Below are 144,179 nucleotides of genomic sequence, written 5' to 3'. Positions count from 1 at the left end.
AATTGTCTTTGAAAAATGAATTATTTGTTTTGTTTGTTTGTTGTTTAACGCCGCACTCAGCAATATTCCAGCATTATGATGGCGGTGTGTAAATAATCGAGTCTGGACCAGGCAATCCAGTGATTGACATCATGAGCATTGATCTACGCAATTGAGATACGATGACATGCATCAACCAAGTCAGCGAGCCTGGCCGCCCAATCCTGTTAGTCACCTCTTTTGAGAAGCATAGGCGCCTTTTACAGCAAGCATGGGTTGCTGAAGACCTATTCTACCCCGGATCTTCCTTGAAAAGTGAAAAAAGTCACATAATGTGAATACATGAAATGGCACTGATTGACAGTGACAAAGGTAACATTCTTAAAGTTTTATGTCTTTATCAAAAAATATATGTGTGTCTCCTGGGTTCCTCAAATGTACCCAAGTCTTAGAAAGGCAGGGGTAATTGGGCCCCGCTTTTCCAGTCTCTGAAATGAACACTGCTGGACTATTGCTGAGTGAGGTGTTAAACAACAAACAGACAAACAAAACTATCATGATCCCCTTCATAGTACTGCCATCTTCCCGAGGCAAGGGAGTTAACGGACTATAAAAGCCCAGCTTCCACCCTTGCCAAACTATGCCGGAATTATGGAGTTACATTTTGGCTGGACTAATGAGTCTATGCATTATCCAATCAAAATCGCAGAACGGAATCGATATTCGGTTAATAAACAACCTGGAGACTGCCGTGTCGATTGCAGGATTTGCAGAGCATGTGTACTGTCAAATGGGAGTCTACAGATGTTCTCCAAATCTTTTCAGGTTTTTAATCAAATTGCTGAAGTAAAACCGGACTTTTACAGTCAGTTAACTCCCTTGCCTCGGGAAGCTGTAATACTGCAACTTTGATGCAATTTCTTTTCAATGTTTACCAGGTATGGCTCTGTGGCAACTTACCTGGAGATCATCGGCTTTGGAGACACCGAGCAGGAGAAACTGAAAAGAATTCTCACAGGAGAAGTTTGTATACCACAGTGTGAAGCTGATCCCGATACACTTTGACCTATCAAAGGGTTGACTTCAGATCTTGACCAGTCATTATTCTGATTTCAGATTAGTATGGGCCAGTCATAATTGAGGCGTGATATGGATAATCAGTATGAAGTTTTGGAAATATATGAATATTATTGATTTTATGCATTTAATTATCAGTGATTATGGAATATTGTTTGTTAGTGATTGTTAATGTCATCTGTTGAACATGTTGAAGCCATTTGACCGATTTATCATTCCTTTTCTAATGAAAGAAAATCAAACGTGTGCACTGAAAGATGATTATATTGTTGCATTCTCAACATTTAATTCTTGCGTGTTCATGTTACTAGAGGTGAAACGATACATCGGTGCATCGTGAGTTTTCATGCGCCGATACGATACATGATACGTTTTTTCTGTATCAATACAAGATGTGTTGTAATTAAGTTCACGACTAAAAATAGCTGCAACTAACATGTATCTATAGCGAGCTTTTCCTTTTGAACCTGCTCTGAAATATTTATGGCCAAGACATTTCCACTCGATTAGACATAAATATGCACATCACGATGTGCATGGTATCGTAACCTTTGTATCGTATCATGACCTTGCTGTATCGTTTCACCTCTTCATTTTACTACATATAATGTCATGTTGTTGATTGTTCATCTCTAGTGCCAGAGAGGCTGAAGTAAGATGAAGTTGCTGTTATTTTAAAAAGATTTGTCATTTTTTAATTATGGCCTAGTTAAGCCATACCACTAATTAAAATCATTCTTACATATCACCGTAAGGACATTTGCGGCTAGATTGCAGCATACCGGATACCATCGGCCACTTTGGTAAGGGGGTACGCGTGAGCTTCTTCCTTAGTAACGGTTTCTAAGTTTTTCAGCTGTCTCGCTAAATTAATGGGGTTTTGGCCCCCCCCGACACACACACACAAGTAATTGTAATGAAGGCTTTCATAAGTAAATGTCTTATACAGACACCAGAGTTAAAAAGAAAAATGCTACATGTTTATTAGATATGTTGAAATGTAGGCCCAAAACATGTATCCGATGATGTCATTTTTGGTCTTGAAGTTTCGAGTAATTTTTCAATGCTGATGTCTGATTTCTGATGTTTATGAATAACTTTGATATTCAATTTCATCATGTTCATGGTTCAGTCATATTGAACCATACAAATGTATGAGGGGTCAGTTTTTGTGCTTATTTTGAGCTTTGTTGCTCTATTTTTTCGAATAGTCTAGCTGTCATGTTCCACTTTTTTGAAATATCAAACAAATATGGCCGCCAGGTATCCGGTATAATGCAAGCACCACAATTGCCTAAAATGAATTAGTGCTACCTCTGATTGGGACGCATACTATAGTGCCAAACTAATTACATTAAGTAATACGTTACCACTGTTATACCGAGGCTGTTGTCTCCCACAACTGCTGTTATAGCGAAATCTACCACAGAGATCTCAATTACCTCATGCAGCACGTGCGTAGCCACCTAGCTGCCATGTGACACCCTTCACTCTTGTCTCCTTCGTCTGCTTAGCAAGACGTGTTTTCTCCTGCTGAAGCGTTCCTTGAAGATTTGGTGATATTTATTATAGTTTATTCTCTAATAAACTGTGCTTTTATGGGTCGTTGCGGTAGCTACGCTTGGTTATAATTTTCCCGCCAAACGAAAAAATTTTCCCGCCCTTTTTTCTATATACTTGCGGGGTTCGCGTATGCACGTTGTGTTTTACGTTTCCCCTGTTCTTGTGTGTTTTGGGGGTTAACATAACTTATTTCTTTAATAAAAGTTATATGTGTATGTTATATGTTCACATTGCTCGTTTATTTTCTTGTGAAAATGTTCGTTTGTGAATCATTGTGGTGCGTGCGTTGTAACCATGTTTTGTTCTTTGTTTATAGCAAACAATCAATGTCTGACATGGATATGTCCCCAGTATCCACCCCCTCTACCCTTGCTCCTCGGAGTTGTGGGGTGTGCAGAAAGTTTTTGTCGTCCCGGGATCCCCACGATCGTTGCCCGCGGTGCAGGGTTCCTTGCGGGGACACCCGGTGCATCCTGTGCGAAGGTCTGGGGCCTGCGGAGTTTGAGCGGTACCGGCTGTACGTACAGTCCGTCTCCACCCCTGTGGTGGCCGGTTCGTCCGGTCGGGGTCCCCGTTCGGGTACCACCTCCTCGGCTGCGGTGGATCCCCTTGCGGCCCTCGGGCTGTCTGGGGATTCCGTCGCCGCATTGTTGTCGAAACTTGTGGACTCCAAGCTGGCGGCCTTATCCCAAGATAGGCTGCTGGCTGTTCCGTCCCCGGCCTCTTCGGTGGCCGCGGGGTCGGACGCGGGGTCCTTCCCCCGAACCGTTGCTCCCGCTATCGGTTTAGGACCGCGTGGCCATGGTTTATGACCTCTTTGAGGACATGCCCCGGCCGGTACCGCGGGGAATCCACGACTGTGGGTTCCTCCGAGGTATACGATGAGTCTTCCGACACGGCTTTCCCCGCATCGACCTTGCTGCGCGGTTTCAAGCCTTCCTTGGAGAACGCCTTCGCGGCGGCCTTCGGTCGGGGTCTCCCGTTGCCTCCGACGTCGTGGAGAAAGGGTTTATTCCCGGTACATGACCTTGCCTTTCCCGAGGCTGGTCCTACCGCGGAGGCCCATGTTGAGCGGTTGGGTGTCCGTGCCCCACCGGCTGCTACGGTAACGCAAGCTACCTTGCACCAGCTGGACGCCCTCGCTCGGCACTCCATGTCTCACGGAGACACTTACTTGGCTGCAGCGGCCCGTCTGGTCGAAGGTTCTCCCACGGACCGTGACCAGCGCATTTACAACTGCCTGCTCAGTTTAAATGCTTCCCTGGAGTTCGTTGCCGAGGACTCTCGGCACACACTTGCTCTTGTTGGGTCCCTGCATAGGCGCCTGGGTGCCGCTCCTAACCGGAGCGCGCCCCAGGCTGCTGCGGCCTGTAGGTCTAAGGGGTCGGGTTCTTCTTCCTCTGGGAAGTAGCCCCGCCCTGAGGGCTCCAGTATGGGCAATCAGCTGCCCTTTCGCGGGAAGACGGGGAACTGGGGGAAGCCCAAGTCGTCGACGGACGGCAAGGGCCCCTCCAGGTGACTCTCATTGGAGGGGTTCGTATGCCGACAGCGCCAACTTCGGTTGGCCCTTAGGCGAACCCGAGTCACTTGTCCCTGGACAGTTGCGCCTGCCGCAACCTGTCAGGGCCCCCTCTCCTTCCCCAGTGGGAGCCAGACTCCAGACTTACTGGGAGAATTGGGAACAAGTGTTCGACGACTCGTGGGTGGTCAACACGATTCGGTACGGCTATCGGCTTGATCTCAAATCGAACTGTAAGATCACTCAAAGAAATCTTACATCCTGCTGATACTGAGGACAGAGCGCTGTGTCCGGTTAGGGCCCTTAAGTATTATCTTAAGGCTTCGAATGAACGTAGACAAGGGCGTGACCGTCTGTTCATATCGTGTAACCCTAATCGCACGGTTGACATAACTCGCAACTCGATTGCGTTGTGGCTTCGTTCTGTCATCAATCTGGCGTACCGGTCTCGGGGGTTACCGGTAGCGGGGTCAAACCCGCACGAGATCAGGGCGCTAGCGGCAACATTTGCCCTACACTCGAATATCTCTGTTCGCAGAATATTACGAGGTTGTTACTGGCGTTCTGACTCGGTTTTTGCCAATCATTACCTCAAACAGGTCGCTGATGCCGTCGTGGAGAGTGTGCACCGTCTTGGCCCGCGGATCGCGGCGCAAGCGGGCACCTAAGGGGTGTGCCCAGCGCAATTCCGAACTCCTCAGGCGTCTGACCTTGCACGGTGGTCAATCTGGGTCGACTCCAATGTTCCCACTGCAGTGGGTACAGGAGTTGGGGTCCCGCAAACCAGCGCACTCACACCACAGGTGAGGGCGGCTTTTTGTGTGCTTTGTCCTTATTTGTATTTTGACAATTATGTCTTTAATTGTCTGTCGTGTATCCCAACCTTGTGATGCATGCTTACAAATACTGGAATTAGGTCACGCGCCTAATGCATACTTTAAGTAGGCTTGCTCTGGGATATACGGTCTGAATGAAATTAATTTCCCTCTTTTCGACTGTTTAACCTGATCTAAGATTAAGCTCACGCGGATACAGTGTTCTCATCCGCTGCGGCGATGAAATACCTATCCAGTGGGGCCGTTTGGAGTCACCAATCGTTTTGGCAATGACGATTGAGCCTTACGGTATGCGCTTGACAGTGCTTTGGTATTCCTATAGGGTAACGCCTAGCTAGGTGCATGCGCATCGAGTGCTTCCGCCTTGGTGTTTACTTCCGCTGGTCGGAAGGAACGCTAGCAGTCAGGATTCGGGTTGTAGGTGCTCCCCACCGCCTACTGTGGTAGTCAGCCTCGGTATAACAGTGGTAACGTATTACTTAATGTAATTTGTAGAATTTTCCTATTCGGAATATTCTATAAGTAATACGTTACCACTGGGCTGCTGCCCGCCCGTCCGTCCCCCGAGCACTTGCTCTCGCAGGAGACAAGAGTGAAGGGTGTCACATGGCAGCTAGGTGGCTACGCACGTGCTGCATGAGGTAATTGAGATCTCTGTGGTAGATTTCGCTATAACAGCAGTTGTGGGAGACAACAGCCTCGGTATAACAGTGGTAACGTATTACTTATAGAATATTCCGAATAGGAAAATTCTACAAATTTGTTTCAAAGTTGCAAATCATGATGATATTTGTCAAATTTACATCCCGGTAACATTTTTCCTATAAGTGAAATAGTTTCACTTTGTCATATAAAATGTTTTTATGTTGCAATCAAATACTGCAAAGATACCCAATCTCATTAAAATCAGATTTTAGTTCCTGCTTCTGCCAAACGAAGATCTGAGGGCATCCCATCTCACTCACGTCAGAACGTCCCTGTATCCGACCAATCAGAGCGTCGCTTACCAGATCAGGAAAGTGACAGTCAGAATGTGTTTTCTAATAATGCTAACCTAGAAGGGTTGACACGGGGCATTCCGAACACCAGTTATGGGCTGTTTGCCTTAATCCATCCTATCTCTCGCTTCTGTGGAATAAACATTTGGAACAAAAGAGACTTTACATAGCCAATGGGAAGTACTGCCATACAATCTCTGCCATATATAGACATTTGAGGATGTTCTTATGTTTAATTTTAAAATTTTGAATATATATTTTTTAAAGCTTAGTCTGGAATGGAAGTTGCCAGTTTGAAACTAGTGACATAAAGCTAGAGAAAGCTTCTTTCTGATTGGCCAATGTTGACTTCTAGTTCTTCATTTTATTGGTTGTTCAAAGTTTGCGAAAGGTCGTTCTAACGTGACCTGTTACTGGAATGCCCTCAGATCTTTGTTTAGCGGTAGTGTGAAGTAAGATCTGATTTTAATGAGAGTGAAATATGTCAAGCAGTCCACACAGACATTTGTCAAACAAGGAAACCAAATCCCTAGATGAACTTTAAGAATAGGAATGTCTAGTTTTTGCAGAGGGCTACAGCAGACCAGCTTATCTGCTTGTCAGCTTGGGTTTGAATCCCAAGTCACTCTGATTATGTTCTAGGTTTGTCAGTACCCACCTAAGATTTTCATCATGTCAGGCTTTCCTCCCTCATCCTGCCGACGTGCCTGGATGTGATTTAAATGCATCTTCCTGAGTCAAGGGAGTTAACTGACTGCAAAAGTACAGTTTTCATCCTTGCTAAACTAGGCTGGAATTACAGAGTTATGTTTTGTCGGGAATAACGAGTCCAATCAAAGTCCAATCAAAATCGCGTAATGAAATCAACATCTGGTTCGTAAACAACTTGGATTTCAACATGCAGATTTCGGTACCGCAAGTTTTGCAAAGGATGTGTATCATCTAGGCGTCAACAGATACTTTCCAAATCTTTTCATGTTTTTAATCAAAATGCTCACCTTATTTGATACATTTCAGGAGGTAAAACCTGTTTTATTACAATATAGATCTTAAATAGATCGTCTTGACTGGGTGCCACCATTTTGTTTGGAGCAACTGCAAGTGATATGAGAGGTGGAATCTGATTAGTCAGTAGCAGGGACATAACTCGTAATAGCCACTGATGGCGCTACGATCGAGTCCAGAAATTCCTGCCTTGTTCGGCAAGTGTGGAAACTGGATTTTTAGAGTCAGTTCAGGCCCTTGCTTTGGGAAGATGATTGAAATGCTGTTCAAAGTGGTTAACTAAAGTCAATTGTTGCTGCTGGAATAACATATCCACATGCTTACCATTTGAAAATTAGAAAACAACATGACGCCTGACGTCATTCTAAGGTGCAATCTCATTTAAATCAGATCTTAGTTCTTGCTGCTGCTAAACAAAGATCTGAGGACATCCCATTACGGGTCACGTCAGACCGACCTTTGGCAAACTCTGACCGACCAATGGAATTACTGACAAGAAGTCGACATTAGCCAATCAGAAGGCAGCTTTCTCGTGCTTTACGGCACTAATTTCAAATTGGCGACTAAGCTTCGAAACATATTTTGACAAATTCTCGCTTAAAGATTTGAAACCTGAACAAAAGAACGTTCTCGAATGGCTAGATTGGTCTATATGGTTGAGATTGTATAGATTCAGTCGTTAAGCCCGTAATTATCGTTCGGAATACCCCGTTTTAACGTTTTCGAGGCTGCATGATTAGGAATCACTTTCCGACTGTCACTTTCATGATCTGGTAAGCGACGCTCTGATTGGTCGGATGAAAGGTCGTTCTGACGTTACCCCTAATGGGATGTCCTCACATCTTAGTTTAGCGGTAGCTAGAACTAAGATCTGATTTAAATGAGATTGTGCTCAGGTGTGACGAGAAGATGGAAGGAGAACCTGGCAAGCAGGCTAAGCTTTGTGTTGAAAAGAAATGTCTGACTTGCAAAGAACTGCATACAACTATATGATGTAGGTCATTTGTATATATAAACCAGTACACTTGTTTAATGTTTTTGAATAGATATGAGTTTACAATGATCATAATTAGAAGCTTTTGTGATATGTTCCGTGTTGTCATTAAATATGTGCTTTTAAACTTATATGTATCCAATATGCTTTAGGTACTAATTAACCAGATTTAGTTGTCAGGATTTTATCTTTGTTTTCAAGTATTTTGATTGCTACCAGAAGTTGATTGTCTATGGTGAAACTTATATCCTGATGATACTCATTGATCACATTTAGAATTGCATATTGGCGATGTTCTTGACTGTCCCTTTGAGAAATTCTCAAACTGATCACTGAACTTTATAAGCCACCCCTGTTTAGTATTCTTAATCTCCACAGAGATTCTCGTCTCTCTCCATGTACTGTCCTAAACCCCCAACCTACTTGCAATGTGTTGAAAAATCATGTGACTGAATGGCATGTTATCGTGTGCAATCTTCTTGACTGTGAAAATTCGTTCTTTTGAAATCTAAAATGGCAATTTGAGTATGGAATTATTGACAGAAAACTTATTAATGCCCTAAATCTCTGACAACCCTGTCCCCTGACCCCTGACCCCTGACCCTGACCTCTGACCCTGACCCTGACCCTGATCCCCAGCCTCCATTCCATTCTGATATTATCACCACATGTTAATGTCTTGTGCCTTTTAACTTTGGGACGTGTACTGGACAGAAAGGTTTGAGAGGTATCATTTGAGGACTGAAACTTCAGAGGACATTCTGATAATCAAGCAAAGTCATATCCTCTGAAATGACAACTTGACCAAATTACAAAATATACGTTCCCGAGATGTTTCATAGGGCTGGGATGATACAGCAACTGTGCGATCCGATACGTATCACGATTCCTTGCTCACGATCTGATCCGTATCACAATACCTGAATGTGCTCTTATCTGAGGTGCGTAAGCCATCTTTTTCATAGACAGGCTGGTCAAATACCTGGCACACTTACGATTTACAGTTGGTAGTGGGAAGTATGACACAATGGATGAAAATATTTACATTTTCACTGCTCATTTTCACTTGTAATTAGTGTTTGGGTTAACATTTATTAAAAAATATATTTCAGATAATACCTGGCACACTAACGATTTACAGTTGGTAGTGGGAAGTATGACACAATGGATGAAAATATTTACATTTTCACTGCTCATTTTCACTTGTAATTAGTGTTTGGGTTAACATTTATTAAAAAATATATTTCAGATAAGAAATGATACTTTTTACTTAGTGTGCGATTAAGATCGGTACTTGTTTCGAGAAGTAAAAAATTGCGATCCACCGATGCATCAGTGTATCGTCCCACTACTAATGTTTCATCTGCATTGCTTCTCATTGATGTCTACTGGTGATATTTGATCTTGTAGGACTAGTGCTTAGGCCAGACATTTTTCTTTTGTTTTATGGATTTTTGGCAAAAGAAAAATCAGGTTTTGGGGACAAAATTGTAAAAGTATATACATTCAAATATATTTTTTTATTTCCTCAAAATGCCACGTAGGTTGTCTAAAGAGAAGAAAAAACAGTGGGGTCAGGATTTTTGAAGATAAATTTTCAAATGGTGCAACATATACATGGACATGGGCACTCCTGTAGATGTGCAGTCTTACTACTGGATGATTGTAAATAGTACTTTCAGATTGATCTAGTTGTCAGGGGTAGCTTACTGGAGCAGTGCACTTAATATGGCAAATACAGTATTCCCTGATGATGCTTGTAGATCACAATCCCTGAAGGTATTTGTGTATATAGATCGTAATACACTAAGACGCAAACTTGTTTTAGTTAAATATTGCTATTGGTGAATTCTCTTGCATGAGAATTGCAAACTTGACCCCTGTCAGTCATCCGACCTGATTTTGTTGTACTCAATACTGAGACAGAAGTACCACCTAAGTGTAGGGGAACATACAATAGTATATTTTTTAGTTCTACGACAGACGGAACTCCTATACTCAGCAGGTATTCTTATGATAATCAGATTGCTAACTACCATAAACGTTGTAGCGAGGGCCCTGTGGGAGGCATTGTGTGTTAGGATATGATTGAGTTAGATCCTGTACATCATAAACCAGTGTACACAAACTGGACCTGAGTGACTTGAACATGTTGAGTGAAACTTGCTGGGAATGTTAGTCAGCTGGGGCCCAGCTCCTCTTTAACAATCATCAATTAGGAAATATTGGAAATACAGATTTATTACGTTAAGCAGAAGGGGACAAAATATTGTATTTGTTTTGTGGTAGTAATTAGTCCTTGTGTTTTGTTTTTCAGTTTGTTTTGTTAAGTATATTTATCATCCAAAACTGGCTCCCACAGGAGATATGGCTTGGATTAGATCAAGCGATAACTACACTGTAGATATCGCTGCAATGAAATTACATCACAATGCTTTGCAGACCATTGTGACGTCACTGGTTACCATGACATCACAATCAAATGACATCACTAATGGCTCTGCTACTGAAGCTGTTAGAAGTACTTTTTACACTGAAGACACTGCTACGGTAATTATTGTCTCCAAATTGAAAAAGTTGGAAGAATGATGTTGGATGATAAATATAATCTCACCCTCATGTCTTTTGATATCAAATATATCAACACTCGTTGATAAAAGTGGCAAAAATCCTCGACAAGCCTCGGAATTTTTCCACTTTTATCAGTTGTGTTGATATATTTGATATCAAAAGACACTCTGGTGAGATTCTCTATGTATGTGTGTGACCTGCCAGGAGAAAAGAGACCTTATGGGTGCTAGGAAATAATTGTGCTGTGATGTCATCAAGAATGATGTTTGACGTCAACTTATTTCTGTAAAAATTGCCATGCATAAGGACTGTATATAAATATCTATCTTTCTCTTGTTGGTTAGTAATGTCATAAAAACAAAATTTCAAAACATTTCAGCATCCATGTCTACTTTCGATTAATCAGTCACCATATCTAAATCAATAGGGGGGCAAGGGTGGCCCAGTCGTCTTAAGGCGCCGCGATTTGCTGTGCAGAGTTGCGTCCCTTAGGCACGCCTGAAACCTATGATTGTGGGTTCGAATCCCGGTTCGCCCCGATTATGTTTCTAGGTTTGTCAGCACCATACCCGTGCTCGTGGGTTTCACCGAAGTGGTAAACGTCTGAGACCTGCATCACTTCGGGCTTTCCGCCCACATCAAGCTGACATGCCGTGATATGACTGGAATACTGTTAAAAGCGGCGTTATACCAGACTCACTCGCTCACTCTAAATCATTACAACAGTTATCATTTCAAGACTGAAAATTGGATTGTGCAGAAAACTTGTCCAAATGTTTGATGCCATTTATCCCTGCAATACATTTGAATTGTTTTTTATGTTCCTAAAATATTGTAGTTTTAGAATATGATAAAAAGTCAAAATGTGATTTTTCACCCATGAGGTCCTTCATTTCATGGAGGGTCATATATTGTGTCCAAGACACACGCACAGATGGTGATGGGTGACAACAAGTATATGGATATATTTTAGTTTCACATTTTGGGACTGTGTCACCTAAGGTTAATTTTCTGCTTCTTAGTTCGACAAATTAGAGCATTAATGGGTTCAAGAATTATTTCAAAAAGAAAAAGGATTCTTTAGGATTAAACTGCTGCAAAATCAGTTTTGATTTCTGAGAGACATTTCCAGAAGCTGTGATCCAGAAAATTAATTCTATGTGATCCACTCCAAACATTTGTAGTGCTATGATTGTTGTAACTCCTATACTTTAACATCTTATTATATAATGTGATGTTTTCTGCCACATTCATTCCTGAAGCAGTCACGTGTCATTTGACCAAAAGGCATATTGACTCCATGTTAGGTCTACTATTTTACAATATTAACTTCTGTTACTAAAAATAGAATGGGAAATACTCGGAAGCGGTTTTCCCCAAATCTAAGCCAATCAGATGTCTCCAATTGTTGGAACCTACTATCATCATTGTACCTGGCCTAGTTTGATACGTTGAATCTGCTTCTCTATATTGTATAAGGTTAAAAAATATAGTCATGGTTCTCAGGCACTGCCCGCTCCATCATAATGTCTGTCGCATGTTTCACTTTTATTCCATTTAAAAAAAACCTCCAAAAATCCTAATACTCAAAAACAGTGCGATCTAATACAGTGATTTCCCTTTACATGCGCTTTACTTTACTGCACTTTTCATGGCGGCAATAGGAGTTTGTTTGCTTGTTTATGTAGGGAGGCCCTTTCCCAGGTTGATGGTACACAACTGTTTATTTGGTTACATACCAGTTTGAACAAGCTAAAATAAAAACCACCACCTTCCTGCACTATATTTCCAAAAGTCATCGCCTGAGAACCAATTCTTTTATCTTTTTAAGCCTAATAAAGGAAGTATAGACTTTATATATGAGGTCAGTACTGGTTTTTGTAGAACCAAAAAAAGCAATATCATCCTGAGACTTCGTCCATATTCAATATTACTTTTTTTCTGGTCCATTAGAACAGGTGTTCACCTCATTTAAAATCGGGGGAACGGTCGGCCTAGTCATCTAAGGCATGCAGAGTTGCGTCCCTTGGGCACGCCAGAAACCTATGATTGTGGGTTCAAATCCCGGTTCACCCCGATTATGTTTTTAGGTTTGTCAGGACCATACCCGTGGGTTTCTAAGATCTCTAAGACGTCTAAGACCAGCATCACTTTGGGCTTTCCTCCCACATTAAGCTGACACGCCGCGATATAACTGTAATACTGCTAAAAGCAGTATTAAACCCAACTCACTCCCTAACTCATAGAAAATCTATAATTGTGTGATGTTTGACTGCTTCGGGAATCTGGGTTCTGTTGCTCCGAGTCTGTTTGTAAATATCTACTGTTTAGTTGATGCATAATAATCAGCTTAAATACTCGCTCAGCTTGGAAGTACTCACTTGGCATATGCTTAGAGATAGATGGAACTATTTCCAACAGCAAGCTTTATACAGGGATTAACCTGAAGCTGATGTGATAGAGCTGTTGGTTGTGGTGCCCCTGGGGAACTTACCTACTGTCACTTGCTACAGCTGATCTGTCATCGTTTGAACCACGCCATTACCATGGCAACACACTGCTCAAAATATAGTAGATTCTGTTCTTCAATAACTACTTTTAGGCTTAAAACAGACTTGAGAAACACACTTTAGCTTGATTCCATGACTAATCAGTCCTTTCGCTATGGCGAAATAATATAATTGTCAGTGTTCAACAGATGCTAGACAACTAGAAAATACCAGAAGACTCGCTGACTTTGTTGATGCATATCATCATATGCCAATTTAGATAGATGCTCATGACTTGATTATTTACAGGCGGTCATGGCTGGAATGTTGCTGAATGTGGCTTTAAACAACAAACATAACATTTAGCTATTTCACTGACCACTTGTGATGTGTCCTCTTTGTTCTCATGAAGCCCTTTTCTTTCATTTATTATTTTAGGTTTACAATTCCGACCGACTGAAAAATAGAAACTAGAAAAAAAACTAAAATGACTTTTGATAATTTGATTTTAGCTGACAGTTTGTTATCATCCTTGGAATAGTTCATTGCTGTTTAGGCCACACTTTTAAAATTTTATGTTTTACAGATTTATTCCAGCTTTTACCCACATGGTCGGTCGAAATAAAAATAAATGTGGGTGGCAAGGGTGGCCCAGTCGTCTAAGCGCTGCAATTCGCTGTGCAGAGTTGCATCCCTTGTGCATGCCAGAAACCTATGATTGTGGGTTTGAATCCCGGTTCGCCCCGATTATGTTTCTAGGTTTATCAGCACCATACCCGTGCTCGTGGGTTTCACCGAAGTGGTAAACGTCTGAGACCTGCATCCCTTCAGGCTTTTCTGCCACATTAAGGTGACACGCCGCGATATAACTGTAATACTGTTAAAAGCGGCGTTAAACCCAACTCACTCACTCACTGAACAGATACAAAACTGTATAGACTCCTCTCTTTCTGTATGGCTGTTGTTGATTGAGTTTTACAATGTAACTAGTATTTGTCTCTTCCTCATATTCAAGTATACGGTATATTAGATGACAACAATATTTGACTGGTATTGTGACCATATTATCATATTTAGGGTGACTGTGCAATCTTTCTATACTAATATCATGCCATTCTTCATGAATGAAAGATATTAACACTTTCCCATTGTGAACATTTGTAGAAATACTGAACAATTCTTTGAACTGTTTTATTCATCAACAATATATTTTCTTAGCCAATGAAGTTTATGTTGAAGTGAAGACCAATTGTAATATGATATATACTACTCAAAAGAAGTTAAAGAACGCCCATTTCTTTCATATTACTATTGTTAACCTGTCGTGGCATGACAGATTAACTATAGTAATATGAAAGAATAGGGTGACCCTTGACCTTTTTTAGTAGGGTATATGGGACATAAAAAAATCCCACATTGGGAGATAATAAAAATGAAATTATATTCAAGAAATGAAACCTTTGATACTGAACTGTTTTGTCTCTTTGTTGACATCTTGCTTTACAGTGCATGATGTAAAGAAAATGGCAAAATGGTTATAAAAAATACTCTAAATAAAAACAAAGTACTGCCTCAAGTGTGGTGATCTAACAACATTACATGTCTATAAAGTGGACGAATCACCTAATTTATTATGTCAACATTCCATGTCATGTTACGTTTCTGGTGTAAAACCATACTCACTCACTCACCCATGTCATGTTATTATACTACTGCTCTGATTGTCTGTAAAATGATAACAATGCAAAAAATATTGATTCTGATACCTAGTTGAATATTTAGGAATGGATGTTCTTGTAAAGTGACTAAACTGTGGTTTTAGAATGTTCATGTCTGATATAAGATGCTTTCATGTGAGGATGTTTGGATGAATGAGTGCATTAAGACCATTTTTAGCCAGATTCCATTCTTTGGGCGAAATCTTTACTGTTCTATGTTTCACCTCTTTTGTCCCCGTGGGGCACATGTGGCCGAGTAGTTTAAGCGCTGCAGTTCAGTGTGCTGCGGTATGTTGCTTCATTAGTCAGCGCCATACCCATGCTGTTGGTTTTAGCAAAGGGATGACTTCAATGACTTGTCACTTCAGGATTCAGATGTTAAGGTAACATGCCGTGATTTGAATGAACTACTGTTCAACATATGTTAAACCCAACTCACTTACTTGTTTTTGTACTTGTAGACAGGCTTTTCTAATGTTTTTGAATGAATGAATGACAATAGTTTTGATGAAACAAATATTATTTGGACACAGGGATGGTAGTTGTTTATGTAATCAAAGCTTATAGTTGGCTTGTAACGTAGAACTATCACATAACAATATGGAGCTATCACACTACAAAACGGAGCATCACACTCCAATATGGAGCCATCACACAACAATATTGAGCATCACACTACAATACGAAGCATCACACTACAATATGGAGCATTACACTACAATATGGAGCCATCACACTACAATATGGAGCCATCACACTACAATATGGAGCATTACACTACAATATGGAGCATCACACAACAATATGGAGCCATCACACTACAATATGGAGCATTACACTACAAAACGGAGCATCACACTACAATACGGAGCATCACACTCCAATATGGAGCCATCACACTACAGTATGGAGCATCACACTACAGTATGGAGCATTACACTACAGTATGGAGCATCACACTACAGTATGGAGCATCACACTACAGTATGGAGCATTACACTACAGTATGGAGCCATCACACTACAGTATGGAGCATCACACTACAATATGGAGCCATCACACTACAGTATGGAGCCATCACACTACAATATGGAGCCATGACACTACAGTATGGAGCATCACACTACAGTATGGAGCATCACACTACAGTATGGAGCATCACACTACAGTATGGAGCATTACACAACAGTATGGAGCATTACACTACAGTATGGAGCCATCACACTGCAATATGGAGCATCTCACTCCAAAATGGAGCATCACACTCCAAAATGGAGCATCACACTCCAAAATGAGCATTACACTCCAAAATGGAGGATCACACTCCAAAATGAGCATTACACTCCAAAATGGAGCATCACACTCCAAAATGGAGCAATCACACTACAATATGGAATGATCACACTACGATATGGAGCATCACACTACATTTATTACAACACACAGCAGTAGTTACTGTGTTAAGTCTGACATGCCATCCCTGTTGATAACATAAAATTTGATCATGTTTTGATTTTGTTGTAGTTTACTCAAAAGGCAAAAGTAAATTTGATCCTATGATTTTAATAAAACCTCAAAATCAATAATACTTATGAGAGACAGTAAAAGCACCAAGTAAAGCATTTTCGGTTATGGAAACAAACTCAAAAGGAATTGGTTGGTTCGATTATAAAATGCCACAGAAACACATGCAATTCATTAATGATGAAATAAACCAAACACTTCAACCTAATTTGTGTTAACACAAAAATAATTAGGATTTGAATTTAGAAATTTCAATTTAATTTTTTTAAAGTGTTTGAAGGCCTATCTTGAACCAAAGTAACCATGGTAACTACTAGTACACTTAAGATTTTCAATGATGAGATTATGTGCATCTAGAAAAATCCTAAGGACCACAAATTTCTTAGATATTACTATATGTCATGGCATGAAATATTAACTATAGTAATGTGAAAGAATCGGATGGTCCTTATCTTTTTTAGTAGTGTTAGAATATGATCAGTTACTTTTGCCTTTGATTATATGTTTTTATCCATGACATTTGATTGTTGATTCAATTGGTAATGAAATGTGTTGATGAACTGCACGCCACCAGTCTGTAGATGTTGTCAGGCTGCCACTCCTGGGATGAAACACGTCAGCAGTGTTGATGAACGGAACGCCACCAGTCTGTAGATGTTGTCCGGCTGCTATTCCTGGGACGAAACACGTCAGCAGTGTTGATGAACTGCACGCCACCAGTCTATAGATGTTGTCCGGCTGCTACTCCTGGGACGAAACACGTCAGCAGTGTTGATGAACGGCACGCCACCAGTCTGTAGATGTTGTCCGGCTGCTACTCCTGGGACGAAACACGTCAGCAGTGTTGATGAACGGCACGCCACCAGTCTATAGATGTTGTCCGGCTGCTACTCCTGGGGCGAAACACATCAGCAGTGTTGTTGAACAATTTTACAAATCAAAATATTTTTATTAGTGATTATATATATATATATTTCCACCAATATTAGAAATTTTGTATACTTTATATTGACTATTGTACTTTTACATATTAATTGACTCTAATTCTCAATAAATAATCATGTATCTTAAGTGGTTGTTGTAATTCGCAACAATGAATGAATGTTGTATGTGATTTATTCAAACTACACTACTCAATAGAATGTAAAGAACACCTGATTTTTTTACATGACTGCAGTTAATCTATCAAGGCTGGAGGGTATTGCAACACACAGCCTTCCAATAGCGGGTGTTCTTTAACATGTTTTGTGTGGCATATATGTTGGCAGCCTGTAAATAATCCGTACTGTGTAAGACAAACCAGTGGTTGACAGCATGAGCAGGTATCCATATCGGGTTTCAAGGACACACAGGATCCTGTCAGCTGAGGGGACATAACTCTACACAAACAGTTGTGGCACTTAGTTGACTGGGGCATATTTGCCGAAGCCAGAATGGATGTGCTTTTCCCCAAGTTATCTCCCTTGTCTGGAGAAGGATTTGCATTTCAAGATTTGTTGAAATTGCCTTTGAGCCATGGTTTGTTCCAGACACAACTTATTAAGAAACTCGATTGTATATACTCTGTCAACTTTGCGCCTGAAATGTCTAAAGCTAACGGGTGAGGTGAAATAGTGTGTAACATCACTTTCAAGATTATTGCACTTATATAGCAGTGTGAGTGCTGGTTTTATAGTGCTAGCCCCCTGAGAAACCATGCAGCAGTTTAACTTACTCTGAGCTGGCCAGTCCTTGTTTTAACCCCTGAATGCCGTGCACCAGGCAGGGTAACAAAAAGTACCATGTTTTAACGTCTTTTGGAATGATGCGGTCAGAGATCGAACCACCAACCTGCATGGCAGAGGCACTGTCCACTTGACCACGTACTTCAATACCAACAACAAAAACAGTTTGGGGAGCACAGGTAGGTACGATGCAAGAAAACAAACAATGCAAGAAAACAATATTTAACACATTTATTTCTTCCCTGAATGCATATTCTGTATCTTGAAGTTGACATGAAATGTCAGGTCTAAAAACCTGAAAAGTCATTGTAACTATCTCAGTGTCATATTGAATATAGTGATTCTAATTAAATTGCCACAAAAGCATTCCTCCACATGTTTTGAAAACCAAATTTTAATTACAATGACTTAGATTTCATTCCTTTCTAGTTCAATCATGTTTATATTCCAATGAAGAATTCAAATGTTTGAATTAAACGCTAGTCCAAATTAAGTGGAATACCTTTACAGATCATGGACTCTTAGAAACTGTATGGATCCCACGGGTATTCTGGTAATATGTTTGAATATGGCAGGCTAATATGTGTCACAAAACTCACTTATAAAACACACAATGACAAAAAACAACATTGGTTTGCATAAAGTATCATGGCTGTCATATGGACAACAGAATAGGATTAAGGGAGCAGTCATTTGATTTTCGAGGGACATCTCAAATTTTGGTTTGAGATCAGCATGATCAGCATTTCTGTTTTTCATATTTAGGAACTCAATTATTTTTTTCCAACACAAAATAAGAGCTGCTGTTATTTCAAATTTGACTTCTCGATATTTAAATACATGCCACATTTCCTACAATATGAGCCATAACAGGTATGTAATTTTCCCCCAGTAAAACAGGGGCTTCATTGATGTCTTAGATAAAATCCTCCTGCAAGCACCTCTGTCTCCACCATCAAATCAAACTGGTTGCTCCCTAAGGTTATTTCTCTGCCGTTTTGATGATTACAAGAATAAATGAAAAAATCAGGTATAAAACTTTCTGTTTTCTCTTTACAAATCGGGTTGAGGCCCCTTAAAAAAAGTGTAAACCTACATGCTAACAGTGCTGTTGCAGTCATTGTTGGAACAGGTATGACAGATATGTAATTTGGGACATTTCTGGATACACTCATGTACCAATATTGGAGCACAGAAATATACCCAAGCAGGGCAATATAACAGTCAGGACTAGACTACCATATTCGACGTAATAAGCACCTAGGGTGCGCTCAAAATTAGAAATAGGGGGCTCTTAATAGGATATAATTTTGGTGAGAAAAAAAAAACAGAGTTGAAAGATCATAAATTTCGTGGTTTATGCTGACAGCCGGAAATGATACGAAAGAAAAGTCGTGCGTATTATACACAACAGATATATTTGCCAGAATTTAATTGCCCATAATTAAAGGTGCATATAACACACGAGTGAGTATTATACACAAATAAATAAGATCAATTGAAAGGGTTGCTAATTGAGATTGTTCATTAGCCAATATATTAGCAAAAATCGCCGCGGGCGCTTATTAGAGCAGGGCGCTTATTACGTCAAATATGGTATTTCACAAGGCACAAAACCGGTTCATTCCCAAACTTGCATACTCTAGACTTCTGGTATGCCAAACACTGCTACATTCAATCATGGGAGTACTTCCAAACTTGCATAATGCTGTATAAATACCAGATCTATACTACTAAAACAAATTAAGGACCACTCGATTCTTTCGTATTACTATAGTTAATCTGTCATGGCCTAATGGATTAATTAAAGTAATCTAAAAGAACTGGGTGGTCCATAATTCTTTTTGGAATTTTAATTTTATAATTTAGGTAAGCAATGGACTGATGTCTGATCTTACACAACCACAAAACTAACATCGGTTTCGTGCACTGTGCAAACCCCAGCAGTGCTAGTAAGTTGCTATTCTACTTCAAGAACTGGACAAAAACAACACCCAGAAGTAATTTTTAAATGATGGGCTACAGGAACAGCCTTTTCTCTGACTGGAATAATGCCCAAATCTTTGTAATCACATGAAAAAACAACAACTTTTAAGTTGCTTAATAATAAAAATGTAAAATATTGGAGAAAATATGATCAATCATGCCAATGTGTTTGGCCATGCATGTGTTCAATACTGGTCCTACACCTGATAATAAAAAACACAGAAAAAGGTCCAGTATTACTAAAAGAGTAATTATATGGTTTACCCGCTGACCCAAAACATAGTTTGTTAAATTATTTTAAAAATACATGTTTAAAAAAAAATCCTTTCAAATTGAATTGCTACATAATGTTACTGTTCGACTTGTCATTTAAAAATAAAATACTCTGAGCAATACCATAATTGTATATTTACGAAAATCATATATTTGGTAGGTCACTTACGTTTTGTAAATATCTGCAGATTGTTAATAACCAATTAGTTTTTTATCTCAAACTAACTATTACTGTTAAAATGTAACAGCTCTAAAACAACTCTTGTGATGTGGCTGAAGAAAGGTCAGGTCAGAAACGAGCTTATGTTCACTGGTCTGGGGCAAGTACATCCTAAATGTAATAAGTAACACAAATAGTAATAAATACTATACAAAAAAGTGAAAAAACCAACATGGATTTGTTCTGTAGTGAGACAAAGAACACGTAAACCTGACTGACAAGTTAAACACGTTCATGCCATTGGTGGAGGAGACAAAATGTCGTGTCATGGATTTCAGTGATTTAAGTCAAACATACAAACAATCTTGAGCACTCACTTTCTTATTTACAAATTGATTCATATATCTACACAACCATCACATGTTAAGCCCTACAAGCTGTTTGTATGTAAAACCCAATGCACACACAGTCACACACACAGACACGGTTACACACAAAGGGAGACACAACCAGACACACAAACACAGCCAGACACGCAGACATACAAACACACAGACATACACACAAATATATAGACACACAAAAAACAACAATGATTAACTACCCAAATCACAGTGAAGTGGGAACCTGGATAATGGCTATGGACCAATCCCTCCCACAGTGAAGGATGTGAGTACAGTGAAACCTTCCTAGTCTGGACCCTGTTAATCAGGAATTCCTGCTTTCTGGATGATTATGATAGGGAATGTCTGCATGTATTTAAAACAATACATACAATTTGTTAACCGTGTAAATAAATTATAGTTGTCATTGTTCATTATTCAAAGAAAACTATCTCTATTACAGAAATAGATCCTGTACTGTGGCTGTCATTATACAATAAAATCTTCAGATTTTCAACAGAAGTCCTCTTCACAGTCAACTATCTATAACCAGTTGTGCAAGTAATAGTATCTCTCTACCCGTATCTCATGTGCATGATATACACAAGAATTCTATACATTGTGGAACCAGGATTCACCGTACACAGGATTTCCCATGCAAACAAAAGCATGGCTACACCTGTGAGACATAAAATCAATAGAAATAGAAATCTGGAACAAGTGTGATGTTGTCCAAGATAACAGTGCATGGTAATCTGATGAACCACAATGGACAAAATGGATGCACAGTTATTGCACAGGGCATCGAAATGGCGTGATAGTATAAAAATAACACTCAAACACAACTTCAATCTATATACAGCACATCACTATTGACAGATATAATAGAATCTCAAAATTGAGTTGTATCTGTCACGATGATAACACTATCAAAATACCAGTCTTACACAACTTCAATCTATACATACAGAACATCTCTGAATACACAATGTCATTTAGAAAGTGGTCTAATGTAACTAATGTTATATTTGGGATAACACTTGCTTAGTAAAGTACAGGTTCTGGTACAAAGTACGTGATCTTGACTACCAGTTGTCAGACTTTCATTTAGTGGAAGCCTCGGTGGCTGAGTGGGTTAGATCGCTGCCTTTGGGTGCTGGCGGCTAGGTGCCTCAATCTGGGAGTGTGGGTTCGAATCCCGGATGGGACTCAACCCGAAAAAGACTAGAATCTGTACATAACAAAGAAAGTGTTATCCAAATATGACACTTGTTACAGAACATCTCTATTGACAAATATGATAGAATCTCAAAATATACCATTTATCTGTCAAAATGACAACACTACGAAATCAATGTTGCCAAAAGAATCTGTAAGCCCAGTGTAAGATAATATCACAGTCCAAGCTGGCCTTCACAGCAGCGTCTGTACTTGATGGACTATGCTCCCCATGACCCGTGAAGCCATACGTCCGACTCGCAGTGTGGTCGCTTTATTTAAACTACCATATCAAGCCATAGCCTCAGATTCCCACAAACAGCAATATTTCTTGAGCAACGCATGCTGCAACCTTGCAGCGATCGAGTTCGGAGATCTGCTTCAATATCAGGCCATGGTAGGGTTTGCACAAAGTCATGAGTAAGGCACATTTGACTTTAGTGAGTGAGTGAGTATGATTTAACGCCACTTTAAGCAATATTCCAGCAATATCACGGCGGGGGACACCAGAAATGGGCACATTTGACTTTAGGGCTAGGATGGGTAACTATGGTCAGGTTGGTACTGAGAAGGACCCAGGTACCCACAGGACTACCCGGACCTGTGGTTAGTCACGTGATATATTGTTTAATGACAAAAATGATCTAGAACTATATGGTTACACTACAAATCACTAATGTTGGCATTTCGTTCTGACTATTCACCCATTCCTTCTGACTATTACATGTTTGAATAAAGATAAAACTTCAGTCATGCATGACCAGATCGTTTTATGTGTAACAAAATACATTTTGTCCAGGACTACATTCAAACTCTTCACAATCAGACATTTTGTACCTATCTCTTGAAACCTACAGAGGGTACCTGGGTAGGGTCGGGTAATAGGAGGGTGGGTACCCGGGTAGTAAATTTGGACTCATCCCAGCTCTGTTTGACTTCCATGAGTTTTTAAGAAGGTCTCACTTCATTGCTTGACTCCCACACTGCAAGTGGCCATACACCTTGATGGGTAATGGATTGGGGTGAAACGACACAACAAGGTCACGATACGATACATATCACAATACAAAGGTCACGATACAATATTTATCATGATACATCGGTCATGATACGATATGAATTGCGATACTCATATTTACATCAAATTGCATGGAAACTTCTGGAAAATAAATATTTCAGAGCAGGTTCAAAAGGAAAATCTAGCTGTTAGCCACATGTTTGCCGCAGCTATTTTCAGTAATGAACTTGAAACGCTAATCATAACACATTTTGTGATATCTGATTGACAAAAACGTCAGGGATAATTAAACAAGTAGTAAGTAATTTATTTCAACAAGTGTATCGTGTTGTACCAATACAAAAAAAACGTATCGTGAATCTTATCGTCACATGAAAACTCGCAATGCACCGGCCTACCGATGTATCATTTCACCCCAAGTGATGGAGGAACGTACTGTACAAAAACCTGTGAAGGATTGACAATGTGTTCACAATTAAACTGTTACAGCCGTCCCTGAGACTCCTTCACCAGCGTTGTTCGCTTCACTCGGTGTGTCAGCCTCCACCGTTTGTCCCGGCATGTCGGCCGCCATCAGCTGTCGCAGGACAAGACGCTTGTAGACGCCATCTTTCTCCAGGAGTTCATCATGAGTTCCTCGCTCAGCTATGTGGCCTTTGTCAATCACAACCACCTGGAACAGAGGAACGCTGTCTACAGTAGGGCAAGAGCAACGCTGTCTACAGTAGGTCAAGGGTATACAGGAAAAGGAACGCTGTCTACAGAAGGGCAAGGGTAGACTGGAATAGAGGAACGCTGTCTACGGTAGGGCAGGGTGTACTGGAATAGAGGAACGCTGTCTACAGAAGGGCAGGGTGTACTGGAATAGAGGAACGCTGTCTACAGTAGGGCAAGTGTGTACTGGAATAGAGCAACGCTGTCTACAGTAGGGCAAGGGTGTACTGGGATAGAGGAACGCTGTCTACAGTAGGGCAAGGGTGTACAGGAACAGAGGAATGCTGTCTACAGAAGGACAAGAGTGTACTGGAAAAGAGGAACGCTGTCTATAGTAGGGCAAGGGTGTACTGGAATAGAGGAACGCTGTCTATAGTAGGGCAAGAGTGTACTGGAATAGAGGAACGCTGTCTATAGTAGGGCAAGAGTGTACTGGAATAGAGGAACACTGTCTATAGTAGGGCAAGAGTGTACTGGAATAGAGGAACGCTGTCTATAGTAGGGCAAGAGTGTACTGGAATAGAGGAACGCTGTCTATAGTAGGGCAAGAGTGTACTGGAATAGAGGAACGCTGTCTATAGTAGGGCAAGAGTGTACTGGAATAGAGGAACGCTGTCTATAGTAGGGCAAGAGTGTACTGGAATAGAGGAACGCTGTCTATAGTAGGGCAAGGGTATACAGGGATAGAGGAACGCTGTCTACAGAAGGGCAAGGGTGTACTGGGACAGAGGAACGCTGTCTATGGTAGGGCAAGGGTGTACTGGAATAGAGGAACGCTGTCTACAGTAGGGCAAGGGTGTACTGGAACAGAGGAACGCTGTCTACAGTAGGGCAAGGGTGTACTCGAATAGAGGAACACTGTCTACAGTAGGGCAAGGGTGTACTGGAATAGAGGAACGCTGTCTACAGAAGGGCAAGAGTGTACTGGAATAGAGGAACGCTGTCTATAGTAGGGCAAGAGTGTACTGGAATAGAGGAACGCTGTCTATAGTAGGGCAAGGGTATACAGGGATAGAGGAACGCTGTCTACAGAAGGGCAAGGGTGTACTGGGACAGAGGAACGCTGTCTATGGTAGGGCAAGGGTGTACTGGAATAGAGGAACGCTGTCTACAGTAGGGCAAGGGTGTACTGGAACAGAGGAACGCTGTCTACAGTAGGGCAAGGGTGTACTCGAATAGAGGAACACTGTCTACAGTAGGGCAAGGCTGTACTGGAATAGAGGAACGCTGTCTACAGAAGGGCAAGGGTGTACTGGGATAGAGGAACGCTGTCTACAGAAGGGCAAGGGTGTACAGGGATAGAGGAACGCTGTCTACAGTAGGGCAAGGGTAGACTGGAATAGAGGAACACTGTCTACAGTAGGGCAAGGGTGTACTGGAATAGAGGAACGCTGTCTACAGAAGGGCAAGGGTGTACTGGGATAGAGGAACGCTGTCTACAGTAGGGCAAGGGTGTACTGGAATAGAGGAACGCTGTCTACAGAAGGGCAAGGGTGTACTGGAATAGAGGAACGCTGTCTACAGTAGGGCAAGGGTGTACTGGGATAGAGGAACGCTGTCTACAGTAGGGCAAGGGTGTACTGGGATAGAGGAACGCTGTCTACAGTAGGGCAAGGGTGTACTGGAAGAGAGGAACAATTCTCACTCCCCACTATAATGATCACCTGGAATTCTGCCTTTATTAATCCAAGATGAGCTCAATCATTAGCTGAAGAATTACATACCTGTGTGGCATTTCTGACAGTTGAGAGTCTGTGAGCGATGACGATGACTGTTCTTCCCTTCATGGCGCGGTCTATAGCCTCCTGGACCAGGTGTTCACTCTCTGCATCTAGAGCACTGGTGGCCTGGAAGGCGACAAACATGTACAGATGCCGAAACAACTCGCATCAGGGTGGAGATGAAATTACTTACAGGATCACTACAGGTTTGTTGTAACATAATGACTGCTCCCTGTGAAGGGGATGCTGGGTAAACAATGGCTGACGACTATCATGTCTGACATGAATGTACAAGACGATTGTTGTTACCACGGTAACACATCGCTGTACCTGCTAGTGACCACTGTATCGTGATAAATACCCAGGACACAATACCTCATAGATGGTTTGAGAAGATATTAGCAATCTCATCAAAGATTGTATCAAGTGGTGATATTATCAGAACTTCAGTTGTATTGGTGTGAACCAGATCAAACATTGGTAGCATTAGTTTTCCTTCCTCCGTCTTCAGATTTGTTCGCTCATACGTAAGCCGGAAAATTTGAAAGTAGATTAAAGCTGGAATTGTTTTCAGAAGACTAATTTTGACTGATTGTAACTAATGAGTCCAGACCAGGCACACCAATGACAATCTGTCTGTGTCCTGTTACCACATGTATGAGGTACTGGGGACCTATTCTGACCCTGGGTGCCATTCCACAAAGAGATCTTAGTGGTAAGACAATCAGAGTTCCCATACTATAACGAAGACTTATAACAGTTGTAGTGTTAAGACTCTCATACTTTAATTAGACTTATGACATAGCACAAGCACCGTAACTCCCATGCTTTGACGCAGCCTTACAACAGTTGTACTGCTAATACGATCACAACTCCCATGCTTTATAATAGACTTACGACTGTCGTAGTGCTGAGACAATCGTAACTCCCATACTTTATAATAGACTTACGACTGTCGTAGTGCTAATATGATCATTACTCCCATACTTTATAATAGACTTACGACTGTCGTAGTGCTGAGACAATCGTAACTCCCATACTTTATAATAGACTTACGACTGTCGTTGTGCAGAGACAATCGTAACTCCCATACTTTATAATAGACTTACGACTGTCGTAGTGCTAATATGATCATTACTCCCATACTTTATAATAGACTTACGACTGTCGTAGTGCTGAGACAATCGTAACTCCCATACTTTATAATAGACTTACGACTGTCGTAGTGCTGAGACAATCGTAACTCCCATACTTTATAATAGACTTACGACTGTCGTAGTGCTAATATGATCATTACTCCCATACTTTATAATAGACTTACGACTGTCGTAGTGCTGAGACAATCGTAACTCCCATACTTTATAATAGACTTACGATTGTGGTAGGTCTGAGACAATTGTGACTCCCATACTTTATAATAGACTTACGACTGTCGTAGCACTCAGACAACCATACTTTAAGAAAGAATAAGACAGTCATAGCGGTCCCTAAATCTTCACAGGGCTATACGACAGTGAGGAAGAAGCCAGTTGACAATAATGAGGATGTTACTGGGAAGAGCGTGATGGATGATGTGGAGCAGACCCACCTCGTCCAGCAGCAGGATGACCGGGTCCATGATGAGGGCTCTGGCGATGGCTATCCTCTGTTTCTGCCCCCCGGACAGCCTCACGCCCCTCTCTCCCACCTTGGTGGTGTAGCCGTCTTCAAATGACATGATGAACTCGTGGGCGTTGGCCTGCTTGGCAGCTTCTTCAACCTGGGATCAACACAATGATTCTGTGATGTCAAGCATGAACGTCTAGGTACCATACACAACACACTTGGCCACCACTGCCCAAACACAGGTCCTTGTGTCGTAAAACTCGTTGCTTCAATACTCCTAGATAAATTAATATCAAGAGTGTCAGAAATGCACTATATGATTTGTTGGAAAGCAGCTTTGTTGGCTTAGCAGACAAGTTTACAGAAACCAATCAGAGGGCTGCTTTCCGACACACCCATTCTGTACGGATATTTGGGCCCAGTTGGGTTCAAAGTGGTGAGTCAACGGATTTCGGTCGATATTATTTCATAGCAATAAAGTGAGTGAGTGAGTATGGTTTTATGCCGCTTTTAGCAATAGTCCAGCAATATCACGGCAGGGGACACCAAAAATGGGCTTCACACACTGTACCCATGGTGGGAATCGAACCCGGGTCTTCTGCGTGACAAGCGAACGCTTTAATCACTAGGCTACCCAACCGCCCCTAGCAATAAATAATTGGGATGTGTCATGTTTTGGAGTCGCTAGAATAATCGCCCCAGACAAGGTAGATATGAAGTTGATTTGTGATTTCACTTTACAAACAGTGATACAAGGTCAGTGGTGCTTTACAGGGTGTCTGACATTGTGTACAGGTATTATAGGGATAATAGGATAGCAACGACACAAGGACCTTTGTGTCCATATCCACATTCAGACTCTCTCATTTTAATGTGGTGCTTTTTAGTGCTTGCAATAAAAGGTATCAAATATATAGTGAGACTACTACAAATTTCAAAAACACAGTATATTCATCTCCATTCTATCATAATGGCAAGAACAGGGTTGACTTTTGCATTGTGCAAAGGTCAGCCATCTCAGGGGTCACATGTAGTGATAAACATAACAAGCAATACTCAAGTTCAAGATTAGCTACTCATATTCTTGAATTCTCAAATTCCGTGATTCTGCAGAATATTTGCAGAAATGCCCACTGGGTGCAGAAATCTACCTATCTTGCAGAAAATAACATTTTGTAAGGAACTCGTGCAGAATTTTGCATTATATGCAGCAGAATTCGTCAAATACACTGCATGTGAGTTGAAAGCTGGTTTTAAAAATGTAAACAAACATATATTTCATTTTGAAGTGAAGTTGACTGATGTATTATTGCTTACCAAAAGTACATGCCTGTATATTCATGCTAGACACACTATAATAATCTATTCTAGCCATGGATAAGTTTATCATAAAAATGCCTGCACTAAATGGTCTGGTTCACACTTAATTATTTACAGACCGCCGTTAAATAGCTGGAATATTGCTGATTGCGGCATCAAACAAGAAACAAACAAAACAAAACCTTTCGAAAACTAACCATGCATCACTTCTTCACAGCGGCCATATGTATTCATGGGCGATGGAGGAATTGACCATGTCTTCTTGTCACAGGCAACTTACCTCCTGGTCTGACGCCACTTTACCGTAGGCGATGTTTTCTCGGATAGAGGAGGCAAACAGTGTGGGCTCTTGGCTGACCATCGCCATCTTGCGGCGGAACCAGGAGGGGTCAAGTGTCTTCAGGTCATGGCCTCCTGGAACAGCATTGTCAGATTGATGAAATAAAGCAAACATTCACTTTCACTTTTCTAGATCCCTGAAAACAAGGGGCATATGTGGGAGGGTTGATTGAGAAGTTCTGTTTGTTTGTATGTTGTTAAACGCAGCACTCAGCAATATTCCAGCTATATGATGGCAGTCTGTAAATGATTGAGTCCCGACCAGACAATCCAGTGACTGACTTCATGAGCATCGATCCATGCAATTGGGATCGATGACATGCATCAACCAAGTCAACAAGCCTGACCATCCGATCCCGTTAGTCGCCTCTTACAACAAGCATAGTCGCCTCTTACAGCAAGCATGGGTTGCTGAAGACCTATTCTAACTCGGATCTTCAAGGGTCTGAAAAGTTCTTAGCCTCACATAGAAGGAATTGTGTAATAGTGAAATCTTTTGCTGTGCATATTACATGATGTCATGGAGGTATATCCACAGAAACTTGGGTCAGGTGAGCAAATTGTTTCACCGTGACAAGTCAGTAAAATAAACAGGGGTCTGTGACCTTTTGGAAATGGACAAAAAGGTTTTAATAACACCAAAAGCCATCCATCAAGATATGAGTACAACACTAGGGAAGGATGCCACTTCCTATGCCACCGTAAAGAGGCAGGCAGCTGAGTTTAAGCGTGGCAGGGGGAGTCTTGAAGACGACCTCCATTCTCGAGGACCTGTGACGTCAACAACACCAGAAATGATCCAGAGAATCCACAATATGGTGATGACGGATCGATGAATGACTGAGCATCATATTGCTGGTTCTGTAGGCATTTTCTACTTATGCTTTCCACTAGTGCAGGCCACAAACACCAGAATCTAACCTGAATGTGATTGGCAGGGGGCTTCTAGACTTACCCAGTAATATCCTGCCACTGTCTGGATCATAGAAGCGTTCAATGAGACTGACGATGGTAGATTTACCTCCCCCTGACGGTCCTACTAGCGCCACCATCTGGCCGGTATGAACTTTGAAAGACAACTCCTGTGGAAAAGATCACCAGTTATACCATATCATTAAGATGTGAAAGAATGTTGAGTCTTTGAAAGGCATTTAGAAGTGATACACATAAGGAAGAGAATTTATGGATGTCAACTCCTTTATTATGAGGAAGACGTTTCGGAGTATATACCTCCTTCATCAGGTGAATGGAGGAAGGAGTGAGCATATACTCCCAAACGTCGTGTTTCTCATAATATAGAAGTTGACATCCATAAATTCTCTTCCTTGAAAACATGTTGCTTTATTCTGCAGTAACCACCTCCCAGTTCATCATAAATGAAACTAATATTGAGCTTAGTTCAATGCTGACTTATCAATACATCAATATACTGATTGAGAGGACCAAGACCGGGTACCACACTGTATCCAGGCGAGAGCAGACCCAGATGTACAGCCGCATGGTAGGTTGAGGAGATGATAGGGTGTGTACTCCATTATAATTCTCTGCTCCCTGGGGAGTATACACACACGCTTCCTGTGAGTGAGTGAGTGAGTGAGTGAGTGAGTATGGTTTTATGCCGCTTTTAGCAATATTCCAGCAATATTACGATGGGGGACACCAGAAATGGCCTTCACACATTGTACCCATGTCGGGAATCGAACCCGTGTCTTCGGCGTGACGAGCGAACGCTTTAGCCACTAGGCTACCCGACCGCCCCCGCTACCCGTGAGGCACTATAAGGTTAACAGTTAAACCAACTTATCTTATCCAACTGTGCGCTATGACACTATGCTAATGAACATAACCAAGTCTTGTCCGTACCTTTAGGACCGGAGTGTCAGCTCGAGACGGGTAGGTGAAGTGCACACAATCAAACTCAACCTCTGAAACAAAAAACACATGTCATATACCACATTTTTACTATCAAGAATCAACCAAACAAATATAAATAAAACAATTATTTATGATACGAAACAAGACCCAGAGACAATTAATCTCATATCTACCACTGAGAATACTTGAATTTGATTGGCAGATCAAGAGTTTCAAATCATATCCAATATATCAAATCAAAATTCCAATCAAAGATGGTTAATCGCCTAGGCCTCACCTCCATCGAAGGTCAAGGGCACTGCTCCCCCCTCGTATGGGACTTCAGGGAGACGATCCATCAACTTGAAGATTCTTGCTGAGGCACCAACCGCCTGGACAATAATGTCACAACGTCATAACACCATAACTGAATTTATATAGTATTTGTGTAAGTTATTCGTCATTCAGAGTTGAGTCGTGCACTTTATCAGTGAGTGTGAGTGAGTTGGGTTTAACGCCGCTTTTAACAGCATTCCAGTTATATCACGGCGTGTCAGCTTAATGTGGGAGGAAAGCCCGAAGTGATGCACGTCTCAGATGTTTACCACTTCGGTGAAACCCACGAGCACGGGTATGGTGCTGACAAACCTAGAAACATAATTGGGGTGAACCGGGATTCGAACCCACAATCATAGGTTTCTGGCGTGCCCAAGGCACGCAACTCTGCACAGCGCCTTAGACGACTGGGCCACCCGTGCCCCCTGCACTTTATCAAGCGTTATATTTATATTGTTATACACTTAATTCAACATGCATCATTTATGGTACACAACTCTGTTCACCCAGCAGTGAACGGGTACCGGGTGGATTGAGATGGTAAAGTGGCACTTAACTGCCTAGCGCCTCACAGGCAGCTTGAATTGTATACTCCCCAGAGAATCTGCCTGTGAGACACTAGATGGTTAACAGTCACATTCACATCTCATCCTACCGGGTACCCATTCACTGCTGGGTGAACAAAAGCATATTTCAAACAAAGTCACTTGCCTAGTATAAGGACAGCACAAGGTGCAGGGATAAAGCCCTAGAAACTCTGAGAAATCACGTTGTTGAACGTAGTCACCCATCAAACTACTCTCCGTGACCAATGTTGCCGCCATCGGGTTAACATAAGGAGAAGGTGGCGTTTGAGTAAATATTATTTGTAAATGGAGTTCAACTTAAAAACTCCAATTCAAATTCAAATTATTTTAATGAACATCTCACCTGCATGAAGTCTCCGTACAGGGAGGATAGGAGTGCAAACGCCATGGCAACTTGTAACGTGTACAACAAGAAGGCTGCAAGAGAAACTCAGTAACCTTCATATGGAGCTGGGAGGAATTTGAAGCATAATGGTGAAAAATGGTATCCTGACCTTGCTGGAAAGGTCACGACAAAATGAAACCAAAACCAATGGAACTTATGTTATGCTTTGGACAACAATATCACAGCTATATTATATGACTGTAAATAATCAAGTCTGAGACTGGCAAACTAGTGGTTGACGGCATGAGCAAAACATCCTGCCATTGGGAACATCACATCAGCCAAGTCAACATTGTATTCAACTACAGACTCCATGGTCTAGTGGTAGAGAGTCTGCCCAAAGTGTGGAAGGTCTGGGGTTTGAACCCCTCCGTGTCATACCAAAAGTCGTGAAAAGCCAGTACTTGTTGTTACCCTGCCTGGCGCTGGTAGGTTTGGAGTCAGTATACCATGTCTGAATGGGGTATTCATGTTAAACTATGGCATAGTATCTAGGTGGGCTAGCACTATAAAATTGGCATATTAGGGAATCACTATATAAGTGCAATAATCTTGGATGTGACGTTAAACACCATTTCACCTCACCTTGTATTCAACTTCTGCTCATTGACAATTGACGTCTGCTCACAGGGAACATTCCAAGAGAGGTCTGTAACCAGATACCCAACCCTGACTATTGCTAGGTTGTACTTACAAGTGAGAATGCCTGGAGTGATCCCTTGTGTAGTGTCTTGTGAGTTTTCGTACACCAGCTTGCCCCCGTACCACAGCACTGTGACTACCGCGGCCTGGGCCACAATCCCAATAACACCTTCAAACGTGCCTGGAACACAGTGTGTATATTTAGAAATGATGTCACTCATTAACAGAAAGACCACTAAGCCAAAACTCAAGATTTGAGACAGCTAACAAAAAGAGACTTATAGTTATCTACAGAAACAGGTGAAGTACTCAAACAGATAAAACTAATGTCACAGTGACTTTTGTTTGTTTGTTTGTTTGTTTGATGTTTAACGCAGCACACAGCAATATTCCAGCTATATGACGCCAGCATGTAAATAATCAAGTCTTGACCAGACTATAGGGTGATTGACATCAAGAACATTGATTTACGCAAAGGGATATGAAGACATGCATCAACCAAGTCAGCGAGCCTGACCACCAGATCCCGGTCGTCACCTTTTACAACAAGCATAGTCGCCTTTTACGGCAAGCATGGATTGCTGAAGACCTATTCTACAACAAACAAACAAACATCAGCGAGTCTGACCACCCGACCACCCGATCCCTTTAGACATTTCTTACGGCAAGCATGGGTTGCTGAAGGCCAATTCTAACCCTGATCTTCACTGTTTGTTTGTTTGTTTTTTGTTTAACGCCTCACTCAGCAATATTACAGCTTTATGACGGTGGTCTGTAAATAATCGTGTCTGGACCAGACAATCCAATGATTGACATCATGAGCATCAATCCACGCAATGAGATCGATGACATTCATCAACCAAGTTAGCGAGCCTGACCACCCGATCCCCTTAGTCGCCTCTTAAGACAAGCATTGTCGCCTTCTATGGCAAGCATGGGTTGCTGAAGACATATTCTACCCCGGATCTTCACGGGTCGATCTTCACTGTGACACAGTGATATGTACAAATGTCTCTTCAAACATTATCACTGTGAGTCTACATTCAAACAGGAGCAGACTGACGAAATGGATATCTTAATTTCAACAATTTGGCATCCGACACTGGGTTCTGTCTATCTACCTTGACCAAGTGCAAGCTTCTTGCCAACTCTGTAACTCTTGTTGATCTCGGCCGAATACTCATCCAGAGCCTTCCGCTCTCCAACGAACATTCGGACAGTTCGCAGACTGGACAGCGCCTCCTCAGCTTGCGTTCCTGCATCAGCTAACCGATCCTGGAAGTCTTTGCGTAACTTCTTCATGTACTTTCCTGCATGACAAAACAACGCCAATATAGTCAATTGATCATCCTTGACACAGACAAAGAGAATCTCGCCCGTGTGTCTTTTGTTGTCAAATATATCAACAGTTAAACAAGAGTCGATACATGTTTAAAACTCTGAGGCTTGTCAAGGAATTTTAAACTTTTATCGATGAGTGTTGATTCATCTGATATCAAAAGGCACATCGGGGAGACTCTTTTTGTTATCCAACATCACTCTTTTTACAATTTGTAAATGTCTTGAGTGTGAAATAAGTGCAGCTAAACAGCTTCAGATTAGATAGATAGATTAGTGATGTAATTTGATTGTGATGTCATGGTAATAATGATGTCACAAGGGTCTGCAAGCACTGTGATGTCGTGGTATCTCCTAGGAAATAAGGCTTGATCTCACCCATGCAATGTCTCCGTAGTAGCCACTTTTGGATGATAAATCATTATCTAGGGATACAGGGATTATTTGTCGAATGTTTCCATATTGTAAATATAATATGCGAGCCTTTGACTAACAAACAAACAAACAAACAAACAAACAAACAAACAAACAAAGTGACACCCAACTCCCACTCTGCTGCACTTACCATACTGGACGGCGCCGATGGCCACGACCGGCACCACTGCCAGGAGGACGCCTGTGAGAGATGGGTTCAACACAAACATGAGAGCCAGCGAGCCAATGATCTGCAGCAAATACCTCGACAACATGGACACATTCACCTGAAACAGACGATTAGATAAACCAGCTCAACATACATAATCATCATACAAAATATAATTCAAAGATAATTTTTTCCTATTGTTCAAGGTTCGAATAGAAATTTCAATGTGCAAAGTATGTTACTGCAACAAATGATGTCATGTGACACTTGAGTTATTGGCTTGAACATGTTGAACAATATTCATTTATATCCACATGTGTCAAACCAGTGTGGGAGAAAACGTGTAGATGTTCACTAATTTAGTGAAAGCCACCAGCCGAGTATGGTGCTGACAAATTCAGGATCACAATCATGGCAGGTCTTGGATTTGAACCCACCATAACAGGTTTCTGGCACGCCTGAGGGACACAGGTACGAACAGAAAATTATGGAACCTCATATGACTGGGCCATTTTTGCCCCTGTCACGACATATGGGGGTTTCTGTACAGAGCATTGTGGCGCCTCAGATGACTGGGCCATTTTTGCCCCTGTCACGACATGTGGGGGTTTCTGTACAGAGAATTGAGGCACCTCAGATAACTGAGCCATTCTTGCCCCTGTCACAACATGTGGGGGTTTCTGTACAGAGCATTGTGGCGCCTCAGATGACTGGGCCATTTTGCCCCTGTCACGACATATGGGGGTTTCTGTACAGAGCATTGTGGCACCTCAGATGACTGGGCCATTTTGCCCCTGTCGGCACGTATGGGGGTTTCTGTACAGAGCATTGTGGCGCCTCAGATGACTGGGCATTTCTTGCCCCTGTCAGGACATATGGGGGTTGATTGGTTCCTGTCCGGGCAGGAGGCAAGTGTGGTGCATGTCTGAGTTGCAACACCTGAGACCACTCGGCTCCCAATGACATATGTTTGAATAAGACCTTACATTTTTTTGGCTGAACTTAAAAATAAAAAATTAAGAAGAAAAAGAAATCAGAATGACAATTTTTATCTATACCGCCAAGGGAAAAGTTATTTGACAATATATCGCCATTTTCGTATTATCACCTTACCAAATCAAACATCAAGATTTCACTATCAAAATCCATAAAACCCAAAAAGAAAACACTTGGCCAAATCGACACATTAGGACATACTCACTGTCAGACAGTTCTGGAGCACCTGAGTGTCAGAAGAAAGTCGGTTACACAACTCTCCAGTTCTGAAATCAGTCAAGGATTCAATGATTCAATGATTGATTTTTATGATGATAATAATTGAAAATGTACCAAATACAGGTTTCTCTGACATTGTCTTGCTCCTCCAGCATGTTACCATGGTTACAGTGCCATAGAAGCAGATTATATTTTCTAAATAACTCAATAAGATAATTCTAAGAAATCAAGGGTATAATTTTTTTATTGTCACTTGTATGTTCAAAATACATATAAAAACAACACTATTTTTGCAGGTTGTATGTTTGGTATTATAAGGTAATGACAAGCATGATAACACAGACACTGCTCCTGTCTTGGACTCAATGACCAAATCCAGGCTCAGACTAGAAAATGTCCTGTTTAATGACCTACAAGGGCAAACATATCAGGGTTCATAAAAATCATATCATGTCACGAGACAACAGTGTATTGTTTCCATCATCCTAACGGCATGGTTGACGTCATTCGAATCTTATTGTGACTTGAGGTCGGAATGACGTGTCACTAGTAACGATGTCACAGCTGAAGATTGTTGATGACAAGTTGTAGTTCAACTGCTGTTGCGACTTGCTGTACTTATAGGTAAACACTAAAATTCGTCTCTGTATGTAGACATCTTCTGGTAATAAATAGAACATTATATTCGTGTTCATGTCATACTCTGTTTATAACACTCATGCCTAAATTCCGGTATTTAGACGCTTGTGTCGTAAACATAGTATGACATTAACACGAACATGATATCCTCTATTTATTGCCCTGTTTTAATTATCTCTATGGTGTTCAGTGTTAAGATAAATAACAGTAAAACATAACAGTTGTTTACAGATGACATGATGACATCTTGTTGGAACTGCCATTTGCCTGAACCACTTTTCCAGTTATGTGGGTATTTTGTCTAACATCCAAAACTTTTATGAGATTATGTAACATTAGAACACACAATGACAAACATGTCTACTAGACAATATAAATATCAAAACATCCTTTAAACAACTGTACAAATATTCTACACCAAACAAAACGATTCGCACATTTAACTTTCTTCTCTGAAGAGTGAGTGAGTGAGTATGGTTTTACGCTGCTTTTAGCAATATTCCAGCAATATCCCGGCAGGGGACGCCAGAAATGGGCTTCACACATTGTACCCATGTTGGGAATCGAACCCGGGTCTTCGGCGTGACGAGCGAACGCTTTAACCACTAGGCTACCCGCCCCTTCTCTGAAGAAAAAAACTAAAATATCCCAAATAACAAAATAAAGGCAAGGCAAAATACATTCCAGTTGATAGAAGAACCACTTTGATTTATACAAACATAATAACTGAAGACTCATTCACCTGTTTTGATCAAAGAACGCAACTTCTTGTCTAATAACTGATCCAAACAGCTCTTTCCTAAGTCTGGCCACCAGTTTCTGCCCTGCCAGGACAAAGAACCACGCCCTGATCATGCCGGCTATAGCTCCTCCTATGAAGACCCCCAGCAGAATCAACACAGTCCTGTTGAGGTCATCTGCAAACAACAACACACTCCTACAGAATCTAGCATCCCAATTCTGTTATCATTTGTTTGTTGTTTACCACTGAACTCTGCACTATTCCAGCTATATGACGGAGGACTGTAAATAATTGAGTCTGGACTAGACAATCCAGTGGTTGACATCATGAGCATCGATCCACCCAGTTGGGATACAATGACATGCATCAACCAAGTCTGCGAGCCTGACCACCAGATCCCGGTCATCACCTTTTACAACAAGCATAGTCGCCTTTTACGGCAAGCATGGGTTGCTGAAGACCTATTCTACAACAAACAAACAAACATCACTTTGCTTTGGCTAAAATCCTGGCACAGGAATGTCATGATGCAGCAAGCTTCAGTGAATCATCACAGCCCTACTTACCCATACTCTTCTGGGCAGCATCGACCACCTTCCCAAAGAACAGGGGTCCTACCATGCTGGCCGCACTGGACCCCAGCAGAGCTACAATCCCAACAGTAAGAAGTCCCGCTTCCTGCAACATAGACCAGCAAGTGATGACTGACCACATGACTTATAATTGTCATAAATAATTCTCGTTCTTGTCTAAGGATCAGCATGACTAGTAATATCATAAAGTGATATTATCATTATAATAAGTCCATTTATCTTAATTTTATGTCAGAATGATGAGATGTGATTGGTTAACATGATCGTGATAAATACAATGTATCCTGCCTTGGAGGGAATTAAATTTCTCAGCAGGGGAATAAATCTCTTATATCCCGCCATGAGCAAGGCAGGCTGCAGGTGGATTTCTGAGAGGCAGAATAAATCCCTTATACCCTGCTTCCAAGCAAAAACCCGACCCTTTTCAATGAAAGCCTTGTGATATATCACAAGCTAACCCCCACTCAATGGAACAGCTGTTTTCTATCAATTTTGAATTTGTAATAATTTTTTTAAAATGCCATTTTAAAACATGTCGGTAAGATAAATTTGAGCCGACGGCGAGTGGCATAAAAACTAAAGAGGGATGCATTAGAACAGTGATCCTGCTACGACTTATGTTATAATGCTTCAGATTCCATTCACCAAGTGGATGCTCAATGTACCATGACATATATGACAATTCATCACTGATCCTATATAACAATGCAACGATCTGGTCAATTCATGGCATATGACAGCCACATAGATACCTACCGGTTTCGCTAACGTCATGAGTCGTTTAAGATCCACAGCTTTCTCGATCGGTTTCCCTTCTTCATCCAGTTCCTCCCCCTTTGCGTTGACTCTGTGCATGACACGGATAGACTCCAGCTTCCGCAGCGCCACAAAACTCCACAGACACATGAAGAACTCCAGGAGGCTGAAACAGGCGGCGCTGACCACGAGGGCATAGTACGTGGAGTGCATCCCAGGGTAGGAGGGGTCCTGCAAGATGGAGTACAGCACCAGTCCCCCTTTGGTGGCCGAGAACGCCAGGAACGCAAAGGAGAGGAACACGACCAATATGTGAAACACTCGCGCATTTCTGCGGAATTTCTGCTGGAATGGGTGCTGAATCTGATTATAAAATGATTCTTCTAGGAGTCTGTAGAATGGGACCAGGAACAAGGCTTTACAAGTGGCAATAATGGCGAGGTCAAACACAGATTGCCTCAGATGAAACCTCAGAATGTTGTCAACAAAGTAACTAGATGTTCCTCCTGAAAAATTAAATGAAAATTTCCGTCAAAACCCATAACATGATAAAAAAACTCCAATAAAGCTGTGTTTGAAGAAAAATATTCTTTTTATGTAATCAAATCAATATTGACAAAATATTCAATTATGTTTTACAATCTCATTCAAATCAGATTGTACTCCAGTATGACAGACACCTCAATGCATAAAGATCTGAGCACATTTCCACGGAAGGTCAATTCAGGTGACCTTTCTAATCAGCCAATCAGGGTCAAGGCTTCTACACGTTCTAAATTTTTGGTACAAGTGAGCGAAGCATTCAGATTGAAGGCATATCTGATTTCTGTATCTTGAAAAAGAGCTAAAACGACATCTCCAAATGCTGAAGCCCTGCAATTCTATTGTCGAGGCCACTTTCAACACCCTGTTGTTTCTGAGACCACTGGCATCTACACCAGAAAGGGGAGCCATCAAAGGAATACTTGTCTCCGGGCAGGTTTTTTTGGTGTTAAATTTGAATTGGGATGGTAGAGAAATGAAACTGAATTGTCTTAGAAAGCTGCCATCTGATTGGCTCTTAAGATTGGGCAGTCAAAGGTCAATCCAGTTTCACTTGATGCATCCCATTAAAGTGGTAATGTGTGACCAACTCGTGTTATTCCAGGACAAGTAGAATAGCGAATCGTGCCCCTCTCATGGCCATTTATGTGACTGGGTTCCGTCAAAGAGCAAACGGGCATAGCTAAAAGAATTGCCAACTCGTTACCTACTGATTCACATATATTTCCCCCATATATCCTATACATTTCAGATGTTATTGAAAAATCATCGGTACTTACAGTATCATACAGTATGATTGAACACATTTAACTGTATCTTGGGAATATTCTTAAATGCAAGATATATGTAAAATCAAAGTTATTCCTAAGGGATTCTTTGACTGAAGTACTTGAAGTCATATGCCCATTCTGATTGGTTATCGGTAGTCGTATTTTCGCACATAACCTTCATTGATAGAGGGATGAGTCTGCTTGCAGGTTACAGAAAGGGGCGAGTGGTGACGAAAATATGAGCCGTTTGATCTTTAGTAGTGTGGTAAGAAGGCATAAAATGGCCCCTTAGTGATACAGGTCTTAGATGTTTACCATGTTTACCACTTTGGTGAAACTTCTGTGCAAGAATATTGTGCTGAGAAAGTAATGATCAAATCTAATTCAAACCCACAATCACAGGATCATAGATTGCCCAAGGGAGGCAACTCTGCACATGTGGCGCCTTAGACAACCTGTCCCCTACCCCTGCAAGCTGATGTGCATGTAATCATTTCGTCCCATGTTTACCTGTCAACCACAGAATAATGGACAGCACCGCGTCCACCAAGACAACAGCCTGGACCACGTTGACAAATCGCAGTGTTGGCAGAGAGTACCATGTTTGGTAATGAGCCTTGGCGTCGGGCTCAGATATGACAACGACTTCAACATCGCCGTTTGGAATCAGGGTTTTCTTGGGACTGTAATCTGGGTTGTTTAACGATGAGCCCCGCCTGTCTGTCATGGTGCAAGGTGGATGAATGACGCTGCAATTCTGGATTAGAACTGGGTCTTGATGACTTACTCTTCCTTACAGGTACCTGTAATAAATGTAGTAGTAGTAGTAGTTATACCTGTAATAAATGTAGTAGTAGTAGTAGTAGTAGTAGTAGTAGTAGAAGTAGTAGTAGTAGTAGTAGTGGTTATAATAATAATAATAATAATAATAATGATAATAATGATAAAAATAATGTATTAATAATAATAATGATAATAATAAATAATGATAATAATAAATAATGTAATAATAATAATAATAATAATAATAATAATAATAATAATGAAGTCAGGTTTTAGCAACGCCCCATGTCATAATATCACGACAGTGGAGGACACTAAGAACTGGCTTCAAACAGTAAGCAATTGGAGAATCGAACCCAGATCTTTGGCACGATTATATTGAACACAATAACCACTTGGCTACCCCACCACCCCATCAACTAAAGGCCCAGTACAGAGCATCTTCATGAAGGAAGGGAGTTAACTGACTATAAAAGTCCAGTTTCCACCCTTGCCGAACCAGGCTGCAACTTCCAGGCTCGATCGTGGGGCCACCAGTTGCTACACCGTGGCTATTACAGGTCATGTCCCTTCTGTGTCCCTCCTACTGGCCAGTTTATCAGTGGTTTGTATCAAATTTCGATATTTAGACCAATAAAAATCAGAATAGTTAACTTTTAAAATGTTATTTGTATTCCCCCAAAACCTAATGCCGTCCAAAGCAGGTCAGCATGTTTGTTAGTAGTACAACCAATAGATTATTACACACACGAACCATTATACACGTTATACATACCGGTACACAAAGTCAATCATCATAACCCTCCTGTAGATATAAAGCCAAATTGTCTTATCAAAGAATTGTTTATACAGTACCCGGTACACAAATGCCACAATCAATACCATATGGCTCACTTGCTTGTCATGTCCCTGTAATTACCTACACGATCACAAACAAGATAGCACTCTGTTATCTCATACATGATGATAGTATTTGGTCAAACATACTAACGCCGACCTACAAGCCTATCAATACAAATATTCAGTTTGTGGCAACTAGACCTAATTTATTTGATATGTTTCACTTTTCGGGCCAGCTGACTTCATCCAAGTGAAGGACTCTTCAGACTGCAGGATCATCATCATCATCATCATCATTATTATTTACTACACTTATCCAGATACTAGTATCTGCTCAAATACCATTTATTTGTTCCCTGACCGTATGCATTTCAGTCAGCATTCTCGACTCCGAGGGGAGTATACAACCCAAGCTGCCTACAAGTACTAGGGGTAATTGATGGTTTTCACACCCACCTCACATATCGGATACCCATTCCCTGCTGCACAACCAAGAGGCATATTTGAACAAAGTCACACGTCCAGGGTGACACCACTGTTTTGACACTTGCGGATCGCGTGTATTTACGTATTACATGTTACAGTCTATGTTAACGTCAAATGACCGTAAAACATTTCACTGTCACAACTTTTTGCTGGCATAAAAACTTAGGAAAACATAGAATTCGATTTGAGTTTTTTACAGTTTTTTCTCACCATTTTCATCACGTATATTGTTACTTCATTTAAAATGTATTTGTCAGCTGATACAAAAAATAAACAATATGTAATCCTACTTAGTGAAGAATATCAGTAAATCTGTTAAATAAATTGAGTAAAACAGACCCATGCCAAAATGTCCAAAAGTAAAAACAGCCCCAAAAGATTGGTGAAAATGGCCCCTTAATTTATATGGTGTTAATCTCATATACACAGTGTAGGTGTCCATCCGATTATTAGTAAACAACCTAATCAACCACACCAGAATTCAGGGTCAGCAGTACATGAATTATGCGACTTTCTCTCAACACATTAAACACAATATTGGTAAATGCAACAACAAAATAAACCTAATGTGCAGCATTCATAGCACCGACCAGCGGACCATACAACCCTTCTAAACATTTACAAAACACTAGTGGGACCATACAACCCTTCTAAACATTTACAAAACACTAGTGGGACCATACAACCCTTCTAAACATTTACAAAACACTATTGGGACCATACAACCCTTCTAAACATTTACAAAACATTAGTGGGACCATACAACCCTTCTAAACATTTACAAAACACTAGTGGGACCATACAACCCTTCTAAACATTTACAAAACATTAGTGGGACCATACAACCCTTCTAAACATTTACAAAACACTATTGGGACCATACAACCCTTCTAAACATTTACAAAACATTAGTGGGACCATACAACCCTTCTAAACATTTACAAAACACTAGTGGGACCATACAACCCTTCTAAACATTTACAAAACACTATTGGGACCATACAACCCTTCTAAACATTTACAAAACACTATTGGGACCATACAACCCTTCTAAACATTTACAAAACACTATTGGGACCATACAACCCTTCTAAACATTTACAAAACATTAGTGGGACCATACAACCCTTCTAAACATTTACAAAACACTATTGGGACCATACAACCCTTCTAAACATTTACAAAACACTAGTGGGACCATACAACCCTTCTAAACATTTACAAAACACTAGTGGGACCATACAACCCTTCTAAACATTTACAAAACACTAGTCAGACCCAAACAACCCTTCTAAACATTTACAAAACACTAGTCAGACCAAACAACCCTTGTAAACAATAACAAAACACTAATCGGACCAAAACTGGAAGAAGAAGCACCAGCTTACGACGCCCTAAGAGACAGACTCCAAATATCAAGATTCTACATATATAGCAAGGCAGTAACCATAGCACCAGGTACAATGACAGGCAACCGATGCAGAACAACCACAGTTCCCACATGACTGAAATGATTCAATATAAGATGCTTTAAATGATTCATTTACCTGACTGAATCAAGCAATGTGTACACTAAATGAACTTTCATATATAACTCAGCCTCTGCAATATTTCATCCGTATAGTCTACAGAGACGTCTAAGCATTCTCAAAGGCTTTCGACTCCTGCATAAAATACCTTGTTTTCTTATACTGATTAATATGGGTCGATATTTCACTCAGTTTGAATGAACTAAGAAAGCTAAATGTACAACACTTACCTTCAAGCACAGCAGTTGTTTTCCAAATGAAACCTTTATGCTGACGTAGAACTTAAATAGTCATTTTCTAAGAATAGGTACCGTTTCATCATTATTGACTAGGGTCAGTGGATCTGAAAGAGGCGTGTGTTCTCACTTTTTGAACCCGGGGTCGAATATTCTAGCGACTTGTGTGTCATCAGTTATCATGAGTGTCGGGTATACTCAGTCTAGATCAAGCTCTACGTTGTTCAACAGGATTCCAAAGTCAGTAGGTTTATCGCGACATTATCTCACACATACAAACTCTCATTACTGGCGATACCATTCACAATGCACTGTCAGCATGGCCGTGTCTACCGGTAAAAAAGCCGTGTCATCTTGTGTCTAAACATTATTCAGGTAATCGTGACTGCTGTTTACCATGGTTACGTCTTTAATTGTTAAGATACCATGAAGTACACAACAACTAGGGTTATAACAAAATATATTCACCTGCCCCGTCTTCCAAAGCCCGAAATCCAGAGTTACATAAAATTTGACACTACCTCAGGGTGAAATTAGAGTTATCTGCCCTTTATAATTTCCGGGTCCAAACAAACGGTCTCTTCCGGCAAACGATCGTCGCTATTTTCAAGGCAAACACACGCTATCTCTTAGCGGAAGTGTATCACAATGTAACTGCCCTTACTTTTATGTTCACGTGACTGGAAAAAATACAATATTTGTAAATTATAAAAACTACATAGGTCTATATATAACCCATACAGCGGAGGATATTTTCGAGTGACCCAGAGACCAGATACTGACCTGGCAAAGTTTATTTATATCATGGGATGTACAGCCACGATTGAAGAGTCCACATTCTAGGTCACAAATTCGCTATTATAAATATATGGTGGAAATATATTTCGCTTGACCTGCACATCCGTATCCGTTTTCGCAAGATGAAAACGGTGCCGTTTTGCTGTGACAGTGCAGTTTTAGCCTGCATCCTTTCAACTGTCGCCCAACACTGTTGAATTGGTGCACGCATGCGGTAGATCTAATCAGTCGTATCGGTGACAAGCTAGCTATGTGTGATAACCGCTTGGCATCTACCTATTTAGAGTTTTATTTTGGGTGTAAGACAATAATGAATATGTGGTGATTGGCGCCCCATCTTTGAATATAATATGTATTTTTCTTTCACAATCTATATCTCCTATAATAAAACATCTACAGTTTGCTTTTGCACCAAATATATATTTAACAAGTTAACACATATTTTAACACATATCACCATTATTTTTCTTTTATGAACAAATTAGCCATTCCCCATCCACGAAATATATTAGTTGTGCGCCCGACAACTGGTTTCCTTTAATCAATCAATCAATCAATCAATCAATCAATCAATCAATCAATCACCGTTCTCTAAGAACAACCCACGCTGGATCAAGAGCATATTTTACATAGTTGTGTCACACAAAACGCACGACAAGATGGTATGACGGTAAACATGTAGAACTATTTCGTGTTTACAGTTTCAAATATGAATTGTGTAAATTTACTGTTTAATTAATTTTTGTAATTTTTCCAGTACCCTTAATTTCTGTGATCATAAAAGTTGTTTATATTTACAAAAAAAGATGTAAGCGTTAAAGTCAAGTGTGTTATGGAAAACTTCACTTTATCAACAGAGATGAAGTATATTATAAACCTTATTAAGCCAACCATATGAGTTATACTATTAATTTAACATAGATATTAGTTGGGTTATCTTCACATCTTTTTCAGGTATGTTTTTAAAGAGAGTACTCCAATTTAAAGAACGATAACGATAACGAAACTTGAATATTTCTGCCATGGAATACACAGATTCCGTTGCCAACTTTGCTGGGCGTGTGGGAATAAACTCTGCATGAACACGATCTTCTGAAGATGTTGATATCAGGAAAGTTAAGCGATTTACTTGTCTTGAATAAAACAGTGCTGACAGGTCTGTCACATTTTTCCTTTCCTCATAATCGTGTCTGGACCAGACAATCCAGTGATTGACTTCATGAGCATCGATCCACGCAATTGGGACCGATGACATGCATCAACCAAGTCAGCGAGCCTGACCACCCGATCACGTTAGTCGCCTCTACGGCAAGCATGGGGTGCTGAAGACCTTTTCTATCCCGGACCTTCACGGGTCTCTTTTGCTACGTGCATTTTGTATTTTCTTCATTCCTGAGGTGACTGCGGATGTAAGTTGCCACGAGTCTCAAGACACAGCATGAAAACCGTGAAATCTTTCTTCAGAAAAAAACAGATACACCAAACAAGCTAGTAAAGTGCAGTGCATTTTAGTATTTTGCTCTTCATAAGTTCGTGTTTATTTGCATTTCCATGGAAAAATCCATTAAAAACATTCCGAAGCATTTCCTTAAAATAACTGAAAATATTCAAAACGACTATGTATTGTTGATCTGGTTTGTTTTGGTACTTTGGCCGACACTAGATTATTAGTGATCCATCCATTATCTGTCCATTGCTGTACCCTTAACCAATCTGTAATAATGTTAAATACACCCGAGTTAGTTTATATATAAGTAGGGTCGTTATTGAAATCTGGTGGCTGCGCTGTGGTGACACGCACGGTTGAAAACGCTCTCAGTTTTCCCCTGATTTCTTTACCATTCCTTGTCTTCACTGTGTTAATGTCCAATGTTCTTCATGTTTACCTGTGGTTTTATTAGTAAGTGCCTTATTTTCTTATGGACATAATTTAATGTCATATATTCTCGTTTTTCATATTTTTAGTGCTAATCAACGGTGCAATATGAATTTCCCTTGGGATAATAAAGTCTTATCTATCTTATATTATGTTACCCATAATAAGTTTTCAACAGGGAGAGGCCGCCTCTGTGGCCTTGTGGTAGAGCGTCCGCCCGGAGAACGGCAGGTCCGGGGTTCGAGCCCCGGCCGCGTCTTAAGAAAAGACGTTAAAATATGGTACTTATTGTTACCCTGTCTGACGCTCGGCATTAAGGGGCTAAAACAAGGACTGGTCGGCTCGGAGTTAGTATACTGTGTCTGAGTGGGGTTTTCATGTTAAACTGCGGCATGGTATCTCAGTGGGCTAGAACTATAAATCGCCATCGGTCCGGACTAGTACAAGTGCAATAATCTTGGACACGACGTTAAACCCAATTTCATTTCACCTCAACAGGGAGATGAGGTAAGTCAATTTTTAAAGATAACGGGTGACTTTTCAGTGAAGATCTGAGCACACACCCATAGAAGATCGCGTCAGGTGAGCCCAGTGTAAATGACGTTTGCGTGGGTTCTTGCGCCAATCGGATGTCATCTTTCTGAAACGATTCGGCTTCACTTTTTTACCACTGATTCGGAAACTTTAATCTCAGCAAAAGAAAGTCACCACAGAACACACATATATCCCAGTATGAGACCCTTTTGGGTGTAGATGCAATGGCGCTCAGAAACGACAGGGTGTATTTGTAAGATATCTACAACACTATGAAACATTTTCAGTACAACAACCATGTAACATATCGAGGTAGATACAATTTAGCAAGTGAGTATAATTTTACGCCGCTTTTAGCAATATTCCAGCAATATCACGGCGGGGGACACCAGAAATGGGTTTCACACATTGTACCCTTGTCGGGATTCGAACCCGGGTCTTCGGCGTGACGAGCGAACGCTTTAAGCAGATTTTGCAAAGATAAGTTTTAAACGAGGATCCAAAATGTCGATGTGGTAGCCCATGTGGAAATTTATATTATTTTTTCATTGAATGTCCTTTATTTAAATCAGCTAGAAACGAATTGATGCACTCACTATTGTGTATTGTGAAAGATACTTGTGATGTAAATATTGACCTGATGCTTGTTGGCAATGCAATTTTATCAAATCACGCGAACGAAAGCATTTTTAGGAATGCACATACATTTATAAAGAAACCAAAAAGATTTGAGTGAGCAATGCGAATGTGTATACGTTTCTCTATTTTTTTTCTTTCCTTTCTGTCATTTAATTTATTAACTGTAAATAAGCATACATGCAAATCTATAGGAGAGGACGTTCTAAGTTGTGATGACTTGTGCCCAGTCCTTTTTATGAGAAAAAAATATGTTTAAACTAAACTCGATTCTAACACCTGACGTCATGTCCTTTCCACTTTTGTTCTTAATTCAAAAGCACAAGGGCAGATATATTGCTTGGTCCAGCAAACCACCAAATCACTGTCACAAAGATTACCAACACTTCTCAATAAAATCAAGGATGATTAAAAACGATTGATGTCAGAGAGCATCGCTTAATCAGAAGATAACATACACAGTAAACTACGTTTATAACGAACTCAAAGGGACCACTAATTGTAATTCATTATAGCCGTAGTTCGTTATAAGCAAATGTACGGAATATATACAGCAAATAGACAGAACCAAAACAATAGTTCGTTATATCCGTCAGTTCGTTATAAGCGTGTTCGTTATAACCGTAGTTTACTGCATTTGGGTATTATATGTTCGGGTGCAAAAATAAAATTTGTTTTCTTTGTTGTTTAACGTCGCACTCATCAAATATTCCAGCTATAAAACGGTGGTTTGGACCAGACCAGACTATTCAGTGATTGACATCATGAGCATCGATCTACACATTTCGCATACGATGACATGCATCAACTAAATCAGCGAGTCTGACCAATCGATCCCGTTATTCGCCCCTCATGACACGCATGTGTTTCTGAGGACCAATTCTAACCCGGATCTTCATAGGGATCTAAAATATACAACGAAAAATCCAAAAGGAGAATCTATAATAAGTCAATACAAGTGTCAACCAGGTCTTTGAAAGGCGTTTAGAAGTGATACACATAAGGAAGAGAATTTATTGGTGTCAACTTCTTTATTATGAGGAACACAACGTTTCAGAGTACATGCTTACTCCTTTAACAGGCGAATGGTGGAGTAAGCAAGTACTCTGAAACGTTGTGTTCCTCATATTATAGAAGTTGACATCCATATATTCTCTTCCTTAAGTGCCAACCTGTCATACTTGTTTACAATAAGCATTCGTAACCCAAATGTCAAATTCTTTATAATGTACAACGTTTCTGAAGGTCTCTGCATGATGTCGTGCGTGTTACCGATGCCTTCACAGTGAGCTGATACTGATCTCAAAGGCGCCCAAATCCTGTAACGTCAAGAAACATCCATTGTCCACGCACGTCGACTGCCTACCCCGCCACACACAGTACACCTAATATCGCCTACACCTCATATGGCCTACACCTAATATCGCCTACACCTCATATGGCCTACACCTAATATCGCCTACACCTCATATGGCCTACACCTTATATCGCCTACACCTCATATGGCCTACACCTCATCTGGCCTACACCTTATATCGCCTACACCTCATCTGGCCTACACCTAATATCGCCTACACCTCATATGGCCTACACCTTATATCGCCTACACCTCATATGGCCTTCACTAAATACAAATGGTTACTTCCGCACTCCTGTTGTGTAGAATGGTACTGTCCATTAACCCATTAATGATTTCATTCATTAATATGAATTAAGTACATGGGCCTTTGAACTAATCCGATGTTTCTGATCTGGTATCAGATCCTTGTGTTTGTTTTGACTGTTTATACAGGATTACTGTTATAATCCACTTTGATGCTTCTTCTACCCCTAGCTGAAGTCCAAGATGCCTGGATTGAAGTGATGGAGCAAGGACCAGATGGGCAGCAGATCACCAGGTTCAACGACTACGTCACCAGCACATGGGCGGACTTCAATGCCACGTTCCCTCGAGCCCTGTGGAATCAACACGAGAACACCGGTCCACGCTCCAACAACCATCTTGAAGGTTTCCACAACGGCCTAAAGAAGAGAATGCCGGGAGCCCATCCCAACATCTTCCAGTTTGTCAAAGAACTCAAAAAGATCGAGACAGCAGATAGACGGTCAAGAAGGCAGATTGGACTGGGTGGTGCCATGAGACCTCGTGCTCGTATTGACAGAGACCGAGACAGAGATGCAAGGATCGAGAGACTGAAGATCAGTGATCCAGTTCCTGGATGCAGTTGGACATTTCATCAAATTACAGTAATGTTGCTAGTAATGATGTAGTACTAATGTTATAAAACATGAAGATGATGGATATAAATGTACAGTTCTATAATAATAAATGTGTATTTATGATATTTGATGTTGTGAAACCATTTGAGTTGTGAAGATGATCTCATGTACAAAACGAAATTACGTATACAGTATCAAAAGTCATTTACATTCTTTGTTATCTTTTTGGAAGAGTTAATTTTACTTAAGGGATAAGGGTACAAATGCGATGTGCACTCATCCATAAATTTGTTTTGATAGTAGTGTAGGCGATATGAAGTGTAGACCAGACGAGGACAGGCCCACACAGTACCCTACAGTCCGCTATACAAACACTACACTGTCTGCCTCACATATACTGGTGCCTGGTGCGGGTTGGGCAATGAAGCCATAAATCCCACGCAATGGATTGTGATACAACGCCCAGCGAAAATGTCTGAATGAAGAGGACACGCTACTTCGTTTTATCGGTATGAGAAACGTGTAATTAAGAACATTTGAACACAGGTGAGGCGTTCAAGGTTATTGCACTTAAAATAATGACGTACATGCACGTGTGTGTGTGTGTGTGTGTGTGTGTGTGTGTGTGTGTGCCCGCTTGTACTAGTCCCGACTAATGTCGATTTTATAGTGCTAGCCCACTGAGATATCACGCCGCAGTTCTAGCCCTTAATGCCGAGCGCCAGGCAGGGTAGCAACACGTACCATCTTTTAAGGCCTTTTGGTATGACGCGGCCGGATCGAACCTACGACCTTCCGATCTTCGGGCACACGGTCTATCCAATGGACAGGTATCCAGTGGTCTAACGTGTCTCATGCATACTGCCTTATATCGAAGACGGCCGGGACAACCTGCCTCGACATTGCAATGGAAAAACAATCGATGCCAGGTAAAGATATAACGTCAACACAAGAGGCCGAAACAGGAAAAAGACCGAAATTATATCTGGATCACTGAAAGTCAGTGACGACACCTGTTGTTCACGAAAAACGTAGAAAAACGAAAAAAAGGTAAACACATGTTTTAAATCGCTATCATTGCCAAAGAAGTACCAACACGTGACACGCAGATCATGGCCACTGGTCCAGACACGATTGTGATGTGACCGCTGTGACGTAACTGGACTATTGATGACTATGGTGTAAAACAACACTCATTCATTGAAGCATTGAAGGGCTCAAGCAAGGAGGTTCGCTGAAGCTGCACCATTCGCCTACACCTTGCCATGGAACTGTCATCGGGTTTCCGTCTTCAGATTTATTATTCAGTAAATGCAAGACATACAAAAGCGGTTATATTCAATGATTTTATTCCTGACGTAAAATATAATGTAAAGAGACATGTATCACAGTCTTTTTTGGTGAGCGATATGATGAATATGAACCTGAAAACAATCAATTCACGAATAATACACATCGATAATGTAGCAAAATATAGCTTCTATATTCAGGGAGAAGTATACAGGCAGTTATATCATGTTCCTGATTATTTGTCAGTTTCTACTTTAGACAAGAATACGGAAGTCTCTTAAATTAAGTGAGTGCGTGAGTATGGTTTTACGCCGCTTTTAGCAATATTCCAGCAATATCACGGCGGGGGACACCAGAAATGGGCTTCACAGATTGTACCCATGTCGGGAATCGAACCCGGGTCTTCGGTGTGACGAGCGAACGCTTTAACCACTAGGCTACCCTACCTCCCCTCTGTACAAGTGACAAAGGCATGTTTACATATAGTTATTACTGTCTTGTAATACATAAACAGTTCTAACGACAGCAATAAACTACAAACCTTTTGAAATGAATAAGCACAGGACTGATGGATCACAACTCTGAATTGGAACAAACGGAATGAATTTACAAATTTCTGATGTCAATGGATATTTCTAATATTTCTGTACACTACAGTCGTCAGGAGTCATAATAATGGATTCCCACATTCATGTAGGTTGGACTTTATAACCTATTTGTATAATTCTTAAAGGAATCTTACAAACATCGGAAACGCGATATTGATCATTCTTCTCTCGTGTTTAGAGAACATGATATGAACTCTGACATACACCCCAACTGATATACACTCTATAACAAGTTCCGGTTTGTAACATTGCAGTATTAACATTGTAACTGTTTTTGTATTGTTAGAGCTTGTCAGCAGTTTGAGTCAGATATTCAGGCTGATGTCTTTTTCTCTGGCTTTTCCATTTCGTCCCATGAGTCATCAGCATCCAAGTCCAAATCTGACCAACCTGATTTTAGGTCCAAATCAGACAAACCTGAGATAGACGACATTGCGTCAAGATCCTTCTTGTCTGGGGAGTCATCATTGTCATCCTCGGTGTCACTATCCACCTCGTCGATGTCTTTGTCAAGGTCATCCGGGTCTTCCTCCTTATCCGTGTCCTTTTGCAGTTGTAGTTGTAGTTGAACCGCTGCGTATATTCAATCATAAGGTAAGAGAATAGCTATGGTAGTGACACAATGCAAGCAGTTGGCAAAATGTTGTTTTGAAGTTCAGTCAGTTACATATAAACATACATACAAATATATGATTACGAGGTAAGACCAATAGGTTATCATACAATCCAGCGTCTTGTAAATCTAGGGGAGTGGGTAAGGTTTAGGCGTTCGCGCGTCACACTGAAGGTCAAGACTTGACTTCCAAAAGGGTAACGCTGTGCAGAGTTGCGTCCCTTGGGCACGCCAGAAACCTATGATTATGGGTTCGAATCCCGGTTCGCACCGATTATGTTTCTAGGTTTGTCAGCACCATACCCGTGCTCGTGGGTTTTACTGAAGTGGTAAACGTCTGAGACCTGCATCACTTCGGGCTTTCCTCCCACATTAAGCTGACACGCCGCGATATAACTGGAATACTGTTAAAAGCGGCGTTAAACCAAACTCTCTCTCTCTCTCTCTCACACACACACACACACACACACACACACCCCATAATCACCCCCCCCCCCCCCCCCCCCACACACACACTGTGAATTCGCTTGATACGTACGCTGTGCATGTCGATAAAACAAGGGGTTATGACAACTGCAGTGATTGCATATAACATTGTGTGTCACACTTACTGTCCGCTCCATATATGTCAGGGTAACTGGACAAAGGCTTGTACGTCTTTCTGTGTTGGTCATCTTCAGGCCCTCCCACCAGACTCCACAGCACTGGTTTGTTGAACTCTCTGAAGTAACCAACGGCATGGTAGCCATCTTCCGTGAGAGCTAAATCTCGTATCTGTAAAGTATGACACAAGGCCATATGCATTACATCAAGTTTATACCTTACATATATCATGTTGCCTTGAGGAAACGGAAGACATTGACACAAAATGTCACGAAGAGAGCCTTGAAGGGTGAATAAATCAGACCATTAAAAACATTTTATCTGAAGTAAACAGTTTAAAAGAAAGGAAACGATAGAGGTCAGTTCAACACATACATAATTATATGTAGGTTTAGTATGTTATTTCAATACCCAGACACTGAATTACAAAAGTGAATGAGTGAGTGTGGTTTTACGCCGCTTTTAGCAATATTCCAGCAATATCACCAGAAATGGGCTTAACACATTGTACCCGGGAACACACATTAACACATTGTACACATGTCGGGAATCGAACCCGGGTCTTCGGCGTGACGAGCGAACGCTTTAACCACTAGGCTACCCCACCGACCCTGAATTACAAAAGTATACCATTTGAGATGTCTGAGATATTTTGAACTGGATGCTTGATGTTAATAAACACATTATAGGATGATAAACTAACGTCATAATCCGGGGAAAAAGTGGCTATGGTCTCAAATGTGGTCCTGTCAATCATCTTGAACACATTGTCTTCACTATAGGTGCCATGGGACATGAAGTAAGGTCCAGCTTTGACTACTGAAAGCTCAGCACTGAGGTGTCCCTCAATCCTCTTCTTCATTTCTCCTGGTGAAATCACAAAGAAGCGACACACAATAACATGGATGATATTCCCTCTTTATAGTACAATGTCATTATCCAATCTATATATATATGTGAACTAGATTTCTGTACAGATAAATCAAGCGGGTGGGTTCAATTCGTCGCCAATATTTCATCCATAAAGTAAACAATGATTGTATACAGGAGATAAGATATTACCACAAGAGGAAGCAATGTTAAATAAATATATTATGTGTTTAATTAATCCTCGTATTACAATTATAATTATCCAAATTATCATTAAGATATAAAAAAAATATCTCTTCTATGCGAAGACGATTGACTTATGTTAAGCTATTACCTAAACATCTTTTTGTTGACAAACACATGCTTAGTTTATTTGTTTAAAAGATCATCATGTGTAGGATTTGCAATTGCTGCGAAGGCGGATGTATATTCAAGATTGACCTACCTGTATTCAGATCGAACACTCGAATATATGCATCATTATGGTTACAGATGATTGTCCTGTAATCAAGCAGTTGGAAAACATCTACACCGGTGTCGTCGTTGCCACTATCCTTGGCGTATTTAAGGTAGTATTCATAATCAACTAATTCCTTGTGAAAACAGTCTGAAAATAGTCCACAAACAAATGTATAAAATAGAGCTTTAAGAAGATGCATAGTGAAGGCTGAAGTGAATGTGGTGCCCTACACAGCCTCTTCCTGTCATCACTTCAGAAGGATGCAGCTATAGCTTCAACGTTTGCTTTTATCTGCTGTACCTGACATGAACCGAATACATGACCTGAGACACACAATATTCAGATTTTGCAAGATTTACCGTTAATTTTTTCTGTGATTGATCTGTTAAAGAAGCTTTGCATCCTCTTTAAATGACCGTCCCACTCCATTGAATAGCTTATAATGTCGTGAGTCTCTGTTCCTTGTGGGCATAAGCTGAAGTCAAAACCCAAAATGGCATCACCTTGTTCTGATTTTGTCCAGTACGCTCCTAAATATAGCCACTCTCAGTCCCCTTGCTGCCGACCCTTACCCGGATTGTAACTAAGTGATCAAAACTAAATGATGATTGTTTTCGCCAACAAAATAGATTTTCCAAGTTTTGTCATTACTTGAAGTAATATTCCTTATAGTCAGAATGGTTTGTTATTTAGTATGTACTTCAGTGTGAAAATTTCTGAGGTTGAGAAAAGTGATATTTTTATTGCTGTGAACACAACACTTGATATTTCACTGCAGTGAACATAACACTTGATATTTCACTGCAGTGAACATAAAACTTAAACGGAACTATTGTCTTACAAGAGTTAAATTGTCTCCCCTTTATGTTAAGTGTATGCCCACTATATATATATAGAGAGAGAGAGAGAGAGAGAGAGAGAGAGAGAGAGAGAGAGAGAGAGAGAGAGAAAGAGAGAGAGAGAGAGAGAGAGAGAGAGAGAGAGAGGTTATCACGCGAGTGTGTTTGGGGATGGTAAATATCCTGCATTAGGAATAAACATTGTATTTAGCGAGCCTTGGCGAGCTAAATAAATAGTGTTTATTACTAATACAGGATATTTACCATCCCCAAACACACTCGCGTGATAACCTCTTTATCATATTTATCTTTAATTCTGTGCTTCAAAATCGCTTTCCATCTCTCACAAACATTAGCGAAACATTGCGAGTTTTCCTGGAATGCGCGCATTAATATTTATTACGTCACAGGGTAAGTGATGTGTCAGACGGACAGTGACAGTAGCCATTAAAGTTCCAACTGGAATCTGTTTCTTATACAGTGGCGAAGCAACATATACGCAAAACAACAATTGTTTTTAATTGCCTTTCGCGACAATCCATCAGTCTGTCTGCTAGAGTAACTGCCCTTTGTCAAAGGGAAGCTACTCTAACCCTAGTATCTGAGACGTCACGGCCACGTTCAGACGTTGTTGACAGTCGGCCTGTTTTGTTATAACGTTAGAAGTGCAGTCAAATGTACACACAGTGAAAAAACGAACAAGATAACAATTCGAACATATTTCGGCCAAACCCAACTGTTTCAACTTGTGGAAAAGGTTCCAACCCGCAGAGGTCTACAAGAACAGGTATGCAAAGTGATCCCGCTTGGCTAGTGCCCTCGCTAAATTGTTTCGCAAATTATATCTCCAAAGTTGTCAAAACTTGTAAAATGCCTTAGCTACTTCACAGTTAGACACTCTTTTTCAGTATATTAGACTATTCTATTCATAATGATAACAATTATCGCTGTAGTTTCTCCACATTCCAGATGGTTAATTCTGACTCGATCGCCGAATGACAAGACTACGCAATGTTTGTTTATAAACAGTGAAAGTAGTTCCTACTTGACCCTTGATATTTGCATATCTATCCACATATGACCCCAACGGATATCGTTTTTATCCGTTGGCTTTATCCTGCCGAGAAACCTAACCATTATATGATAAATATATATATATACACACACACATGCATTATACCGAATTTTAATGACCTCAAATATATTGTGTTACTTTTGTTTATATTTTCTACGCGATAGTAATTTTTAAGTCGCAATTATAAGAAGTGGTGAAACGTACCTGCGTTATAGGTAGGGAGAATTTATGTTTAGAGGTTTTACATTTGTAATAACATCTTTTAATTTTCCAGTAGACAACTACACAAAAAGTATATAAGTAGGCACGATTAAAAAATATCTCCTTTCCCCGTCACCATATGAAAGAAACGTGATATTTCGCTCGACACGTGGAATATCCTCTATCAGTTTATATGTATTAGAGCACATGCACCCATCTTCGTTAATAAACAATCGCGATATTTCGTGATTTTAGTTCAATGGCGAGGACTATAGGGCGAACCTTCCCTCCGATATCATCAAAACGTCACACAGCCAGCCTTCTAGAAACTACAACATCAAGCTAGAAACTTCTCCGGCGATCAAGCCTGCTTTGTTCATTTAAACAACAAGGGGTAGATAACTCTCTCCAGAGTACAAAGAGATTCTGGAATGTTCCATTCACTGCGGTTGAGGTTCAAATACGGCCACTAGGGCACTTGACATTTTCAACATTTTGATGCCACAAACAATAACTACAATGAAACAGTTTCTTCTGCCACATAACAATATTATGAGCATCGATCCACGCCATGGGGATAAAATGACATGCAATCAACCTGACCACCCGAGCCACGAATATGAAGTTATTAGGGACCTATAATCTGGTGATGATTTATGTCTAGAATAATAATTAAAATCCCACATCCTTATCTAACATTTACCTATAGTGGTGCTCAAGTTGGTTAGATAACCTGAGCCTACGTTCTCTTTATAGTAGCATACGTTTTAATTAACTGGTCATCTTTCAGCGTAAATAGGAAGTATGCCATAGATGTAAAATATATCAAAGAATTGGTTATTATTTTGTTGTGACATTGTACTTACTGTTCTGTATGTCCCAGCAAAGTGGTATATACTCCGTGTTACTTTCTTCAGGTGCCTTTTGGGGAACTGTGTTTGCTTGGCACACAAAATAGGCACCATCATTGGTGACAACGGCGTCGTTGATGTAAATGTCATCGCAGTTGAGTTGTACAGGATTGATTGCATGCAAACAGGTACGTGTCAGTACGTCGAACACGTAGCAAGGCCCGTCATCTGTAGATGCTATCAGGACTGTGCCCTTCTCGCTAGCCTGAAGGAAGAACCACAGGACAGAAGTCTTAAACACAATAACTATAATACTGTATGAAGATATATTGTCCAACATTTAGAAGATACAAACAGCAAATAAGGCAATTCCTTATTTCGATTAGGACTATATGTTCTCATGTTTTTTGGTGAACAATTGACTTGCCTTTGAAAGTGTTTGTGAAGGGTGCCACCAGTGGGGCAGGTTACGCTCACCTTTTCGCGAACTCTTGGTACCATCACTACTTGATGGTGATTCAAAACCACAAGCATGAGATAATTGGAATCGCACAACCGACTTTTAGTTTAGCAGAGATTTGTTATATTATTGAAATGGTTACAGAAAATAATATTATACTTTCTTGGTCAAAGGATTCTTATCTTTGTCAAATTGGTGCATAATGGTCATAAAGTTCTTAATATGGCTGTCATAAAGAAAACTTTGTGCATCAGTAAATTAGTGTTGTCCTTCTGTGAAGCATAATGAATGTTGAAAGGCAATCATAATGGATTTTCTATGTTCTTGTGAGAAGTTAGAGTCTTATGGCATCATTTATAATGATGCTGATTTCCTGGAAAAGTCCAGCACAAATGCCTTTGTGGGGAACTCGGTGATAAATATATACCGTTTTCATGATAAAGTTGTAATAGTGCTTGATGTATCAAAGCATTCACTTACTCATTTAAATGGTATTGGCCAAAGAAACTCACCTTCAGGTCATCAAATTTCTTTGTGATTTTTGCCTCCATTACGGCCAGTGTCTTTCCAGTTTCAAGGTCATACAGCTTGATTCCCTTGCGTCCTCGTGTGGGACATGCAACTTCTGGTTAGTAGAAAAAGTAATAAAAGTAAAAAGTAAATAAAAGTAATAAAATATGCCAATGTCAACAGATTGGGAGGTACCGCCATTTCGAAAGCGAGGTCTGCAATATGCCATGTTTTTCCTGAATCTTGTCAATCACATTTGTGCAAAAAGGACTGAAAAGTCACTAATATAAATGATTTCATTGGATTTCTCAAAATCGTCACGATCAGGATTGTTGACCTGGATACGTCGGAGGCGCTATACGGGCCTGTTCCAAATAATTTTGTATTTATCATTTTCCATGACGCTCTCTACATATTCTAGGTCGTACCATGGATGGACCTTAGTGTCAAAACCACATGCTTTTATTATTATTATTATTATTATTATTATTTTTATAGAAACCTAAGCACACATGGTTAAGCGTTCTTCACACATGGTGATTATCTCCGTTGGGGAGTGGCAGCATATCGCTTTGTCTCTCGTAGGAAATTGAGTAAGTGAGTGAGTTGGGTTGAACGCCGCTTTTAACAGTATTCCAGTTATATCGCGGCGTCTCAGACGTTTACCACTTCGGTGAAACCCAGGAGCACGGGTATGGTGCTGACAAACCTAGAAACATAATCGGGGCGAACCGGGATTCGAACCTATAATCATAGGTTTCTGGCGTGCCCAAGGTACGCAACTCTGCACAGCGAATCGCGGCGCCTTAGACCCGTGCCCCCCCCCCCCCCCCGTAGGAAATTGAAAAATATTGAAATGGGGACCTAGGCCAGTGATAGAACCTTGGTACAATAAAACAAGAATTACAAACGTTACGATGTGACGTCACAGATCTACGCAATAAATGAGTACAAACATGGGAGAACAGATATTATTAGGCTTGAATTGGATGCTGTCTATTAAAACCTAAACGATGTTTATTGTAAATTTGACAATGTTGATACTGGAGAACATGTAGAGAAGGGGGTCAAAGAAACAATATAATTTTGTATGTTATTTCCAGAGGGACCGAGTGAATCCAGTGCAATCTGCAAAACTAAAACTTTGGAAGTTTTGAACAAAGGGAAGCCAATAACATAGATCTGCTTGTTCCAAGGGACATTGAGCGCTCGCACAGAATAGCATGGATAGACCACGCCCTCTGATCGTTAAACTTGTGAAGAAAAGCTGAAGTCTTCACGGTGGAGAGATCCCTTAGATCAAAGATATATGGCATTTCCAATGATTTCACTTTGAAATAGGCAAGAAGTAAAGAAATCAAGAACAATCTAAACATTATTTCAACCGTACATATGTTTGACTCTTTCCTTTCCTGTTTTTTTATCAATGAACCTGCTGCACAAATTAAAGATAATTGTAGCGATGGTATACAGGTGCATCAAGATATTGCACAGATCTGCAGTGTCTTTTAAAAAGCTACAACTTCAAAAGGTCTGAGTGTTATTTTCACAAGCAGATTATCGTGGAATTGTCACAAATTAGCGATGGGTATCTTACAAACTTAAATAATCTTTCATATAAAACCGTTTTTAAATATTTGATATAAAAATAACTCCTACTTTTTGTATGGAGCAAAGGTCTGGGGTGATAATGAATACAGAGCTATTGAACTGGTCCATCAATATGCTTGTAAAAGATGCCTTGGTGTAAAAAAAACTGTACATCAAGTTAGGGTATATGGTGATTGTGGACGTGTGCCACCTATCATATTTCAATATAATAGAATTCTTACGTATTCTAAGATTCTTAAAATGCCTATAGATAAATTATCAAGAAAATGTTATTGAATGAAAAGCATGGACTTCACAATTGGGTATATGATGTGAAATCGTTATTAAATGAATGCAAAGCTTTTCGACTTCGGTCATTACATACAGTTTAAATATCTATTTGTATATATGCATGCGTATGTGTATGAATGTGTATGGATATGGATATATATGTAAAATAGTGGTAATTCTTTTTTCTCCCTCTCTCTGTAAATAGTTCTGTGTAATAGGCCTACGGCCTAACACTTTTTGTGAATAAAACAATTGACTGAAAAAATGAATGCGGCTATGGGTATGTTTGGAGATATCAATGTGTACCAAACAATCCAGATTCGCTTTTCGTATCTTTACGCAAAAGAGGTATTGATATCTACTTACATCAACGGTCATCGCACGCTTTTTAGATCAGAAAAATGCAATAATTAGAAATTTTTAAAGACAAATATTTCCCTAGAATACTTTCTTTTTATATCTATTTTAAAATATTTAGAGAATAGCTTTAACACAATTTATATGCAGCTGTCATAGACCTATGATTGAAGTAGGCAGACATAGAAACATAGATAGAGAATTGAGAATGTGCAAGCAATGCGAAATAATGTGATTGAAGATGATTTTCACTATCTGTCAGTTTGTCAAACAAATACAACTAAGAAGTAAATATATAGCAAAGTCCGACTCAACATAACATTTTATCGATCATGTCAACAACTGATAATTCTCCTCCTAAAAACATCAATGTTCATTTATCATGCTCGAAAACTAGAATATGAACTGTTAAACGTATCACAACCGAACATTTACTATTTACAATTTACTGTGACCCTGTAGCCTTCAGTGTGAAATACAACTTATCCTAAGTGGACAGATGACGTTTCATTGTGCCAGAAGCCTTTGATTCGGGGACCGAATTCCGATTCACCCTATTTACGTCTCTAGGTTTATCAGCACCGAACCCGTAGGTTTCACGAAAGTGATAAACGGCTAAGAAACTTACTTAACTCCAATATCAAGCTGACACGTCATGATCTAACTGAAATATTGTTCACATTGGCGTTAAAACAAACCCACTCACTTTAAAACTGCGGTTCATATCTACTGGAGAATGACAATAACGATATATATCATCACTAAGGGTAATGAAATGTACAAAGAATGTGTTTAGATGAACATATGTATTATTGTGTCATATTTTCCAACAAACCTTTCTTGTCTGATACTAGAGTGAAATCTGAACTGTTCTCTGACATTTTCCCTTCGAACGTTCTCAGTAGAGTTCCAGATGATAGGTCTACGACCTTCAGTCGTCTTCTAACGCGTACCAGGACTTGCATACTGTCGTCAAGGGGGATAATTTTTGAAGGCGAGAGATCCTGAAAAATAGTCAAATAATTTATTTTTCCGATACAAACTTTCAGAAAGATTATTATTTTAATGTGATATTATACCAAAGGCCATTCTAAAACATGCTTGATGAGAGGTTTTTCTCTTATCCAAAACTCAAAACACGATAAAAATGAAATTAATGTATATTGTTTTAACTTACCACTTTGATGTGTCTGACTACCTTCTTAAGTGGCAGATCGTAAATTTGAAGATATTTCGTCATGGTGCGACTGGCTTTCAGCAGAACATATCGTGGGTTTGGCAGCGTCATCAAACGCCTTTAAAAATATAACAATTGTAAAAATGTTGTGGGCTCATTCAGCGTATTGTGCAAATTGTTTTGGATCCTAGAGATTTTCCGGTTTGAATTCGTTTACAAATTGTGTTTCAGAAGTGTGAAACAATGTGAGATATTTATCACATCTGACGCTCAGTGGAAGTATCATTGCCAGAGAGCAATGACTAGGACAATGTGTTACTATGTGTGTATTCCTGTACGTGCATTCATGATTCCAAGGAACTTAAAGGGTCATACCGAGAACCAAATCTAAATACAGGAAGATAATTCTTTAATAATGGGTCAGGGCACATTTAATCGCTGGATACACACTTCCTGTTTGACATTAGGTTTAATCAGTTTAGTTTACCTAGTGAAACAATGTAAAGTCCGCTATTCAGCAACAATGCTTGTCCATAGAGGACTTTTTCTACGTGTTAGCCTGACAAGGAAGTATTGTGTTTCGTGACCATACTTGATTTCTATGGGCTTTGCTTTCTTTTCCTCCTCCTTTGCATCTGTAAGCTCTTTTCCAGTATCAGCTTCATCATCGCCCACAAGGGACTTTGAGTCTACAATGTCTTCCTCGCTTTCTTGCCCGTCACTGTGAGACTTTGCCTCCCTGGTTAAATCCCAGATTCGAACCACCCTGTCATCGCTGTAGGACACAGCTGTTGTCATGTCCTTCATCACCACATCGGTCATGCCTGGTGACGAAATTATAATTAAACGACTAATTATACTCTGAAGCCTCTTTCATCTTTTCACGCTATTATAGTAGACGTATCTAACACATGCAAAATGAGTGAATACAAACATTCAAATGATATCACTTCCCAAAAATTATAAGAGTGGCACTTGGAATATGAACCACTTTCACAAGTAGAACGTATGAGAAGATATATGTGTTCAGAGAAGGGTCGTTTGATTACGGTGCATTATGAAAACTCTACTCACACACGTTACCATTTTGTTTATTTTATACTGAAGTTATTAAAATCACTGAAAAAAAATTAAAAGCATATTTATTTACGAAAGAAAATGAATTATATAAATGTAAGGCATTTGTTCTTAACATATATTGGTCACCAGTAGGTATCAACATAAATGAAACTTTACTTAGGCCTTGCTGAAGAACTGTAGATCGTTTTCCAGTGTGTAAGTCCCATAAAACGACATGGTCACTGTTGGGAAAGTACAGAGTTTTCCCATCTTTCGTAAGCTTGAACCTCTCAGAGGAGTCTCTATCTTTACCTGTCAGAACACGGAGGCAATACAATCGACATTCGAAAACGGAAGACGGAGCGAACGTGTACAAATATGTAGACGAACAGGAGTATTTTTTCTTTTTACTCTTAAGACATTTTCTTTAATTATTTTCAATTGTATCCTGTATACGTCACAGTTGATTTTTTCACCTCAAAACATTTAAGGGTGAGTGGTAAATATTATTGTTTTATCACCTCGGCCAATTTAAGTGTGTAGATATATTTCTTTTTACAGTCAGCAATATTCCAGCTTCATCAAGGTGAAAACACACAATGCCATTTAGAAAGTGGTCAAATATTATATTTGGGACAACACTTTCTCAGTAAAGTACAGATTCATGTACGTTTCGGGGATGAGTCACATCCGGGATTCGAACCCACACTGCCAGAGTGAGGCACCTAATCGCACACAAAGTCCAACCGACTCAGCCACCGACGCGTCCAACGAAATGAAAGTCCGACAACTGGTAGCCTAGATCACGTAGTTTGTTCACTTTGTTCATCATGGTGGCTACACTTCAGGAACAAGGCTATGTGACCTTCTATACCTACCTGGATAGACACATTCCTGCTCCATTGTATCTGTGATGTATACTTGAAGGTCGTTTTTATACATTTCTGAAAGGTAGAGTCGGTGTCCGCTGAGAGAAAGAACAAGAGCTTCAATTGTGTACTGTTCATCATCACCATCTTCATCTTTGAATTTCTCGAAGATCTTTTTCTTTCGAATGAATTGTGATGTCTCCAAGTCAAGAATAAATACCCAGTACTGGTCATCATCGACAACAGCCATATAGCGTATACTACCTGGGTAAAAACGAGAAAAAAATAATATAAACCAAAGGTCAGTAAATTTTGTGGAAAGCAGAGCCCTTAACATTTAACAGACAAATAGTCATTTTTGAGATGCAAAGTGAATACTTTCTCCCACACAATTTAATTACTTGAAAGTGAAATATTTTTTGCTGTTATGGTCAAATGTTTGGTCAGATAGAATACATAATACCCTTTTCACAGGATGGTTGCCACTGATGTGACAGCTATGTCTTTCAATATAATGAGCATCTTGTGTAATCATATGTGACAAATATTTGTATTTTTGTGTGTGCTTCCATCTTGTTCGATCTGTGCCTTTTCATGCGACAGAAACAGATAATGAAGGCTTGGATTTTGAAACCTTTAGTTCTCAGATACGTACCAGCACAGACAGTATTGCTTGTGAATTCCTGTTTTTTTCCAAGCAGAGTACACACCACAGTTTCTAGGAGTGTCCCCGTGTCGGCAGCATAAAGTGACACTGACTTTTCGTGAAAGGTTCCAATGATACTGTTCCCCTTTCCTCCCACACAGAACAGAAGTCTTCCTTCTTCTGTGTGTATGTCGTACAGCAGGGCACCTGTTTTGAAGTCATAACCAAGTATATGTTCATCTGGGTGAACAATTATTACAGAGTCATCACAGCATAGTAGGACCTTCTCCGGGTCTTCCCCAACATCATCCATTGACCGAACCAGTTTTCCACTGGCAACGTCCCAGACTTTCACCGACCTGTCATAGGCACCTGGGAATAGAAGTGAACATTAGAAGAACGGTTTGTTTGTTTTGGTTTGTTTGTTGTTTAACCTCGCACTCAGCGATATTCCAGCTATATGACGCCGGTCTGTAAAAAATCAAGACAACCCAATGATTGACACCATGAGTATCGATCTACGCAATTGGGAAACGATGACATGCATCAACCAAGTTACCGAGCCTGAGCACCCGATCCCGTTAGTCGTCTCTTACGACAAGCATAGTCACATTTTACGGCAAATGTGGGTTGCTGAAGACCTATCCTGACCCGGATCTTCACGGAAACATTAGCAGAGTGAAGACAATACTACGATTATATGTCAGGATTAGCATAATCAGCGCTTGCACATCAAATTGATGTTATGGCGTTTTGATATGACATTAATTACTATCAGACTTACATGTCACAATAAAGCCAGAGTCATTGGTCATATCAATACCATACACTTCTTTTTTGTGTCCAGCAAGACAGTTCACCAGCTGTCCACCGGGCTCTGTTAAGACTGGTCTGTCAGGCTCAAGGAAGTAGTTTGGTGCATTCCTACAACCGGCCAGGAGATCCTCCAGGCCATCCCATTGTTTGATCCTGCCCAGCAGCTGAGACGGGAGCTCGTTGGGATATGATACAAGAGCATCTTGTGATAACTGAAGACTCTCTCCCACAGTCTTTAGTTCATGGTCCCCTGGGTACACATGTCTGGCGGCAATGAAGTCCTCTAAGATAGGCCTGGATTCATGGAGTATTAATTACAGGATTAAAAATAATACTGATGTTGTTTGTGTCACGCGTAGCATTTTAATATTTCAACCGATTAGTGCTTATTAATTGATTAGTTCATGTTTCCGGGGTCTTTGAGTGTAGCAACTGCCTCCGTAGTGCTGTGGATATAGCTACTATCCCTTGGCCGTGTGATGCCAACATACTTGAAAGATGGGTACTTGTAAGATTTATGTGTCCAAGTGGCATATCCATGTTAAACTGTGGAAATGTGCTCGCAATATGAACTCAGCCGAAGTCCGGACTAGTGAAAACAGCCAAACATACACGTGCATGGACGTGACTTAATACGTGTAATAATATTGCACACGAAGTAAAAACGCGATTTCACCTTACCTCACCCTTGCTTGTCATATATTTTACCTTAAACCCGATGCTTGCAGTTTTGACAGGAGGAAAGCAAAGTTCAACAAACACTCTTGCTTTAGCTGACTCAGCTGCTTTGCTTCTGTCCGCTGGTAAGGCAGGTTGTTCAGTTTTCTCAAATTATAACCAGTCTTGAATTTGTCAGGCTGTGATGCAGCCCTTCGGTCAGCAGTTTCTGTGTTACCCTTCTTGTCAAGATACGCTTTGGCCTTACCTGAATTTTAACATCACCAATATAAATATAAATAATTATAATATATCAGTCTAGATTATCTGCTGAAACAGATTCCACTTGGCGTAAACTGCAAAATAGAAGTGAAAGTAATGTGAATGAATTACATAAAATCAGTGAGGTCACCGGGTGATCCTAAACAGAAAGGTAGATAGAAATGGAAATGAAGTCCAACATCTATTCATCTGAACTGATTGAACATATTCATGACCGAATGATTTAAGACCGTGTGGGTGCGATAGGGTAGCCTAATGGTTAAAGCACTTAAATGTTTTCATATCACGAACAAGACAAACATACGAGATGTGGATCATTTGTGTGTAATTACTCACCATTTGCCCAAGTTCCAGCAAAGAAATCTGCTAAAGCTCCATGCAATACTTGGTTCAATTGAGGATCAGAGCAATATCTGTCTGTGGCAGCCTCTATGAACTGTCTGTGATACCAGAAGAAGACTCTCACGCCATCCGCGCCTCTGTCCACCAAGTACTGACCCAGGTCTGCCTTCAGCCTGACCAGGAGAAGAGGCGGAAGTCGCCTGACAGGGGGCGTCCAGTACATGTACACGTCATTGAGTACGTCATCGTCACATGACAGGATGTCCTCCAACTCACTCTCCGTTAGGCCTGTTTTACCTGAAGAAGACATAATAACAACAAGTCATATATGAATTCAAAATGAATCTTTTTATAAATAATGATATATATGCCATCAGCCTTACGCTCACAAAAGTCAAGGGTTCCTAAATGTGAGTGAGGGAGTTGAGTTTAACACCGCTTTTAACAGTATTCCAGTTATATCACGGCGTGTCAGCTTAATGTGGGAGGAAAACCCGAAGTGATGCAGGTCTCAGATGTTTACCACTTTGGTGAAACCCACGAGCACGGGTATGGTGCTGACAAACCTAGAAACGGGGCGAACCGGGATTCGAACCCACAATCATAGGTTTCTGGCGTGCCCAAGGTACGCAACTCTGCACAGCGAATCGCGGCGCCTTAGATGACTGGGCCACCCGTACCCCCGCGTTCCTAAATGCTGACATGTACACAATCGTCAAGTAGTACATGTTAATACATGTTTTGTTACGAAAAGACCACAGTTTGCCATCTTGATGAGTTGATGAAAGTCGAATGTGAGGCAGGTTGTAGAGGTTTACCACTGGTGTGAAATGAACAATCGCAGGTATGGTAGTCACATACCAAGTTTCATAATCAGATAGAACCTAGTCAGATCGAATGATAACCCGCAATGAGCACAACTGAGTGACACAACCCTGCACAACTAATTGAAACCTGCCAGTGACACTTACATGCATGAACTAACATAAATTACTTACTCAATGTGAGATATGCTAGAGCTCTTGACACAAAGATTTTTCCATGTAGTCCTTCAACTCTGGAAAACAGGGCATTGATACTTCCTCGAATAGATGGTTGGAGAGTTGTCTCTGACTGGGATGCAAAGGACGACCAACGACATGCCTCATCAAATGACAGTTTCAGGAACAAAGGGAGTGGACACTTCTGAAAAGCCCTAAGGACGGTTTGCCTCTGTTGATCAGTCAGATCACGACGACTTACATTTAACCATTTGGTAAGAATGCCCTCGACGTCTTTGTCTGCGAGTTTTGGTACCTTCAGGAAATTGTTCCTTTCAGAATACATTTCCTGAAAAAGTTTACTTAGAATGTAACATTGTAAAACAGGTATCGGAACTTGGACACATTGAAACACAATTTATTTCTAGCTAATGTTTTGTATTTACCTGTAATCGAGGAAAACTCTCATACTGGGGTTCTGGTAATGTGGACAATATTATCTTCACATTGTCAGGGAGTTGTTTAGGAAGCCAGAACAGTTGCCGAGCACCCCCAGATGGGTCAAACTGATCAAGTGAGTCAAGTAGTAGAACCAAAGGCTCATTACTGTTGGCCATATTAAGAGCCTCTTGGAATATTTTGGCAAGCTCTTTGATATCCTTGAACAGAAAAAGGAACAGAAAATAAATCCAAGGTTGAATATACATTTGCGTTACATGTCTCAATGATTGATGCATGATTTCAATTTTAGAAATATTCTAACAATAATGCTTTCGATGGCAAGACTATGCTTTGAAGCAGATGCAGCTTTTTACACACTAGGTTACCCCGTGAAGAAGAGACACATCTTTACCCACTGGATTACACTTTGAAGAAGAGGCACCTATGTACCAACTACACAGCCTGATGAAGAAGAGACACATCTTTACCCACTGGATTACACTTTGGAGAAGAGGCACCTATGTATCAACTACAAAGCCTGATGAAGAAGAGACACATCTTTACCCACTGGATTACACTTTGGAGAGGAGGCACCTATGTACCAACTACACAGCCTGATGAAGAAGACACATCTTTACCCACTGGATTACACTTTGAAGAAGAGGCACCTATGTACCAACTACACAGCCTGATGAAGAAGAGACACATCTTTACCCACTGGATTACACTTTGAAGAAGAGGCACCTATGTACCAACTACACAGCCTGATGAAGAAGAGACACATCTTTACCCACTGGAATACACTTTGAAGAAGAGGCACCTATGTACCAACTACACAGCCTGATGAAGAAGAGACACATCTTTACCCACTGGAATACACTTTGAAGAAGAGGCACCTATGTACCAACTACACAGCCTGATGAAGAAGAGACACATCTTTATCCACTGGATTACACTTTGAAGAAGAGGCACCTATGTACCAACTACACAGCCTGATGAAGAAGAGACACATCTTTATCCACTGGATTACACTTTGAAGAAGAGGCACCTATGTACCAACTACACAGCCTGATGAAGAAGAGACACATCTTTACCCACTGACTAAAATGTTAAGGCAGAGACCAGTCTTCACCAACCAGACCACGCTTTGAAGAAGAGACACACTTTAACCATTAGACTACTCTCTAAGGAAGAGACACATATTTATCAACTAGACTATCATTTGAAGATGAGGCACATCTTAACCACTAGACAACACTTTGAGTAAGAGATCCAACTTGACCCACTTGATTTCACCTTGAGGAAGAGTCTCACCGAACACGGATAGAACGAACAAACGGATACAACGAGCTGTTAAAAAATCCCAGATTTATCTCCTATATATTATCATATAAAATTTTACGTACATAACGAACTCTGGAAGAAACGTGCATTAACGTGTATGTGTATTGTGTTTTGTTTTAGATAGCGGACGTTACCGAGCGAAAACGTATATAACGAACAACGTATATAACGAACAACGTATATAATGAACTGATTTCTCCGGTCACTTGTAGTTCGTTATATCCATGTTCTACTGTATTTACATATTTATTGAATTGTGACACTAATTTCATCAGATTGGTTTGGTGCAAAGACAACACTATGAACATCTCTACCCACATGGCCACACTTGGAAGATTCAAATATGTGACAACTTGGCTGCACTTTGAAACAGTGAGACCAAACTAACAATTTAGCTGCACTATGGAGAGGAGACACGGTTCTTACAGCAGGCAGCTCCTGGTCTTCATCGTCACCATAAATCCTCCATATCTGTGACGTCACACTGGACAACAATGCACCTATGGTTGAACTGTCAGGTGTAGTTCCAATGAATCTGATGAGTTGGAACATGCACATCAGTATTGTAACATTATTGTGTTTACCCTTTGTACAGTTTAAATAACACAATGCCAGGTTCCTTCAAAGAACTTCCGTGTCCACGCACAATTATTAAAGCATATATACAGTTAATAAGGGGAACTTTATGGAGCGAGTAAACTCAACATGGCAGATTTCAATACTTTAGGGCTTATACTTAATCCTAAATGCTTTACCAAAGTTAAATTTGAAACAGGGAAATAGTGTAAACAATGACAGGCGAAATCGTCCCCTGAATGAAAAAATCCGCCACTGGGGTTAAAACGTGTCCCCGGTGTTTGACATCCTGCAAAATTTCCGTGATTGCCCGGTTCTGCCTGGTTCAGCCTCAGATCTTTTAATCACATTACGCGGCTTTTTCTGTCTGCTACTCTGTTTGATTACCGTTCCCACACCTATTGTTAACTTATGCTTTATTAGTAACAAGATTGACGATGCCTTCAGTTGTCTGCTCACGTGAGTAATCCCTGACAGGCATTCATTGTGGAAGAGGACCGGAACAATGTGAGTGAGTGAGTTTGGTTTTACGCCGCTTTTAGCAATATTCCAGCAATATCACAGCTAGACACCAGAAATTGGCTTCACACATTGTACCTATGTCGAGAATCGAGCCCGGGTCCTCGGTGTGACGAGCGAACACTTTAACCTGTAGTTTACCCGACCGCCCCAGGGACAATATATGCAATGTTATGTATTGTAGGATCAACAGAAACAGATCATATTGGCCGCTTCCTGACGTAACCGTATAGCTGCTAAGCACCAAAAGACAGACTATATAGTAGATAAAGGCAACAACCAAGTGTTCCTAACAGCCAATGAATGCATTTGTCACGAGCTGCTACACCGTTGCGCCTGTAGCTCTAGGCCACGCCCCCAAATAGTTTTGTTGAGGTATCCGAATACTTAGCGTAAGATTTAATTACTTTCATTGGACATTTCCATACTTTCTACGAATGTTATGATTGTTTCTCTTGGCAACAAGATTGCAATCCTTTTTTTCACTTTACATGCCCTTTGAAAGGTCAAAATTTAGTTTCAGGTTAATAGAGGGCAAGTTGTGATTATTTTGTCGTTCATAAAAGAAAACAATATGTTTATAAATGACAAAAGTAATATATGCCAATACAAGGTATTTCCTCAATTATCTTTAGTTGACAGAAGTTATTATACCTTATGACAATCCCAGCCTTGCTGTTGAAGCATTGCAGTGCTAATGTAGCTGCCATGGCAACAATGGATGTCTTCCCACAGCCTGAAGGTCCGTGCACAATGAAAGGAGTTCTAGAAGTTCCTTGAAGGTATTTCGTTATGAGCTAAAATTAAAGACAGATGAAGTTCTGCAACAGGGATGCGTAGATGTATGAGTCGAAGGAAAGGTACGTTGTTAAGTGACAACCCCTTTATCATTGACTAATGTTGTTTTTTGCGTGTTCATATTGCAATCATCATCGTAAAAGCATAATACTATCGCCGTCGTTATCATAGCAAAGATGTGTTTATAAAAAGCCACAAAACTTACGTCTAGCGTTTCCTGTCGTCCATGAAAAGCTTTGCATTTCGCCTGACATTTACAAAAAGCAACAAAACTTACGTCTAGCGTGTCCTGTCGTCCATGAAAAGCTTTGCATTTCGCCTGACAAAAGACTGTATGTTCGACAATCTCTCCATACAAAGGGTTGGCCAAGTCTGTTCTCTTCCTATCCTCAATGGCTTGCATCACTTTCTTTGAAATGTCCTCCGTGAAATCATGACACAGCTGTTTGATGTAGGCCTCGTGTCTTTTACTCTTTGTAGGATCTACCCCTTTTGACAAAAAAACAAAGAAACATATATCTTCCCACAATATTCAAATACGTTTCCTTGATTCAATATACGTAATAACTGGCACAATACTCACCACTGTCTGTCCATTCGATGTTGTATGTTTTGTGATTCTCAGATGACAACAAGATCGGAAGTCTTTTGTCCCGTAGATCAGCCAAGAGAACCTGAGATTCTTTGACTCTCTCCTCAGGTCCAAGGCATTCTATAATAAATGACAATTGTCATATATCACATAATGTTCTTATGGTGACCTAATTGTTAACAAATGTTGACCGTGTAACTATCTTGACATTGTAGTTTGACAGCAAAAGTGCTACTACTTTCGTCATAACAATTTCCTGATATCATCATTTTTGCATGATAGTATATAACTGTGTTAGATGTTGAGACTATTGAACAAGAATAGTTGTGGATTTCAATATGCTATGTTAACACTGGGAAATACTAATCATTGATTTTGTTCTTTGTAGCAAACTATTAATTGTAAAGTGACAATATTCTTATCACAGGTAACAAATTTACAAGGTCCTACCCTTATATCTGCTTAGAATGTAGCCTGGTTCCTGTTTATCTATGGCATCAATGTGTCGGTGAAACCACAAACAGCTGGACAACCTATCTTCGGACTCCACTATCCCTCGTGTGATTTCTGCCTCGGTCACTGTAATCAACATAGGGCGAATCTAAGTAAAACCTGAAGGCATAAACACTGTCATCAATAGGAATGCTTGAATGGAACACTCATAATCAAGACACAAAACGTAAAGAGGACAAGTCAGGATTACAAACCAGACATGACGTAGCGATGAGCTGCCTTTGTATCAAGTTTCTGGTTGGCTGCTTTCACAAGGGCTTTCTGCATGATTGCATTCTGATCGTACCAAGCTGTTTTCGCGGACTTCCGCTTTTCCTCATTCTCATCTCGGAAGTCGGGTAGAATGGAGCTGATTGGTTGAAGGAAATACGTCGGGGGCACAGTATTGTCATCCCTCTTGAACCAACTGATGTTAAGTAGAGATGGGAAGTTTTCGTGTATACTCAATTGTTCATATCCATTATAAACAAAATGACGAAATAGGAACAACATGCTTTTCTTAATTACACACATTCGTTATGCAATTTTTGATCATGTTACAAAAATGTAAATACATTACACGACATTATACGATGCATATACGGAAATGAAGGTTCACAACGTGTGTTCTTAAATCTTTAAGTAATCTATGTTGTCGCTAGGCCGCCTCCATGGTCTTGTGCATAGAACACCTGAACAGATGGCGAAGGGTAGGTGGTTCGTTGCCCAGTCGCGTCGTACCAAAGGACGTTAAAACCTGTTACATATTGTTACCCTGCCTGCCGTTCGCCATTTAGGACATAACACAAGGACTCGGAGACTGACACTTTGTCTGAGTGTGGTATACATGTTAAGCTGTGGCATGGCATCTCAGGGGTCAAGCACGATAAAACTGGCATTAATCAAACAGTACAAGCAGCCACACACATGCGCATGCACGTCACAACATTAGTACAATAATTTGGAACGCGATGATAAGCCCATTTCACCTTCTGATGGGCATGTACATACGTCTTAAGGAGCATTAATGCTTCTTCCTCTTCCACAGCAGCAAACAGTTTGTCAAATTCAGTTGCTTCGATTTTGTTTGGGAAGTCACGGTAACCATACTTGTGACTTAAAAATGTCTGAAAAAGGAGATAATTATATTTATTACAGAAGATGTAAAACAATTGTGAAAGACCGATCATTCTACCGTCTCACTAGAACAAAAATGCCAGGCCCTTACTGAAGATAAATTGTTCCTCTCCTTTCTGGTACACTTGTGTAGGTAATACATCAGGATGCCATCTCCATATCATTACACGGGTATGTAGTTAAACATGAATTTATTAAAGAATATGTAATCTTCAGATAATTGAAATTCCTCAGTTAGAAACTTGATCACTTACAACAAAACTAGGCCCGGTAGACAATTTCTTGCAGAGATCAATTTCTCTCAGACAAAGTTCTGTCCCCATGTGGTCGTCCGTGGCGTCATCCCTGACCCCCCATCTCATGTCCACCACCTGGAACTCATACCCCTGCTGCTGACACACCTCTTTCAGGGCGGGGTACGCACTCTCCATCAGGGCATTCCGCTCGTGCCAGGTGTCTACACAGGAAGAAGAAGATACACAGGGGCATTAATGAGAACATTACATATATAGTCAGATACCGCATGCGTAACTGGACATTCAATACAAATAATGATGCTCGCCAACTTCGCTGGCTCGGATATTCTTTATAAATAAAGTGAGAAAACCCTTTCCACAGCCAATACAAATCTCTACATGAAGCAGAGTCGAGTGTACGATTCCGACTATATCATGAGCATGTGGTATTGAACTACTATCAAATAGTAATGATACCAGGTGTTCGCGAAACAATGCCCAGGTATCCTTAACCATGACAGGGACGGTCGGGTAGCCTAGTGGTTAAAGCGTTCGCTCGTCACGCCGAAGACCCGGATTCGATTCCCGACATGTGTACAATGTGTGAAGCCCATTTCTGGTGATATTGCTGGAATATTGCTAAAAGCGGCGTAAAACCATACTCACTCACTCACTTAACCATGACAGAGTTGAAAAGGGTACCTGTAAACGTGCTGCTTGTGAAGATCCGGACAATTTTGGCTGTGGACGGACATTCCACTGTCACATTCCCACGTATTACTTCATCGGTTGCTGATGTCTTCCCATGAGGCCTTGGGTGATCTCTGTGTCGATGACTGGTTCCAGGTCTTCCTGCATGTCTGCCATCTTGTCGTCGTGACTTCAGTTCAGATGTCTTTCTGCTAATGGTGGATCTAGTTTTGACCACATCTTCAGTCCTGGATTCCACAGCAGTCTTCTCAGAGACAATATGCAACCGGGTTCCTTTTTCGTTCGTAGAAGTTTCATTCACATTATCTTTAGGATGCTGAGGAGCCCTGGAAGGACGAAATATCAAAAGACATACGAATCACCTCATGCATGTCTTCGTTCGTTCGTGAGTGAGTGAGCGAGAGAGGGGAGTTTAACACCACTTTAACTGTATTTCATCTATAATGGATGTTGGTTAAACCCACAAGAAACTTTGTTTTGTGCTGACAGGTCTAGAAGCACACAAAACAACCAAGAAACCATATTTGGTGTCCTATGTCGATCTATTTATAGTAATTCAAATTAATAGCAGCCACCATTCCAAGCTGCACGAAAAGAGGGATGATTTTGCTTTCCCCATTGCGAATTTCCCCTTCATGTCGAGCAATATAAGCCAGCTTAATGGGTCTATGTTTCCCAATGTGTGAAACATATAAATATTGTTCAAATGTTACGGCAAAACACATTTTACTTTAAAAATAAGCTTTTCAATCAAGGTTTCATCATCAAAGAACTGGTCATGTTATTAAAAAACTGTTATGGTGGACGTGAAGAGGAACTTCTAAATACGACAGGTTGCTTGCCAACATGAAGCGCGATGATATTCCACATTGTAACTTTTACGGAGAGATTTCACAACTCCTTACTCAAAGGCACTTAATCTAATGGATTGGGTTTTCACGCTTGTTAAAGTTGACAGCGTGCTGTTCCACAACAGCAAGGATCATTACTGATAACTGACTGTCTGGTCAAGGCGCTCTTGTTTACATGCCATCGTTGTACGGCAGGAGTATTGCTTTGTGCCCCGTTAGAAAATAACGATTATCTTTTATGATCATTTTGTGAGTCGGTTGCTACCAATAGAGCTGAACATTTTTACCTTTCTCGTGAACACATGGTGTCATCACTGATTTTCAGCGATCCATGTTTAAAATGTTCATCACTGTTTTTCCTTTTATGTCTGGGAGATCATCAAAAACTGATTATTCTGAACTATTTTGGATTGAAATATAACACGTTTCACAGGTTCAACGTTCTATTTCATTGTCCATTCTGTCCAGAATGTTTGATTCCTATTGGATTTAAAAACATGATTATGACCAATCAATAGATTCAAATCAACATGCCTTTTCACACAAAACCTATAAGAACTGTAATTGTTCGACATCAAAGCAACAGCTTATCAAGCATAATGAAATCTGTTTTAGAACACTCACATATAAGTAAACCATACACTAACTAATGAGGCAGGTAACACTCATCAGCCACAAAAATGAAATTAATTGGTCCAGAAAGTTCAAATATACAACAACTTGCGATGAAACTGAATATATATCTGTGGAGGGTTATTTCAACAATTACTTTTCAAAAACTGTGTAACTCAGGAATCTTGAACCTGAGTAATATTTGTTGCATGTATCACTACTAGTGACACCTTTTCGGAATGTTCTGAGAAATCTGACCAATTTATCCAAGTGTCTTTACGCGTTCCCAAAGACTGCCCACCATATTTATGGTATAATCGTATAATGGTGAAAAAACTACCGTGGTTTGAAAATAAAAGGTTATCTCAATGAAGATTTGAAAACTTTTATTGCAGTTTGGAACCTACAATTTCAAAGTATCCTAAATGACAACCGGCGTTAATCTTTAATCCTTGTATTTCTCTTTGCAAAGTATTACCTGAACAATTTTCCGTAATACAAAGGTGCAAATAATAACTCTTGATTTGACGTTTTTTCAAATGTACATGTAATATATTTAGCAGGTTAGTGTTCAATTTCATTTACCAATGACACCCGGCTTTGATCCTTGTATTTCTCTCCGCAAATTCTTGCCTTAATTATTTACAACCTAATACAACAGATGAATAAATAGCAATAAAGAGCTCAGAAATTCTTACGTTTTTAACGTCAGTTGCAAATCCCTACTATGACATCATCGTGTTTTACAGAAGGAAAGTCGAAGTACATGTATTGTGAAGCAGTTAACATGTCATATGCCTATTCTACTTAATATCACAAAGCTTTCTTTTCTAGTTATGATGCGTTTTCAATTTAGTATATTGCCACATATGAATATTTTAGAATAAAGAATTCAGTGAATTGTTGTTTGAAACTGCCTTCTGGTGGAGCCTGAGAAAGAAGATGAGTGCTTTCAGAGTCATTAACACTAACATTGTCTAGGGTAGATTATATGGCACTTTCCGACCAAACAGAATGTACGATTCAAGATGTTGACTTACATATAAATGAAATATGTGCAGAGTTAAATAAATAGGAAGTGTGCACAATGTTTGACGCAGACAGAAAAAACGTGTACATCCCAGATCTACCGTTCCTTGTTGAATTTGTAGCACTGATTGTACCATCATTCAACCTACCCGTTCACTGGTTGTTTCACATCCTTATCTCCGAGACTCAGTTGCCCGCGAGTTGCCTGTACACTGTTACCACAACCCATAGGTGACACTCGCCGTCACGCTCAATGGCATCATCTGGGTGTAATACGGGCCCCTTACTGATACAAGCATATGCTCCCGTGAACGTAAAGGTAGATTTCACGCACTACATAAAGGCAGCGACACCGCCAATCACCCATAACGAATGGCGCATATGTATTAACTGTAGAAGTGAGACCGACAGCGGGTGTCTGAATGGTATGCCTTCCGTGTATTCCCGACGTCGATAATATTGAATGAACGACATATTATGGTAACGCGCTGGTGTATGGTCTGCTATGACAACCGAGAGAGCCCACTTGTAAACAATCACGTTCTGCTGTGACGGGAAAATAGCTCACCCTTGTTTAGTTATTAAGATCGAGATTTGTTACGTTTAGTTATGTGTTAATAATTCGTTGTCGAGTTCTGAAGGGTATTCTACCAAAACACCCACGATTCGTTTGTAGACACATGTATTTGAATTCCATGCAACTGGTGAATAGTGACAATTTATTTATTTTCAATGGATGTATTATCAACCTCCTTCTGTGGAGGCCGTTCAATAACGTTCTGCAGGGTGCTTCATTGGGAACTCCACTGTCTCCAAATATATATAAATATATATAATCTATATTCATTATATATAGATGCATATAAGAATGATGCCTTACCTTGTATTGATTGTGTGGCTGATGGGAAGGTTAGATGCAAGGGATGACTGTCCAGGCTTCCTTCGATATAACGCGGTATACATAATGTACGCTATACCACTATGTCTTGACGTTGTGTCTCCATCAAACCTGACCATTCAGCTCTGTGCCTAGATTGATCGATATCCCAAGTTAGATCACACACGTGGTTCCACGCTTAAATAGTCGCGTGTCGTGTACATGTAGTCAATCGATTTCCTGAAACCGTTGTCTAAATCACCAAGACAAACATGTACCAGTACAGCTATCAATAACGGTCAGCTACCTATAGCTATATGAAAGTCATATCACACGAGGAAGATGTCCCAGTCTCTCGTCATTGACTCTCGGTACACACATGCGTTGATAGGGCGTGTAAACAAACCCCGATACGCTGTAGGAACCTACACTTGACCTGGCGCTGTGACACACCTCTATGTTATAGGTGGCTCATTGTGTTGGCTATAGCTCACGCTTTAGAGTGAGTATACGAAAGAAATGTTATAACAACATAGGAAGATCACTGCACGTTCAGTTGTCATCAGTTCAAGTCTTTAAAATATATTGACTCAAGGGTTCGGGGGCGGTGATGTGCTTTATGTATAAAACGTTCGCTCGTTATGTCGAAGTTCCGGTTTCGATTCATCACTTGTGAAAACTCACTCACTCACTCACTCACTCACTCACTCACTCTCACTCTCACTCACTCACTCACTCACTCACTCACTCAAACCGGGAAGTGGCGGACAGGGAAACTCATTATTAATTCTAGAAATACTGAATAATACTAATAGCAGTTTCTGAAAGGTTACAACCAGTTTACTTTGATGACAGTTCAACAACTGACATAAACACACAAGCCTCTCCAAATGCTTCCCGGTACTATAAGCGCCCCCAACAAGACCTTCCATTCACAACTGTAGAACAGGCACGTGTATTGCAGATGTAGTGGGTTACACTACAGGTTAAAAAAACCGGAGCTTATATTTCTCGACATGAAATACCTATGTCCAGTGTCTTGTTCTAGAAGTCATTTCATGATAATTTCATTAACGGCTACAAAACACATTCCATATTCATAATAAAACACTGCTAAAAGTGTAGCCGATTTTCGATTCGAACTGTATCATGAGCATGTGTTTATGAATCACTATCAAACAGCGATGATACTATGTGTATCCAAAGGCAAGTCATTTGTTAACCTGAAAAAAACCCGAGAACAATTGTAAGCAAAAATAAATTCCATGAACTATGGTGCATTTGTAACTAACGTTTCAGGGCACATTTTCAAAAATTAAAGAAACTGTCATCTAATTTTTACTGAGAAACCAATATGTGAAATACAGGTCTTCCTCATAGATAGGTAAGGTGAAATGGGGTTCAACGTCGCGTCCAAGATTATTGCACTTATATAGCGACGTGCATGTACGTGTGTGTGGCTGCTTGTACTAGTCCGGACTGATACCGATTGTTAGTGCTAGCCCACTGAGATACCATGCCGCAGTTTAACATGAATACCCCACTCAGATACAGTATGCTGACTCCGAGCCGACCAGTCCTTGTTTTGGCCCCTTAATGCCAAGCGCCAGACCAGTACCACCTGTTAACGTCTTTTGGTATGACGCGGCCGAGAATCGAACCCCGGACCTTCCGCTCTCTGATGGAAGCTCTACCACTTGCCTTAAAGGTGACTATGCTTGTCGTATAACGAATAACGGGATCGGGTGGTCAGGTTCGCTGACTTGGTTGATGCATGTCTTCTTATCCCAAGTTCGTGGATCGATGCTCATGATATCAATCACTGGATTGTCTGGTCCATACTCGATTATTTTACAGACCGCCGCCATAAAGCTGGAATATTGCTGAGTGCGGCGTTAAACAACAAACAATCAAACAAACAAACTAGTCCGGAATTTATGCATATTTCTGCTCGCATTAGCAAAATCCAAACAAGGGAATGTCGTCGAGCTTAAGCTTCATGTATATCGATGATCTGATATCGTTCAATAATGGTCAAATAGCCAATTCCCTTCCACAGATGTATCCCCTGAAATACCACCATAAAGAAAAAAAATGAAATCGCCTCAATTTAAATCATGTTCTGATCTATGCATTAAGATTAAAAAAAACTCTCCACAAGAATGCATAATAAAAGGTGTGTTTGTTGCGGGTGCACCGGTGGAGCGGGATACGCTCACCTTTTCGCAAACATCATCGCTGTTGAATGGTGGCTCGTAGACACATGCTTATGATATCGTCGGTACAAACAAATCGTGAGCACAGGTGTCTCTGAAATGTGTCGCACTCATTTTGTTGTAATCACTTCTTTTTTTTTATGAGACACGAGTTACGAGTATATGCTTTGGCATATTGTGCCGAAACACGATATGGCACTTTCACAGAATTTGTAAGCTTTAATCATTTTCGGCAGGTCGTTTCGTAAATGAAACGAATGCCACAATATATTTAGGTGAGGCATTTATTAATGGAGAAAGATGATGTGTTTTTATGAGATAGGTTATCTGTAAATATAATAGCGCTAAATTGAATTTGAAACCGATCACACAGTGTCAAACTAACTGTTTCAGTCAGAAGCAGTTATTGTTATTTAAAACCTATTTTCCTTATTAATGGTAGAAGTATTATTTGGGGAGTCATGTATACTTTAGAACTTCAAACAAATTAAAATTTATGACAACATTAAGTGTCCCGATGATGACGTTCTTGTAGTTGTAAGTGATATGGCATCTGATATATGTTACGAGGTGACTTCCAAATTGAAACGCAAAAGTTTACTCAGAAACAGGTATATAGAGAAATACATGTGTAAATTGTGAAATCAGTTAATGACCAGATAAAAGTATCAGGCCCTATAATTAATGTTAGTGCTTGAATCCGAATAGTTTTTGAAGCTTGGAGGAATTCGGTGTTTCCAAAGGGGTATTAATAGGTATACTCGGTGTTGTCTGATGATTAAATCTGGCCATGACAACACTTGATATTTTTACAAGTATGTTTACTACTATTTCTAACGCCACTGAAATAACTAACACATAACTGTTTTTTATTGAAAATAAACTGGGGTGATTCAAATGTTGACGGGTCGTGCAAAATTGTGCTTGAAAGGAATATAACATTATAATTCCCTCCAAGATAGTCCTTGAGTCCAGTAATGCATGTTAGTACCATTAATATGACTGAACCTCTGACAAGGAGTGAGTGAGTTGGGTTTAACGCCGCTTTTATCAGTATTCCAGTTGTATCGCGGCGTGTCAGCTTAATGTGGGAGGAAAGCCCGAAGTGCTGCAGGTCTCAGACGTTTACCACTTCGCTGAAACCCACGAGCACGGGCATGGTGCTGACATACCTAGAAACATAATCAAGGAGAACCGGGATTCGAACCCTAAGTCATAGGTTTTTGGCGTGCCCACTCTGACACGGAAATAAGGTATATCGCTGAGTGAAGAGAATAAATATATCACTGATCCATGAAGTGGTGAACAAAGCGCGCCTGCTGTTCACGCCTGGCGCGTTCACACTATAGGGGCAATACTGACTATGTAGACGGCGACAGCACTTTTCATGCAAACAAAATATTGTACAGTCTGACTTGGCCAAAGGGAATTTAGAATGAGAAACAACTTATTTTTAAAAATTGAAAGCCTAGAAGAGATGAATCAATTCCTAATATGTTACGGAGCTTACCGAGTTGTACGGATTATGCCTGACCAATTCTCTTAACGTGACAATATAGCATGTAATGCAAAACAGTTTTGAAAGAGGTGACATAGTTACATCATAGTCAAATTTTTGAAATGGTACGAAGCTTGGCTTTGGGTGTATCGCATAAGCATTATTAAGATTTATTGAGATATATATTGTGCAAAATCAATATAGTTGATTTCAATGGTTCCATTAATTCATCTGCTTCAAGTAACTATCACTGCTAAACTATAACACGTGGCACACTCATCATGGCCACTGGTCCAGACACGATTGGGAAGTGACACTGTGATCTAACTGGACTATTGATGACTGCGGTGTACAACAACTCTCAGTCATTGAAGCACCAACAAGGGCTCAAGCAAGGAGGTTCGCTGAAGCTGCAATATTCACCCATACCTCGCCAGGGATATGTCATCGGTTTTGCGTCTTCAAAATGTATTATTTATGTAAATGTAACACACATCAACAGGTTTTAGTCAAGGGTTTTATTCCTGAATAAAATGTAAAATAATATGTATCACAGGCTTTCTTGTTGAGCATGATGATGAATGTATAACTGAACACAACCAATTCACAACTCCTATAAATATGAAATTAACCGACTGAAGGTTCTAATTTCAGGGAGCAGTATACAGATTACAGTGTACAAAATTATATGCCTGATTATTGGTCAGTTTCTAGTTTATATAAAATACACACTTCCGTCAAATTGTCACATGTATGTTTACTCATAGTTATTACTGTCTTGTTGGAGTAAAACAGAACTAATGATAGCAGCTGAACTATAAACTAAATGAAATAATTAAGCACAGAACTAATGGATCACAAATCTGAAATGAAAACTCAGTGATTTCACTTGTTTCTGATTTCAATGGATATTTCCATTTTCTCTGTGTAGTCCAAATAGTGGATTCTCACATCCACAAACAATAACCTGTTCTTATTCATTTTCAAAGGAATCTTACAATCATTGGAAACGTGATATCGATAATTCTGATCTTATTAACATAATATGAACTCCCACCAACTGACATACACACAAAATGAAACATGGTTTGTAATACATGTATTGCAGTATTTGGATTGGAACTATTTTAGATTATAAAGTGCTTCTCCGAAGTTGGACGGTAACTGACGTTGGTTTGTCTGACTGGATTTTCCGCTTCGTCCCATATATCACCTGCACATCAGACGTCAGAGTCAGTCCATGGAGATGTAGAAGACATAGACCTGGAGTCATCACCGTCATCATCGATGTCACTTTCTACCTCGTCGATGTCTTTGTCAAGGTCATCCGGATCTTCATCCTTATCTGTGTCCATTTCCAGTCGTAGTTTTAATTGAATCGCTGCATATATTTAATCATAAATTTAGGCAATGTGTATGGTTTTAAAACTATATAAATAGTTGACAAATGTTGTTTACTGTTAAATTCTGTCTGACACATAAACAAACGTGTTTATATTCCTCCAAATATACGCATAAGGGGGTGTAAATTTTATATATTTGACTCTTTCCTCTTGAATACTGCTCTTTGACACTTAGAAGACTATTGTCATATAATACAATCCAACTTCTTGTAGATCTGGGTTATTTGGGAATGGCATTGCCACGTCGAAGACCAAGGTTCGATTCCACACCTTGGTCCCCGCTGTTAAATTGCTGGAATATTGCTAAAGTGGCGTCAAACCATATCCACTCTCTTGTATAACTGACTGATATGTTCGCTGTGCATTCCATAAAAACAAAGGGTGTAAGGCAACTGCAGTGTCCGAGTTTATATAACACTGTGGGGCACACTTACTGTCAGGTCCATAGATGTCAGGGAAACTGGATAAAGGTTTGAATGCTTTCCTGGCTGGGTCATCTTCAGGCCCTCCCATCAGATTCCAGACGGCTGGCTTCCTAAATTCTTTGAAGTAACCTACCACATGGAAGCCATCTTCGGTGAGAACTAAATCTCGCATCTATAAGAAATTACATAAGGCAGTAAAATAATTTAAATTTTTCAAGATTGCCTTGAAAGGTGAACAAATCAGAAGAGAAAAGACGTTTCTTCTTCAGAGAACATTTCATTTTCAATAACCATTGTAAACGATAGAGGTGAGATCATGACATACTTCATACTATAGGTGCATTCGTATATTTTGATATCCAGACATTTGGCACCTAGCATATTGCGTTACAGGAGTATACCATATTCTTCTCGTATAATGTTGAACTCGATGATTGGTGTTTATAAACATATTATAGGATGATAACTAACGTCATAATCCGGTGAAAAGGTGGCTATGGTCTCAAATGTGGTCCTGTCAATCATCTTGAACACATTGTCTTCACTATAGGTGCCATGGGACATGACGTAAGGTCCAGCTTTGACTACTGAAAGCTCAGCACTGAGGTGTACCTCAATTCTTTTTTTCACTTCTCCTATTGAAGTAATAAAGAAACAACATAGGTACATACTAGTCATACTCCAGGATTGTATTCAATGTTTCTAGTACAATACCCAATCTTTATTTTTATATATGCTAGTTTTGAGTACATATTACTGTTATATCAACAAGTATGATATCATAGTGCCAGACCTAAAATAAACAAGTATTGTAAACGAGATATACGATATTAACCACTGTTAAAAAGCTGACATTTGGTATGTGAATTATTTAATTAATGCTCGTATTTGAACTTTATTACAAATCCAGTTTCTCCAGTAATCGTATCTAGATATTCAAATTTGGTGTAAGAGCACATGCAAGCAGAAAGCAGACTGTGTGAGGTGAGGTGAGGTGAAATTGGGTTTAACGTCGCGTCCAAGATTATTGCACTTATATAGCGACGTACATGTACGTGTGTGTGTTTGTGTGGCTGCTTGTACTAGTCCGGACTGATGCCGATTTATAGTGCTAGCTCACTGAGATACCATGCCGCAGTTTAACATGAATAACCCACTCAGACACAGTATGCCGACTCCGAACCGACCAGTCCTTGTTTTAGCCCCTTAATGCCGAGCGCCAGACAGGGTAACAACAAGTACCATCTTTTAACGTCTTTGGTATGACGCGGCCGGGAATCGAACGCTCTACCACTAGAAAACGGAGGCGGTCGCAGACTGTGTGAACCTCAGTGTGTTTGTTTAAAGGGCATCATGCAGACGGACGTATATTCAAGACTAACCTACCTGTATGTAGATCGAACACTCGAATGAAGGCATCATTATGGTTACAGATGATTGTCCTGTTATCAAGCAGTTGGAAAACATCTACGCTGGTGTCGCCGTTGCCACCATCCTTCTCGTATTTAAGGTAGTATTCATAATCTACTAATTCATTGTGGATACAGTCTGAAAATAGTCCACAAACACATATATGAAATAGTGAGTGAGTGGGTATGGTTTTACGCCGCATTTAGCAATATTCCAGCAATATCACGGCGGGGGACACCAGAAATGGGCTTCACACATTGTACCCATGTCGGGAATCAAACCCGGGTCTTCGGCGTGACGAGCCAACGCTTTAACCACTAGGCTACCCGACCGCCCCTATGAAATAGAGCTTTAACAAGAGGAGTAGTGAAGGCTGAAGTGAAGGTAGGAGGGCTGGTCAAAAAGTTTCAAGCCTGACTAACTTTCAACTATGGGCCATAACAAAGTGAACTAGTCAATAGAGTACATTGTTTGAGTAGATCATTGGAAGTGCATTTGGTCTGTTGAGACCGCATTTATATTAGTGACAGCCAGGTGAACGTGATAGTGGTATAAATGGACACAGAAATGGAAAAGAACACGAGTACCAAGCAGTCATCATTTTTTTTCTGCAGAGAAAAGTAGTCCCCTAGAAATTCACGACCAATTGTCGCAAACGTATGTGGATAGGTGTCCTAGCTTTTCCACTGTTAAACGTTGGGCAGCTTTGAAACCTTTATTCCTGAACATTTACAGGTGAATGAGATATCTGCTCGTTGGGTGCCAACGTTTCTTAATTGTGATCTTAAGCAAAAGAGAACTGACATTGCCAGAAAAACATAATAGAGCTAATTAAGGAGGATTTCGTCAAATTCAAAAAGGGGAATTAGTAATGGCTAATTAAACATAGGTCTACCACTATGATCCCGAGTCAAAACGTCAGCCCATGGAATGGCACCATTCCACTTCTCTGGCACCAACGAAATTCAAGTCTTCAAAATTATAATGAAGAAAGTTATGACCATTGTATTCGGGGATGCAAAGGGTGTGATCCATGATCCATGCTTCACAAGCGACATGAGAAGTATTTTGAAAAGCGGGGGGATTATGTTGATAAATAAAAATAAAAACACTTTCACAATTGTTGGTTTTGTTTTTTGGGCTTAGAACTTTTTGAAAAGCCCTCGTAACGTCCTACACAGACTGACTTTATGTGTATAAAGGCCAACTGACCCATTGTACAAAATATATTAAATCACATATATTGTATACAAGAGTTACCTGCTTAATACGTTCTGTTGTTGAGAACACGTGCATAAGAAATTTTACAAATGTGGAACGATTCAGTTTTGGATAATGAGTTCACACCTTTCAGGTTGCTGCACAATTAGTTGGTGTTTTCAGATTTGGGTACCAGGATACATGTGATATGACAACCTATTACCTACATCTATGTAATGACTGACTTATCGCTACGACCAGGTACATCCAGAATCAAATGAACAAACTTGTGAATTAAATCTGACAACTGCTCTGCAGAAAGGTGAGCCAACTTCTCGTCAAGATTGTTGAAGATCTCTGATGTTTTACGCACAGGGCGAACCTTCTCACCCAAATCATCAAAGTTAACATTTTTCACCGGTAAATGCAAAACAGGCGAGAACTTAAAATTCACGATCGTCCCCGTGTGGAGAAATGAGTTGTAGAGAGTATCGGGTAAACTCACCCACACCCCCATCCCACAACCAGGAAACCAGCCATAGTGTATGAAACAAAAATACTCTCATTCTTCATTGACTTCATTCTCATCTGAAATTTCCTGGGAGATCTTGTTGGCCATAGAAATAGCCACATAAACATACGTGGAATTCCTTCTTGATGTGTTTCAGTGCTCTCTGCAGTTCTAGCCCTGCGTTATAGTCACCAACAAGCTTGTCAACGCCTGGAAATATGACAGTGTTCTTGAACCTTTTGAAAGCGAGCCATATGATTCTTGCTCAAAAGCTGTTTGATCAAGGTTACAACTTTGAAGGCCTCAGAAAAGCTTTCAAAACGTTTTATGGAAAGTTCCAAATATGAAACATACGTGACAAAAATGATGTTCGATGCAATGCCCTATTTTGACTTGTACCATATGTTCCCGTGTTTTTTTTCAGTGGAACAATTGACATTCCCTTGCATGTGTTTATGATGGGTGCAACTGGTGGGGCAGGATACTCACACCTTTCCGCGAGCACGTGGTATCGCCTCTGTTCGATAGTGATTCCTAAACACATGCTCATGATATAGTTGGAATCGTAAAATCGACTCTGATTTCTGCAGAGATTTCTTATGAATATGGAAAGGGTCACTTTTATTTATTATACCTAGAGCAATGAAAATCCAACATCTTGATCTAGGATTTGACTGTAGTGGTGCCGAAGTTTGAGCTCACGTTCTCTTTATAGTATGATTAGCCTATATTCTAATTACTGGTATCGTGACATCAATCAAGCATAAATAGGAACAGTGCCAGACAGATGAAAATATCTTCCTCGTTGTTTGAAGTGTGGGCCTCTCTCCAGTCACTCTTTGTAACATATGTTAAAAATTGGGAATTATTCTCATTTTCATTGTACTTACTTTTCTGTATGTCCAAGCATAGTGGAATATAGTATGTTCTGCTACCTTCAGGTGCCTTTTGGGGACGTGTCTGTTTTGGGTATACGAAATAGGCATCGTCGTTGGTGACAACAACGTCGTTGATGTAAATGTCATCGGTTTTGAGTTGTTCAGGGTTGATTTCATGCAAACACGTCCGTGTCAGAATGTCAAACACATAGCAAGGCCCGCCATCTGTAGTCGCCACTAGGACTGTGCCCTTCTCGCTAGCCTGCAGGAGAGAACACGTAACAAACACAATAACAACACTCCTCTATAGGGATATATTGTCCTTCATTTAGATAACTGAGACGATGCAAAAGCCCGATGGTGCGGGATGCTATTCCCAATTTTGCCCAGTGCCATGTGGTCTTGTGTCATTTTAGCTGACCTTTGCAGCATGTGTTTGTGATGGGTACCACCCGTGGGGGGGGGGGGGGGGGGGGGGGACACGTTCACCTTTTCGTCGCGAGCACCTGGTATCATTACTGTTTGATAGTGATTCACAAACACATGCACATGATACAGTCGGAATCCTACAATATTTTCAAACACACACACACACACACACACACACACACACACACACACACACACACACACACACACACACACACACATATATATATATATATATATAACATACCAGTGGAATGATACATATCCTTACCTTATTCCAATCAAACACAAATAGCACCGTGTATTAGCACTGAGTAAATCACTTCTGTAATAACAGTAAACAGTGTTTTCCAAAAAACAACACACAATTTATATATTTACTCTGTTAACTGGCATTAAGGAAGTTCAAAGGCAATAAAATAATTGAACCAACAACAGCTCACTAATTTGTATGAGGAGAAGGTGTCACGAGCTTGACACGAGTGGGTAGAACTTTTTACCATAGCAGTGATAACTCACCGGATGCCTATTGTTTAATTCCTATTCTTTGACTGACATTGTTTTATACTTGTTACAGCTGCTGCTCAAAAAACCGTGTTTGTGTTTATATTCAAGTTGGTATTTCCGCCATTCAAAGTGTGCAGTGAGGCCGTCTTATTGTTGATAGTCATTTGGAGACATAAATGCGAAGTTAATTAATGCGAGCAAAGATCACTCGCATTTTGCGCATTTCATTCGCGTTAATTTCAAGATTTACAGTATTTATATATAATTAAAAGCAACAAATACAGGAACTCCTATATACAGGAACTCACGATGAAGATGTGATATTTCTGACTGTAACAAAACATTCATTCACCTTCAGGTCATCAAATTTCTTTGTGTTATTTGCTTCCATTACGGCCAGTGTCTTTCCAGTTGCAAGGTCATACAGCTTGATTCCCTTGCGTCCTCGTGTGGGACATGCAACTTCTGCGAAATGAGGGAGTAATGAAAAAGGGATTAGCATTGCACTTCGCAGAACTAACACAGTGGGAGACAGTTGTGCCCACGTTGAGAAGCAGTCCATTGCTTGACAGGTTTGTGCCATCCATAGGGTTGGTAGAGTTGAAAACAGATCTTGAACTAAACCAAACAAGCATGCATCAGCCTTCATCAGTGGTCCATTCATATATTTTCCCCAGCTATTTTGCCCTTTGCACGAAATTGGTGTATAATAAAGACTTGTTCTTCTCCTGCATTGACGTTTTATATTTATATACTGAACCGCAAAAGAAACGTCACCCCAAGTAACATTGCATGAAAAGTTGTCATTTAAATATCTGGGTAAAGTTTGTCAAAGTTTCTAAAATTTAACATTACCTTGTCCGGAAAAATGAAATTTGATGATAAAAAACCCAAAGTAGATGACAATAAAATGATCGCCCAAACGCATCACGGCAACGGCCATAGTAACCCGATGCACGTGATTTACGTGCACATTGAAATGCCATGCGTTCCCCCATTTCTTGCCCTATAAAAATCCACCCAGGTCGGATAACATTCATTCGTTATTGAATTGCTACCACATGTCAAGATTGACAAGAAATCAGCGACACGAAGCCCTTGGACGATTGCAAGCTGGACAAACCGCCCGGCAAGTAGCCAATGCATTTCAAGTCCACGTAAGGACCATATACAGGCTCCAGCAACGGTACCAGACCACCAACACTACAGATTAGTGCAGACACCGTGGGTCGACGATTGACGAGCAGACACTTCCACTGTAACAGGCCACACCGAGGACCAATTCTGACAACACGTCATCGCCATCGTCATCTTCTCAGATGAGAGCCGTTACTGTATCTTAACAGCAGATGGCAGAGAGAGAGAGAGATAGAGTCTGGTGACGCCGTGGGGAACGTTATTCGGATGCTTGTGTTGTTGAGAGAGACTCACGGGGTGGTCCGAGCATCAGGGTGTGGGGTGGAATTGGTCTTGCACAGAGGGTCGGCCCAGTGGTCTTCCAGAACATCGGTCCAGGGAGAAGTATTGGTGTCACAGAAGCTCGGTACATTGATCAAGTCTTGAGACCACACGCCATACCTCATTTGGCACAGCGACGCAACCACGAGTTTCAGCATGATAACGCCCGTGCCCACACTGCGAGAGCAGCAAGAGACTTTCTCTAGCATGATAGCATCAGAACCATGCAGTGGCCTGCCCTCACTCCCGATTTAAATTCCATTGAGCATCTGTGGGACGAGATTCAAAGACGGCTGAATGATGTCCGACCAAGGCCGACAACTGCATCTAAACTGCATCAGGCGTTCCTCAGAGTGTGGGCTGAAGTGCATATGGCGTTGCAAGGCAGTCATCAATGCACATGACGGACACACGAGATACTGACTTTGTCATTGTCTCAGAGACTAGTGTTGTGTTTCACTTTAAGAAAATTTGACACTTTAATTTCAACCTTGATGATCAGTTTTGCTAAGTGTCATCTTTTTAATATGTCTCAAAGTATGTTTACAGTGCTTGGACAAATGAGGTTTCTCATATACCTACGCATGGTGACGTTTCTTTTACGGTTCAGTATTTATTATGGTGCTGTCTCTTCTACCATTGTACAAAGCGTTATGTAATACTCAATAGTAACTGTGATGAAAATAATTGATAACGTAACAATTATCATGCTGAGCTTGTACAGAATGTTCACTCATCTAATATAAAATACAACTTATCGAGGCAGACGATGATAGCTAGATGACATTTTATTAGCACAGTCACATTTAACATGTGGTGGCCCAGTCGTGTAGGGCTTCGCAATTCGATGTGCAGAAGTTGCGTCAGTTTTGCGAGACAGAAACCTATGATCATGGGACAGAATCCTCATTCACCCTAATTATCTCTCAGCTTTATCAAGCTGACACGCCAAGATATAACTGAAATGCTGTTCACATTGGCTTTGGAACAAACTCCTTCACTTTCATACTCTAGAAAAATGAAAAATGTAATAAACCAGATATTTCATCATTAAAGGTCATAAAGTGCAAGGCGTAATTTAATATTTTAAATCATTTTATCATATTTTGAAACAAACCTTTCTTGTCTGCTACTAAAGTGAAATCTGAAGTTTGTACAGACAGTTTCCCTTCGAATGTTTTCAGGAGAGTTCCCGATGACAAGTCTACAATCTTCAGTCGTCTTTTAACTTGTACCAGGACTTGCACGCTGTCTTCAAGAGGGATAATTGTTGAAGGCGTGTGGTCCTGAAAACAACCAGTCAATTTCAGTGGAATTTCATTTCAGTCATTAACGTTCACAAACAACCTGCTAAATGATAATTTAAAGGTGATAAAATAACAAAAGTCATTCTAATATGTTTTGGAAAAGAAGGTCACTCGTTCCTTTATTCCCTTATCCAAAATTCCCCTCACGATAAAAATGAAATTATGGATATTGGTGTACTCACCACTTTGATGTGTCTGACTACCTTCTTAAGTGGCAGATCGTAAACTTGGAGGTATTTCGTCGGGGATCGACTGGCTTTCAGCAGAACATAGCGTGGGTTTGGAAGGGTCATCAAACGCCTTAAAAATACAACAATTTCACACGGTTTCCGTCAGAAGGTTGCTGCTTACTGTCGTTTTTCTATACATTGTCGACTCGTACGCAACCCTATTAATAGTTTTAGTGTGTAAAATCGACATATAGCTACATATGTCGTACTTTTGAAGATTGAAAGGCAATTACATGCATTCGATGGGTTTCATTTTTCATGCTGGACGTACGATCCAAAGACATGTACATGTACGTCAACAATGTATTTCCTTCAATAATTGGCTAGAACACATATGACAACGGTATACACACTATATTATCAATAAACAAAATTCAAGTTGGTTTCAAGTAAAACAAGTCAGTTCTTCCCCAGAAATGCTTAGAGAGCATGTCTCGACCTGCTAGCCTGACAAGGAAGTAATGTGTTTCATGGCCATACTTGATTTCAATGGGCTTTGCTTCCCTTTCCTCCTCCTTTGCATCTGTGTGCTCTTTCCCAGTATCAGCTTCATCATCGCCCACAAGGAACCTTGAGTCTACAATGTCTTCCACGCTTTCTTGCCCGTCACTGTGAGACTTTGCCTCCCTGGTTAAATCCCAGATTCGAACCACCTTGTCATCGCTGTAGGACGCAGCTGTTGTCATGTCCTTCATCACCACATCGGTCATGCCTGGTGACGATTAAACGACTTATCATACTCTGCAGCCTGTTTCATAGATCGTTTGAAAAAAAATGTTTTTATCGAAGACACAACAAATATTAGTGGATATCTAAACTCAAATGACATTCACCACTTTCAAATGATTATGAGGGAGGCACTTTGAATATGAACCAGGTTCCTGTGTTATAAGAAGATCTAAGTCGAGAGTAGCGAAGTTAAATTAATGTGCATTATGTAAATTCTATGAAGTTTGGACCGCCTCCTTGGTCTAGATGTAGAGCGTCCGCCCGAAGAGCGGAAGGTCCGGGATCGATTCCCGGCTGCGTCATACCAAAAGACGTAAAAAGATGGTACTTGTTGTTACCCTGTCTGGCGCTCGGCATTAAGTGACTAAAAGAAAGACTGGTCGGCTCGGAGTCAGAATACTTTGTCTGAGTGGGGTATTCACGTTAAACTGCGGCATGGTATCTCAGTGTGCTAGTACTATCAATCGGCATCAGTCCGGACTAGTACACACACACACACACACACACACACACACACACACACACACACACACACACAAACACACACACACACACACACACACACACACACACACACACACACACACACACACACACACACACACACACACGTGCATGTACGTCGCTATAAAGGTGCAATAATCTTGGACGCGACGTTAAACTTAATTTCACCTCACTTTACTTTTGTACGAGACACACCCCATCAAGTTGTAAAGGGAACACAGGAAATGGTGTGTTTGTTTTGTCGTGAGGTTCACTGGAAACAGTTCTCAACATATTTCGGTCATCAGTAAAATGTGTAGAAACATAAATGAAACCTTACTTAGTCCTTGTTGAAGAACCGTAGACCTTTGTCCAGTGTGTAAGTCCCATAAAACACCGTGGTCACCGTTGGGAAAGTAGAGCGTTTTTCCATCTTTTGTAATTTTGAACTTCTCAGACACGTCTCTGTCGTTACCTGTCAGAATACAGTTGGAAAACGATCGAAATTCGAATACTGGGGATAGAACACTCATGTACACGTACAATAGTAATTTACTTTTGCAACGGAAGTCATTTCCTTCAAATTACTATTCACAATTTTATCCTGTATGTGTGACAGAAGATGTTTTGACATGGTAACGTTTGAGGACGAGTGGTTGATAATACTGTTCTTCCATGGCAAACTTTAGCCTGTGGATTTATTTCAATTAGTGAGTTGGTAAAGGATTTTGATTGACAGACAGACAGACAAGGCTGACCCAAGAAGATCCGGGGTAGAATAGGTCTTCAGCAAGCCGTGCTTGTCGTAAAAGGACTAACGGTATCGGGTGGTCAGGCTCGCTGACTTGGTTGATGCATGTCATCGTATCCCAACTGCGTGGATAGATGCTCATGATGCCAATCATTTTCTTGTCTTATCCAGATTATTTATACCTGGAATATTGCTGAGTGCGGCGTTAAACAACAAACAAAACAAACAAGGCTACTCTTCTGCTCAGTATGCAAAATAGCACAGTGAACATATACCTACCTGGATAGACACATTCCAGCTCCATTGTATCTGTGATGTATACTTGAAGGTCGTTTTTATACATTTCTGAAAGGTAGAGTCGGTGCCCGCTAAGAGAAAGAACAAGAGCTTCTATTGTGTACTGTTCATCATTACCATCTTCATCTTTCTCGAAGATCTTTTTCTTTCGAATGAATTGTGATGTCTCTATATCAAGAATATATACCCAGTGCTGGTCACTATCTGTTACTGCCATATACCGTGGGCTTCCTGGGGTAAAAAGAAAAACACATTCTTTAACAAGGGGATTAACTCTAAAGCACACTTCCTGTTACAATCTGGCCACCACTGCACCCGATATTTAACGAGTGTTTCAGTTATTTGCTTCGGCAGGCAATCATTACAAATAAACATACAACAATTTCTACACGCACGCACGCACGCACGCACGCACGCAAGCACACCACACACACCAATACACACCAATACACACAACACACACCAATACATACCACACACACCAATACATACAAAAATAATATATTTTATGATATAAGTTGTGGAAGTAGAAGTTGCTAAAGGCAATGGATTTCAGAATCAGTTTTCGAGACTCTATCCTTTCATACATCATCATCTTCGAGCTTTCACCCATACAACTAACACTATAATTACTAAAACAAAGACTGGTCGGCTATTCATTGCTGTTATGCGCAAACGTTTGGTCTGTGGAAATACGTAACGACCTTCTGGTAGAGTGGTTGCTACTTATATGATCATTCTCCCTTTCAATATACTGAGTATCTGATCATTGTTACATTATATTAATGATTAATATTTGTGTGTTTTGTGTGCTTATGTCGTGGTAGAGATGTGCCTTTTCATGTGACAGAAATTATCCTAAGTTTGTTTGTTTGTTTGTTTGTTTTTTATCGCCGCACTCAGCAATATTCCAGCTATTAGACGGCGGTCTGTAAGTAATTGAGTCTGGACCAGACAATCCAGTGATTGACAACATAAGCATCGATCCACGCAATTGGGATCGATGACATGCATCAACCAAGTCAGCGAGCTTGACCACCCGTTCCCGTACGTCGCCTCTTACGACAAGCATAGTCGCCTTTTACGGCAAGCATGGGTTGCTGAAGACCTATTCTACCCCGGATCTTCACGGGCCGAAAATATCCTAAGAGCCGGAATGTTAAAATCTTTAGTTCAGAGATACCTACCAGCGCAGAGAGAGCTGGTTGTCAGTTCCTGGTCATCTTCAAGCAGAGTACACACCACAGTTTCTAGGAGTGTCCCCGCGTCGGCAGCATAAAGTGACACTGACTTTTCGTGAAAGGTTCCAATGATACTGTTCCCCTTTCCTCCCACACAGAACAGAAGTCCTCCTTCTTCTGTGTGTATGTCGTACAGCAGGGCACCTGTTTTGAAGTCATAACAAAGTATATGTTCATCTGGGTGAACAATTATTACAGAGTCATCACAGCATAGTAGGACCTTCTCCGGTTCTTCCCCCACGTCATCCATTGACCGAACCAGTTTTCCACTGGCAACATCCCAGACTTTCACCGACCTGTCATAGGCACCTGGGAATTAGAAGATAAAGGGCACTGAAACCATTATGTAAACTAATACCAACAGAAACTTGAAATGGTTTATATTTTTTATTAACTAAAAATGTGTCATGATATGTTACTTCAACATATCCCTACTGCCAATCCAAACGTATTCGGTAGATTTTTATTCTAAATTTGTGAAATAAACGTGAATTTGCCAGAAATGAGGTTTGGTGATGTAACACGGAATGCACGTGCAAACTGTCTGTATAAAACGGCCTACGCGACTCCTATACAGACACAGCAACAAAACACACACACAATTATGCCCCGTTTATCAAGCATGGAGAGAGAGGGGGCCATCAAAATGTCTCATCAAGGCGCCTCCAACGCCGACATTGCCAGAAGTATCTGCTGTTCCCGTGTTACCGTTAGCAATTTAACGCAACGTTTACGACAGACTGGTCTGACATCGGACAGGCCACGAAGCGGTCGACCACCCGGGACTACGCCCGCTGAAGACCGTCACATCAGGGGTAACGCATTTAAGAAATCGGTGTATACAGACGACAGGGTGAACGTTTATCGCCAAATTGTGTCCAGCAAGTTTGAGCATATGGAGGCGGTAGCGTTATGATCTGGGCTAGTATCTGCGGTGATCTGACAACGAGGCTGGTTGTTATTCGAGGAAACCTGACTGCTCAGCGATATAGGGACGAAGCTCTGCAACCAGTAGTGCAGCCATTTATTCAACAACAACCACGTGGTGTTCTTTTTCAGCATGATAAAGCTATGCCGCATACTGCAAGGCTAACAACCAACTTTCTGAACAACGTCAATATTCATGTCTTACCCTAGCCCGCATGTTCCCCAGACATGAATCCGATTGAACCCATATGGGACCATCTTGACCGACAGTTGAGAACACGAACCGTTGCACCAACCACTTCCAGGAGTTGGAACAATTTCTGATTGACGAATGGCAGAGAATCCCGTCGTCTAACGTCATCATGGCGCGTATTTATGCCCAAGGTAGACACACACGTTATTAATTAGACATTAGACATTCACTGCTTTTAAAAGCTTTATCTCACAACTGTCGTATAGTGAATTTTGTACTTTTTGACCCCACGTGTCTTTGTACCTTAGTCAGACCGGACGTTTATCATTGAATGAAATTAATTTCTCTGTACCTGATGGTCATAAAATTCTCTAATGAATTATTTACATATTGATTTTCTACACACGTTTATGTTTATTTAGTAACTCAAAAATGGTGTAAAGTTTCTTTTTGACATCAGTTTATCAGGATGTATACCATCAGTCTTTGTAAATCAAACGGATTTTATGGCTTTTTGATATGACATAAATTACTAAATGTACTTACATGTCACAATAAAGCTTGAGTCATTGGTCATATCAATTCCATACACTTCATTTTTGTGCCCGGCAAGACAGTTCACCAGCTGTCCACCAGGTTCTGTGAGGACGGGTCTGTCAGGCTCAAGGAAGTAGTTTGGTGCATTCTTACAACCAGCTCGGAGATCCTCCAGGCCATCCCATTGTTTGATCCTGCCCAGCAGCTGAGACGGGAGCTCGTTAGGATAGGATACTAGAGCATCTTGGGACAACTGAAGACTCTCTCCCACAGTCTTTAGTTCATGGTCACTTGGGTACACATTTCTGGCCGCAATGAAGTCCTCAAGGATGGGCCTAGATTCATGGAGATATGATGCTGGGATTTCAAAATGATACTGACATTTTTACACTACGCATCAATTTTTAATATTTCAACTGATGAGTGCTTATTTATGGATTAGCTCGTGTTTCTGGTGTCTTTGAGTGTAGCATCTACCTCCATGGTGTTGTGGATAGAGTTGCTAGCCCATATGTGTACAAACCAAAATACTTTTAAGATGGGTATTAGTTAACCCGAGAGGTACTTGGGATTAAAGGGATAAAACAAGGACTAACTGGCTTGGAGAAAGATTATTGTGTTTAAGTGAGATATCCACATTTAAACCTAGCACAAGTCCTGACCAGTACAAACGAATTAAGGAGGGATACACAAAGTTCATGATCCAGACGACCAGTTGTCAGTCTTCATTTTGTTGTAGAAACCTTGGTGACTGAGGGGTCGGCAGAGGGTAGCCTAGGTTAAAGCGTTTGCTCGTCACATTGTTACAATATGTGAAGCCCATTTCTGGTGTTGTATGCGATGATATTGATGGAATATTGCGAAATGCAGTGTGTAACCATACTCACTTACTCAGTGTTTTTGTGTGTATTGACGATAAGGTTCCTCACTCTCAATGCGTGGGCTCGATGGGATACTAGAATTTGTACTTAACACAGAATGAGTGACCGAGTTAGGGTTTTACGTCACATCGGCAATATTTCAGCCACACAGAAAGTATAACATAGCCAAGCACAGTATATAAGTGAAATAATCTTGCACACGACGATTAACGCGAGTTAATCTCACTTTTGAGTGTCATTCTTCTTACCTTAAACCCGATGCTTTTAGTTTTGACAGGAGGAAAGCAAAGTTCAACAAACACTCTTGCTTTAGCTGACCCAGCTGCTTTGCTTCTGTCCGCTGGTAAGGCAGGTTGTTCAGTTTTCTCAAATTGTAACCAGTCTTGAATTTGTCAGGCTGTGTTGCAGCCCTTCGGTCAGCAGTTTCTGTGTTACCCTTCTTGTCCAAGTATGCTTTTGCTCTACCTGAGATTTAACATTACCAACATAAATATAAAGGCCACCTCCAGAGAATAATCAGTCTGTTTGAAACAGATACCATTTGGTGTAAAAGGCAAAATATTAGTGAAAATCATATAATTGATTACTGAAAATCAGTGATGACTCCAGAAACAGACATATACACATAGACATAGAAAGGTATCTCGACATCTATTTATCTCAGTTAACTAAAAATATTAGTTAACATATGATATATTATTTATTAACTAATATTTTGATTTGATATTATTTGATGTAGGTGTCAGAATTTAATGTCACAACGGGGAAGACAAATATACGAGGTATGTATCAAAAATGTCCAAACACTCACCATTTGCCCAAGTTCCAGCAAAGAAATCAGCTAAAGCTCCATGCAATACTTGGTTCAATTGAGGATCAGAGCAATATCTGTCTGTGGCAGCCTCTATGAACTGTCTGTGATACCAGAAGAAGACCCTCACGCCATCCGCGCCTCTGTCCACCAAGTACTGACCCAGGTCTGCCTTCAGCCTGACCAGGAGAAGAGGCGGAAGTCGCCTGACAGGGGGGGTCCAGTACATGTACACGTCATTGAGTACGTCATCGTCACATGACAGGATGTCCTCCAACTCACTCTCCGTCAGGCCTGTTTTACCTGAAAAAGAAATAATAACAACAAGTCATATATGAGTTCAAAATGAATCTTTCTATCTCAACCCAATAATGTTTATGTGATTTACCTCATTAATCAAGCTTTTATAAATGCTGACATATATAAAATCGTAAAGTAGAACATGAAAATATCTTTTTCAAACGAGAATAACATCATTTATGAAATGACCACAGTGTGCCATCTTTGTGAATTTAGATCAAGATGTAGAAGTGGAGTGGTATCTAAAAGCTCGGGTATGGTGCTCACATACAAAGATTCAAAATCAGGTCGAACGTGGTTTGAGAACCCACAATCAGAAGCCACCACAACCATGTGACACAACCCTGCACCAGAATGTGACACGAACTAACGCAAGGTACTTACTCAATGTGAGATAGGCGAGAGCTCTTGACACCAAGATTTTCCCATGTAGTCCCTCAACTCTGGAAAACAGGGCATTGATACTTCCTCGAATAGATGTGTGGAGAGTTGTCTCCGACAGGGATGCAAAGGACGACCAACGACATGCCTCATCAAATGACAGTTTCAGGAACAAAGGGAGTGGACACTTCTGGAAAGCCCCAAGGACGACTTGCCTCTGTTGTTCAGTCAGATCACGACGACTTACATTTAACCATTTGGTTAGTATGCCCTCGACGTCTTTGTCTGCAAGTTGCGGAACTTCCAGGAAATTTTCGGAATACATTTCCTGAAAGAGAATATGAGGAATGCAAACTGTACCACATATATCTTAAAGCAGGTGTTTGGTGTTGATATTTACTCTATAATTCCTCTTTCAAACGGAATATATTTACCTGTAATCGAGGAAAGGTCTCATACTGCGGTTCCGGTAATGTGGACAAGATCATCTTAACATTGTCAGGGAGTTGTTTAGGAAGCCAGAACAGCTGCCGAGCGCCCCCAGATGGGTCAAACTGATCAAGTGAGTCAAGTAGAAGAAACAAAGGCTCGTCTCTGGTGGCCATATTAAGAGCCTTGTGGAATATTTTTGCCAGTTCCTTTATATCCTTGAATAGAAAAGAACAGAAAATAAGTCGAAGGTTGAATAAAATTAATTTGTGTTACGGCTTTCAACGTTTGCTGCACATATATGGATTACTGTGATATACCAACAAATTGTGTGTCTTTATAAAAGGTGTATTCGCTAGCAAAACTACTTCATATTGTACTTTATTCTCAATTGCAGATATTTCAACAATACTTAGGAAAAAGACAATGCTTTGAAGTAGATACATAGATGATATTTCATGTGATATTTCACGAGACACATGGAGTTGTCTACCGGAAAATTAAATTATTTCATTACAAATGTAAAACCTTGAAATGTAAAATATCCCTACCTAGCACAAAAGGAATGGTTCACCACCCGATGCATTTGCGACTTAAAAGGTAGTTTCATGTTAGCAAAATGTTAAAGAACGTAAACAAAAGTACAATTATGAAGTGTTATGTTCACTGCAGTGAAATATCACTCCTTATCCACTCGACTACACTTTGAAGAAGAGACACTCACTCACCACATTACCCTATAAAGAAGAGACATATGTTTAGCAATTACACTACCCCATGAACAAGCGACACAGCTTTACCACAATACTACTCTTTGAAGAAGAGACACATACTTACAAACTAGGCTACCCAATGAGGAAGAGACACCTCTTTACCACAATACTACACTTTGAAGAAGAGACACATCTTTACTAACTACACTACCCTATGAAGAAGAGACACGTCTTTACTAACTACACTACTTTATGAAGAAGAGACACGTCTTTACTAACTACACTACCCTATGAAAAAGAGACACATACTTACAAACTAGGCTACCCAATGAGGGAGAGACACATCTTTACCACAATACTACACTTTGAAGAAGAGACACATCTTTACTAACTACACTACCCTATGAAGAAGAGACACGTCTTTACTCACTACACTACCCTATGAAGAAGACACATTTATCCACTAGACTACACTTTAAAGACGTGACACACCCACACAAGAGAGGAGTAATCTTTTCCTAATACGGCATTCTTAAAAAAATCAAAGTGTAAGACATATTTTCATTCACTTAAATAACTTTTGAAACATTGTAGTAATACGACGCTTGAGTGCCATATTATTTGAGGTAATGTTCCTTTATAAGCAAACACTCGCACATCAGGAAACGTCAAATAGACTGCAATAGATTTACATGTATGGAGCCTATAAAAGGTATTTACATGGTTATCAAATTGTGATGCAAACTTCATCAAATTGGTTTGTCGCAAGGATAACACTATCTATTATATGATAAACATATCTACCCACTATGGCACACTTGGAAGATTCAAATATGTAACACCTTGGCTACACTATCAAGAAGAGAAACAAATCTGAAACAACTTGGCTACACTATGGAGAGGAGACATCGATTCTTACAGCAGGCAGCTCCTGGTCAATGTCTTCACCATAAATCCTCCATATCTGTGACGTCACACTCGACAACAATGCACCAATGGTTGAGCTGTCTGGAGTAGTTCCAATGAACCTGATGAGTTGGAAGATAAACAGAAGTAACAATTCTGATTTTTATGTTCAAGTAAAAACAAGTTCATTTAAAGTTTTTCCGTGCCAAGGCACAATTATTCAAGCATAAAAAATCAAAGGGCACATTAAAGAGCAAGTAAACTCAACATAGCAACTATGCAGATTTTATTACTTTAGGGCTTATTTAATCACAAAAGCTTGGCCAAATTTTAATTTGAAGAACGGAAACCTTGGTGAACAATCCGCCACTGGGTGTTAAAACGTGTTCCTGCGCAGTCTGTGAAATTTGCCTCAACTGACTTTATGTATCTAAGAAAATTGATATTTGCAACAAAATTGCAATCATTATTTTCACTTTACTTGTCCTTTAAAGGTAACAATTTCTGGTTCATAAATACAAGGAATGTTCTCAAATGACAGAAATAATATATGCCAATACAAGGTGTTGCCTTAATTATCCTCAGTTGAAAGAAGTTATTATACCTTATGACCACTCCAGCCTTGCTGTTGAAGCTTTGTAAGGCTAATGTCGCTGCCATGGCAACAATGGATGTCTTCCCAGAGCCTGAAGGTCCGTGCACAATGTAAGGAGTTCTAGAAGTCCCTTGAAGATATTGCGTTATTAGCTAAAATTAAAGACAGATGTGTTGAAATAGGGATGCATAGATGTCGGTGACTGAAAGAAAGGTACGACGTAAAAGTGACAATCCCTTGAACATTTAATAGTTTAAAAATTGGTGTATTGCAGATTCACATTGCCATCATCATCGTGATAGCTTATCACCACAATGTTTTGTTGCAAGGAAATAAAAAACGAATAAAGCAACGTAGCTTACGTCTAGCGTTTCCTGTCGTCCATGAAAAGCTTTGCATTTCGCCTGACAGAAGACTGTATGTTCGACAATCTCTCCATACAAGGGGTTGGCCAAGTCTGTTCTCTTCCTATCCTCAATGGCTTGCATCACTTTCTTTGAAATCTCCTCCGTGAAATCATGACACAGCTGTTTGATGTAGGCCTCGTGGCTTTCACTCATTGTGGGATCCACCCCTTTTGACAATAAATAAAGAAATATATATGTGTGTGTCTTCCCACAATATTCAAATAACTTTCCTCCAATTCAATATACATAATAACTGAGCACAATACTCACCATTGTGTGTCCACTCGATGTTGTATGTTTTGTGATTCTCAGATGGCAACAAGATCGGAAGTCTTTTGTCCCGTAGATCAGCCAAGAGATCCTGAGATTCGTTGAGTCTCTCCTCAGGTCCAAGGCATTCTATAATAATGACAATTGTCATATATCACATAATGTTCTTATGATGACCCTATTTTACACAAATGTTGACTGTGTAATTATCTTGACATTGTAGTTTCATAACAAGGGCGAAACCACCTTCGTGGGAACAAATTCCTTATATAATTATTGTTGCATTATAGTATATAACATGTGTCAGATGTTGTGGATATTAAACAAGAATTGTTGTTGAATATTCTTTAATAACACTGGTAAATACTGAGCTATTGATTTTGTTCTTTGTAGCAAACGGTTGTTTTGTAAATTGACAATATTTTATCACAAGTAACAAATTGACAGTTTGCCATCAATGTTCTACCTTTATATCTGCTTAGAATGTAGCCTGGTTCCTGTTTATCTATGGCATCAATTATTCGGTGAAACCACAAACAGCTGGACGACTTATCTTCAGACTCCACTATCCCTCGTGTGATTTCTGCCTCTGTCACTGTAATCAACACAAGGCCAATCTAAGTAAGACCTGGATGTATCAAATGTATCATCAATAGCATTGCTTCACTGTAACAATCATTATCAAGACAAAAGCCATAAAGAGTTCAACTCAGTGTTGCATACCAGACATGACGTAGCGATGTGCTGCCTTTGGATCAAGTGTCTCATTTGCTGCTTTCACAATGGCTTTCTGCATGATTGCATTCTGATCATACCAAGCTGTTTTCGCATACTTCCGTTTGTCCTCATTCTCATTTCGGAAGTCTGGTAGAATGGAGCTGATTGGTTGAAGAAAATAGGTCTGGGGCACGGCATTGTCATCTCTCTTGAACCAGCTGATGTTAAGTACAGATAGGAATGTTTATACTGCTCAATTATTCATTACAAATATCATTAAACCAGATACATTCTTGGTATATAATTTGAACGACAGGCAACTAAATAAAATAAAAGGTCGATAACACGGCATTACCATATCTTATAAAACAAATGAAGAAACAGGAACTTGATGCATATCCTAATTACACAAATTAATATTGCGATTTTTGAAAATCATCACATTTCCTTTACATATTTCCTTTACAAAAGTGGAAATATAATTCGCGTAATATCCCGATGTATGAGCAAATTGAGGTGTTCAACGTCTGTTTTGAAATGTTTGTGTTAATATTTTCTCGTGAGGCCGCCTCCGTGATCTTATGGATAGAAGGAATATCCGGAAAGATTTGTGGCTAACGGCACAGTATACAGTGCACTGTGTCTGAGTGGGGTAATTCATGTTAAACTGCAGCATTGTATCCCAGAGGGCTAGCACTATAAAACCAACATTAGTCGAGTAGTACAAGCAGCCACACATGCACACACACACACCGGTGCATGCACGCCACTATATAAGTGCCATATTCTTGAACGTGACCTTAAACCCTATTTCACCTCATGAGCTATATTTCCGATGGGTATGCACATACGTTTTAAGAAGCGTTAATGCTTCTTCCTCTTCCACAGCAGCAAACAGTTTGTCAAATTCAGTTGCTTCGATTCTGCTTGGAAAGTCTCGGTAACCATACTTGTGACTTAAAAATGTCTGGAAAAGGAAATATAAGAAATAGTAATTATAATAAAGAGATTTAAACGACTGTGAAAGACCGGCATTGATATCTTGTTAATAAAAGAAACATTCCATGAACAAACTGACTGTTCGCTCTACTCCTGCTAAACTGACTAGGTAATACATAAGGATGGCATCTACATATCATTGCATAGGAAGTTAGTTGAACATGAATTCACTTGAGAAGAACGTATTCTGCAAACAATGCAAACTACCCAATCAGAAGCTTGATCACTTACAACAAAACTAGGCCCGGTAGACAATTTCTTGCAGAGATCAATTTCTCTCAGACAAAGTTCTGTCCCCATGTGGTCGTCCGTGGCGTCATCCCTGACCCCCCATCTCATGTCCACCACCTGGAACTCATACCCCTGCTGCTGACACACCTCTTTCAGGGCGGGGTACGCACTCTCCATCAGGGCGTTCCGCTCGTGCCAGGTGTCTACACAGGAAGAAGAAGATACACAGGGGCATTAATGAGAATATACTTTACTCACACATGTCACAACAGCTATAGTGTAAGAAACATACTACGCCAGAGAATTTAAAATATAGCCATGAAGTCACTCTATTGTATCAACTGTCGATTATCTGTAACGATTTGAGAGTTTACTGATCTACCGTCTGCAATGCAAATTTTAAGCTCATGCATTAATTCCAAGCACGTGCATTATGAATGTATTGGCAACAACGATCAAATCGCACATAATGCACGTGAAGTGCGAATAAACGGGCACATGCAGCACTGATAGCGAAAGAACGAAGTTAGAGATTCTCATGTAGTAAGAATGCACTGCATGATTTTTCCGTGCAGCCTTCTTGTTTTGTGATTATTTCATTTCTTTATTGACTTATTTTAACTTTCAGTCTCTATTTTCATTCTGATTACGCAGTATTTTTTTACATTAATGTTGTATTTTAAGTAAAAAATCACATGCGCAGCTGGACATTCAATACAAATACTGATAGTCGGTAAATTCGTTGGCTCGTTCATCATTTTTAAGGAATATCTATTTACATAGACATTGAGTTGAAAAGCTGTAAGGTACCTGTAAATGTGCTGCTTGTGAAGATCCGGACAATTTTGGCTGTAGACGGACATTCCACTGTCACATTACCACGTATTACTTCATCAGTTGCTGATGTCTTCCCATGAGGCCTTGGGTGATCTCTGTGTCGATGACTGGATCCTGGTCTCCCTGCATGTCTGCCATCTTGTCGTCGTGACTTCAGTTCAGATGTCTTTCTGGTAATGGTGGATCTAGTTTTGACCGCATCTTCAGTCCTGGATTCCACAGCAGTCTTCTCAGAGACAATATGCAACCGGGTTCCATTTTCGTCCGGAGAAGCTTCATTGGCATTATCTTTAGGATGCTGAGTAGCCCTGGAGTGACGAAATAATCCCATACATGTTTTTCGCGAATAAACTCTATAGTAAGTGAGTGCGTGAGTTGGTTTTAACAACACCGAATTTCAGTTATATAACGGTGTACAAGGTGGATATCATACGAAATGCAGGTCTTAAAAGTTCATCACGTTGGTGAAACCCACAAGCATGTTTATGGTGCTGACAAACTTAGAAAATTTTCAGGACTTGAACCCATGATGCTAAGGGATTCAATGTTGCACAGCGAACTGTGGTGCCTTGGACGACTGGGTCTCCCGTGTCCCTCGTGGTCGCGATAAGTGAAACTATCAGACGACCACGAAGGAGTGGTTGAAGGTACATGAGCCACACTATCGGAATTCACCGACCAACAACACCCTATATCAGATGGAAACATTGTGATCCCAATTAAAGTTGATTCTTACAAAAGAAAACAGCAATTGATACAGGAAAACCTACTTTGGAAGACTTTTGTATATATTTGTCATGATTTGTAATCTATAACATCTTAAGAACACACCACATATTAATTGCAAACCTCTAAAATGAACAGTGTCAGTTTATTCCCTTCTACAATGAAAAACTAAACGCATCGGATTTTGTAATAGAAGAAACAATAAATAATAAGGCATCTTCCTCTTTAAATAAAAAGTATAATACGAATCAAATACTGTCCGAGAATATATGAAACAGGTTGAGTGGATGTGATCGTGAAACATTTAAAAGATTTACTTGAAGTTACAATCTCAGATCAGGAAAAAACGTTTACAAACTTTTGATTTTTCAACCCTTTACACTACTATCTCTCAGGATAAATTGAAAGAGGTATTACATTCGCTAATAAACAGTGCGTTTGTTTTCCAGAACGGTTATCACAAATAGTAAGTATTCCCATGGGTGCTAATGTTGTGCCCTCTCCTTGTTGAACTGATTCTGTTTGCATACGAATCGGATGTTGTGACTAGTTAAGTTACAGGAATCACATTGCCATGAAGTTCAACCTCAGTGTCATATATTTAGATTACATGCAATTTCCTTCGCCAATGATCCCCCAGAGTTGGGAATAAAAACAACAACTGAAAAACCATATTCAGTGTCCTATCTCCAGCTATGCATAGAAATGCAAAATAATAGCAACCTATGAATGACAAGAGGGATGGTTTCGATGTCGAGACAATATAGCTCGAGCTTAATGTGTCTACTTGGCCCAGATGCTTAGAGTGAGCAGTAATCAAGCAATATCACGGCGGGGGACACCAGAAATGGGCTTCAAACATTGTACCCATGTCGGGAATCGAAACTCGGTCTTCGGCGTGACGAGCGAACGCCTTTAACCACATGTTCATATTACTTATTCAAAAGACACATTTTACTTTCAACTAAATAAGATTAGAGATAAGATAAAACTTTATAATCCCAAGGGAAATTCATATTGCACAGTTGATAAGAACTAAAATATGAAAAGAAAAGAAAATATATAATATTAAAATATGTACATAATAAGACACTTACTTATATATTAATTATACAACCACGAGTAAAAACATGTAGAAAATGGAACACTAGAAAAGTGAACACAATCACAGTGACGACAAGGAATGGTATTTTGAAGTATATATATTTATATCACAGCAATAGTAAACTTTAATAAAAGGGATAATGACAGGATAAGATTTGTGTACAGCGAACTGTTAAAAAGTATTAAACAGACATACATTTAAAAGACTAATACTGGCTGGTATGAATTATTTCCAGGTCCTGTTTGTTTCCCGTATCGGCATGCGCAGTCGGCGACCGGAAGGTATTCGGAATGGAGTATACGACTGCTGTCCTTTAGAGTCTTACGCGCCTTTTTGAGAATTTGCTGCTCATAAATTTCGCCTATGTGTTGAAATTGGGTACCTGAACTTTTGCTTGCTGTATTAAAAAGTTGCTGTACTTGCTGTGGTCAAGTAATTCCACAAATGGTATGGTAGACATTCCATGGAATATATGAAATAAGACACTTCGCTTGAAAACATGATGCGCAATGCCATTGCGCACAAGACCTTTACATGGAGATCTCATCCCTCATTACTCAATGGCGCGATAATTTAATGGATCGGGTGGTCATGTTTGGAAACTTGGTTCACAGCGTGGCATGGCGACATGGATCATTTGCTCATGTTACTGATTACTGATTGCCTGGTCCAGAATCAATTGTTTTACATATCTTCCTTATTGCCTGGTGTGGCGTTAAGCAACAAACAAGGGCATACGTTTTATAAAAGAATTGTGTGGCGCGTGCTTCCGGTAGAGCAGGGACCGCCTCCGTGGTCTAGTGGTAGAGCGTCCGCCCGGAGAGCGGAAGGTCCGGGGTTCGCTCCCCGGCCGCGTCATACCAAAAGATGTTAAAAGATGGTACTTGTTGTTACCCTGTCTGGCGCTCGGCATTAAGGGGCTAAAACAAGGATTGGTCGGCTCGGAGTCAGTATACTGTGTCTGAGTGGGATATTCATGTCAAACTGCGGCATGGTATCTCAGTGAGCTAGCACTATAAATCGGTATCAGTCCGGACTAGTACAAGCAGCCACACAAACACACACACGTACATGCACGTCGCGATATAAGTGCAATAATCTTGGACGCGACGTTAAACCCCATTTCACCTCACATCACCTAGAGCAGGACACGCTTACCCTTATCGCAAACTCCTCGTTCCATCACTAATGTTCAGTTATCCATTCATGTAATTATTAATCACTATTTTGCCTTTTACGCCTATTGAAACTTGCTGCGGTCGATAATCGAGACTGGTTATACTCTGTCGTTGACGTTTTGAATTAAATATAATATATTCAGCAGGTTCATTGTTCCATTTCATTGACCAATTACAATCGGCTTTACTCAATGTATTTCTTACCATTGCCTCAATTTACACCGTGATACAAAAGATAGATAAATAGCCACAAAAAGCCTAGATACTCAGTCTGTAAACATATAGAAACTGATAACCTAAGAGGAAATGAAACGTCGATTGCCAATCCATGCTACAACGTCATAATGTTTTACGGAAAGGAAATCGTGCATTGTGATGCAGTACATCCTCGAGTACACCATTTGTCTTGCCATTTTACTTAATTTTACGGGGCGGTCGGGTAGCCTAGTGGTTAAAGCGCTCGCTCGTCACGCCGAAGACCGAGGTTCGAATCCCGACATGGGTACAATGTGTGAAGCCCATTTCTGGTGTCCCCCGCCGTGATATTGCTGGAATATTGCTAAAAGCGGCGTAAAACCAAACTCACTCACTCACTCACTCATTACTTAATTTTACAATACATTCTTTTAAAATGTTTGTGCGTGTTCAGTTTGGTATATACTGCACATCTGAATACTCTAGGAGGTGAGGTGAAATGGGGTTTAACGTCGCGTCCAAGATAATTGCACTTATATAGCGACGTGAGCGGGTTAATACTTCAGGACAAAGACCTCATTTTTAAAGACTGTATTTTGAGTGTGATTGAAACTGCCCTCAGGTCGATTCTGAGAAAAAAAGACTAGTGCTCTCAGATAAATATTCTGATGCTGTCATTAACAATATCATCGTAGCACTCTTTGCACAATCATTCAACCTACTCGTTCACTGGTTGTGTTTCTATCCGTAGCAGCGAGACTCAGTTGCCCGCGAGTTGCCTGTACACTGTTACCACAACCCATGGGTTTCCCTCGCCGTCACGCTTGATGGCATCATACAGGTGTAATACGGGTCCTCACTTGGACAAGTGTATGCCCCGGTGAACCTCAATGATGTTTTAACGCAGTAAATAGCAAACAACGACACCGCCAATCATCCCTAACAAGTGGGCGTATGTCTTAACTGTAGAGGTAAATTTAGACCGACAGCGGGCCGCTGAATGGCATGCCGTTCGTGTGTTTGCCGAGGTCAATACTATTGAATGACCGACATAGTTTAGGGACGCGCGTGTGTATGTACTGCTATGACAACCGAGAGCCCTCTTGTAATCAACCATGTAATGCTATGAGGAACATCTTTCATTCGTTATTAGATATTAACATATTGACAGTTTTTATATTAAATCATATATGCATTATGCAAAATAGATGGATTATCAACTTCGTTCTGTAGATGGTCTGTCATTAACGTTTTGCAGCACCGTATTCGACGTAAAATGCGCCCACGGCGATATTTGCTAATATACTGGCTAGTGAATAATCCAAATTAGCACCCATTCCGATTGATCAATGTAAACAAGACCTTCATTCGTGTATAATACGTGTGTTATATGCATCCTTAATTATGGGAAATTAAATTCCGGAAAAATATATCTGTCGTATATAAATATTTCAGGCTGTCAGCATAAACCACGAAATTTACGATCTTTCAACACTGCTGTTTTTCACCAAAATAATATTCCAAAAAGTGTCCCCTATTTCTCATTTGGAGAGCGCCCTGGGCGCTTATTATGTCGAATACGGTATGTTTCTTTAAGCCCTCCACATACCATCCTTGATATTCAAATATACACAATATTTTGATCGATGATATATGAATGCTGTCTTACCTTCGATATAACGCGGTATACATAATGTACGCTATACCACTAACTCCTCACGTTCTGTCTCCATCAAATCTGTTAACTCAGGTCTGTATGTAGACTGGCCTATATCCAAGTCAGATCACACAGTTAGTTCCAGGCTCCTCCAGTCAAGCTATTGATCCAGTACTGTATTCGCAACCATTTCTGAAAGTAGTTCTTCAAGTCACCAACGCATACCACGTGCAGTTACCAATAACACTCCCGAGGAAGCAGACTGTCAGTGACTTGCCATTGTCTCGGTGTATACTTATGCGTGGATAGGGTGTGCAAACAAACCCCAATAGGGATAAGGAACATTCCATGGAGCTGGTGCTGTGTCACACTTCTCTATTACAGCTGGCTCATAGTGTTGGTTATAGCTCACGATTTGTATTGAGTACAGACACGACGCGTATGGGCATTTAGAAGTGGGAAGAACATGAATACATGACAATTATTGAAAGGAAAGAAAATATCTTTGTTAGGTTACTCTTACATGGTAAGATCACTTCACATTAAGTTGTTGTCAGTGCAAGTCTTTAAAACATTGACTAAATTATTTACCAGAAGGATGCGGGAATCAGTCTCACGTATACACAGCCAGTTTTTAACTTCCACCAGTAAGATGCAATATTCCATCAGCCTTATGCCTTTGGTGGCGGTGGGGAAGCCTGGTGGTTAAAGCGTTCGCTCGTCACGTCGAAGTCCTCACATGGGTACAATGTGTGAGGCTCATTCCTGGTGTCCCCCGCCGTGATATAGGGCCCGTAAGTCTCGCGAAGCGCTACTTCCGGTACCACCATTTCCGGTGAAATGCCTAAACTCATGAACTAGTTCTGCTTTCGAAATGATCGACAGCCAACGAAAACTCTGCTAGACATAGTATAATACCACGCTTGGTTGTCACCGCTGTTGACCGTCGTAAATGTTTACTTATTTCGGAATAATATGATCGGTTATTTGTCATTCCTGGAAGGTTTATCGGTTCCCGACAACCATGGGACCGTTCGTAAAGGTATGTGTTTACCTTCAAAATATTTTTGACAACCAGTGCAGTAGTATCGTTCAGACGTGCATTTATAGACTCAGTGGTCAGTGTTTTATGATCACGGAGGATGTGTTACATGCTTCTGTGATGAAATTTATTTTAGTGTATTGTATTTTTTTTTTTTTTTAGTAATTGTAATTTAGTAATTTAAATCAAAACTGCACTATATTTGGTCACATTTACTCTGTCACACACCTTTAATTAAGTAAATAATTTTCTATTAAGAGGTTCAGGTGGAAATCACTTGGTGCCAGGTATGGCGAGTATGGAGGGTGAGGAAGCTCTGCGAACCAATATTGTCGCACATCAGTTTTTGAAAGTCGCGAGGTGTGAGGAGATCCATTGTCATTAAGTAGTAGAACTCAAGCAGTCAGCATTCCTTGCCGTTTCTCTTTGATAGAATCTCTCAGGTAATCGTCAAGTTCAGCAACGGTAAAACGTCTATCTGACAGTATAAGTTTTTCTAACTCCCTGATTGAATCTTCATTGATAGAAGTTGAGGGACATCCAGATCTAGGGTCATCATCATGGCTTAAACATAGCTGTCAAACATTTAACAGTGGAATAGCTAGGGAACGTAGCCCCATATACTTGTGACATGCAGTCATGAATTACTTGGGGAGTACTTTTCTCTAAAATAAAAAAAACCCAACTTGATGACTGCTCTGTACTCGTCCCTTTCCATTTCTGTGTCCATTTGGTCCCCTATCACGTCCAACTGGCTGTCACTAATATAAAAACGGTCTCAACAGACCAAATACACTTGCAATGAACTATAAATAAAGCGACAAAACCCTTTCCATGTCCAATAGAAATCTCGGCTAAGCAGAGTCGATTGTACGATTCCGACTATATCATGAGCATGTGTTTATGAATCACTATCAAACAGTGATGATACCCAGTGTTCGCGAAAGGGTGAGCGTATCCTTCCCCATCGGTGGCACCCGTCACAAAAACGTGCAAAGGCATGTCAAGTGTTCACCTGAATAAATTACGGGAACATGTGGTGGCAAAATTGGGAATTGCATCGGACATCATTGCTGTCACTGATGCGTCAAATTTGGAAATGTCCTCCCTACGGTTTGAATATATATATCACCTGTTCGCTTTCGGTTATATCGTACTTAGGGTGTGCATTTCTTTCGGAAGTGAGAATATAAGGACGGCGACAACACTTTTCAGGTTAACAAAGTATTCTACCGTGTGACCTCAGCAATGGGGATTTACAATCATTCGTACCACGACAACTCGTTAAAATTTTATCATAGAAATGGTGCCTCAATTCCTTGTACTTTTGTATAGTTACGGAGTTTTTACGGTAGTCGTTTATGCCCGGCCAATTCTCATAACATGACACGATAGCATGTAGTGCAAGACCAAATATTTACAACAATAGTAACAAAGCTTGGCGATCGGGGTATTGCATAAGTAAACAACAAAATCAATATCAGTGATATCCTATTACGTCTCCAGTAAAATATAATATTTTAATGCAAGAGAATAATCAGTCTTGATTTTCCGCCGAAACATTTTCAATTTGGCTTAAAGGACAAAATAGCTGTAGCAATTATATGAATGGACCACTTGAGATCAGTAGTGACACCAGGTGTTCGCGAAAAGGGTAAGCATGCCATGCCCTAACGGCGAACCACACAATTGGCATGAAAAGTAAGTGTGTATTGCCTGACGCCACACAGCATTACTCCTGACATGCGAAGGGGGGCATGTAAACAAACCAGACAATCAAGTGATCGGCCAATCAGAAAATCAAGTTACACGATAGTCTGTTGTGTACAAATAGAAAGATTTCACTGCTTTTAAATAAAGAAAAACGGCTAACAAATACATTCGTTTTACTGCACAGTGGGGACAGTGTTGATGTCTCGGCCCAAACATTTCCTTGTAGTTGACTGAACACAGATAAATGCTACTGAAATTATGATGAAACTCGAGGACTTCCGTCCACCAGCGGAAACATTGACCCATTTCAAGTAAATACAAAATGCCAATGCAGGAGAGTACCCAGTCTTGATTATGCGCCGAAACAGATTCAAATCGCTATCATTGCCAAACTATGACACCTTACACACAGGTAATGGTCATTGGTCCAGATTCGATGGTTAAGTGACTACGGTGATATAACTGTATTATCGATGACCGTACGCGTGGTATAAAATAACACACACTCACTCACTCATGTGTAGGACGCTCGCTGAAGCTGGTAGCGTCATTGTATGCGTTGTCATTGGTATGCCATCGGTTTTCGTCTTAAAATGTATTATTTATGAAAATATATAGAGGATAACAAGATAGACACAATTTTTATGGATAACAACTTCTTTAATACTGTGAAAAGCGACGTTTCGGTATAGATCCTTATACCGTTGTCAAGCAAGACAGTCTTGCTTGACAACGGTATAAGGATCTATACCGAAACGTCGCTTTTCACAGTATTAAAGAAGTTGTTATCCACAAAAATTGTGTCTATCTTGTCATCCGTCAACTTCTAAGTAATGCCTATCAAACAATTTATATAGAGGATAGTTCATGTTTCAAGTGAAATATCATGTTTCTCTCGTCGAGTGACGGGGGCAAAGGAGATATTTTCACAAGTGAAAATAACTCATTTTCCCACCTCACGAAATGAGAGAAACATGATATTTCGCGAGACACACGGAATATCCTATTTATTATATACATTGTGTGTAGTTGTCTACCGGAAAATTAAATTATTTCATTACAAATGTAAAACCTTGAAACGTCAATTCTCCCTACCTTATACACAGGGGCGGTTGACCACCTCTTGTATTTACGACTTAAATAGTTTCGTGTTTTCAAAATCTTAAAAAATATAAACAAACGTATCCAAAAAATATTTAGTGTCACGAAACTTCTTTAGCATACATTTAGATATGATTATATTCAAAATCAACCTTAACAGAATATATTCTTGAAAACTTGGATACCGCTGTTGGAACCGAAAGAATACACGCTGGTCAAATAACAAAAATGGCGCTTTGCGAAACGAACAGTCTCTATTGACGAATTAAATGAGAAATTTACAATTTATAACGGAACATTTTCCAGGGAATACATAAACAACGGCGAGAAGTGATATTAACTCCATAAATGAACATCTGTCATTTTTTTGCTTTGTCAATGTGGAACAGGATGTCAACAGTTTGTGCACGGGCTTGACACTTACGATAAAGGGAGACAATTTAAAGGGAGGTAACTCCCGTCAATGTGTTATGTTCACAGCAGTTACCAGGGACAGTGCTATGTTCACTGCAGTGAAAGTATCTCTTTTTCAACTTCAAAAGAGTCTTTCACACTAAAGTATAAAATAAAACACACATCAATCCAATTATATTCAAGAATTTTATTCCCGTGTTAAAGTAATAAGTACAGTCGTCCGCGATTCGCTGTCCAGGGTTGCGTCCCTTGGGCACGCAAGGAACCTATGATTGTGGGTTCGAATCCCGGTTCGCCCCGATTATGTTTCTAGGTTTGTCAGCACCATATCCGTGCTCGAGGGTTTCACCGAAGTGGCTTTCCTCCCACATTAAGCTGACACGCCGTGATATAGCGGCGTTAAACCCAACTCACGCACTAAAGTAATAAGTAAAATGTATCACAGGCGTTCTTATAGAGAATGTGATCAGGGTAAAATGGAAACAACCAATTCACTAATGCTACTACATATATATACATAGGTATGTTAAATGTTCAAATGAATGTTTACATGTAAGAATTGAGGAGATTCGTGAACGGACATGTGGTCAAACACTCTGACTTTTCCCAATGACGCTGAGTTCAAGATTTCAGAAAAATGACATGTCAAGAGTCGCGTGAAAAACTTACGAATGTCAAAATGTATCGTTCATACGATCATGAACGTCAGTTTCGTGGTCATGTGACAGACATTTCGACATAAGAATAAGCTGTACATAGTGTTAATTTCAATTTAAATATTATATATTTATTACTGTCTTCTTGTGGTATATAGACACTACTAATGCCACAATTGAACTATAATCTTATTGTAAAATATAAGCACAGAAATAATAGATGACAACTCTGAATTGAAAATTGACTGAATTCACTTATTTCTGAAGTCAATGGATATTTCTATTTCCTCTGTACACTATAGCCGTGAAGGGTCCTATTAGTGTATTCTCACATTTATGAAGATTAGATATTATAGCCTATTTGTATTAAGTTTTGAAGAAATCTTTCAAGCATCTGAAAGGCGATATTGAACATTCTGATCTGTGAAATGCCACCACCTGACATACATACAATAATATGCATACACAAACCTACATACGTACAATATTGCACTATAACATTGTAACTGTTTTGTATTATGAGAGCTCGAATCAAGTATCCAGTCCGTTGCCTCTTTGTCCCGCTTTCCCGTTTCGTCCCGTATAGCATCTCATCCAAGTCCAAATCTGACCAATCAGATTCATTCGATGAAGTGATAGAGGACAGAGGACTCGAAGCATCACTGTCGACTTTGATGTCACTTTACACATCGTCGATGTCTTTGTCAAGGTCATCCGGGTCTTCCTCCTCATCCGTGTCCATTTCCAGTTGTAGTTGTAGTTGAACCGCTGCGTATATTCAATCATATAAATCCAATCCAATTTCTTGTAAAGGTTGGACAGTGGGGTAACCTTGTGGTTTTAGCATTCGTTCGTCATACAGAAGGCTAACGTTCGGGAACACAATTCGATTACATTAAAAACGGCGTAAAACTATACTCATTGACTCATACAGTCCCTCATTCTTGTTAATCTGACTTGCACGTTTGCCCTGTATGTCAATAAAACAGATGGTTTATGACAATAACAATGTCCAATAATAGATTAAGATTGTGTATCAATTACTGTCAAACTTACTGTCAGGTCCATAGATGTCAGGGAAACTTGATAAAGGTTTGAATGCTTTCCTAGCTGGATCATCTTCAGATCCTCCCATTAGGCTCCATAGCACTGGTTTCTTGGACTCGTTGAAGTACCCGACCGCATGGTAGCCATCTTCGGTGAGCACTAAATCTTGTATCTATAAGGAATGACACGAGGCCGTATTAATAACATAATTTTAATCTCTAAAGATGCATAGTGCCAAGAGGAAAAAGAACGAATTGGCACACTATTTCCAAAAGAGTCTTGAAGGATTGGTATATCAAGTGAGTAAAGAAAGATCGTTTTCCTACTTCAGAGAAAATCTTATTTAAGCATGTAAAAAGAAAGGATAGAGGTCAAATCACGACATAATTAACACACTTAGCTCAGGTTGTATTAGAATTGTACAATACCCGTCTTGTGGCACCTGCGATATTGAACAACACACGTATACCATTAGAGATGACCTGTCTTACTTCCATTGTTCTGGAGTCATTTTCAAATGTATGATTGATGTACATGTCTAGGTGACCCGTGACGATCCGGGAAAGAATACATGTAGGTCTTCAGCAACCCATGCTTGCCGTAAAAGGCGAACTGTGCTTGTCGTAAGAGGCGACTAACGGGATCGGGTCGTCAGGCTCGCTGACTTGGTTGATGCATGTCATCGTATCCCAATTGCGTGGATCGATGCTCATGATGTCATGATCACTGAATTATCTGGTCCAGACTCGATTATTTACAGACCTCCGTCATATAGCTGAAATATTGCTGAGTGCGGCGTTAAACAACAAACAAACAAACCATGGCTAGGTATTTTTATGTTTATGAACACCTGAAATGAAGATAAACCAACCTCATAATCCAATGAAAAGGTGGCCCTAGTCTCAAATGTTGTCCTGTCAATCATCTTGATCACATTGTCTTCAATATCGATACCATGTGACATCAAGAAAGGCCCATCTTTGACAACTGAAAAGTTGGCAGTGAGGTGTCCTTCAAGCCTCTTTTTCACTTCTCCTGGAAAAGTCATAAAGATACAACACATAGGTACTACTTGTCGTACTCCAAGTGTTAAGAGTTAACGTACTCGAGCAAGCTATGTTTATTATATATATATATATATATATATATATATATAATGTACTTATAGTTACAGTTACTAATATATTACTAATTAAATTTATATTAAATAATTTAGAACCGGAAGGCAACCTAATAATTAAAGGGAAACGTTGTCCTTTCGTTATTAAAGGACCGTGTAAATACACATACAAGCAAACGCGGACTTGCTTCTATTAAGCTATATCCTTCTTCTCTTTGTTGACAGAAACAACCCTTGTGTATTTGTATACAAAGCATCATTATTTTCTAGAACAATGTTGATTCCGCATTATACAATGCTAGGTGCAAACGGACGTATATTCAAGATTAACCTACCTGTATGTAGATCGAACACTCGAATGAGGGCATCAGTATAGTTGGCAGCTATTGTCCTATTATCAAGCAGTTGGAAAGCATCAACCTTGCTGACGTTTTGGCCATTATTGATAGCTTTAAGGTAGTATTCATAGTCAACCAATTGCTTGTGAATACAGTCTGAAAACGGCACAGAAACACATATATAGTTGAGAGTTTTAGCAATAGTGAGTGAGTGAGTGAGTGAGTATGGCTGTACGCTTTTTTTAAAAGCAATATTCCAGCAATATCACGGCGTTAGACACCAGAAATGGGCTTCACAAATTGCACTCGTGCGAAAAACTTGCTGGGCCCCTAAATTGTAACCCGGAATCTCCGTGGGGTTGGTGAGTTGAGGCACTATCACTGCATACATGTGGTAGTGTATATCATAATTATCGTAATTAAACTTCTAAATCTTGATGTAACACTTGGTTCTGAGCCTATGTTTTCGTTAGGGTAGGACCAGGACAGGTCCCTAAAAGAGTAGCATTAACCGAAAATAATATCTTATTATTATTTTTGTGTCATCTGGCAAAGGGAAATAGGGCAGATATCGTCCTGGCCATCTGTCAATTCACTTTCTGTAAAGATATCAAAGAATTGGACTTTATTTGGTTGTGACCGTGCACTTACTTCTCTGTATATCCCAGCATAGTGGCATGTAGACATCGCGACTACCTTCAGGTGCCTTTTGAGGGCGTGTCTTGACTTCGAACACTAAATAGGCGTCGTCGTTGGTAAAAACAACGTCGCCGATGTACATACTATGTGAGTTGAAATGACGAAGGTTGAGTTTATGCAAACATGTCCGTTTTGGTATGTCGAATACGTAGCAAGGCCCGCCATGTATAGCCGCCACCAGGACTGTGCCCTTCTCACCAGCCTGCAGCAGAAGCCACACCACAGAGGTTATGAGGTGATCTCCAGTTTGAACACAGAGATAGTTTCTCATAGAACTATAAGATTCGCAGCAAAAAGTAACAGCAAAAGAATATTATAGATTCTTGGTAAAACTATTCTTTGACATAGTAAAATAGCAGCAAAAATGTTTTTGATAAAAAGTCACAAATGACTGTCAATGAGGTAACGTCTTGCATCAATAAGATATCTACCAGCTTGCATAAAGTCCTTTGATGCATTCATGGCGATAAATGCTACACTTGAAAACAGGCCATAATGTATCAGACATCACATATGTTATATCTGAAATTTCACCACACGTTTGAGGCATCACTGACTGGTTTCGCAAATGAAGGCAGATTTGGCTGGTGCCTGGGTAGCCCTCGCACAACAGAATGTAAAAATATCAAACGAAGTCAGGAAAAATAAATAACAATGCTGTTGTTTGTTGTTTAACGCCGCACTCAGCAATATTTCAGCTATATGACGGAGGCCTGTAAATAATCGAGTCTGGACCAGATAATTCAGTGATCATGACATCATGAGCATCGATCCACGCAATTGGGATACGATAACATGCATCAACCAGCAAGCCTGACCACTCGATCCCGTTAGTCGCCTCTTACGACAATAATAGTCGCCTTTTACGGCAAGCATGGGTTGCTGGAAATAGTGTGCCCATTCGTTCTATTTCCTCTTGGCAGCTATATGACGGCCGTCTGTACATACTCGAGTCCGGACAGACATTCCAGTGGTTAATGTCATGAGCATCGATCCACGCAATTAGGATCGATGACATGCATCAACCAACTCAGCGAGCCTAACGACCCAATGCCGTCTGTCGCCTCTTACGACAAGCATTGTCGCCTTGTATGACACTTATGGGTTGATGAAGACCTATTCTAACCCGGATCTTCACGGGTAAGTAATACAATGTAAAACGATGTTGACACAAAGTTGTACCGATATTCGTGATCTGAATAAAAGGTCTGGGCCCTTTATGTCAGACATTTTAAAATAATGAATTAGAGTCTGCGCCAGAATTATTTTGTGCGGATGTGTCCTCATTCAGGCGTATGCTCGTTTACCACTAGATAAAACATGCTTACCACTCGACAGTGTATACAAAATATCAGTCCCCCCCCCCCCCCCCCCCCCCCCTCATGCGCCATAGCTTGCTGATATTTTGTATACACAGTCTCGTGTCATCATGTAGCTATAACATATTGTTGTCCACTTGCGGAGCACAACTAACGTTGAAAGGATGCCTAAATGTTCTTGTCAGAACTAGGAACCTTATAACATTATATATTAACATTCTGGTTCCACAGAACAGTTCTTCGTAATTTCAGTGCATTGGGCAATTCGGAGATTACTATACACAGCCATTCATGATAGTTGTGATATTGTTGAATGTAACCAAACATTCACTTACTCTTCTAGAAAGTACTGGCCCACTATTGCTCACCGTCATGTATTTAAATTTCGTTGTGTTCTGTGCCTCCATTACGGCCAGTGTCTTTCCAGTTGCAAGATCATACAGCTTGATTCCCTTGTATCCTCTTGTGAAAGTCGCAACTTCTATTATATGAATGAGTAGAAAAAAATACAACGTGCAACAGTGAGTGAGGGAGTGAGTTAAAATTTAATGTCGCATCGACATTGTTTCAGCCATATCGCGACGAGACCAAGTTAATATATTTACAATTTAGTTATTAATGCAAATGTTTATTTAAAAACAATTTGTGAAACATATTTGAGAATAATATATTTAGAAACAATTTATGAAACATATTTGAGCATATCAATATTATATATACAGTTTTAAACTTACAGTACCTCTGCTTCATGCATGATACACCAGCAGGATTTACGTCATCACTTTAGCCACTGGTGGTTGTGAATAATACCAGCCAATAAAAACAACAACTCAGCAATGAGTTGGCTTAAAAACACTGGTCGATGATAGTTACATCGATTATGATAGCATTACGTGTAACACAGGGGGACTATAATTTTTACGATACTTTAACCCCCTGGACAGAGCCTTCAATAAAGTCAGTAGATAATAGTATCACACCACATTTAAAAAAAAGCATTTAATTATTCCCATACATATTTAAATTTGATTATACAGACCAATTTCTTTCAAATAGCTGATAAGTTGCCCGCTGACACGAGAAAAGAGATCTTTCAGATTTACGCTTTGATAATGTGAATCCCTTGCGAATGCAAAGTAACACAGTGGGAGACATTACATGGCATGCCGGTGTAGCATTGTACAGTGCTTTATGTGATAAAACAAACTCGATAACATTAATGGTGATGTGAATTATGAAGTTTTACAGAATGATCAATCGTCTAACACTTTCTCTTCAAAAAAAGTTAGGGATCATGAAATAATCCTTTTCAGGCAGACGACTTCATCCAAGCGAAGGACACAGCAGGGTTGCTGATCCTTTCAACCCACTGCACATAAACTCGATGCAGTAGTCGTTCCGATAGCTTCTCCTTGGATAACTGGTCCGATTTGGTATGGCACTTCTCTTGGTTGACCCTCATTTCTGTACCATCCAGCAGTACAGAACCATCAATATAATCAACACTGACACTGAGATTATGTCCCACATCCTTGGCTCGTTTTAGAAAACTGTGGAATGCCGTGTTTTCATCATGAGTCTTAACATGTTATATAAGAGCATCATCAGACAAAAGTTGAAAAACCCAATTTTATCTCGAAGAGCCTCTCATTATGATTGGTAAATATAAGCGATTGAGGGAAGGGTGGCGGGATCTATTGTCTGCCATGATTCTTCGTGTGAGGGTGTCAATACCCTGAATGTCTTGTTTTGTCCAATCAACACCACCAAAAGAATACAAAAGGATGGGCACAGCATAAGTATTTGTGGCTTTGACTTCATTGTGAGCATTCAGCTCTGAACTCTTTTCTAAAGTCTACATTTGCACTCTGCCCGAAGTTTGTTCTTGATATGGGTATTCTGGAGTTTGTCCCAAATCTGCATCCCTAAGTACGCCTGACCTTCCACGAGATGGTCAATAACTCCTTTCCCAAGTAAACTGACTGATCCTTCCTCTTCTACCTTGCCAATGAAGAATGTTGCATTTGTCGAGTCCAAAGGAACATGCCGATATCATTATAAAAGGACTCGACAAGCAGAATCTATTTTTTGAGCGTAGATCCTTTTTTGGCAATAACTTTAAGGTCATCCATGTAAAGGAGGGGTGTTGGGGATCTGTGCTGAGGAGGTCCCGTGTGATAACCATCCTCTTTGCTGAGCAAAAAGCTTAAAGGATTTAGTGACAAACAGAAAAGCAAAGGGCTAAAAGAATCGCCCTGAAATATTTTTCTTCTAATATAAATGGGTTCCGGAATCACCATCTGCCCCTGCGAATACATCTCAAGTTGTGTTGCCCAGCAAATCATTAAAGACTGGAGTAAAATAAGTAGTCACTCGGGGAGGTCAATACTTTCTAGTGACCTCAAAATCCAATTGTGAGGTACAGAATCATAAGCTTTTCTGGAGTCTATCCAACACATTGAGAGGTTACGGGGTAAGTTTTAGCCTCTTCAAGGATCATTTTCTGAACTAGTAATTGATCCTTACTACCCCAACATCCCTTTCTGACTCGTTTCTGCTCCATGTGAATAATGTCATTGGATGCGCAGTATCACGACACAAAATCTGTAAGACACCCTGTAAATATTTTGAATTGTGTATTCAGACAGGTAATAGGGCGGAAGATTTTGGGATCAGTCAAATCAGCTTTCTTTTTGAGATGTATTGTTCGACCTTTGCACAACCAAGGCGGAACATCCCATGTACCCACAAGAGAATTTAAACAGTGAAGTATTAAACTGCGATGGTATTTGGACACTAGGGAACAGTTTCCAAAACCGGTTTCGAATACCATCAGGCCCTGGCGCCGTATTAGATATGGACTTTTTAATGACATTCTTTAGGCAATCAGGTGTAATGAAACCCAACAATGGTGATTTTATTTTTTCGTGTACACAATCATTATATTCCTCTACCAATGATTCCTCGAGGCTACGGGGCGGTCGGGTAGCCTAGTGGTTAAAGCGTTCGCTCTTCACGCCGAAGACCCGGGTTCGATTCCCGACATGGGTACAATGTGTGAAGCCCATTTGTGGTGTCCCCCGCCGTGATATTGCTGGAATATTGCTAAACGCGGCGTAAAACCTCACTCACTCACTCCTCGAGGTTACAGTTGCCGGGGATTGACCACAACTGTTTCCAAAACCTTTCACTGGAATCCATGGTTGGTCCTTTTCTTGTGATTATTGTAATGATCATTAACCAACCAACCTTTCTTGTTTGCAACTAGACTGAAATCTGTACTGTGTTTTGGCAGTTTCCCTTCGAACGTTCTCAGGAGAGTTGCAGATGATAAGTCTACAACCTTCAGTCGTCTTTTAACTGGTATTAGGATGTGCATGCTGTCTTCAAGGGGGGTGATTTTGGACGGCAAAAGGTCCTGAAAAACAGGCAATTTAAACGTCCTTTCAGTTAAGCACTTTCACTAACAATCTGCAATATGATAACAGAAATGGGATACAATAACAAAAACCATTCCAAAGCATGCTTTTTGAAAAGAAGGCCATGTGTTTCCTTCATTCTGTTGCTAAAACACCCCGCTTTATGAATGCAATAATCTTGAATGCGACTGTAAACCCCATTTCACCTCACTTCACCTTATCCCAACATGAAAAAAATGAAATGATTGTTTATTGCATTACTTACCACCTTGATGTGTCTGACTACCTTCTTCACTAGCAGATCGTACACTTGAAGGTATTTCGTCGTGGGTCGACTGGCTTTCAGCAGAACATAGCGTGGATTTGGAAGGGTCTTCAAACCCCTTAAAAATACAATTGTGAAAACGGTTTTTGGACCCTTGAGCTTTACGGGGCTAAAATTCAATACAAATATATTTTCAGAAGGATGAGGTTTTTCTCAAATCTTGGGATCAGGTGCTAGCAATGACAAGGATAATGTGTAACTATAATTGCAATTGTTGAAAATCTATATGCTAGACTAATATATGTAGGTCATTAATATATTTCCTTCTTCAATTCATCATGTATGCTTGCCCACGGAGGGCATAGTACTTCGCGTTACACAGATAATGAGATAATTTGTGTCATAAACATACTTGATTTCAATGGGCTTTGCTTTGTTTTCATCTTCCACGTTATCAGTTTCATCATCGCCGACAGGGCACGTGGCCCATGAGTCTATAACGTCTTCTTGTTCGTCACTGTGAGTCTTTGCTTCCCTGGTTAAATCCCAGATTCGAACCACCCTGTCATCGCTGTAGGACGCAGCTGTTGTCATGTCCATCATCACCACATCGGTCATGTCTGGTAAAGATAAAGATCCAGTAGCAGTAGCAGAGTTAAATTACAGGGCACCGTGTAAACATGACAAACGTGTTTGTTTTATGCTGATGTTATTTACTATTATTTGAAACAATTCAAAACGTATCAGCATAAATGAAACTAACCTTGTCCATGTTGAAGTATTGTAGATCTGTTTCCAGTTTGTAAATCCCATAAAACAACGTGGTCAATGTTGGCAGTATATACTGTTTTTCCATCCTTTGTAATCTTGAACTTGTCAGAGGTGTCTCCGTCACTACCTGTCGGAATTAGAAGGCACTACCGTCGAAATTCGAATACAAATGGGCACAAATGTGTAGATGAACAAACAAAGTTTTCTCCTGCACATTGAAGTCATATTCTATATTTATTAACATTTTCAAACTTATCCTATGTTCGTGACACTTGATTTGGAAGGTTGAGTATGTGGATGATATTACTGGTTCGAGCTTCATCATGATGGCCAATGTCTTCAGTGTGACAACAGTACCCTTCACAAACAAGGCTTCTCTTCTATTTGTGAAGAGAAACACACAGTGAACATTATGCCTACCTGGATAGACAGTTTCCTGCTCCATTGTGTTCGTGTTGTACACATAAAGGTCGCCAGTTTCAAATCCAGAAAGGTAGAGTCGGTGTCCGCTGAGCGAAAGAGCAAGAGTATCCACTGAGTATTGGTCAGCACCACCATCCTCTGTTCTGAACCTCTCGAAGATCTCTTTCTTTTGAATGAATTGTGATGTTTCTAAATCTAGAATACATACCCAGTGATGGTCATCCACAGCTACTGCCATATACCGTAGGCTTCCTGGGTAAAATTAAGAAACACAAAATATTAATATATACACATACAAAATTCATATAAACCAAATGCCATTAAATTTAGTGGTGAACACACTCCTTAATATATAACCATAACGTTGTTTTCGAGATACAAAGGATTAACTCAATGATTACTCAATGGTAGCGTTACCAAATTAACTGTTGAGAGTGAACAATTAGTTCTCTAAATGTACCCCGACCTTCTCACAGAACGGTTGCTACTGGTGTGACAGTTACGCCTTTTGATATACTGATTATCTCGTGTTTGTATTTTTGTGTGCAATAATAGACTTAGAGCCATGAGTTTCCATGTGACAGAAACCATCTTAAGGGCTTGTGGACTAAACGTTCATTTCATCGATACCTACCGGCATAGAGACTTTTGTTACGCGACCATTTCTGAAAATATCCAAGCAGAGAACACACCACAGTTCCTATGAGTGTCCCTTTGTCAGCAGCATATAGTGACACTGTCTGTTTGTAAAAGGTTCCAAGGATACTGTTGTTCTTTCCTCCCACACATAACGAACGTCTTCTCTGTTCTAAGAATAGGTCGTACAGCAGGGCACCTGTTTTGAAGTCATAACCAAGTATATGTTCATCTGGGTGAACAATTATTACAGAATCATCACAGCAGAGTAGGACCGTCTCCGGGTCTTCTCCCGCATCGATTGACCGAACCAGTTTTCCACTGGCAACATCCCAGACTTTCACCGACCTGTCATAGGCACCTGGGAATAGAAGGGAACATTAGAAGAACGGTTTGTTTGTTTGGGTTCGTTCGTTATTTAACGCCGCACTCTATTTCACTATTTTACACTATTTCAGCTATGTGACAGCAGTCTGTAGATAATCAAGTCTCTACCAGATAACCCAGTGATTGACATCATGAGCACCCTGGAATAGAAGTGAAGCTGCACATTAGAAAATAGAGGGCACTTGTACGTCAAACGAATATTTGAAAAATGGCATTTTGATATGACGTAAGTTAATAACAGGACTTACATGTCACAATAAAGTTGGAGTCATTGGTCATATCAATTCCAGAGATTTGTTTTTGGTGTTCGGCAAGACAGTTCACCAGCTGTCCACCAGGTTCTGTGAGGACGGGTCTGTCAGGCTCAAGGAAGAAGTTTGGTGCATTCCTACAACCGGCCAGGAGATCCTCCAGGCCATCCCATAGTTTTATCCTGCCCAGGAACTGAGACGGGAGCTCGTTTGGATATGATACAAGAGCATCTTGGGACAACTGAAGACTCTCTCCCACAGTCTTTAGTTCATGGTCCCCTGGGTACACATTTCTGGCCGCAATGAAGTCCTCAAGGATGGGCCTGGATTCATGGAGATATTAACATGATTAGAAACGATACAGAATCTTTCAGAAGTATTTTAATATATTTTAACTGGTGAGTGCTTATGTATGAATACATACAGTTTTGGTGTAATGGATACAGCGACTGCCCGGAAAAAGGTAGTTGTTTGGTCCCGTCACCGCATCATATCAAAGTACTTTAAAAGATGGTACTTTTCGCCCTTCCAGGCGATAGGTATCAAAGGGATAAAAGGTGAGGTGCGGTGAAATGGGGTGTAACGTCACGTTCAAGATGCATGCACGTGTATCTGTGTGTGTGTGTGTGTGTGTGTGTGTGTGTGTGTGTGTGTGTGTGTGCGTGCGCGTGTACGGACTTATGCCGATTTTATAAGTGCTAGCCCACTGAGATGAAATGCTGCAGTTTTAACATGAATTCTCATACACAGTATACTGACTCCGAGCTGACAAGTCCTAGTTTGAACCCCTTAATGCCGAGCGCCAGGCAGGATAACATCAAATATCATCTATCACGCGGCCGGGGTACGAACGCGCGACCTTCTGCTCTCCAGGCAGACGCTCTACCACTAGAGGCGGTCAAAAGGATAAAAGAAGGACAAGCTGCTTTAGAGTCAGATTGATGTGTCTGAGTGGAGTATCCATGTCATATCGTGGTGTGATATCTCAGTGGGCTAGTACTATTAACACTGGTCTGAGTGGAGTATCCATGTCATATCGTGGTGTGATATCTCAGTGGGCTAGTACTATTAACACTGGCATAAAGTCTGGACTAGAATTAACAGCTAAACACACACGTTCAATCACGTTACTATGTCAGTAAAATAACCTTGAACGAGACCTCAAACGAGATTTTACCTCATTTTTCAGTGCCAGTCTTCTTACCTTAAACCCGATGCTTGTAGTTTTGACAGGAGGAAAGCAAAGTTCAACAAACACTCTTGCTTTAGCTGACCCAGCTGCTTTGCTTCTGTCCGCTGGTGAGGCAGGTTGTTCAGTTTTCTCAAATTGTAACCAGTCTTGAATTTGTCAGGCTGTGTTGCAGCCCTACGGTCAGCAGTTTCTGTGTTACCCTTCTTGTCAAGATACGCTTTGGCCTTACCTGAATTTTAACATTACCAATATAAATATAAATTGAAGCTGCAAGTAGCAATGGCGGGCTCCAAGTAACACTGTGCACAAACGTCCATGTTCGATTCCTTAAAGGGTTTCCTTGTACCAAATCCGTCAAATGTAGGCACCACTTGGTATTGCTGCTACGATATTGTCGTGTGCTGGGGTGTCCTATCTGTTCTAAACCCATTTCCGACCTTAAATATGTTCGAATCCTCAAAGGGATTGCTTGTACCAACTGTCAAAAAATAGTCACCGGATATCTTTCGTGTCCATGTATGCTTTGGCCGTACCTTTAGCATTACAAATAAAAATATAAAACGTTAACGCCAGAGAATAATCAGTCTCGATTTTCTTCCGAAACAGACACTACAGTGCGTAAAAGGCAGAATAGTAGTGAAAGTTATATGGGTTGACCACTGACACCAGACAGAAATGAAAACATTTATTTATCTCAATTGATTGAACATTTTCATAATTACATGAATTAGGACTGGGTAATTTCACTTATTTTAATAACTTAAATAGTGTCAGAATTTAGCCTAACATGGTGCTTTTAGTTTTGACAAATGAAAGTAGAGTTCAACAAACACTCGAACTTTAACAAACCCAACTGACATGCTTCTGTCCGCTGGTAAGGCAGGTGGTTCAGTTTACTCAAATTAAAACCAGTCATTTGTCAGGCTGTGTTGCAGCCCTATGGCCAGCAATTTCTGTGTTACCCTTCTTGTCAAGGTAAGCTGTGGCCTTGCCTGGGTTCTTTTAGTTTTTGAGTTGTAACATTACCAGTAGAAAGTATGCCGAAAATGTATTTATCTAAATTGATTGAACACATTCATAAATGCGTGATTGTAGGTTTAGGACTTGATGTCTTCATTTATTTTCACTTTGATAGAGAATTTACGTCAATGTTCATATACCATGTACAAGACATTGGGAATATACGAGGTTGTATCGCTTGTGTCCAAACACTCACCATTTGCCCAAGTTCCAGCAAAGAAATCAGCTAAAGCTCCATGCAATACTTGGTTCAATTGAGGATCAGAGCAATATCTGTCTGTGGCAGCCTCTATGAACTGTCTGTGATACCAGAAGAAGACCCTCACGCCATCCGCGCCTCTGTCCATCAAGTACTGACCCAGGTCTGCCTTCAGCCTGACCAGGAGAAGAGGCGGAAGTCGCCTGACAGGGGGAGTCCAGTACATGTACACGTCATTGAGTACGTCATCGTCACATGACAGGATGTCCTCCAACTCACTCTCCGTCAGGCCTGTTTTACCTAAAGAAGACACAAGACCTCATTTCGTCAAAACAAAATCTTTCTATTTCATATCCAATAATAATATATGTTTTTCCTCCATACTTGTACATAAACCAATTGTGCATTAATGCTGACATATAAACATTCGTCAAGTACATGTGAATAATATTTTCATTAAAAGCGCCAAAAAAACATTCCCATCATCACAAAACCCCCCCTAAAACCATGAAGTCCATTATATCGTTCCGACTGCACCACAAGGATGTATTTGTGAATCACTGTCACAGAGTGATTATACCATATACCATATAGGTGTCCGGGAAAGGGTGATATTATCCAACCCTACCACTGTCACCTGTCACAAACTCATACAAAGTCAATTCAATACTTTTTGTACACTGAAAGAAAGGGAGAATATTGGTACAAGTCAAATACGGAATTTCATCGCACATCATGCTTGTCACTGATACATCAAATTTGGGCATGTCCTCCACATGTCTATCATTAAACTTTATTAAAGATTTTCTGAGGCCTTGGAAGTTGTAACCTTGATAAAAACAACTTTTTAGCCCGTAAGGGCTCTTTGAAATGTCCGTGGAAAGGGCATGCTCGATTGCACTTCTAAAGTATTGAAATGTAGATATAATAGACTAGAGGTGCTGGAATATTGCTTTACATAGAGAGAAAGCTGGCAATTGGAAAGTTGAAGCCATCCCTCCATGGCCATTACTCATTATAAATATTCACAAATCTAAATATATGAGGCGGTCTCACTTGTCTCTTTTATTTCTAGTTTAGGTTGGTAAATCAGTGGACTTGGCTATTTGAGTGAGTGAGTGAATATGGTTTTACGCCGCTTTTAGCAATATTCCTGCAATATCACGGCGAGGGACACCAGAAATTGGCTTCACACATTGTACCCATGCCGGGAATCGAATTCGGGTCTTCGGCATGACGAGCGAATGCTTTAACCACTAGGCTACCCGACCGCCCCTTGGCTATTTGACCGCTATGGGACAATATCTGATCATACATATCAATGGAGCTTAAATAAAACGTCTTGGCCAAACCTCATTTGTTTTGGTGTCAATTGTTAAAGTAATGTGCTCCAAATATTTGATTCCTAATATGATCGGAAAACCAACTGTTGTGTTACCCACCAAGCCAGGTAAGGGTGCTCACTTACTGAGATTTTCAGGTCGAACTTGGTATAAAATCACAAAATTAGCGTATCCTTGCACAACTAAGTGGCACAACTCTGTACAACAAATTGTAACAACCCCGTGTGATCTAATACAAAATACTTACTCAAAGTGAGATATGCAAGAACTCTTGACACAAAGATTTTTCCATGTAGTCCCTCAACCCTGGAAAACAGGGCATTGATGCTTCCTCGAATAGATGTGTAAAGAGTTGTCTCTGACTTGGATGCAAAGGACGACCAACGACATGCCTCATCAAATGACAGTTTCAGGAACAAAGGGAGTGGACACTTCTGAAAAGCCCCAAGGACGGTTTGCCTCTGCTGCTCAGTCAGAACCCGATTGCATTGATTTAACCATTTGTTAAGTATACCATCGACGTCATTGTCCGCTAGTTTTGGAACTTTCAGGAAATTGTTTCTTTCAGAATACATTTCCTGAAAAAGATACGTAGAATGCAGACCTTAACAATATGTCATAAATTGGGTGTTTATTGTTGATATAGAGTCTAAAATATATATTCTTCTCTGAAACGCAATGTATGTTATATATTTACCTGTAATCGGGGAAATGTCTCATACTGCGGTTCCGGTAAGGTGGACAAGATCATCTTCACATTGTCAGGGAGTTGTTCAGGAAGCCAGAAAAGCTGCCGCGCGCCCCCAGATGGGTCAAACTGATCAAGTGAGTCAAGTAGAAGAACCAAAGGCTCATCGCTGTTGGCCATATTAAGAGCCTCGTGGAATATTGGGGTAAGTTCCTTTATATCCTTGAACAGAAAAGGTTGAATAATTTTGTGTGTGTTACGTCTATATACATATAAGGGTCAGTGATGGATACCAATTTCAGCGCCTTGTCAAAATTTGTATTCACTGGGAATAAGAAAGATTTGAAGGAGTCATCTCATTATCCACAAGACTAACCTGCCAAGAATATTTTTACCTAGTAGACTTCACATAGAAGAAAAGACACATCTCTACTCCTCGGAGGGCTAAACTATAGAGATGAGAGGCAATCTTAAACAACCTGGCCACACTTCAAAATAGAGACACATCTTTACCCGCAAGACTACACTTTGAAGAAGAAACACATGTCTACCCACAAGGCAAGATAGGCAAATCTGTTACAACTTGACTATGCTGTGAAGGGGAAACAGTGATTCTTACAGGAGGCAGCTCCCGGTCTGTGTCTTTACCATATATCCTCCATATCTGTGACGTCACACTGGACAGCAATGCACCAATGGATGAACTGTCCGGTGTAGTACCAATGAATCTGATGTGATTGAACAAACACAACAGAAACAATCCTGATCAATGTCCTTTGTACAGTATAAACATAAATGTTTTCGACTTTCATGTCAATGGACATTAGTACACAATTTGAAGAGATTATAAGGGATAATTTAAAGGTTACAATTTAATTAAGAAGAGAAATACGCTTGTGAGTATTTCCGTTGTTAAAATATGAGAGGAATAATTCTAAGTTACAGAAAAAAAATATATGCCAATACATTGTGTTAATTATACCTGGATGAATGATGTTATCATACCTTATTACCACCCCGACCTTGCTGCCGAAGGTGTGTGATGCTAATGTAGCTGCTATGGCAACAATCGATGTCTTCCCACAGCCTGAAGGTCCGTGCACAATGAAAGGAGTTCTAGTAGTTCCTCGAAGGTATTTCGTAATAAGCTAAAATAATAAGACAGATGTTGTGCAGAAATAGGGAAGCATAGATGTTGGCGTCCAAGAAGATCCAGGGTAGAATAGATCTTCAGCAACCCATGCTTGCCGTAAAAGGCGACTATGCTTGTCGTAAAAAGGCCTTGGCGACTAACGGGATCAGGTGGTCAGGCACGCTGACGTGGTTGATGCATGTCATCGATCCCAATTGCGGGGATCGATGTTCATGATATCAATCACTTTATTGTCTGGTCCAGGCTCGATTATTTACAGACCGCCGTCATAGAGCTGAAATATTGCTGAGTGCGGCGTAAAACAACTAACCAACCAACCAACCAACCAACCAACCGAGGGAACGGTATAACGTACAAATCTCTTTATGATTAAATTGACAATTGGTGTATGGCAGAGTAACATTACAATCATCATTAAAGCAAATCAATATCGCTCTCATTATCATAATAAAAAAATATAAGGAAAGCTGAACTTACGTCTAGCGTTTCCTGTCGTCCATGAAAAGCTTTGCATTTGGACTGACAGAAGACTGTATGTTCGACAATCTCTCCATACAAGGGGTTGGCCAAGTCCGTTCTCTTCCTATTCTCGATGGCTTGCATCACTTTCTTTGAAATCTCCTCCGTGAAATCCTGACACAGCTGTTTGATGTAGGCCTCGTGGCTTTTATTCTTTGCGGGATCTACACCTTTTAAGAAAACAAAACAAAACAAAAGTATTTGTTTGTCTCACCACAATATTCAAACAGGTTGTCCCTTATCAGTATTAAGAGGTCGCCTTTTGTCGTAGCAATTTCCGCTGACCTGTCCCTCTTTGGGACTTATGTGTGTGAGAAGGGTACACATATCCATTGCGTGTTTGGTATTCACATAATTTCTGTTGTTTGTTTTGATATGATTTCTATTTTCGTATATCGATATAATTTTTCTTTTTATCTTTGGCTGCTCTGTTTATATCTCTCAGAAACAGAGTTAGTTTGGCCTTCGCTATTGCATCTCTTGGCTTTAGGAGATCTACGACAGATAGCGGATCTAACTACAATTCTTTTTTTAACTGAGCCCTGGCTGGGGAGTGGGCAGGTGCACAGATTGGGTGTATCATATAACTGAGCAAAGGACTCACCATCGTCAGTCCATTCGACGTTGTATGTTTTGTGATTCTCAGAGGGCAACAGGGTTGGGAGTATTTTGTCCCGCAGATCAGATAGGAGATCCTGAGATTCTTTGATTCTCTCTTCAGGTCCAAGGCATTCTATAGAAAATCATTCGTATCAACAACTTCATAATATCATTGCCATTGCATGTTGGTATATAACTGCGTTTGATGTTGAGAGTATTGCATAAGAATGGTTGTTGATTTTCACATGCTATATTTACACTGGGAAATGATTTTGTTCCTCTTTGTAACAACAATTTCTTGTTAAATACAAGTAACAAATTGACAGTTTTCAAAGAAAGTTCTACCCTTATATCTGCTTAGAATGTAGCCTGGTTCCTGTTTATCTATGGCATCAATGTGTCGGTGAAACCACAAACAGCTGGACAACCTATCTTCGGACTCCACTATCCCTCGTGTGATTTCTGCCTCAGTCACTGAAAACAATACAACGCCACTCTAAGTAAAACCTGAAGGCATAAACGCTGTCATCAATCGGAATGCTTGAATGGAACACTCATAATCGAGACACAAAACGTGAAGAGGACAATTGAGGGTTACATAAACGCTGTCATCAATAGGAATGCTTGAATGGAACACTCATAATCAAGACACAAAACGTGAAGAGGACAATTGAGGGTTACATAAACGCTGTCATCAATAGGAATGCTTGAGTGGAACACTCATAATCGAGACACAAAACGTAGAGAGGACAAGTGAGGGTTACATAAACACTGTCATCAATAGGAATGCCTGAATGGAACACTCATAATCGAGACACAAAACGTAGAGAGGACAAGTGAGGGTTACATAAACATTGTCATCAATAGGAATGCCTGAATGGAACACTCATAATCAAGATACAAAACGTGAAGAGGACAAGTGAGGGTTACATAAACACTGTCATCAATAGGAATGCCTGAATGGAACACTCATAATCAAGATACAAAACGTGAAGAGGACAAGTGAGGGTTACAAACCAGACATGACGTAGCGATGAGCCGCCTTTGTATCAAGTTTCTTGTTGGCTGCTTTCACAAGGGCTTCCTGCATGATTGCATTCTGATCATACCAAACTGTTTTTGCGGACTTCCGCTTTTCCTCATTCTCATCTCGGAAGTCTGGTAGAATGGAGCTGATTGGTTGAAGGAAATAGGTCGGGGGAACGGCGTTGTCATCCCTCTTGAACCAACTGATGTCATGTAGAAAAAATAAACTTTTATCACCAAAATAAGTATTTTCATCTCTCACAAACGGTATCTAAACATTGCAAGTTTTCATGGAATGTATTTATTAATATATTATGTCACAATGTCATTGAAAAGTCAGATTGTGACCACAATCAATACAGTTGTTACTGAGTAGTTTTAGACAGTTTCGCGGCAATATTTTGCGCTACAGTAATTACCCTTTATGAAAGGGAAGCTACTCTAATCTATGAATCATCACGTTTAGAGTCTTCAAGGCTTGTCATAACATACTGCAGTGAGATATCCGCCACAGCGACATAAATGAAACAGTGAGTGAGTGAGTGAGTTTGGTTTTACGCCGCTTTTAGCAATATTCCAGCAATATCACGGCGGGGGACACCAGAAATGGGCTTCACACATTGTACCTATGTCGGGAATCGAACCCGGGTCTTCGGCGTGAGGAGCGAACGCTTTAACCGCTAGGCTACCCAACAACCCCCATAAATGAAACAAGGCAGTGGTTTTCATGCACTTGTATGGGAACTGATTTCCAGACGTTCCTCGCTAAATTTCCCAGCACTTTATATTTCGAAAGTTGCCTACAGTTTCGAAAGGCCTTAGCTTCACCACTTTTAGACACTGGTATTTGTATCTTAGACTTTTCTTTTGATAACAATAACAATAATGCAAGTAATTTGTCCGAGTCTCGTATGATTCTGATCTTTGTGGTGTCGTCCATTTTCCTGTAAAATCGTAAACAAGCGATGGGTATGCACATACGTTTTAAGTAGCATTAACGCTTCTTCATCTTCCACAGCAGCAAACAGTTTGTCAAATTCAGTTGCTTCAATTTTGTTTGGGAAATCACGGTAACCATATTTGTGGCTTAGAAATGTCTGCAAGGGGAAATATAAGGAATAATGTATGAGAAGATAAAAAAAACAACCGGTAAAACCCCCACGTTTTTTCTATCACTGAAACAAAAATTCACAGTCCCCATTGAAGATAAAATGTTCACTCCCTCACTGGTGAAACAGTGTAGATAATACAGTGGGGTGCCATCTACATATCATCACAAACAATCTTAGTCTAACATGAATTCATTTAAGGAAAAATGTAATTTGCAAATGAAGCAAGGTATCCGATCAGAAACTAGATCACTTACAACAAAATTAGGTCCGGTAGACAATTTCTTGCAGAGATCAATTTCTCTCAGACAAAGTTCTGTCCCCATGTGGTCGTCCGTGGCCTCATCCCTGACCCCCCATCTCATGTCCACCACCTGGAACTCATACCCCTGCTGCTGGCACACCTCTTTCAGGGTGGGGTACGCACTCTCCATCAGGGCGTTCCGCTCATTCCGAGTGTCTAAACAGAGAGACACATACAGGAACATACAGAAGAACATTCTTTACTTATGTCAAAAGTGTTATTTGCCAGCAGTAAGAAATATAAAATGTCATTGTGGACCCATCTTCCCGAGGCAAGAGAGTTAACTGACTTGAAAAAGTCCAGTTTCCACCCTTGCCGAACTAAGCTGGAATTACTTGGCTCGATTGTAGCGCCACCAGTGCCTATTACCAGTTATGTCCCTTCTAAGTCTCTTCTTTGGACCAATCAGATTCTACCTCTCGTATCACTTGCGTTTGCTTCACACAAAATGGCGGCGCCCGGTCAGGACGATCTGATCGATAATCAAGATCTATATTGTGATAAAACGGGTCTTACATCGCGAAATGCATCAAATCACGTGAGTACCTTGATTATAAACATGAAAAGTTTTGTAAAATATCTGCTGCCAACGAGTTGGCGGTGCACATGCTTTGCAAATCCTGCAATCGATCGAAATCTGCACGACAGTTTACGAACCGGATTTCAATTTAGGTGCGCGATTTTGATTGGACTATGCATAGACTCGTTAGCCCAGGCACAATGTAACTCAATAATACCAGCCTAGTTCGGCAAGGGTGGAAACTGGACTTTTATAGTCAGTTAATTCCCTTGCCTCGGGAAGATGTCGTGACCGGGCAGTTGGCAGAGTTGTAAAGCTGTAAGGTACCTGTAAATGTGCTGCTTGTAAAGATCCGGACAATTTTGGCTGTGGACGGACATTCCACTGTCACATTACCACGTATTACTTCATCAGTTGCTGATGTCTTCCCATGAGGCCTTGGGTGATCTCTGTGTCGATGACTGGTTCCAGGTCTCCCTGCATGTCTGCCATCTTGTCGTCGTGACTTCTGTTCAGATGTTTTTCTGCTCATGGTGGATTTAGTTGTGACTGCATCTTCCGTTTTCTCAGAGCCGGTTCGTACTTTTTTCGTAGGATCTTCAGGATGCTGAGTAACTCTGGATTGACGAAATTATCATATTTTATTGATGCTGTTGAAAGACGTACGGCAGATCTCATACATCTTTGTACAAAACTGCAATAAATAACTCAGATACTCTGTAGAAAAACTGAAACAGATAACATTTGAGGTAGGGCTTGGACGGGTAACTCGGGTATTCGGGTCGGGTGGTTCCTTAGTAGGACCCGGGTACCCAGAGTACTACCCGGACCCGTGGTTAGTCACGTGATATATTGTTCAATGACAAAAATCATCTAGAACTTCCACGGTTGCGCTATAAGTGAGTAATGTTTGCATTTCTTTCTGACTATGCACACATTCTTTCCAACTTTATATCTTTGAATAGAAATAAAACTTCAGTCAACTTCAGTGTATGCACGACCAGATCGTTTTATATGAGTATCTAAATACATTTTGCCAGGGCTACGGTCAAACTATTTCCAGTCGGACATTTGTACCTATCTCTTGAGACCCACAGCGGGTACCCGGGTAGGGTCGGGTAATAGTGGGGTGGGTACCCGGGTAGTAAATTTGGACTCGTCCCAGCCCTAATTTGAGGAAATGATTGCAAATCCTACTACGACGGCATAATGTTTCACAGAAAGGAAATCAAAGTATTGAGAAGCAGTTAACACGCTAGAGTAGACCATATGTCTGTTTATCTGATGTTACTTAATATTACAACGCAATTTTTTAATATTTTTGTCGCGTTTTTCGTATAGTATATATTGCCACGCCTGTTGCAAATAATATAAATAAAGACGTTATTCATTCAATAATTGTTTAAAACCATTGTTTGAAACAGGGAACCGAGCGGGGAAAATATTAATACGTTCATATAAATATTCTTAAGCGGCCATTAACAAAAGCATGATCTCCGGCAGATTAGAGACCACTGTCCAACCAAACAGAATGTAGGATCCTGAAATATCAGGGTAGACAACTGTAATTTGTGCCGCGTTTATTAACTAGGAAGTGTTCACAACGTCTGTGCACCGACAGAAAGAACGATACGTACATCCCCATATCAACCGTTCCTTGTGGAAATTGTAGCACTGATTGTCCCATCACGACCCATCATTCAACCCTACCCGTTCACTGGTTGTTTCACATCCTTATCTCCGAGACTCAGTTGCCCGCGAGTTGCCTCCCGTACACTGTTACCACAACCCATGGGTGACACTCGCCATCACGCTCAATATGGCATCATCTGGGTGTAATACGGGCCCCTTACTGATACAAGTATATGCTCCCGTGAACCTAATGTAGATTTCACGCACGAAGTAACAGCAACGACACCCCCAATCACCCATAACGAAAGGGCACATGCATAAACGGAAGAGGTAAATTTAGACTGACAGTGTGGCATGCCGGGTGTGTTTCCCGAGGTCGAGAATAGTAATTGAACGACACAGTGTGGCAACGCGCTTGTGTCTGTGTTATGACAACCGAGAGCCTCTTGTAAACCACGACTGTTAGGTCAAATAGGTCATTGATGTTTAGATATCAACGAAGAGAGTTGTTACGTGAAGTCATGTGTGCATTAAAAAATCATCGTAGGGTGCTGGGAAATATTCAATATTCACAAAGCTTTTGTAGACACACGTTTTAATATTTCATGCAGTAGTGACAATTTCCTGACAACTTCACTCTGTAGATGGTCTGTCAATAACGTTCTGCAGGGTGTATTGGCGTTGACGATTTATTATATATACGAGCTCTCGACATACGGTCCCACATGATACGATTGGTACAAGAATGTTGCCTCACCTTGTATTGATTGTATGGCTGCTGGGGAGGTTAGATGCAAGGGACGACTGTCCTTGTTTCCTTCGATACAATGCGCTATACATCATACACGCTGTACATTCATGTCTTTACGTCTATACGTTGTGTCTGTGTCGGCAGATAATCAGACTGATTACTCTCTGGCGTTGACGATTTGTATTTCTATATCAAACCTGTCCATTCAACTCTGTGTGTGAAGTGATCGATAATCCTAGCTAGATGAATGAGTCGTTTCCAAGGCTTACACAATCACGGGTCTAGTTCGCGCAATCAACCTATTCATTCAGAATTGTATTAAGATCCATTTCCTGAAAGCTGTTGTTTAGCCGGGCATACCACGTACTGTTTCCACAAACACTGTTCTGCGAGCCACTTATATCAAAGTCATCTCAGGCGTGAGGGAAAATCCGATTTCGTCAGTCACCCGTCATGGACTCTCGGTATACATATTCGTTTATAGCGCGTGTAAACATACCCCGATATACTGCTAAAGCGGCATGCTATTGAGCTAGTGCTGTGTCAAGATTATAGTAGCTGAAGTTTTTGATAGGAATTTAGAAGTTGGAAGAACATGTATAGATGTCACTTTCTTTGGATAGTAACTTCTTCCAGTCTTTGTCACGACGAGAGCTACTTCTTGCTCTTTCGTCAGGTAAATTCATAATCGTAGCTGTTGTTGGCTATAGCTCCAATTTGTATTGCGTATACAGCAGAAATGAAGTTTTTCATAGATATTTTTTGAAGAACATGAATATAAAACTTTTTATGGATATCAATGTTTTGTAATGACGTTTCAGGACAACTTCTTGCCCTGAGATTGAGGAGAGGGGCCAATTGAGTAACATGAAGGTCTCGCGTGATCGGCTGGGTGTTATAACAAAGAGCTGACTAGGGTGCAATATAACAAGGCAATCAAGATTTCCATTTGCGGTTAATGATAGGTTCAAGGCACAGTCCTGTAGAGTACACACTGGGTAGGTAATTGCCTTGGAAAATAAAGCGACAAAACCCTTTCCACATCCAATAGAAATCTCTGCTTAAAGCAGAGTCGATTGTACTGTACCATTGCAAGATCACTCCACATTAAGTTGTGAGATTTGTTAAAGTTTTTAGTTTGGGTGGTTGGTTTGTTGTTTTACGCCGCACTCGGCAATAGTCCAGCTATATGACGGCGGTCTGTAAATAATCGAGTCTGGACCAGACAATCCAGTGATTGACATCATGAACTTCGATCCACGCTACTGAGATCGATGACATGCATCAACTAAGTCAGCGAGCCTGACTAGCCGATCCCTAGTCACCTTTTTTACGGCAAGCATGGGTTGCTGGAGACCTATTCTATCCCGGATCTTCACGGGTCTGAAGTTTTTAGGCATTAGAAATGTGTAGGAAGATAACCTAATGTGTCGTCAAACAGTCATACTATTCTTATTGGTTTACATTGTGGCATCTGTCTAACAACACAAACACCAGGACGAGGTATGAGTTTTCATTAGTTGGTTTACGGATTTAATATATTCAAAAAATGTAAAGTTTGTGGTCAAAAAAGGAAATAATTTTCTTTTGTTTTTTTTGTGAAATCATGTGGTAAATAGATAGTGAACAAAACCCATTATTTATGTGCATGTTTTGTGGGTGGTGGGGAGTTTTATCTTTTGTCAGACCAAGCTTTCTACTTGATTGTCTTTAACGGTCGGCGAATCCGTCAACCAATTAACAAAAAAACGCCGTGTGGCTGGCTCATTGGACATGGCAAAGTTTTAAGATACGGAATTTTTCAAATACAGTTATGAAAACTAGCTGACTTTACATATGTCTTTCTCGGGCAGATAATTGTGACTTGTGACCCTACTTTTAACCTTACCTTGAATAGAAAACAAGTTTAATTCTCCCTCAAATTAACACATCTGAGAACCATTTCCATTCAACTTCCGCCCCCTACTCCGTGGCTTACAGTACAACTCTTAGCCATCACAATCAGTGTTTCAGGATGCATTTGAAATTCCAATGAATTTCTTTCAGGAAATAAAACATAGCGACAGTTCTCAAAAGGAAATGATTGAGAGCGTCATCTTTTCGTGTCTTTGATGTTGTTAAGTCAGGTTTTATCCCGAAAGTCACTGATTGGAATGAGCTGATTCTCAGAGTGAAGCGCATTGGGACATTGCGAACGATGCGCTGTCAATAAAACATCCAATCACATCGACGTGTGGAAATAGAATCAGTGACAGAGCTATCTAAAGCATTAAGGGAATCGGGTCCTGGCCTTCCGACTTTGGAATTGTTAACAAGGCATGGCCACACGCCAAGACGTTGATCCTTATTTCATAACGATAATAACCTGTTAGGATTAGAATAGAAAACGACCACGTTATGTTATACCAATTGTTTTTTTAATCGGATGTTGATGAAAATATTCAACATGATCTCACCATTCTCTGTTGTGCAATTTGTATTAACCACTGTTCGAAGGGAGCTTACTCTGACTGTTCTAAGACGGTTATGCGAACAGTAAAATCCTTTATGGAAGATGCTATATTTTCCACTAATCTCGATTGATTATAAGACATATTTGGAGTTCGAGATAACGAGGTTCGACTGTCTATGATATATTGTTTGGGTGAACCGCCCAGTTAACATGTATGGTGCCAAATGACTTGCAGAACCTTTTGTCCCCAAATCGGCCACACAGTTCGAGGCCCTATTTACACGTATTGGGAATAGTAGTCAACAGTGTTCAACAAGCAAGCACTGGCATCGATATATGGCGCGTGAAGTTAGTTCCTGCAAGTTGGTCTCATTTGCATATTTATCGGATCTTGATACAACTTTATCAGATAGGTATATAGCATCAATAATACCAACTGCTATGTGCCCACATATTGTGACCATCGGATGTTTTAGTAGTCAGTTCATCCTACAAGCATGGGTTGCTGAAGATCAATACTAACCCGGATCTTACAACAAGCATGGGGAGTATGTACTTAGTTCTCAATCAAATCGGGAATTCCTAAGAGGCAAATCATGAAGTTTTGAAGTTTTTGTAAATTGTTTATGAACAGTGAAGCTGTATTTATGTTCCTTTCTAATATGTAAAAACATGTAAATCGCTATTCGTAATATAAGGTTTTGAAAGTCACAGAGAATATTTTCTTCAATTAATGAGTTCAATATCACCAAGTAGCCAAACCACGGGGAACACAGCCTTGTTTCACATATGATATTGTGTCACATTGTAATAGTCGTTAAGTTAATTATATAACGCAGTAGAACATTCCGATAAAAATGGCATTGTTGGCGATTTTTTAAACGATAAACCCGTTGTACTGGGGAACTACATAATCCGGGACCCCTTCTACAGTTCCGAACGCCGATATACAATGCAGAATACCTAAGAATGTATGGCGTCATTTCTTTGTTTAAGCAGGAGATTAGTGCTTTTCTAGTTTCAAATCACAGATTGAATTGTTTATCAAACAGTCCGTTTTAATCAATGAGACCGAACTTATAAGACTGAACTTCATTGATGTGTATTTCAACTCCGTGAGAAACAGCGGTCTATCCCTTTGATATCAAACATTGCCATCAGATTATGGTGGTGTTTGATTACAGGCAAGATATGAGGCTATTAAACACTATACGTATATCGATTTTTGTATCACAGAATATTGGACGGTCGTTTGAAGTATGATTTAACCTTTCCAGAATGGTAGGTGGCGTTAGTGTGTCTTGACTGAGCACGTAACTAACGCCGTCGTGAAAGGACGTGAATTGCAATGCATCACGGAATGGAGCCCACGTGATGTATGTCGATCAGCGTATGGCAAATTGAGAGTGAGTGAGTGAGTGAGTGAGTTCCAAGCAAAAAAACCCAAACCCGTTGCTTCACAATTATGCCTAAACATACACACAATTATGCGTAAACATATACACAATTACGTATAAACATGCATACAATGATACGTAAATGTGCATACAAATATGCGTGAACATACACACACTGATGCGTAAATGTGCACATAATTATGCGTAAACATGCAGACAATTATGCGTAAATGTGCATACAATTATGTGTAAACGTGCATACAATTATGCGTCAACATACCCACAATTATGTGTTAATGTGCACACAACTATGCGTAAACATGCACATGATTATGTATAAACGTGCACACACCATGCGCAAACATGCACACAATTATTCGTAAACATGCACACACCATGCGCAAACGCGCACACAATTATTCGTAAACATGAACACACCATGCGAAAACGTGCTTTTCTTGTATGTTATGTTATGCTGCACTCAGCAATATTCCAGCTATATATGACGGCGGTCTATAAATAATCGAGCACGGACCAGACAATCCTTTGATTGACATCGTGATCCTCGATCTACGTAATTGGGATACGATGCCATACATCAAACAAGACCACCCGATCCCGTTATTCGCCTGTTACTGCAAGAATGGGTTGCTGTAAACACATTCTAACCCGGATCTTCACAGGTTGTAGCCATGCACATAACCATGTGCACAGATACACGCGACATAGTCCGTACATTTGTATAGTGTGAGTGAGTGAGTTGGGTTTAACGCCGCTTTTAACAATATTCCAGTTATATTGCGGCGTGTCAGCTTAATGTGGGAGGAAAGCCCGAAGTGATGCAGGTCTCAGACGTTTACCACTTCGGTGAAACCCACGAGCACGGGTATGGTGCTAACAAACCTAGAAACATAATCGGGGCGAACCGGGATTCGAACCCACAATCATAGGTTTCTGGCGTGTCCAAGGGACGTAACTCCGCACAGCGAATCGCGGCGCCTTAGATGACTGGGCCACCCGTGCCCCAACATTTGTATAGCCTGGTCATTGGACCAGCACTGTGTCACGTGCTGTCGCATAGTGGTTGCTACCCAAAAGCCGTCGCACATCCTTTACTTGTGTACTGCACCTGTATACATTATTATTAAACGATTTCATCAAAAATAAATATCATGCATTAAAAGGGGAAAAAATGATAACAAAAAAGAAAATGAATGCCATATGAACATATTCTACATCAATAGCCTGTTATACGCTGTAATTAAACAATATTTACGCCTCATCAGTTTTGAAATGACAGGCTGTTAAAACCTAGTTCTAACTGTCTGCCTCTACGGTATAAATCATGTGCTCGGTTTGATGGGACAAAGAAAGAATTTATAATGACCCAACCAATAACAATTTCAATGCCATCTTCTCCGAAGAAGGTCAATATTTGCAATGCCTGAAACATCTGTCAATTACACAGGGATTTATGGTGAAAGAGCAGGGATTGTTGTCGTCATTGCATAATTGAAAGAACAAGAAGGCAGCGTCTTTGTCGGTTGAGCTTGGCAGTCGACATGTGGCAAATAGCAAGTTACGGATGAAATCCTGGTCAAGGATATCTCCGGCGTCTTCATGCGTAGTCCCCTGGTGATTATTGTAACTGTGTTTTTATACAGGATGTCACGTCCTGGGTTGGGAGATGACGTGGTGTAACTAAGGACGATGTACGGGTAGAGGAAGTGGATATTGTGATGGAAATTGTGACAGGTGAATGTCGTGTCGGAATCTTGCGTATCGAGGAACAGCTGTCGGGGTTTCAGAGAACCATGTGTACTGATATATATGGACAGTGCTGATGGTTTAAAAAAATTCGTATCTATCATATCATATGTTGATCAAACCTAAACGATTGTCTGTGGAACAGGCACCGCTATGTAACTTTGTTTTGTACTTCGAAAATATATTTGAAAGGTTGGATTAGTGAGTTGGTTTATGGCTTGGTCAGAAACGGTATGCTTCCATCTTCAACAACGGACTCATCACGCAAAGATGCTCAGATCAACAGGCTCACCACACATAGACGCTCATATCAACGGACTCACCACACAAAGATGCTCAGATCAACGGACTCACCACACAAAGACGCTCAGATCAACGGACTCACCACACAAAGACGCTCATATCAACGGACTCATCACACAAAGATGCTCAGATCAACGGACTCACCACACACAGATGCTCAGATCAACGGACTCATCACACAAAGACGCACAGATCAAAGGACTCACCACACATTGACGCTCATATCAACGGACTCGCCACACAAAGATGCTCAGATCAACGGACTCACCACACATTGACGCTCAGATCGACGGACTCATCACACATTGACGCTCATATCAACGGACTCACCACACATAGACGCTCAGATCAACGGACTCACCACATATTGACGCTCATATCAACGGACTCATCACACAAAGATGCTCAGATCAACGGACTCACCACACAAAGACGCACAGATCAAAGGACTCACCACACATTGACGCTCAGATCAACGGACTCATCACACAAAGATGCTCAGATCAACGGACTCACCACATATTGACGCTCATATCAACGGACTCACCACACATAGACGCTCAGATCAACGGACTCACCACACATTGACGCTCAGATCAACGGACTCATCACACAAAGACGCTCAGATCAACGGACTCACCACACATTGACGCTCATATCAACGGACTCACCACACATAGACGCTCAGATCAACGGACTCACCACACATAGACGCTCAGATCAACGGACACCACACAAAGACGCTCAGATCAACGGACTCACCACACATTGACGCTCATATCAACGGACTCGTCACACAAAGATGCTCAGATCAACGGACTCACCACACATTGACGCTCAGATCAACGGACTCACCACACATAGACGCTCAGATCAACGTACTCACCACACATTGACGCTCAGATCAACGGAATCTCCACACAAAGATGCTCAGATCAACGGACTCACCACACATTGACGCTCATATCAACGGACTCACCACACATAGACGCTCATATCAACGGACTCACCACACATTGACGCTCATAACAACGGACTCACCACACATTGACGCTCAGATCAACGGACTCACCACACATAGACGCTCATATCAACGGACTCACCACACATTGACGCTCATAACAACGGACTCACCACACATTGACGCTCATAACAACGGACTCTCCACACATAGACGCTCATAACAACGGACTCACCACACATTGACGCTCATATCAACGGACTCACCACACATTGACGCTCATAACAACGGACTCTCCACACATAGACGCTCATAACAACGGACTCACCACACATTGACGCTCATATCAACGGACTCA

At 40.4% G+C, this 144,179-nt stretch overlaps 4 protein-coding genes across 7 annotated transcripts in view; 1 reads left to right on the top strand and 3 right to left on the bottom strand.

Moving 5' to 3' along the window:
* The window catches only part of LOC124119412, a 7,308-nt gene extending 4,831 nt beyond the window's left edge, over window positions 1–2,477 (top strand). Inside the window, exon 4 of the mRNA XM_046481904.2 lies at window positions 918–2,477. Within this exon, the coding sequence (XP_046337860.2) occupies window positions 918–1,044 (127 nt within the window). The 3' untranslated portion in view covers window positions 1,045–2,477. The remainder of the gene's footprint in view (window positions 1–917) is intronic.
* A 15,734-nt stretch (window positions 2,478–18,211) lies between these two features.
* Window positions 18,212–44,130, bottom strand: LOC124119407 (ABC transporter B family member 1-like). Of its 2 annotated transcripts, none has more exons than XM_048401091.1 (17): window positions 44,060–44,130; window positions 40,228–40,520; window positions 38,405–38,910; window positions 37,622–37,733; window positions 37,056–37,230; window positions 35,661–35,721; window positions 34,442–34,577; window positions 33,660–33,848; window positions 32,591–32,719; window positions 31,855–31,928; window positions 30,887–30,980; window positions 30,598–30,659; window positions 29,690–29,816; window positions 28,676–28,809; window positions 27,059–27,229; window positions 25,474–25,596; window positions 18,212–23,708 (listed from the first exon to the last, which is right to left on the bottom strand). In XM_048401091.1, exons 2-17 carry the CDS (start codon window positions 40,442–40,444, stop codon window positions 23,511–23,513), a joined length of 2,508 nt encoding a protein of 835 aa, XP_048257048.1. In that variant the 5' UTR covers window positions 40,445–40,520; window positions 44,060–44,130; the 3' UTR covers window positions 18,212–23,510. The 2 variants fall into 2 exon arrangements, with proteins under 2 accessions (XP_048257048.1, XP_046337854.2); XM_046481898.2 differs by lacking the exon at window positions 44,060–44,130 and adding an exon at window positions 43,586–43,724.
* A 6,863-nt stretch (window positions 44,131–50,993) lies between these two features.
* LOC124119402 (NACHT domain- and WD repeat-containing protein 1-like) lies at window positions 50,994–77,686 on the bottom strand. Of its 2 annotated transcripts, none has more exons than XM_048401088.1 (27): window positions 77,320–77,686; window positions 73,939–74,273; window positions 73,255–73,457; window positions 72,875–72,990; window positions 72,079–72,290; window positions 71,822–71,950; window positions 71,363–71,491; window positions 71,057–71,268; window positions 70,636–70,778; window positions 69,313–69,421; window positions 67,548–67,760; window positions 67,120–67,450; window positions 66,116–66,418; window positions 65,549–65,765; window positions 64,809–65,134; window positions 64,034–64,396; window positions 63,388–63,642; window positions 62,687–62,821; window positions 62,043–62,274; window positions 61,451–61,568; window positions 61,109–61,277; window positions 58,038–58,150; window positions 57,081–57,330; window positions 54,085–54,246; window positions 53,473–53,636; window positions 52,778–52,940; window positions 50,994–52,126 (listed from the first exon to the last, which is right to left on the bottom strand). In XM_048401088.1, exons 1-27 carry the CDS (start codon window positions 77,454–77,456, stop codon window positions 51,867–51,869), a joined length of 5,499 nt encoding a protein of 1,832 aa, XP_048257045.1. In that variant the 5' UTR covers window positions 77,457–77,686; the 3' UTR covers window positions 50,994–51,866. The 2 variants fall into 2 exon arrangements, with proteins under 2 accessions (XP_048257045.1, XP_048257046.1); XM_048401089.1 differs by lacking the exon at window positions 77,320–77,686 and adding an exon at window positions 76,589–76,772.
* Window positions 77,687–81,581: 3,895 nt separating this feature from the next.
* Window positions 81,582–137,390, bottom strand: LOC124119401 (NACHT domain- and WD repeat-containing protein 1-like). Of its 2 annotated transcripts, none has more exons than XM_048401090.1 (27): window positions 136,948–137,390; window positions 134,886–135,175; window positions 133,992–134,194; window positions 133,607–133,722; window positions 132,617–132,828; window positions 131,945–132,073; window positions 131,604–131,732; window positions 130,958–131,169; window positions 130,333–130,475; window positions 129,947–130,055; window positions 129,337–129,549; window positions 128,887–129,217; window positions 97,639–97,941; window positions 97,076–97,292; window positions 95,956–96,281; window positions 94,236–94,598; window positions 93,031–93,279; window positions 92,341–92,475; window positions 91,269–91,500; window positions 90,741–90,858; window positions 90,369–90,537; window positions 88,146–88,258; window positions 86,870–87,119; window positions 84,245–84,406; window positions 83,330–83,493; window positions 82,868–83,030; window positions 81,582–82,411 (listed from the first exon to the last, which is right to left on the bottom strand). In XM_048401090.1, the coding sequence occupies exons 1-27, from the start codon at window positions 137,031–137,033 to the stop codon at window positions 82,251–82,253; spliced, it is 5,298 nt and encodes a 1,765-aa protein (XP_048257047.1). In that variant the 5' UTR covers window positions 137,034–137,390; the 3' UTR covers window positions 81,582–82,250. The 2 variants fall into 2 exon arrangements, with proteins under 2 accessions (XP_048257047.1, XP_046337848.2); XM_046481892.2 differs by lacking the exons at window positions 81,582–82,411; window positions 82,868–83,030; window positions 83,330–83,493; ... (10 more) ...; window positions 97,076–97,292; window positions 97,639–97,941 and adding exons at window positions 113,733–114,978; window positions 115,267–115,429; window positions 116,129–116,292; ... (10 more) ...; window positions 126,090–126,306; window positions 127,294–127,596.
* Between the last annotated feature and the right edge of the window lie 6,789 nt (window positions 137,391–144,179).

The sequence above is a fragment of the Haliotis rufescens genome, unplaced genomic scaffold (assembly GCF_023055435.1).
Source record: "Haliotis rufescens isolate VD_foot unplaced genomic scaffold, xgHalRufe1.0.p SCAF_21, whole genome shotgun sequence".
NCBI classification, from domain to species: domain Eukaryota; kingdom Metazoa; phylum Mollusca; class Gastropoda; order Lepetellida; family Haliotidae; genus Haliotis; species Haliotis rufescens.
Note: the sequence above shows the minus strand (reverse complement) of the source record. Positions and strands in the feature narration are given on the sequence as shown.

Excerpts from the sequence above, each read along its gene's own strand:
- LOC124119401 (XM_048401090.1), bottom strand. The coding sequence starts at position 137,033 with ATGATGTATAGCGCATTGTATCGAAGGAAACAAGGACAGTCGTCCCTT. Across the intron at positions 97,293-97,638 it reads TGCTGGAACTTGGGCAAATG|GTAGAGCAAAAGCATACTTG; the intron begins GTGAGTGTTTGG and ends GTTAAATCTCAG. Across the intron at positions 88,259-90,368 it reads TTTAGTAGCAGACAAGAAAG|AAGTTGCATGTCCCACACGA; the intron begins GTTTGTTTCAAA and ends CTCATTTCGCAG.
- LOC124119402 (XM_048401088.1), bottom strand. The coding sequence starts at position 77,456 with ATGGTCAGGTTTGATGGAGACACAACGTCAAGACATAGTGGTATAGCG. Across the intron at positions 66,419-67,119 it reads TCTAGCATATCTCACATTGA|GTAAAACAGGCCTAACGGAG; the intron begins GTAAGTAATTTA and ends TGTCTTCTTCAG. Across the intron at positions 63,643-64,033 it reads AAGCAATACTGTCTGTGCTG|GTAGTATACGCTATATGGCT; the intron begins GTACGTATCTGA and ends GTTTTTACCCAG.
- LOC124119407 (XM_048401091.1), bottom strand. The coding sequence starts at position 40,444 with ATGACAGACAGGCGGGGCTCATCGTTAAACAACCCAGATTACAGTCCC. Across the intron at positions 30,981-31,854 it reads TGTACGGAGACTTCATGCAG|GCGGTTGGTGCCTCAGCAAG; the intron begins GTGAGATGTTCA and ends ATTATTGTCCAG. Across the intron at positions 27,230-28,675 it reads AAGTGGCGTCAGACCAGGAG|GTTGAAGAAGCTGCCAAGCA; the intron begins GTAAGTTGCCTG and ends TGTTGATCCCAG.